Source organism: Parus major, chromosome 1 (genome assembly GCF_001522545.3).
Source record: "Parus major isolate Abel chromosome 1, Parus_major1.1, whole genome shotgun sequence".
Lineage (NCBI taxonomy): Eukaryota > Metazoa > Chordata > Aves > Passeriformes > Paridae > Parus > Parus major.
Genome location: NC_031768.1, coordinates 97,893,643 through 98,016,371, shown reverse-complemented (window position 1 = coordinate 98,016,371; position 122,729 = coordinate 97,893,643). Strand labels below are relative to the sequence as shown.

The 122,729-nt window shown below is 40.8% G+C and overlaps 4 protein-coding genes and 1 long non-coding RNA gene across 10 annotated transcripts; 2 read left to right on the top strand and 3 right to left on the bottom strand.

Moving 5' to 3' along the window:
* Nucleotides 1-3,316: 3,316 nt before the first annotated feature.
* On the bottom strand, nt 3,317-13,755 carry TAGLN3 (transgelin 3). The gene is made up of 5 exons (XM_015624758.3): nt 13,370-13,755; nt 12,766-12,947; nt 11,739-11,913; nt 7,411-7,513; nt 3,317-3,869 (listed from the first exon to the last, which is right to left on the bottom strand). Exons 2-5 carry the CDS (start codon nt 12,943-12,945, stop codon nt 3,728-3,730), a joined length of 600 nt encoding a protein of 199 aa, XP_015480244.1. The 5' UTR covers nt 12,946-12,947; nt 13,370-13,755; the 3' UTR covers nt 3,317-3,727.
* A 4,038-nt stretch (nt 13,756-17,793) lies between these two features.
* On the bottom strand, nt 17,794-29,975 carry ABHD10 (abhydrolase domain containing 10, depalmitoylase). Its single transcript, XM_015624746.1, has 5 exons — nt 29,876-29,975; nt 26,833-27,016; nt 25,920-26,031; nt 24,838-24,975; nt 17,794-23,829 (listed from the first exon to the last, which is right to left on the bottom strand). The coding sequence occupies exons 1-5, from the start codon at nt 29,967-29,969 to the stop codon at nt 23,488-23,490; spliced, it is 870 nt and encodes a 289-aa protein (XP_015480232.1). The 5' UTR covers nt 29,970-29,975; the 3' UTR covers nt 17,794-23,487.
* A 1,481-nt stretch (nt 29,976-31,456) lies between these two features.
* On the bottom strand, nt 31,457-96,735 carry PHLDB2 (pleckstrin homology like domain family B member 2). Of its 6 annotated transcripts, XM_015624689.1 has the most exons (21): nt 96,694-96,735; nt 87,602-87,711; nt 82,930-84,278; nt 73,247-73,630; nt 70,890-71,033; nt 69,898-70,035; nt 60,167-60,295; nt 56,486-56,641; nt 55,614-55,724; nt 54,837-54,926; nt 52,676-52,747; nt 51,510-51,653; nt 50,543-50,716; nt 49,758-49,898; nt 49,090-49,189; nt 41,701-41,908; nt 39,837-39,927; nt 39,271-39,417; nt 36,659-36,878; nt 34,089-34,174; nt 31,457-33,405 (listed from the first exon to the last, which is right to left on the bottom strand). In XM_015624689.1, exons 2-21 carry the CDS (start codon nt 87,648-87,650, stop codon nt 33,265-33,267), a joined length of 4,074 nt encoding a protein of 1,357 aa, XP_015480175.1. In that variant the 5' UTR covers nt 87,651-87,711; nt 96,694-96,735; the 3' UTR covers nt 31,457-33,264. The 6 variants fall into 6 exon arrangements, with proteins under 6 accessions (XP_015480175.1, XP_015480192.1, XP_015480185.1 ...); XM_015624706.1 differs by lacking the exon at nt 50,543-50,716; XM_015624699.1 differs by lacking the exon at nt 52,676-52,747.
* On the top strand, nt 75,810-78,362 carry LOC107203167. Its single transcript, XR_001521032.3, has 2 exons — nt 75,810-76,105; nt 77,380-78,362. It is a non-coding gene; the product is annotated as an uncharacterized LOC107203167 (long non-coding RNA).
* LOC117244538 (translation initiation factor IF-2-like) lies at nt 96,033-97,298 on the top strand. The gene has a single exon (XM_033515035.1). The coding sequence runs from the start codon at nt 96,033-96,035 to the stop codon at nt 97,296-97,298; it is 1,266 nt and encodes a 421-aa protein (XP_033370926.1).
* The last annotated feature ends 25,431 nt before the right edge of the window (nt 97,299-122,729 follow it).

Sequence of the window (122,729 nt, the reverse complement as noted above, 5' to 3'; positions counted from 1 at the left end):
TTCCTGGGGTAGCTCATCAAGTTACAACCAGGCTTCAAACAGGATTATAGGCAGTGTGTGGAAAATCTTGTCTTGGCTTGTCCTTGCTGTCAAACTGATTCCAAAGCCTTCAGAGAGATGCTGTTCATAATCTACAAGGGAAACCTTCCCCTAAGCATTAGAGAGCTAGGTGGGAAAACACATAAACCCCTCCTCCCAAACACACACTCTACCCCTCAATGTTCAAAGCTCCTGTATGTCTTTATTCTAATGTATATCAAGGCTTTTAACTAGTAACAATGCAGAAGGTTATCACATAAATTAATTAGTCTTCTGGGAGACCTGCATAGGTGCTTTTGATGCCATAGAAGCAAATTTACAATGGCTTATTGCTAATTTAAGAGAAGTGATGATGTTTTCTGCAAACTTGGTTGCAACTAATAATGTACCATATTAATTTACTTCTCAGCTTAGGATGTTAGTAAACTTAGTAGTTAGGATATCTGAATAGAAGAATATTAGTAGGCCAGAGCATATTAGCATTTAATTAACAATAACATTAATATTTCTATATCTATCATATGGGGATATGAAAGTATAAAGCTAACTCCCAGAATAAAGTCTACTTTGCAGCATTGACTGCCAGATATTAACAGCTAGGTTAATTTGATTGATTAAGGTAATGAAAGAATATGTTATCGTCTTGGGGATGGGTTGCCAAAAATAAGATCTGGGGAATCAGTATTTTTGGCCATTGTTCCCACACCAACCAGGTTCTGTGTCTGGAGCTACATGGAATAGATTTTCTTTCCTGGAGCACTTAGGTTTTTTTCCCCCTAATATAGTTGGTAATTTTTATTTTTATTTTTTAATATACAAGCACACAATGTTTTCTATAACTTCAATGAGAAGTTATAGACCTCATTGTTCTATATTAGCATCAGAAATAGAGAAATATACCCTGGGAATTTAATTGTCATTAAATAATTGCTCTTAAAAATGGTGTTTTCAGGAAGACATGTGAGTGGAAAATGCAATGAAAGTTCTGCAGCCAGAGAGGGGAGGCCAAGGTCACCAAATTTGGGATGAATCCTGCGGGCTGTGTCCCCTCTGAGGGTGGTGTGGGGCAGAGGGTCAGGTTGGGACCTCTCAGACCTCTTACCTACCTGCAAGGCAGTACTTCCAGCTCCTCCCATCCAGCTGTTTCGCCCGCTATGACTTTGTAGTTCTGATTAGAGGAGGGTGGCTGCTGTTCACATTCACCAAGGTGTAATTTCTGGTGGCAGGCATTTGTTTTGCCATCACCCCAGATTTCTTTAATCAGTTTATTTGGTTTTAGTAAGAAAACCTGCTAGTCTCTTCATGCTACACAAATGTCCTATCTAGGGGGAAGTTACATACTCTACTTTGCACTGAGCTACTGCCCTATGACAGCTGAAATGTGAACTCCCCTACCGGAGATGCACCATCTGGAGTTGTCATCTGCTCCTCTGCAGAGTTAATTCACCTGGGTAACAGAAGAATAGCCCTGAACAGGGCTACACTTTGTAGTGTACTTTTTTACTACACTTTGTAGTAAACACAAACCAGTGAGGCAGTAGGAGAGTGGAGGAGCCAAGATGTCCTGGCAGCTGTAAAAGGAGGTACAAGTGGGGACAGGACCTTTTCAGTGGCAGCTACTGCAGATCCACTCAGTCCCAGTGATATAACATGACCTTCACATCACTTTCTCTGCAGTGCTTGGCTGAAGAGGGGAGATGTTACTCTCTTCTTCTGACAGGGAAGATTGAGTTTCCCATGAGCTGGAGGAACCATCCTTTCAGTTTACACAGTGGTAGAAATTTTTGAAGCCACATGAACCTGTGTGTGGCTGGCCCTAGGGCTACTTAGTAAACACCTAGCTGTCAGCATGTGTCACTGGGTTCAAAGCCAGACAAAAATCACCCCATCTATGTATGTAGACACTTAGAGAGCTGTCAGAATAGATTAATCTTCATTTGATGCCTGCCTAGATATTATGTTTTCAGGCCTTCTTGGGAGATTGTCATGAATTAAAAAGAAAAAAAAAACCCAAAGAACCCACAGAGTTCAACGATTATGTTTCCCTTCCCTCTTGCTTGTGGGGAAGAAGTGAATGGGCTTTGTGAGTGAAAGCCCAGAGACAGTCAATAGCAAGGAAACCCTGCAGAGAAAATGGTGTGCACCCCTCAAGTGGGTGTGGGGCTCAGCCCCAAGGCAGCTGTGCTGACTGGCCAGTCAAGTACTCAGAGAATGCTCTGGTAATCTTTGGTGGCCAGGTGACTGTGTCAGCCACTTCTTCTGTTGACACTCCAGCAAACTGTCTCCAAATGAACCACTAGCTGCATTTATGGTATATTTTATGCCCTTCATAGATAAGCATAACAGATTATTTGATTTTTAATTGTGGGTGTTTCTCAGGTCAGAAGCATTCTGGTACTTTTGTTCTATTTCTTGCTTTGCATATTAAAACACAACTTGTTTTTTGCTTTGCTTGGTATAGTACCAACTATCACAAGATGAAACCTGTTCTCACCTCTATCTGACAGACTGTTCATTCATAGTGAAGAATTCCTTAAGTTTGGAGACTCACCTGCTGCTGGGTGTACTGAATCTGGCTGGGTGCTGTGCTTTGGACTGGGGACTAAAGAAGTTGATAACTCACCAGTAGTGACTACTGCTAAACTGCCTGCACAGTGCCAAGGTCTTTTCTCTTTCTCATTCTGTCCCCACAGCTGGGAGTAGGCAAGAAGCTGGGAGAGCTCACCTGGCCAAAGGATATCCCATACATATTGTGTCATGGTCAGCAGCAAAAGCTCAGGGAAGAGGAGGAAGGGAATAACTGTGGTGACAAGCAACCATCATGCATGCTGAGGCCTTGCTTTCCAGGAAGTGGCTAAATGTCTACCTGCTGATGGGAAATAGTGAATTAATCCTTATTTTGCTTTGTTTTCATACATAGCTTTTGCTTTCCCTATAAAACTGATTTTAGCTCAATCTGCAAGTTTGTGGGCTGCAGATGACCCAGTACACTAGGTCAAGAAAAATCTGAGCTAAACTGGCTGGGACTACATGAATCAGACTCATTGGATAATAAATCTTTTCTTCTTTTTAGGGATAAACTTTGGGTGTACCTTCAGGCAAACACTAAATTGAACATGTAACACAGACTGCAAACACTATAGCAGGGAGTCACTCAGAGAGGGTTATGGGTTAGAGATAAGAGAGATTGACCATTGAAAGTATTTAACTCATCTGCACTGTACCATGTGGGCTTTGGTTTTGGCTTCTACCTCCATTAAATAATGAGTCCTTGAGGTGTCTTTATTTGTCTTTATTCTTCAGTCAAACAATATCATCACTGAATTGAAGAACGAGGTTACTGGTTGAAATACAAGTGCAGTGTGAGACAAATATGGAAGATAACACTTTGCAAATAAATTAATACAGAATAATTGTCTTTGCATAGTTCAGAAGTGAAAAGTAGGAGGCAGCAGTGCGCACGTGCTGTGAACTGACACACACCACCACAAAAACCCAAGTTCCTAGGCGAACTCTTGCAGCTGCAAAGAAAACAAACCAAACCAAAAATGCCCCAAACCTTAGAGAGCACTAACTATTAAAAACCAGGCAGAAAGGGAACTAATAAGCATTTTTTTTCTTTTTTTTTTTTTTCCCCTTAACAGACCATGCTGCAGAAAGAGTGTTTTCTCCACAGACAGAGATGCTTTTAGATAATCTGCCTTGGCATCCCATAGCCTGTCATACCCGACTGTGATGCTCCTTTGTTGCTGCCCATCTGAAGGCCTATTACGTTCTGTCCCTGCCGAAGCTGCTCTTCTGAAAATCCTCGTCGATTCTGCTGTGCTTTCCTGTCCAGATACACACACAAAAAAGCAACATACATACATACCATCATTCTGTGTATGATCATGAAATCACAAAGGAATTGTCATCATGAGAATCTATCTGAAACTGGCTCACATCCCTTGTAATGCAGTAAGTCATGTGCACCACCCCATGTGCTGGAAAATACTGTCTGGGCTAATTGCTTTCCTGCAAATAGAAGTAATGCTTTAGTCAAACTGACAACACTTTAGACTTTCACTGTCACTGTTATTCCAGAACCCCAAGGGACTTCTCCAGAAACTGTGACAGGTAAACTATTTATGCAGTGTTGTGTATTAAACACAAAATAGGGTTAATTTGTGTTGAGCCTTATAGCTCTTAAGAGCTGTAGTCCATGGGATCTGATCCATGAGACACTTACCAGTGCTGTTCTACAAGTTTATGCCCATCTAGAGCAACAGTAAAAACTAAAAACTGGTTTAATTTAACTCAGTGGAGTAAATAAAAGCTGAGTGTACCCAGAGCAGCAATGGGTCAGAAAAGGGACTTGCTTGTTTTTGCAGAGGGGACATTGGTTGTCTGCAGGACAGAATGTTTGCTTTGTTGCCATCTCCAGATCTCTCACCTCCTAAGCAATAGACTTTGCACCTGTGTCTTAACTGTATGACAGTCCTTTATCTTCTGTCAAAACACACCAACCACTTTTGTTCAGTGTCCCTGGTCTCAAAAGCCCTTTGGATCAATGAACCTTTGTTGGAGTACAAAAGGAGCCTTTTTTCTCCCTGAAAATAGCATTGAAGGCCAAAGTGGCAGCTAAGAAGGACAAAAGTTTGCACTCTGCTGCCTCACAAGAAACTTCATCTTGGATTCATCTTTCATTTCTACTAGGTGGGCAAAACAAGCGATTTACAGTGGAGAAGGATCAGTCTGTTGCTATCAAATTCTACCATATGAATAACATATTAAATCATATGAATCTGCAGAGTCCCAGACTGGGTGAGGCTTTCCATCTACCAGCCCCTACTCCCACGTGGGTAGAATCTGTTTGCCTGCTGTGTCTGTTTGTCCTGCCATCAGGTTACAGGTTACGCTGCAATATGGCATCGAGTTACAGTCCCCCTTTCCTTCCCCACCCCTCCACTAGATAAGAATAATAGATTAGGTACCTGCTGTGATTGAAAACCATCAACATGATCCTCTCTATGAGGCTCAGATCTTGCACGGAACCCTGGCTCAAGTCCGAAAAAGCACTTAAACACTCTGCTGGGCTCAGGGTGTTCAGAGCATTGCAGGAGACGAACCCATGTCCACATGAAAGCCCAGCAAAGCAGAAGGGGGAGAAGGATCCACAGGACACCAGGACTGACAAGTCATTTTTCAGAGTGAGTGCTCAAGTGGTGAAGTATAGACTAGTAAGAGGGCTTATAGAGGCCCACCACAGGCTCTCAGATCCCACAGCTCTTGCCAGAAAGCTCAGAGTTTTGGGGGAGGCACACAGAACTGTGGTGCCTCAGAAAGCGGGCCCCTCTCACTGCTGCTTAATTTCTTTTCCAGAATACTTACACAGGCAGCAAACTACTGCCAGGATGTCCAGAAGAGGATGTTTTTAGATCAACTCCTATTACCTAATTGAATCTCAGGTTCACTGTGTCTGCCTCTATTTTAATTAAAAAAACAGGAAAGCATTCTACTGTTCTTTTCTCTTTTGTCCCAGAATTTTTTGCTATGTTGATGAATACTTCCACATAAAGTCAAAGAGTAATTAAACAGGGAAAAAAATGAGAACTGCAAAGAAGAAATAAAAGAAGAAACTAAAGTATAGCCTGGATATCCTAATAAAAGTTGATTACATATATAGCTTGGATCATATAGTGTTATTTTTGCACTCATAAGCCCCACATTTAGTATATGAAGGTCTCAGGGATAGCTTGTACAGTATTTGTTTTTAGGTGGGTGCAAATGGCCTTAAATGAGACTAAGAAAAGAGGTGAAGGCAAGTCTACTCATCTGCCATGTCTCACACTATGTCCAGTCCCGTTTGACCAGTCTGGCATCACACTTATCTAAAGGCCACCAGAGCTGTCAAATTTTTGTGCCAACATTTGTGCCACCAGTGCTTGTGTTTGCCAAGCCACAGGATAACAAACAGCTATGGATCCACCAACCTTGCTAGGGCATGCAAGGAAGGGGGCATCAGTCTGATGGCTCTGGGCATGTGAGACACTGGCAATGGAAAGTTAAATGGCTTAGCTCAAGTGTGGCATTAACCTAATCACTGCAGATCCCTGCAAGGATACTCTTACGCCGTTTGATATTGGTCTCTCAATTTAACTTAAGGCGATTAAGAATCAGCCTGAAAGCCCTGAATTATGAGTAACACTGGGTGGCAGTGAGGGAGTTTGGTCTGGCCAAAGGGATGGGGAAGCTTCTCAGAAAACAGGTCCTAATTGGCAACATGCCTTAACACCAGCTTTCCTTAAAGCAGCAGCTATAACATGGTATTTCACAGGGACTGCAATAGATATGGGTTGGCTATCCAAACAGCTAGAAAAGAAGGGAGGTGATCACATCTTCATCCATGCCAACAAAAACTCTTCCCACCCACAATTAAGAGTCCAGATGAAAATTAATTTTTCCATGTGGGACTTTGTTTTAGTTACATAAAACAAATAAGTCTGTCTGGGTCATAGTGATTTCATGTCTGGTTTATATTAAAAAATGTAACTGGATTTGAAATCAATTTTAAACCTAATTATACTCCATAAATCTAAATCTATTTGTGCAGTGTATTAAGTTAATGCAACCTGATTTCATAAAAACAATGCATAAGAGTTTGCACTTATTCACCTAAAATCCAAATCTCAGTTTCAGTTTAACCAGCTCAGGGTTTAAGACAAAGTGAAGTTTGCTATATTTTTGCTGAGCCTCACTTAGACATCAGAAAATTCAGGCAAAGAAAAGACAAGCAGTCTGCACTTTTACTTGCTAACCTGCCTTTGACATTTCTGTGTAAGGGATACTCTTGGATGGCAGAAACTCATGTCAATAATATGCCTGTGGGGCAGGAGAGTAACTGTGGGAGGATTTCCTTTTCTTCCTGTTCCTGCTTTACAGCCTCCCTAGCCAAAACAAATGGAATTTCAGAACAAATAAGCAGCTTTGCCAAGACAGAGAATTCTTCACAGATAAGAGGTGCTTCCAGAGAAAAAAGAAGCCTAGGAAATTAAATCATTTGTGGTTTGATGAAAAAAGTAGAGAGACTTCATGCCTTCTCTTTGCTCAGTGAAGGGGTCACTACCTGGGGGTTCACAGACATCCTTAGCAGCCTTGTCTTCATTAGTCTTTCCATATGCTATCTGATATGAGAGAGCAAACCTGATGACAAAAGTACATTTTCCTGCTTCCCTTCTCTAGCCTCCAGAGAGAAAAACCTCCATATTACAAGGAAACTTGGGAAATATTCTTCCTTTCCTTTCCCAATAAATTTCCCTAAAGCCTAAAGGCAGATGATATTACCAGCTCCCCAGGGAAGACAGCTCTGAGCAGCTGAGCTCTGGACTTTACCTGTGGAACCAGGATGGATCTCCTTTGTAGCAGCCGTCATCCTTGGTGACTGCCAAACTGCCCAAAGCCATTAAGGTTCTCTGCACTGCTGCCATGTCCTTCCCTAGAAAGCCAGACAGTGAAATTAATATAGGAAATCCTTGCACAACAAATAGTTTGGCACACTGAAAAACAAATTTATCTGATGTATTAACTAATTCCCTCAGGTCCCTGAGGATGTGCATTTATAGAATTATAAATGCTATTTTACTATTGCTGAAATGAAAGTACTGACATGCAAAAGCTTATTAAACATCAACAAAGGCACAGATTTAAAGGAAAACTTAATTTTTCAGACATTTCTAGGTTTCCAGGCCTTTGATTATTTTAATGCCTTCTTCCATACCACTTTAAGTCTACAGTATTCCTTTGACAAAATTTTCTCCTAAGGAGAGACTACTTTGGTATACAAATAATGTGATATAGTCAGTAAATATACTCAGTAAAATGTGGCTGAAGGAGAATAGTGTTATAGTTAAATAACAATGCTGTGTCTCAGTTCATTCAGAGCAAGTTTGATCCCTGTGCCAACAGAGCTCACAGCAGTTCTGGGAGCTCCTGTGCAGATAAATTCTATCAGTCCTTCCCAAATTAACCATCAAAGCGCCTCTCTAAACCTTCCTACTTACTGTGATGCTACTCAGTTTCATACCTTTAATTCCTGTCATTTGGTCCACTATTTTTCCACATTCTCCCTATTCTATCTCACTTCATTCATCAGTTCAAAAAGTCAGGGTTTGTCTCATCTTTAGCCAAATAAAAGTTACGTAACCCGTTACCCAATCCAGACATGCTACCTTTTGGAATTCTTTCTAGCAAAAATAAGTTGCAGCAGATATTTCCAGTTGTGTGAGGTGGTAAGTTGTTGGAAATCTGCCTTTTGCTTCTCCCTTATGAAATCCTTCCATAAGCATTTCTATGACTCCACTCCCCTCTTTCATTCCCGTTCTTCCTCTTTGCTAAAGTAATGTATCTAGTTAACAGATCTGATTCTGGTTCTTCACATGTGAAAACAAGCAATTCATTAAAAAGGAGACACCAGAGACACCATGATAACAGAATTCAGAGATACCTCCAGTGGACCAGTATTAATGAACATCACTGTGGATGAGCTAGAGTGTCGAGGGAAGGGAGCAGTGCACACTCTGTGCTTATGTAGTGCATCACCCTGATCACAGGCAGATGCAGTCCAGGGCTCTGTAGCACAGTGGCTGAAGTGAGGACAGCAGACTAAAGCTGAAAACATCTATCAGCTTCCAACTGTGGCTGTCATATAGACCACTAAAATTTATAAAACTCCTATCTGCAGGGGACCATTTGCTCAGAAGATAAATTGTCAGCTCTCCAGAACGGATGTATTTTACTGTATTTAAGGCACACTGCATCAGACAGGGTCCTTGCTCGGGAGGGGGCTGCAGAGCTGACATCCCCCACGCACACACGGAGGAGCATGAGGCAGGAACCCTCAGAGCTCCCCGGAGCAGCAGATGTTCCATATGCTCTAACAGATGCCACATACAACGTCCTTGGGATGCCTCCCATTTAACAGGAGCGCAGTGACTGCCTGGGATGAAAAGAGATGCGGAGAAGGATTTCAAAGTGAATCAGCTGAATAATGACGGCAAGCGAAGAAAAAAAGCAAAAGGAACAAAAGACAGGCAGTGAAATATGATGATCAGCCTTGCAGAGCCATCTGGCAGCCCCCCCACGCTCTGTGCTCAGCTCTGCTTTATTTGTCAGTGACGAGTGGGAGATGCTGCAGGGGGAAAACTGAGTGAGTGGGAGCTGAATGACACGTGACAAAACAAAGCCATGGCTCTGCTCTGCAGAGACTCCTTGCTGCATATGAGGAGTGCTGTGGGTGAGAGAAGACCTGAATCCAAGTGTCACTTGCCCTCTTCTAGCAAAGGATATGAAGAGCTTGATGGTCAGTATTAAAAAAAAAAAACAAAACAACAACAACAAACCCAAACAAACAAACAAACAAACCCAAACAACAAAAAAACCCAAAAAAACAACAAAAAACCCCCAAACCAAAACAAAAAAGCAAGGAAAAATTTTAAATTCCTAGTGCAGTCACCTGACAAAGGATCATACACCTCCCCTGAAGCCGGATTTGACTCTGGCATTGCAGCAAATTGTATTCAGTGCCTTCCCTCAGCTCCAGTACTTGTTTACTGACAGCCATGTGGGCCGCCCACCTGGCCCACAGCTTCAGCCTCTCTGCAGGGACCCACACTGATGACACTGATGTCAGTGTCTTCTGCAGTGTGCTTTGAATAGCACAGCCTTGTAGAGGAACTTGGCACTGTTCTTAAAACAAGGAGGAAGGGGTCTCTGCTCACTTCTTGTGCTAAGCCTTTCTCTTTAGGGAAAACCTGTCTGGAAGGATGTCCTCTCCAGGTCCAGAAAGGAGAAGGTTCAAACATAAAGATGGAGAACTGCTCTGCAGAGTACTCCTGAAATGCTTTTTTGTAAATGTTGAACAAATACCCAGTGGTGAAGCTGCCTCTTGCCTGCCTGGAAATATATCAAGGAGGGATCTGTAAAAGGCAGCAAACATGTCTTGGATGTGGATCAGGGAAAGCTGCTCAGCACAATACGTTTATGTAAGAAGGGGCCAAAAGAGAGACAATACCTTCCCTGGATCAAGAAGCCACAGAGATGAAGAAAAATGCAACAGATGGGCTGAGTGAGTTTGAAAAAGCAAACAGCAGATCATATCCTAAAACATTTTCATTAATCATTGCTCAGAATCACAAAGCAGAAGCTCACAGAAAACAACTAATGCCACGGGAAAGCTGTTTCTCAGTCACATGCTTTTGTTTCCCTATAAACATACATTAACATCTCTCTTTCTAAAGAGATTATGGTGTGAAGTGTAGAAGTGCTGCAATTATGAAACAGTGAAAAAGACACTGTTCTTTTTGCCCAGCTTATGGACCCCTGTTCACACAATCCAGCCCTGAAGCAGCACAGATGCCAGAGGTCAGATTTACTGTGACACAGGAAGAGCTCTCACTGCTGGAGAGACTGTTTCAGTGCTGTTTCATCCTAGCACTGAAATGAGCAGCAGAAAGGATGAAAAGGGAGTGGGAAAGTGAGGAGTCACAGATTAGCTTTGGTAAGTCTTAAAATAACAGTGAAGAAAAGCCTTGTATGTCTTCCTCCTAGGTTGCAAGTTGTGTTTTGATTTCCTGTCCTTACTATGTTTTCACCTTGTATCTGTTGAGAAAAGGTGATGAATGAAAGGAAATCAGGAGACAGCCACTAGCATTAAGAGCATTTTGTCTTCAAAGCAAGTCCTTTTCCATATTTCACATTTTCAGAGGAGTGATCTCTTCCACATATATCCTGACTGCCTGTGAAAACACACCCCAGTTTTTCCTCTTGATGTGTACTCCTACACAAACTATGCTGGCCAGCTTTCTCAGAGGATCATTTTCCTCTTTCCACTGTTTGATTCTGATGGAAGATTTTTGACCCTTTCATATGTGCCTTTCACTGCCCTGCAGCTGTCTTTGCTCTGAGCGCTCAGCCAAAGCATTGCATCACCTTGTCCAGGGAGATGCAGGATATACAGGGTGTTTGGTTAGAGCACCAGGATGGGATGTACCACCACAGAAGTGGGCAAAACCAGCCCCATGAATGCACAAATGACTCAGCTCTTCAGCAACTAGAACAAGCAGTTTCCATTTCGAGCATGGGATGGAGACAGACTTCACCTGTCTCACTGTAAAACCACAGGAGCACCCTGAGTTTTTTTGCTGTTGCCATAGTGACCTCTCCCAAAAGACTGTCTCCTTAGAGAGAGAAGCTCAGCTAACGTGGCATTAAACAGTGAGTTTTGTTTCTCACTAGTCATAAATGAACCCTCAGAAGCTTCACAGAGGCATATATGCTCCTGGGAATGCATTTTTTAGCTCCAATTTAAGCTTTGCTTATAATTTGAAGACTGCAATAAAATTTTGTCATTAGAAAGTCAGAGTTTTCCATATTCTTATTAGGAGCTATTTACTTTGAAATAATTAGCAGAGAGAACAGTTGTTTTATTAGGTCTGTGAATTTCTATCAGAGTGATGGGGTTTTGGATAACACATGAGCTTGGAAAGCCCTCAGGGTAATATATTTCCCTCAGAGGAAATAATGCAGCACTGGAAGAACATGGTAATGAGGTAAGGCAAAAAGAAACAAAAGGTAATTACATTAGGGAATATGCCTAGACAAAATACACATCAAAGCAAAGTAAAATGAAGACTGTAAATTGACTTTCAGTTTATTATTTTTACCTTCCCATAAATCCACTGTCTGGAAAATATCTGTTGTTCTTACTCCATAGATTTCAGCAGCTTTTAAGAACTGAGAAATTTGTTCCATCTGCTTGAAAGCCATTTTTGATTCAGAGATCTTTGCAATAGGCTCATTTCCCTTTGGATGCAAACTGTTTATTAACTTGCATAACAGCTGAGAGATAAAGACAGAAACAAAATTAGAAAGCAGGTACCAAACTAGAATGCAATTTCTGCACAAGAAATGATGCTGCATAATGCTTTTGACCTAGCCAGTTTCTGTCAGAGACATCATTTCTTCAGTTAAGAACAAAAAAGAGAATTGATAATAATCAGACTATATTAGAAAACCATTAACGCTTTCATTAACTGAGGTAAAAGCCTAACCATATAAATCCTAATCTGCTAGAAACAACAAAGCAATCACTGGTAGAGGTTATATAACAACTAACAGAGAAGAAGCCTCATGCCCAAGCCAAAAAATAAGCAATGTCAATTGAAATGTTGTTAAAGTCACTTTGGCAGAGATTCAATGATTAGCATAGTCTTACAGCCACTGCAAACAGCAGCATCTGCCTGTTGTTCAATAAACCAATGGAATACAATGTTTTAGCTACAGAATTATTCCCAAGAAGACAGTTATGACACAATCCTATCCTTCAAATTTGCTATATCTCTTCGCCTTTCCTTGTCATCACTGGTTATTTCTTTAAGATAAAAGTATACATCTCATTTTAAAAAAGATCTCATTAACTGCATGAGAAAAATGCTGAAGGAATGAGTCATACTTATATATAAAACATGCATGACTCATAAGAATCATAAATATTGTACTGATCTCGGTGCACTAGTAGGATAATTTATCTTCTGAGATTGAGACTCTTGGTCAAAAGGAAATAAATCAGATACTAAGACATTTATTTCTGCACTGACCATGAGCTCTGACCAGTTTGTCTAAATGAAGTCAGAGCAGAGGGGCACTGTGCCTATAAAAACACAGAAGTGTGCAATTGGACAAAACACTTACCGTTCCATCCATCAGCCAGGTCTGAAAATGTTGCCTTCCAGGAGGAGGGTGTTCTATCTGTTCTCCACACTGTACAATAATCCAGTTCACCAGCCTAGACTCTAATTCTGGGTCGTATTTCTGTTCAATCTTTTCCTGAACTTCTCGGCTTAAGCCATAGCTTGGTCCTCTGTTAGCCATCTCTGGAAACAAGGGAGAACTTATTTAGGGGGCAGAGTCCCAGTCTACACCTTTGAAGTATGCACAGGAAAATTCAAGGATAAAAGAGTGAGCAGCCTGCCCTAAGTGTTAGACAGTTAAACAGATGTTCATCAACACTGAAAGTAACTGTATGACACCGGGTTATAGCTCCACAGAACAGGGGAGGGACCAGTGAGGGAATATCCTTTTCCAAAAGCACAAATCAGCTATAACATCTTTTTTAAAAGGAAGGAAAAAAACAGCAGTCCCCCCCTGCCCAACCGCAAAAACAGAAGAAAAGCAAGATTTAAAACACAGTAGGTTTTAAAGAGAGGCTTCTGCTATGTTTACAGAGAATACAATAGGGTTGTCAGATCAACATTACAGCTGCCTGCAAATCCAAAAGCACTTTAAAATTGCCTACCTAATACTTGCTAATAAGAAGAAGGTTGTGCATGGGAGCTCAAGCAATCCGATTAAAGATGCAGTCAGAGTCTTCCTCAGCAGAGATGCAAGAATGGATATCCAGAGATCAGCACGCTGAAAAGCGAAGATGGATTTAAGAGATGAAGGCTGCCACAATGCCCTGCTGCTGCTGCAGCATCGTGGTTTGAAGAACAGTGTATTGATTTGATTTTCCTCACATATGAGGAGGGTCAGAGCAGGGGCGTTGCTAAGAGCCATTAAAGAGACCTGCCTCCTCAGTCACAGCCCAGGGATCCTGTTTATCTCGCCCATCTGTGGTCTGTTTTCATGCATCTTCCCTCAGCCTTGCGCTGCTCACCCCACCAGCTCCGATTTACTCCACCTAGTCTGCATCAACCCAAACTGCACCAAGCATCCCCGTGACAGATAGGAAGAAACACAAACAAGAGGCACTCTGTTAAATGAAGGTGACAGAAATTACCACACATCTAGTTTATTTTTAATCATAAGCCACAAACAAACCTTTTTTCTCTCTGTTCTGCATCTCGATGAAAACAGGAGGAGAGGGTGACAAATAATTTTTCCTCTTTTCTGTTCAAATGCTGATAAAAAGTTTGAACAGGGGGACAATAGGATGAAAAGTGAAGGAAGAGAAGGTACGTAGTAGAATATTATTATCACCCTCTCATCAGTATATATTAGGCTATCAAATAGTGGAATGGTGTTCTGAAAAACAACTCAAACCTCTGAAACCAAGGGGAAATCACTAAAAACTAGCAAACCTACTATAAAGCACAAGGATTTTGCTTTCTGCTGCTATGAGTCAGCTGATGTCCAGTGATAGGAAGGGAGCTATGGCCACGTACAGTTGTTGAAATTTTGATTATACCACACATACAATGTGGAAGGGGAGAGAAGAGTTAAGATGAGACTTTTCTTGTGGTCTGATTTAATCCTATATTAAATAAAATCACTTTGCTTCTGAGTTACACAAGACTTTGTCAAATATATTTCATTCATGCTGCATTATCCACCCTGGTATGAAATAGTTGCCTTTTGGCAAATGATTAATGTTCAGCTTGATATGCAAGGAGGTTGATGAACCTGAGGTGGACACACAGTAACAAAAGTCCTTCTGCTGCATTTGAAAAGGAAAAATAAGGGGGGGAAGCAATACAGTTCCTTGTATATCTGTTTCATAATGAGCTCTTCTTCCATTACTTTCTCATTTTAAGATTTTGAATTCTCAGATTTATACTGCTTTTGATGCTGCTGGGCTTGAACAGACTCAAGAGATGAAAAATTTAATAGATGACCTAATTCATTGTTGTCCTCCACAAGCATTTTATTTAATGCTTTCTCTTCTCTGCACTGGTGGTTTTAAACCCCTGTGAAGCACTTGATTACATAACTCAGAGCATGCTACGTGACAGGGCCACCACTTGAGCACTTTCCGTCTCAGTGAGCACGGGCTGAAGGCACAGCGGATGCGCAGGAACCAAGGCTGCAAGCCCAGCCTGGAGATCAGAGAAGGAACAGGCTGCAACTGCAACAGGAATATGGATTAGACATCCTTTCCCTTCAAGCAGCTGTTAAGAGCTGGGCTATACACTCTTTGGCCAGTCTCACAACCAGTAAGCTTTATTTTGGACTTTCAGATCTTGTTGTGTTCTTCTGTTTAGAAGGAAGCTGCCCTGCCTGGCTGTTTCTGATCACACTGAAGGGCTCAGTGCTCACCAGCAACAAGATTTCATGGAAGTCACCTACCTTTGCATCAGCCTCTGTTTCCTAACTTGGGGGCAGGGATGAGTTAATTTACTCTCCTAAGCTTCAGAATAAAGTTTCCCCCTTCACAGATGTTGGCTATGCAACCTGCTCTCGAGGGATTGTTCCACACTGGGAAAACTGAAAAGCTTGTCCATCAATATCAATTTTTAATAAGGCTTTGAAAAACTGGGAAACTGCAGAGGGTTGGAAAAATGCCAGCTCCCCACCAGTATCTTCCAAACTACCACTAAACAAATCATAAGCCTGCTTTCTGTGCCATCAATCCTGAGGAAAACAACGGAATAATTTTTTTTAAGTGATAATGTTGATGCAATTTACTAAATGCTCTGTAATATATTAGAGTGACATGACATGTTGATTAGGGAACTAAACCAATTCTGAAACAATATGACACATTAGAGAGATTAAAGATGGCTAACTAGTAAACCCTATAATATGACTGTAACTGAAAAATCATTAAGGATGGTGTATATTTATTCAGTTTGTACAAGAATATGTTCCCAGGCCTGAACTATTTAATTTATTAGAAGTCACAAAAAAAACCAAACCCAAGAAGATCCTAGCTCATGTGAGTAAACAAAAAAGATAAAGAAACCTCATTGAAAGCAGTCTATGTGGAAGCAGATAGTGTCTGATTGCAGCCAAAGTCCAGCAATAATTGAAAAAGTACTTTTAAGAATGCAACTCTGTACTGTGACAAAAAAAGATGTAAAAAAAAAAGTGCAGAGGACGATGAAGATGTTGGGCTGGCTTGGCTAAATAAAACATGGGAGATGCACCAACAGCAATGGGACTATCATATCCAGTTCTGACAATTACTCTTCATAAAAAGGAGTGGACAAGTAAAGTAAATTTAAAAAGTGATTCTAGTAACTGGAGGATTGAAAATTAGAGCTTTCACAGTAATCACATCACAAGGATTACCTATCTCACCAAAGCCAGAAGTTAAGAAATGGCAAGCACATGTGCCTACATGTTAAAGAAAAACTGAAGAAGCTCAAGTTCCTTATGTCAGGCACAGACAGATTAAAGCCTGATGGTTAGAAATGTGATGTGGAAGAAAGGAGCAGGTTCACAGCACGAAGCTTCTACCATTAGAACACTTCACCTACGGCTTCAAATGGATTCTGTCCACTTATTTTTCTTGGCAACAGAAGACTAGAATTTATGACTAAAAACTAGGGCTGAAGCTTGAATAATTGAAGTAGCATTTCATGCCTGCAAGCACCATGACTCACCTTATGCTCCCAGATAATCACAATATTATCCTATAAATTTAAAAAATCTTTGTAAGCCTATAAGCAAATGCTACCAAAATCAACAACAAAACTGACATTAACTAGCTCTACCCATGTGTAGATCCAGGGTAACTCAATAGCTTTCAATGTCTTCCAACTGGAATATAGAAGAAAAAGTAAAACCTATCCTACCACAGAGCAATCATTAACCTTTGTCAGTCACTGTTTGGCAATTCATTCCTTAGAAAGAGCCAGGTATTTCAGTTATCCCAAGCACCATCTTACAAAGTATGGTGGGTTGAATCCCATCACATAAAGCTATCCAGCAATATCTGTGAAGTCCAGGCTTCATTTCCTTGGTATGCCACTGTACAATAATGGACCTTTCATTATTAAATTTAAAAAAACCCAAAAAATAACAACCAAAACAAAAAGAGGGAGTTTTCCAAAACTTTTAGGTTTACAGAACCCCCCTTCAAAAGGAAATGTCTGATGAGCTGCTCAAAGATCCTCCCTGCATGAATGTCTGTGTGTGATGTCAGGTTTTCTAGAGCTGTGGAGAGGATGCTCAGGTCCAGTGCAAGCTCAATTCAAGAACAGGGCCTTTTTCTGGGAGCTTCATGGCAGGAAAGTGCTCTGCAGAGCCTTGGTTTTAGGCATGGCCTTGCTTTGTCATAAGATACCTACAGATGTTCTACAAAAAGAGAGGACTAGGGGAAAAAGGTGGTATTGGAATATTGCCTTCTTTTCAAAAGTGCAAAAACAGGTGGCAGAGTTATCAGAACCAGGGGACAACATTAATTTTAGAAATTCCGACTTCTCCATATACTTTGAAATCTACAATCTCGAGGTTCTTGAAGACAAAAAGTGATAACTTAAGCAAGTATCTTCCTTTCCGCCTGCAAAAAGGTTTCTTTGTCAGCTCTGAAGATGCTATGCCCTTGCCCCAAGCAAGTGCATACTTGGAACACCTCAAATTTGGGTTTAAAAGAAAAGAAATTCAGGAGAGAAGGCCATTCCTATTTGTGTGACAAAAGATAATGCAGCAATACTCCAGCCTGCAGAACAAGGCTGCCATGAACAGGAGTGTTTCTGGACTTTGTAAGTCACTGACCACCTTCCAAGCAGCTTGCCAGCAGAAACAGTTACCACTTAGCACTGGAAACCAATTCCTGTGGATATAATTATCAGCATTTCCATTATTCAAGATGACCTTGGAAGTAAATTGTGCATTTGTATTCTCAGGACCTCTTAAGTTTTGTGCTGGATTAACAGAGTCCTTTGAAAGAAACCCAGATGGTTTCATACTGATTGCTTATCTGTCCCCAGCTAAAACAGTACCTCCTGAGAACTACTTTGGCTTGAAAACTATAAATTGTGATGCACACTCACAGTAGAACAGAAAGGAAGCAACAACTTTATTTCACTGAAACATAGGTGAAAAAGACAGCAAAATTTACAATCAAAAACTGCCTAAAAGATCAAATCCTGTAACTACATAAATGCTGCTTTTTATGGTAAGGGATTTAGCTCTGCCCTAAGGAACTTTTTCAAGAGCTACTGTCCCAAGGACTAGCACATTCTGGCACACTTTCTGCCAGCAAGCTATAAACAATTAAACCCCAAAACTGAGGATTCTTGTAAGGTCTGATCCTAGGCAGCCTTCAGGGAATGCTTTTCCCAGGCTACAGTCTGGGCAGCCCACTTGCATCACTCCAAGCCCTAAGCCTGCTGCTGTTCAGCAGACCTTTGCCACCGACAGGAGCACCTGCTGCCACCCCAGCAGGCAGCAGTGACCTTCTCATGTTGCCACGTGGGAGGCAAGTGAACAGCATGGTGCAGATCAGAAGGCCCCAAAAGAGCACAACCTTTCACGTGCTAGCCTAGAAACATTTCAAATATGTTTTTTAATTTCAGAACCAAACAACTGGAAGTTTCAGGAGCTGTCATTTGCTTTTCCTTCCAAATATAAATGCAGAGCTGAAGCTCCTTGACAGACCCAAATCAAGAGACTCCAGCAGGTTGAATGTGTGTCTACCTGTGAGCTGCAATTACTGCATCATGTGGAGGATGCCCCTTTCTCTTCAATGGAAAAGAAGCACTGATGAACTACATAACATACATATGCAAGACTTTAAAGAGAAATACAAGGTCAAGCCTACAACCAAACTGCAGTAAGTCCTGTAATTTAGATTTACACATTACATGATCAAGAATGTAACATTTTTCTGTTACAGGCAAATACATATTGAAGAGAGATGAGGTGCTACAGTCACAAAGCAAAACTGAGCTATAAAAATTTACCAACAAGCAGTAAATCTATGAGCAGTGCATTTCTGACCTTCATCTCTGCCTCTCTTTCCCAACAGTAAAATCTTCCCCTAGGAAATACCTGCCAGGAGCAAAGTGTCATGGACAGGGGCATTAAAACCTAATGCTCAGAAAACTGGCTGCTATTTAATGCAATGGCTGAGTTCCCTCTGCCTTTCCTGCCCCGGCTGGACTTGAGAACAAACTTAGAAGGGTGATAGTGCACACAGATGTTTGGTATTTCTGTCTGCATTCCTTACACAGCTGATGAATTTTCACCAAGCTTTGATGGAATTTTACATTCGTACACCTCTTAATCAATTTGGTCATCAACACAAAGCAGAGTGATTGCTCATCTCAAAGACAGGACAAACACAGAACCCTGCAAGCCTTTAGTATGGCCATAACTTTCAGCACTTACAAAAACTAAAAAAATGTGAAAGGATAAGCTAGGTCTCTTGGTAGCAGCTTAACTGAGTAGCTTAGGAAACAAGTTCAAATCTCATTGTTCTCCAGGACAGAATTTTCCCTCCCACTTGTTTGGGCTTTTTCCTGCCACAGAGGAAAACGAAATTACAAGCACAAACCTAATGTAGAAACTCTGACCACAGCACTGGTTCAGAAAATGTTGCAAATCTGTGTTGAACCATGAGCAGAGCACTGAAGATACTTGAACAGCTGCAGACAAGTCACCAGTTGAATGTTCCTTTCTAAGCACGTTTTAATTTGATATGAAAAGTATGGTACCATAAATCTTTTAGCCCCATTGAATAACAGCATGTCCAAGAGAGCATGTAACCAAAATTAACATAAAAATGAAACAGCAGGAGGTGGTTCTTCTAAGGCCTATCCAGACAGGCTTTTTTGTGAACACTGCCTTGTTTGCATTTAGTGTTGAAGCAAGAGAAAACAGCTTAGTTAAACTGAAACTAAATGAAACACCACCAATTAAGTCAAAAAACCCCCCAAAACCAAGAAACCCAAGCCAGCTGGTGTGTAATACAAAGTCAAACAAGAGGAGAGACAAAACAATTAGAATATTTAACAAGATAAAAATATATGTATCTAAAACTGTGTAAGTACAGCTCAATATAAGCAGAATATGAGCACTTGTTTATTAGGAAACAAGTTGAATATGCTTTAGAAACTGATTATTTCATGTTAATCAATTATTGTTGAGGAAATGTACATTATATATTCACTAAATATACTTTGCATTTGTCAACAAATCAGCAGTCTGTTAAAAAAACCAAACAACCAAACCAGAACATAATTCATTAGAAAGGATTTTAAGAATCTTCACCATGCAGAGCTTTCCAAGTGTGTAATATCCTATTTTAATACAGTATCTCTACAGAGGAATGAAATACTAGTTTTTAAACATGACTAATATGGAGAATATTAGTAGATGCCTGTGTAGGCATTAATGCAGTGGACAAAACAGTACCAATTTGGAATGACACTAATATGTGAAAATGCCATTATTTCAGATTGTCAGAATTTCCTGGTAGGTCAACAGTGGCTCAGAGGTAGGATGCAAATCTCTCTAGTTATCACTATGCCTTCTTTCAGTCATCTGAACATGCCAAGATGACAACAGTCAAAACTTTAGTAATTTCCTGCATGAACACAGGGAAAATGCTTATGCTTGCAAAGTAAAAGTAAGTATATATATATATACATGAAAGTATCAATGGAACTACCACAGCAAAGTCAGAGAAAAAGGTCTGTCTGCACAAGGTCTTCCTCAGAGCCAGCTCTTCATACTTAAGCAAACCAGACTTAGAAAACCAAAAAGCGAGCACAGAGAGGACTCTAGCATTCCCTGAATTTCAAAACACTACCTGGAATACTGTCTTTATGAAGAAAGTATCATCTCTGCCTTTGCATTTAGGCCATATGTAACAAACACTGGGTGCACCTGCACTGTAAATGCTACCGCTGATCTCCATGTAGCCAGCAGAGAAGGAAAACAGAACTACAAAACAAGTGGCAGCAAAACCCCCTTCCCTAGAATCGAGTTTTCAGTAATGCTGTGGTTTCAGCCACTGATGCTGCAGTTTTGTATTCTCAACAATTGTGTCAACCCTGTTACACTGAATTCTCCCACCTCCTGTTATTACAGCAGAATAATGGAGGGGGCAACAACACAAAACACCAACAGCAAACAAGGAAAAAAAAACCTCCTGAAAACTATTTACAACTGCTCCACTTCACATTTGCTTTCACCTATCTTGCTCTAAGGCACTGCAACAGACACCTTAACTGTAAAATATCAATTATTTAATAAAGGCTAACATGAAGCATGAATACAATGCAAGTCCTTCAAGAGGAATAGACAGCTACAGTTTATACAGGCACACAAAGCCTTTTCCTTGTCTGAAGCACTAAATTGAATGTTTACATTTAGAACTTCCTATTAAAAAAATAGGCTCAAAACTTTTCAGTCACTGAAATAACTTTAATATGTGTCACAAAAAAGTACATCTATTATAACTGGTAACTCTTGGCATTAATTAAATTAAATTAATTAAAAGTAATTACTTTGGAATTACTGCAGTCCACTTGTTTCAGCCTTTTCTTTGATTATGAGCCAAACCAATCTAAGATGTGACAAAACTGAATTTAAAAAAAAACCTCATGGCTTAGGGCACAACGTTTTGAAGTAATTTTGATTTGACTGCATCTTTAAAACTCACAAAATCCATTTTTTAGGTCTTATCAGATGCAAGTCATACAAACACATATAAAGATGACAGCTGCTTAACACTACATAAACATGAACACAGTTCCAACTCCAGCAATGCAATTTGCATTTAATTTCTCAAAAGTTAAAAACATATTCCAGAGGTTTTAAAGCTAAAGTGAATTGCATAGTGATACAAACAGAAGACCAGTCTATGCCAGAAATACTTGGGAACAAGATTTCATGAAATGTTCTAATTCCCCAAGCAATTATCCCAATCTAGGTTATCCTGAGCTGGATAGAGACTATTTATTAAAAAGTATGTTGTGACACAACAAGGGGGAGAATGGGTTCAAACTCAGGTTTAGATCAGATAATTAGGGAAAAATTCCTTACTGTGAGGCACTGGAACATGTTGCCTGTTGGATACCCCATTTCTGGAAGTGTTCAAGGCCAGGTTGGATGGAGCTCTGAGCAACCTGGTCCAGTGGAAGATATCCCTGCCCATGGCATGGAGGTTGAAACTAGATGATCTTTGAGGTCCCTTCCAAGCCAAACCATTCTATGATTCTGTGACTAATTGAGTTAGGGAATTGGTACTTTAAGCAGAAAATCTGCATTTAAACAAGAGCCATCTTTTTCACTTTTATATCAAAATTCAATTTTTTTTTATATCACAGCTTCTTGTTTTTCACAGTATTGAAGCCTAAATAAAACTGTACTTCATAGGAAGCAATCTGAAATGTAGGTTTTGTTGTTGCTGGGTTTTTTGCTTGATTTCTGTTTGGATTATTTTTGTTTTTTTTACTTCAGTTGTTTGTAGTGTTTTTAATTAAAACCCACTACCTCAGCAAAGCCCTGTTCAGCACACTTCTACTGACATAGCTAAAACTGAAAATGACAAACTCTCTAGAAATACCTTACCCCCAGCAGCTTCAGTCTTTTAAGGTAACAATAGTGATGTCATTTACTACTTCAAATAATAAACCCAGAAACAATTATATGCTTTTGACTGATAGTACACATTAATTGCAGCCTCTCACCTAAGCTCCTCTCTCTCAATTGTATGAATGGTACTGTATTTCTGTACAAAACCCAGGTAACACTCATATTTGCAATTAAATAAATTTCCTATTAAATTCTATGGATTTACATTTTAAGAATTATCCAACTATCGAGTTCCATTTACAGCTTCTCAGGGTTGGACTTAAGCAGCTGAAGAAGACAATTTGACAAGAAGAAGAGTAATGAAGAAGAATTTCCTGTTCCCAGTAATCCACAACTCTCAAGTCATGGGAAGCAGGCATTAGTGCTCTGTGGCACTGTACTCTCCATTTTGAAGAAGTTCCTATTAAAGTCACCTTATTGATCCAGTTTCAGTTTACACCAAGATTATTTATTGTTCCCTTAACAGTAGGCCCACAAATGAACAACGACAGACAGGCAGCCTGGAGAAGATGACACACCCTCCTGATAAACACAGATAAAGAGTTCTTAAGGCTTTGAGGCCCTGCATTCTTCAAAGTCAAATTCTTCCCTATGCAGTACCCCAAGCACACCATCAGGGTGTGCCTTCCACTTTTTAACTGCATTTGAGAACAAAATAACCATTTATCTGAAATCTGTTTATTGCATTTCATGGTACTCACTATACTAATAACTAACTTCAGTAAACACTCAAGCTGTATTTTGCCTTGCACAGACGGTTTCAGACATAAGATAGAATGATGGTACAGAGGAGGGACAATAGGTGTCAAAGATGCAAAAATAAAGTTTTACTGTACAGGCCAATAGTAACAAAAAGTAATCAACATGTCAGTACAAAATTGTAGGAAATTTGTGAAAAAAACGGTTAAAGTGGTGAAGGAGAGGGTCTGAACACAATAGCAGCACTCCTTCACACTTTGGACTGTGTGCAAATGCAGCAATAATACAATACCTGTATTTACCAAACAGAGGTAAGGAAACAGCAGATAAAGCTTAGTTCCTACTGTGACAGTCACAGGCCTGCCACCATCTGGGTAAGAACAGGGCTTCTGTAACTCAAGGAAAAGAGTCAGGTGTAGAGCTCATGCACTAATGCTACTCTTCAGCTTATGCTACCGTTGACAGCTTGTCAATTAGATCATCAACAGTATTCACAAGGAGCTTTGTATCCTCCTTGTCACTCATCCGATGCTGGCCGATTTTACGGAGGATAACATCCACGTCCTTGCTCAAAACACGGTCGGCAACTTGCATAGAGATCTCCCAAGGGACATCACCATCCCTCATGCCATGGATAAGGCGTATGGGACATGTTACAGGAATAGGACTGTTCAGCACACAGTGATTTTCTGCTTCTCTGATAAAGTCATAGGTCAAGGAGTAATATCCTTCCTCATTTTGCTTTGTTCGATACTTCCATTCACCCTTTTCTTCTATTTCTTTTTGTGCCTATAAAAAAAACAGAGCAAAGAATAGACAAAAGAGATGTTAAGAGTACTTAAGAGTACCTCAACTTATTCCTGTTCTAAAAGCAGTAAAACTCACCCAAGCACAAAATTTCACCTTGCTCATTTTTATTAGCAGAAGTGTATTCCTGCTCTCCTCACAGCATCTGAGAAGACAAATCTCTTACCATGTCACAAAGGCTGCTCTCCAAATTAATCTAGTTAAAATTCACCAATGAAATTAAGGTTCTTAGCCAAAATCTATCAGAAAAGAAAAAGATGCAATGCCACCACAAACAGTAAATCTCCTTGGCTACAATCGTTTCACGGATCCTCAAACAAGGAGAAACTCTAGGGAAAAGACATTTTCCAGTGATCAGCCTTTGCCACAACAGGTGTCTCTAAACACTGCATTTCCAGATTCTTAAGTATTTTCAGAATCTGAGTTCTAAATGGTGATACTGACACTACAAAGTACCTTAGAAAAAACCCAAACAAATTGGGAAAATATCATTATTCTAAAGCACACATTGCCATGTAATACCTCATTTACTTTCCTCAAGACTAGACATTATTACCATCAAGGAAGCATCTCAGAAGGGCAGTTCCCACTACCTAAATCTTATAGTCTTTACAAACACACTAACCTGAAGAATTTCCTTTCTATGCACACAACCTGTGTCATACTTATCCAGTGCCACCACCTCAACTACTTTAGTGGCTACTTTTCCATCCTTCAAAGCATAAGGATCTAATCAATGCAAATATCAAGATATTCAACACTGAAACTATTGGACTGCAAACAGCAGGGATCTGACTTCACATCCTCTAAACCATAGCAGTATAATGACACTCTGGCTAGTGTTCACACTAGTCTCATACTGTAAACTTACATAATCAAACACAGAAAACTTACCCTAAAATTTGCAGGAAAAACAGAGTTTAATAACATCATTTCTTAAATTCTTGGTAAGATTTTTAGAATGCATGAAAGCCAACCATCAACATTTACCTCAATGGGAAGCCTCTTAAAACTTGTTACAACGTGATCTGCTGCTACAGCTACTCCAACCAGAGCAGCTACTTTATCTGGGCGTGCTATTGCAGCATGAAGCATCAGCCATCCACCCATGCTGGAGCCCACCAGAATCTGGAAAAGAAAATTTGAGAAAGAGAAGAAAAGATAGTGTTTAACAAGAAATAGCTATTAGGTTTTCTCTTCTTGCACAAAGTATCAGTTTTCACTTAGTTTAACTATTTAAACCTTGGGCATAATCCTGCTGTCCTTATCCAGGCAGAACTGCTGTCACCTCCAGTGGAAATTTTGCCTGAGTAAGCACCACAAGATCTGGTATTTATTATTCTGTTTGGTATGGCTGGTTATTGCTGTCTGAGACTGAAACACTGTAAACAAAATGAGAGTTGAAACAATTCAGTATCATATGCATACTTTAATGCTTTCTTCTCAAGATAAATGCACATGGTAAAGGCTCAGTGCAGTGAAATAAGTTAACAAAAGTGATTCATAATAGAGAATTGTTTTAAACACAATACTAGGTGTTTCTAGGTTGAAGGAGATTCTAAATTTATCACAGTAATTTCTAAAGTAACTGAAGAATATCAAATGCTACTTCTCCTGCCTGTTTTTTAAAGCTATTTTATCACATGGAGTACCTTGTAGTCTTCCTGCAAATCCATTAATTAATGCATCAGCATGGGTCAGTGACACACACTTTCTTTAACGGGGCTGCACTGCACTGGAACAATTCCCTGTCCCCTGTCAGGTGGCACCTCCACCAGGAGGCTTTCTTAGACTCTCTGGGACAACAGCCCTGCTCTGAGCAGGAAATTCTAATAAACAACCTCCAGGAGGTTCTGCCAATCCATGCATTCATGATTTTGTGATTTTTGTGACCTACCTGCTTGCAAAAGAGCTCCTATGAATACAACCTCTCAAATGATTCAGCTTGGAAGTGAGCAGCTGTCAGCTGTTCAGCAAAAGCTACTGTTGACCAGAGCTATTATGGCATATTTTTGATCAAGGTTCTACCCTGAGGGAAGAACAGCATTCTATATTGAAAAATAAAATATAACCTGTGGTCCATCGGTAAGTTCATCCAGTATAGACAGAACATCTTTCCTCCACTTCCCAACTGTACACTCTTCAAATTTACCATCTGAACTTCCACATCCTGTATAGTCAAATCTGAAAAAACAACCATCAACATGAAAGTCACAGTACTGTCTACAGCAACACAGAAACTAACTAAATACTACTGTATAATCAAACCAGCAGGGGACAAAATACCACACTGAGTATTTTCTTACTTGGTCCTATCTATCACCAGGACCAGAAATCACAAAGAAAGGGTTTAAGTGTAACATACACAGCTAAGTTGTACACAATTCTCTACCATTTGATATAACATCATAATTTAAAAGAACAGACAAAAAATTTCCCTTACAGACAAAAAAAAAATCCCTCAGACACTTCAATTTTAAAGGTATTTTTAAAATGTACAAACTCTTTCAAACACTGAACCCAAATACAAAGATTTATTACACACAGCATTCCACCTCATCTATCAAAGGACAGCATCACCAAGCAGGGGCATATTCTTTTAAACCCACAGAAGACACAGGGTAACTTAATCAGATGTGGCAGGTAAGGATAGTGCTTATCATAGTAACTTACAAAACAGAACTCCAGGTCCTTAATTTTTATGCCTATAGCCTGACTGTAAAATGTAGCAACGGCTAGACTACAGAAAATTAGAGAATTTTCTGAATTACTTTCAGAATACATTCTCCTGATTTACCTCAGTGTCTCTACTGACAGAAATCCTACATTTGGAAATGGAAGAAAGACTTCTTATCTGGTATACAAGCTCCCTTAGCACAGGGAGCATCCCAATCCAAATGCCAAAGTTTATGTATTTGTGTTAAAACCTTCCCACAACCCATGAGATTAGTTTCATTTTCTCAAGAACAATACTCCTCTATGTACCTGATGAAGGCATGACCTAATGATTTGCAGAAATCTTCAAGGGCAGTTGCTTTCTGACCATTCATATTTGAATTGAAGCCTGGAAGGAAAATAACCCCTGGATTCCTCCCCTTTAGTTTCTGATAAGCAATATTTGGTCGATCTGGTCGAGTAAGAAAGCTGACTGATGACTTCAGCCTGCAAACTAATAAGAGGATCTGTTTAGTACAATCATCATGATAACCTTGGCAGAAACACAAATTTCTATAAACCCAGGGTTTGGCAGATATGGATATATTATGTGAAAATAAGGCATTTTGGCTCAAGAGAGAACAAAAAAAGCATCTTCTATATTCTTTAATGACTGACAAGTACTGATGAACTTGAAAGAGAAAGTTTATTGTGATTCATTCTCAAATCATTAAACGCCAACCACAGAGAATTCACTCAGCAATTAACAAAGTGGTTGACTGAAAACGAACACTAAGACTTCCTAGACTTCATCAGTCCTCATTCTTCATACCACATCTTGAATACATTTACTCATTTCACAAAATAAACCTTCCCATTTAGTATCTGCTTAGTTTAACCTTTTATTTTCAAAAAGCCTAATTTTGAGACTAGTGTACTCTGTGCAATGGAATTTTACAAGTACATGAAGTGAGAAATTTTTCATGAAAATTAAAACAGAAGCATAATACTGAACCCTTATCAAAACCCTGGATCCACACAATATATGGAGATATACAGACAAGTTCATAATCAAGAATTGGGGAAGAATCTTTGACTAACTTTTTCATCATAATGAGCATAAAACAACATTAGCATTGTTTAAACCAAATGAAATAAATAACATCAAACAAGGAAATAAGATTTACAGAGGAAATGCTAACTAATTAATAATTCTGCTGAATCTCAACAGCTGCTACAGGATTTAATCTAACTATAGCAGTCAGTTTACCTCTACTGCAGGTAAGGACAAGTAATTTGTAGAGAGCTGTTTAGGAGACTTAATCCACTCTATTATCCAATTCAGCATGGTAATTTGCTAAACTGAAAGCCTGGCCAAGTCTTCTAAGACTTTGACACTCCTAATTCTTAAGATTAGAAGATGACTGGCTCTTCAGCAGTGGGGCACAGAAACTATGCAACCTGAAATAAAGTCTCAGGGCTTCCTAGGGGGGGATAAATAGTGCAAAACCCAAGCCCTGACAGAATCACACAACTTAACTGTCCTGCAGCTTTGAGTTCTGTTTTGTCACTATCAGAGAGATTATATTCAAAGGGTTTTGGGGGACTAGTTTGTTGTTAAACTTGGATGTGCATGGGTAAGTGTGGATACATAACAGATACAGGGTGCAGCTAGCATTCAGCATTTTTCTACAGTCTAACAAAAAATTTATCATTTGAACTATGGATTAAAACCATTAAATAGCTCCTCAAACAATGAGGTAGTTCTTTATCCTACTGAGGCATGAGTTGTTTATAAATGTGAATGACTTCCACAGTAAAGGTATTCAGATGCATCCATTTTTTGTAGTTTTGTTTGTGTCTCTCTCACTAAACCAGACAATTCTTCAAGTACCAGTAAGAGCAGACACACCAAAAAGCACTAAATTTAATAGAAAAATAATTGGAGTATTTTTCTCCCCCTTAAGCCCTGATAGCCATCTCTGAAACCACTTGTCTTCCATGCTGCAGCACTCTGGAGGTGTCCTCAAATTACTCTGACACTGGGCCTGCCAACTGCAGCTACAAGACAGAACCACTGTCTAAGCTATTTCACAAACTATTCTTCCATTTAACAAGTTAATGGAAGCACCAGCAGCAATCTCAACCTGAATAATGCAAACCCCTAAAACAGCCACTGCAGCCAACCCAAAAGCAGAGCTCAATGCAGTCACCCTCTCAGACTTCTGTTTAGACAGACAAAACTATCAGCAGCTACCCAGCAATTTCTTTGCCTTATTTTAGGAAAGACCTTCATAAGAGCAGGGAAGCATTTCTGAGGGGTGCAAGGCAGGTATTAGTGTTTATAAAAGCAACTTACAGACAGAAGGGGATAGCTACGGGAAGACACATGAGCCTTGCCTGATGGTATCTATGGAACTCTCTTCATACCAGAGTCACTGTGCACTTTTATGAACACCAGAAACTGTGACTGAGACCAGTGTTAAAGCCAAAGAAGTTCCCTGAACAACTCTGGGAAGGTTCCTGCACTGAGATCTCCCCACTTCCAGCAGAAGCAGATTAAGGCTGATGTGACAGGTAATGGACTCAGCTCTGTCCACACCTGGGTTCACAAACCACCCTCATTCCAGCAGGAACTGCTGCTTGGCCTGGTCCCAAAGCATCTAAAGACACACTCAAATGAACAGATACTCCCATAATGGTACTGTTATAAACACACAGAAAGGAAGAAAAACACAGTAACAAAATCCCCCTGCATTCAAGCTTTTATACAGCTACAAAATGTGCACCCCTAGGGGCAAGTAAGTTTTACTTATTGAGCAACATCAGATGACATTCATCTGTCCGATCAAAGGCAATGAATAAAACTCAACAGGTCAGACAAGCACGAGGTCTGACACATCAGGAAGGGACACTGCGTGTTTGGGCAGAGACCGATCTCACCCAGAAGTCGATGCCAGCAAAGTTTTTCAGGTGCCTGGCGGAGCTTTACAGGCACGCACGTTTCACACCCGATCAAGCGAACTGGCTCCTCAAAATTCACCATGGACAAGAGCTTGGAGCCAACAAAACACACCTGGGAAAGCAGCTGTCCTGCCCCGTGCACAGACACCGAGCCCCCCCGAGAGCCTGGCGGGGAGGAGAAGCCTGTGAGGAACCCCGTCGGAAGGGAACCGAGTTTAAGGCGCCCATCCCCACCAGAGGGCCGCACCCCGGCCCTTCCCGGTGGAGACGGCGCTGAAGGGGAGGAAAGGGTGCCACCCGCAGCTGCCCGAGAGCCGCCCGGCGGCCGTCACAGCCGGCACCGACACACATCCTCTCCCCTCCGACAGGCACCCCTTCTGCTCCGAGCTCCCCGCGGCCCTTCCCTTACCCAGGAGCGCCCGGGCCGCCCTCAGCGGTGACGGCGATCCCCGCAGGGCCGCGGTGCGGCCGGCCCGCACCAGCGCTCCCGCCATGGCCGCCATGGCCGCCGCCCGCGCACGCGCCGCCCGCCTCCCCCGCCTGAAGCGACGGGCGGGGCTCTGCGCTCAGGGCCGAGCCTCCCTGGGAAACTGCAAAGTTGTGTCAATTGAAAAAAAAACAAAGACTTGAGCGATCATGTCCCAGTGTGCGTGTTTCCCCCGAGACAGCTGTGTCTTGCAGCTAAGAAGGCCAAGGGTGTGCATTGGAACGTTGCCAGCAGGTGGAGGGAGGTGATCCAGGCCCTCTGCTCAGCCCTGGTCAGGCACCTCTGGGGTGCTGTGTCCGGCTCCTCAGCACGGCGGGGACACAGAGCTCCTGCAGCGGGTCCAGCGACAGGCAAGGAGGGTGACTGGAGCACCTTTCTTAGGAGGAGAGGCCGAGGGAAAGGCCTGGGCCTGCTCAGCCTCAAGAAGAGATGGCTGAGAAGGGACCTCATTCACGGGCTCACACCTCCGCACCTTCTCTCAGTATAGATGAGCACAGGAGCCAAAACTACATCTTTATGCACTGTACCCTCTTATATACAGGCCATGGCAGCCACAAAGAAAATAAAATAATCATAGAAACTACCAATCATTTAGATTGGAAAATATCTCAAACATTGAGTCCAACCTTTGACCAAATACCACGACTTCAACTAGACCATAGCGCTACGCATCACGTCCCATCATTTCTTGAATACCTCCAAGGATGTCCCCCACCACCTCCCTGGGCAGCCCATTCCAATGCTTGACAACCCCTTCTGTGAAGAAATTCTTCCTGATATCCAACCTCCCACATGAAAACAAACTCTAGGAGAGGTCAGTGCCTGCCAAGGTAAGGGTGTTTTCCCATCCAAGCACCAGGCCAGCACCTGTAGGTCATGGAACACAGCAGAGGTGGTTTTTAAGACAGACTCTGTGGTCTGCAATTGCCTGAGAGCCTTCAGGGTAAGCTTGAAGGGCTTTGTATGATCAGTGCAGACTGATCATAAAAGGGGGTGCCTACCACCGTGCTCTACTTACATTGTCTTGATGTACTCCACTACAGAACCCACCCCACTTCATGATGATGATGGCAAACTTAGAGAAAACAAATCAGTCAGAAAACCACACTGGTTTTCATTTCCACAGTGAGTTAATACTCTGATTCAGGTCATGTCTAAGTCAAATATTGGGAAAACTTCAAAAATCCTTAAACTCAAGCAAATTCTGATTTGCAGTTAAACCAAAAAAATTGTCAATATCCAAAGCTGGTGATAAATTTTTCAAACAGATTCATAAAAAATGGAAAAGGTATTATGTACATGCAGAAAACAGACTACACTCCTAATTTCATTGCCCTCCGAAATTATTTTCCATAGTTCTTCCATAGTTCTTTTATAGGAAAATATATAGAATAGTTCAATTAAATGTTACTGAGAAATACAGTATTGTTTGCACAACTGTATACAACTATTTAAAAGCAGAAATGTCTCAGGAAAATGCAGCAAGAAAATATTTGAAACAAGTGCATTTTTAAAAATGTTTATTGAAATGCCTTCATTGCAGCATGCAGGATACAAAAATCATTATTAGAAAACCTTTATAAGTATACATAGGAATAAAATCAAGATACATCAGGGAAAAAATAATAACTGTATAAACAAAAGCAATTTATTTGAAAGTGTTTTAAATTATAGGTTACAGGCTGTGATCTGCACAGATGATAACAGTTACCTTGCAACAACAGTCTTTTCTTTTATAATTCAAGTCAAAACTGATGTTTGTCATGCTAGAACAACCACATCACCTGTGTATACCACAAACCTGTTCATTACAGTTACAGAGTTTAAAAAGTGTAACAAAAATATTCTGCCAGCATACTTCTATTCTGTTTTCAGTTTATTTCTCCAGCCAAAAGCCATTAACTTTTCATCAAGGAAAGAAAAAAGGCTAATGTGCTTTCTTCTAGTACACAAACCACAGAGCATGTAAGTTTCAATTATTGAAATAGAACCTCTTTAAAGTCATGACACTTTCTTGAAGTTCATTTCAATTAATTGATTTATAGTTTTGCAATATTACTCAAGGACTTGGAGGTGATTTTAAAATGGGAGACCGCTGCACCCTCAGTATTTTTGCTGTTTTAGGAATCTCAATCCCTACTACTTCAAACTTTCAGGGTTTTTTATTCATACACTGCTTAGTATAAACTCTTAGAACTCACCTCTCTCATTTTATTCTATTTAACAGCATTATTCTGTGCAGATAGACATTAAACAACAAAACAACTCTCTGGGACTGAAAGCTTGGCTCCACAGAATTCAGATAGGTAGAGATTTTGGTGCTGGCTTCAAGGCAGGCAATGTTTAAGAGATTTCAACAGAGCATTCACTTGGCACAGAGTATGTGGGACCTTACTGCATAAAAGAAAATTGCTGTAGGGTCCAGAATCAGCTTATTCTGTTTAACAGGGAAGATTAAAAAAAAAAAAACCTCTTTATGAGGAAGCTAATACATGTGTTTCCATCTTGTGTTCCACCTGTTTCTCATCCTTGTGGACAAAAATGCATCTTTATAAAGCTATCCTTTTTTTTGTTGTTGTTGAGCTCCATAGATGCAAACTTTAAACATACAGTTGTTTCCAAGAAGTGTTTGAACATACAGAATATAACAATTTAATTACATTAAAAGTCATTAAGAGTTTTGGCACTGTCCCCTTACAGAAAGTTAGGTACAAGTAACAATATGAAAAAGTAAGGGAATCATGTAACTCTTTGGCTCTGTTGTAACACTTATCTACTAAGGCTAGAATCGTGTGTACCTTAGGGCTGCTTCTTTGTTTCTATTTTTATAAAATATTTGACTAAAAGTTTTAAAAAGTCACCTAATCATCTATAAATGTCAAATGTTGCATATTAAAATATATGCTTATTACACCTTTTTGTTTCATTTTTGCATACCAATGAGAACACACACATTTGTAAACTGTTCAGTAAAAATTTATGAAGACATTCTCGTAATGAGAATTTGTGTAAGAGAATTTGTAGAAACTTATCATTCAATCAAGATGCTGTAATTAAAATTGCCTGATTATCCATTTTGGAGCACTATGATTCTCTCAACAGCTTTAGCTCGTTCATTCCTATAAAGATCAACTACAACAGTTAACAACCCCCCCTTTTCAATGCATTTGTAACCCCCTCTCAACCTGAGGTTTTGGGTGCACATCATAAGGAGGACATTTCTGGGACATTGGCTGGCTTTTCAGCTGTCACTAGCTATGGCTAACTTCACTAGGTACGTTATTGCAGGATGCCCTATTGCTCCCTGTTTATTATAACATGAAGTGGGTGTACCCTTCTGCACCTGTAACAATCACATCCATCCATATCCTCATGGCTTCTGGAGAAGGAGCAACCATGTAGTAGATGCGGTCATGGGTCTTAACACTGAAGGTCAGCAACGGGTTGGGACTCTGGAATAAAACACAAAGAAGGCATCAAAAGAGTGAAATCAAAGCTATTTATTAGTACCAGAAGTGGAATTGCTTACAGGGAGTTTTATGAATAGGGTTAAGAAGAAATGCTGTACCACTGCATCTTATATTGCAGCAGAGATGCAATTTAAAGTGTTTGTAGCTGCTATAAACACCTTTTACAGCATTTTCCCAGTAGACTATTATACAGCACTACAGGACTCCAAGCTGTTGTTTCATGCCCAAATAACTAACTCCCCCACTCCGTCCAGTGGCTTTCACAATTTGTTCACAGCTCACCTGAATTACAGATGAGAGACGGGGTTCCATGAGCTGCTGGCACAGTTAACTCCCCCCCAGGACAGAGGCATGCAGCCAACCCTTGACTTGTCCAAGCCACTGATTTCAATGGTCTTGTCCCTGGACTAAAGAACTCCTGGTAGCAAATCCCACGTTGCAGATACACACTTACCTCTGTTTCCATCAGTATATAAAAAAAAACCCAAAACAGATGCTAATCACTGTTTAGCCTCCTCTTCCTTTTCCTCCACTCCAGCATTTTTTTTTTAGTATTTCTTTTTTTTCCCCCCAATAACGTTAGCTCTCCCTTTAACTTTACAGCAGCTACTCAGCTTTGAGTACTCTATATGATATACGGTTAAAACAGCAGTAACAAAGTTTACCTTATATGCATTCTTTAGATGATCATAATAGACTTCTTCAATAGCTTGAAAATATATTACACCTTTTAATTTAGTTTCATGTTTGTCTAAAATGGAAAAGAGAGAATGACTTCAGAACCGAAATGAATAGTAAAAAGCAACAGCTTAATTTGCATTTCCATATATGTTCAGCTGATAAGCAACTGACTTAACAGTTCTGCTTCTGAAATCCCATGGAAACCTTCAACCTTTCTTACTAGTTTGTTGGATTTGTTGAGAGATGCATTTTTGACTTTAATATGTCTTGTTTTTCACCTAGCTTCCAAGGTTAAAAGCTTTTGTAATTTCCTCATCTATTTGCAAATCACTCCCTTCACTGAAGTGTCTAAATGTTATGGAGGGTATTAGCCCACAGAAGGACAGATGTCTCTCAGATATATCCACTCTTCCAATTCCATGAAAATCAACCTGAATTGACACAGTTTGCAGGCTAAGACCTTCAGTTTGCCTTCAGGGGAAACTGTAATGATAATCAAATTTTCAATACAATCTGACAGCAAAATCTTTACATTAGAACATAGTTTGTGCATGTACTTTTTCAAAAATAAAGGCTTCTTCACATGTGAACTTAAGAGTCACTCTAATTTTTCACAAGAAAAAGGAGGAGGATAGGGCAGCATACACCCTCCACTTTCCTGCAGTGAAAAAGGTCCCCAGCTGCGTGTGGACACTGAAAAGCAAACTTCCTTTCATTCTCAGCACTTCTGTATTAGGGGAATGTAATGCTTTCTGCCACCAAGTCATAGAATCATCTCAACACTGAACAATGATGACATCTTTATCAGTCCCATGAGGGATTCTGCTGTCATTTAAACACTTGGGGAACTCAGTTTACATCCTATGTGTAGCTGCAGGCAATTCTGAAAGCTTCATAATATGGCAAAAGGATGCAGCTTTGGGACTCTGTCTGCCAGCCCCAGAGAAGCAGTACTGAAACACTGAGGTGCAGGTTTATGAGGTTACAGCACGCTGTAGTTACACTGAGATAAACACAGAACTATATAAAGCTGTCTGTGCACTGTAAGTAAGCAAGGGATCCACTCTCTTTTCAAGGCCCATCTGGGGGGAATACCAGACTATTTCAGGTACCCACAAGCTCCCACTGAGAGAGTCTTGGTAGAGTTCCCTGAATTCTCAGATCACAAAGTGCAGATGCTGCAGTCACCACATGAAGCTGTCAGACTTCAGGGTAAGTTCCTGGTTCAGTGCAGTGGCAGAACTAAAGCATTATCTCAGTACATTCACTTAAGAGATCAATTACTCTGCATTAACAGCACCAATATTTATTTTGGAAATCTACTACGTATTTAAAGATCTAGATGAATCCTTACTCATACAAGCAGCAGCATTTTAGTGCAACTGGTACAGACTTCTCATAAAACTCTGCTTGTTGGCTGAAGTCTTTGAGACATTAGCAAAAGTTTTCTTTGGTAATTGAGATTATATTATGGCAACAGTACTGCACTCAAAAGTGAAACCATTAAATGTTAACATAACTACTAAAAAAAGTCAAAAAAAGATCAGTACCCCATGGGAACACTTACTGTCTTACTGCCTGTGTTACAGGCCTTCCTAACCAATAAACCAGATGTTAAGAACAAAACAAAAAATATTTGCCACATTCTTCATTGTATTACTGCAAACTGTTCAGTGGGTATGTAATAAACAAATGTAACGAATTCAATTTTGAGTTACTTATGAGTTGCTGGAAAGCAGTTTTGTTAATAAAGTAAGTGAAACTCTTTGGGTGGTTTTTGTACTCGGTGTTTTCTTCTGCATCTTAGCAATGACCATCCTACACATGCCTCTTTCTGGCCTCTCTGAACAATAAATATTCAGAGCACTTTGTTACTTTTATGACTTCCTCAGAACTGAAACTTCAGTCAAACTACATGCATATTTGCACAGCATTTGGAGAAGTAAGTATGTTCTTAAATTCCCCATTTCTGGGTTTACTCTAAGATAACAAAGTAACATAATGTTTATAATGGCTCCATATACGGTGTAACACAACTTTGTGTATAGAAACACCTTTAGAGTATTGCCTATTCTTCTTCTGAAACTCCTTACACTTTCAAAATACGGCAAACTCAATAAAGTCTACCCCTGTATGTTTAACTTCCTGAAAACCTTTTTTTCACATTAAGCACAGGACTGTGGAAGAATTCACTTCAGTTTTCATGGTAAGTATAATGAATTATATTCTTGTTTGAAAGGTAAAAGAAATCATTCAGTCACTGAAGGAAGCATATAATATTTTAAAATAAAGTATGTGGAACCATTATTCTGTGTACTTGTAATCTGATCTTCTTCCATTTTTTCTTCTTGCCCATCTGCATCTCCTCCTTTGCTTTGTTTTTTATGCTCAATTCTGCCTTACCTGGCATGAGGATTGAATGCTATAGGAAAGGCTTCACATATCCTCTAAGTGAATGAATGAAATGGAAACCTTGGTTTTATCTCCTTAGTTGTTCATAACTCAGCTGAGTTTGATAAGAAAATAGAATCCTTGCAGCAATCCTGTAACCTACCTGCATAATAAGTAAAAGTTCTCTTGTTTCTGTCAAAAACAAACCACCGTTTCTTCCATGTTTTAATTTTTCCTCCCATTTTAATCAGAAAGCCTCTGCAGGTCTTCTCAGTGAGAGAAATGTGGTAACAGGTCTCTATGTTGTGCCCAGCGGTTTCAATGTGACTGCGTAGGTCGAAGTCTTCCTTTCTAACGGGCAAATAGCGAGTCAAGGGACGGGCCTACAGGAGAGAAAAGAAAATCAAATGATTTTTTGAGAGAAGCTTTATCATCTCCTACCCTTTCTGCTGTAAGGATATAACTGAAAGCTGCTCATAGAGTCTAAGAATAAATGTAAAAAAAACAAAGAGCTTTTACTGCAGCTGTAATTTTCTGGAAAAGAAAAATTCTTTAAACTTCTAACTTTACAGTGTTGGATAACTCTGTAAAAGCCAGATAGAGCATAGAAGTTTCTTGAAATCAACAGCTGATAAACTGGTAAAACAGAGGCCACAGCACAGAAAGGCTGTCTTAGAATTAAGACAGCAATTAAATGTAAGGGTGTGTTGCTGCCTTAGATGAAGTCCAAGAACTTCATATGTAGGGTGTTAAGCAAACCCTTTATTTCTCTGGATCAAGTACTCACTGCACACGTCACTCTTTAATTGTAATTCTGCTGCAACAGGTATTTTCATGCAGAGTATAATATATAAATTACAAGAACATGCTATTGCAGGAAACATTAATAATGGGAATGAACTGTAATCCCCAGTTAGTTAGGGATTGTGGTGAACAAAACAGAATTATTTTCTGCAGAACAAATTAACTGTGATTATTAGTTCACAGTACGGTACGGAGAGCTGAAGTGCATCCCTCTGCAAGAGACAGCAAAGCAGTGCAGAAGACAGTGCCTCATTCTTGATTGCAGTTCAAGACTCTGCACCAAGCTTGGATAGTGTCAGCTGGGAGAACAAGCAGGAGGAAATGGTGATTTGGAGCCTCTGCCAGCTGAGGGAATATTCCTGCTTTTTGTGCCTGGAGGATCTATGCACAATCACCACCCCCTCATTTTAAACAGAGAAGACAAGTCTCCCAGAGAAAGCTCCTGCTGCAGCTGAGGCAGAGAGAGGTTACTTTGGAACAGAAGCTGATTTTAGATGCTTTCAAGGATCTGTGAAGGGAGCATCTCCCTGTCTCTCTCCTCATGGACTCCAGAGAAGTCAGTGACCTGGAGAAACTAATCTGCCCCTGCTCCATTCCTCAAGTTATCCTGTTAAATCCCACTGTGAGTCTCAAATCAAAGGGACTTTCCCTCATTGCATTCTTAAGAGCGTCTTGGTGCAATAGGAGCTATGTTGCTCACAAGAACTCTTAGCTCCCTTCTAAAATTATACAGTCCTGTATGATATGAGCTGGCACCAGTTCTGGCAAGTGCAAAGGTGGAGTTCCTTTCTCTTGTTTACATTTCTGAGTGTCAAAACGTGCTGGGGAAAAAAATTGGTCTCACTGTACAAAGGAAAGCAAAAAGAAAAAAAAAATCAGTCATTTTTGACAGATATGTTTTTGTCTTTCTGCCAATTCAGACTTCTTCTCTCTGCCAAGTCTGACAATTAGCAGTAACTGACAGGACATTCTATTACAACACATACATGCTCTAATTTGGGATAAAGATAACAGTGCTGCATTGTTTAGGCCGTACTTGAGTTGTCAACAAAATTTCTTAGGAAAAAAGCAGTCTAGCAAGTAAAATTTAGCATTCCTGATTATATTTTATATAAAAACAAATGAATGAATATATTTAACTAGAAACAGCTAGTTAAACATGAGCAAAGGTAGCACAGATAAAACCAAAAAGATATCCCAATATCATATGGAATCTTCTGCACTCAAATACATCTGTTAAGATGGGGACATTGTCTTGCTCTGGGGTATACTAGCAATGACTGCCTAGTCTATTTGCTGTACCTTACAGATATTATTGGTTTTGGAGGAATAAACAAATAGACAAAACCCTAAGCCTAAAGAGCACTCAAGGTACCTCTAAGCCCAAAGAAGAAGCAAAAATATGTGGGAGGTAACACTTTCTAAATTAAGTAATCTTTCTCAAGTTGTACAGTCCCATTAACTTTAGAAAAGATAGTATTTACTCTCTACTGTAGATGTGGAGCTGAAAAAGCCTTCCTTATTTGTCTTCTTCTTTTCAGTCAAATGTTTGGAAGTAATAATTCACATTTCAAGGTATTTTGTGTATTAAAAGAAAAAGCAAAACAAAAGGAAAAACCCACTAACTCCATACCAATGGTTTATAAAATTAACACACTCACTAATGTCTGTTTTCTGGCCAAAAAATTCTGCTCTGCCTATATTCAGTAACAAATTTTATAGGATTAATATTGATGCCTTAAATATAAAATGCTAACTAGATACCTATGCTGTTATCTAACTTTAAATGAGTATTTGGCTCCAAGAGCCCAAACGTACTTTTAGCAAAGCTACTGCACCTCAGAAATACCAAATCCAACTGTTCAGCTGAAAGCAGTTCTGTTTACCATTGGCAAAAATACACTTAGTCCTTTTCTGTATATGAAGGGGAAGTCTTGCATTTCAAAACCATTTCATGTCCCCATATCTGACCTGTGCTCTTTGTTTCTCACGTATTTTGACTTCTTTTTCAATTAATTTTTGTCTCTGGCTCGTTTCTTCCTCCAGTCTTTTCTCCAGTTGCTCTCTGCGGCGTTTTTCTTCTTCCAGAGCTCGTTTCTTAGCTTCCATCTCCCGTTCCTAAATACCACAGCATACATAGAACTTCAATTATAAGCAAAACTATAGTTGCCAATGTCACTACTAAGCTAGGGCTAAATACCTTTTTGTCCCTTAAGTAGGCAGAAACATCTATCCAGCACACTGGACTGAAATTTGGAGTAAGAATTGTGAATAGAAATGAAGGTTCTTCTTAAGCAACTCCCCCAGCAGGTGTGACACCAATGCTGACCAAGTTTCTGGGGATTTTGCCATCAACTTGTCCTTTGAGACAGCAGATATTGCATATGGGCTCAAGGTTGTACTGTCAGGTGAAGCCAAGGGGGAAGAGGTATTTTTTAAGTGTCTGTTAGGTGTAACAGGGTAGGTTTCTAAGTTGCATTAGGAGAATATTATCCAAACTTACATGCCTACTCTTAGTTACTCAAAATTACACTTACCCTAGTCTCAAGCAGCCGAGTTTTTTCAGCATGTGCTTGTTTGAGAAGTCTCTCCATCTCCTCTATTCTTGCAACATTTGAAGTGCTAGCACTGCAAAAAAAACCCATTATTTCTTATTTAAAATAATAGTTGGTATTTAAAGAAATATTTTGCAGTCCAACATAGTTTAAGAATGGAGTTGACAGTGCTCTGATCCAACTCAGTGCAATAGCCACTAACAAAAAAAGAGGTATGTTTGGTGAGCTGATGAATGACTACAGCAGTTCTGCTTCTTCTGTACTCTGAGCACCCAAAAATTTTAGGCATTTCTACAAAAAAGTATTTCTCTCGTCTTAAACATAGTAAAATATAACTTATACATTTTAAATTGGTCAGAACAAAGCACATTAATTGTTTTCCTTTGAAGTCTGATATGGTTAGAAAATATTCTCAAACACCATTAATTTTACTTAAGGGAAATTTTGTCAAGGAAGATTTACTGCCTATCTTAGAGATTTAATCAACAAAATTAGGTCACACTCTTCTTTCACCAAAGTTTGCCTTGTGAGAAACAGAAAGATCTGCTGTAAAGGTTTTCTGGGTTTTGTATTGATTTGGGCTATTTGTTTCTTTGTGTTGCTTCCTTTCGTTTTCCTTCTGGCATGCAAGAGTCAGAGGGAAGCAGAAGAGCAAAGAGTACCAGTGAAATTGAACAGCTGTTGGGGCTTCCCAGTCCTGGGCTGGAGACTGGACTTACAAGATGGTAAACTCAGACACAGACCGTCCTTCTTCCAAATGGTCAGAGCAGGAAGTCAGAGAGAAAGGTTTCATATCACTGGCACATTAGATCAATGCACAGAGTTAGTTACTAGCCTGTCTCCAGCTATCAGAAACTTGCTGACTATCCATTTAAAACAGAAATCCTTGAAACCCAAGTCCTAATGCATTTTCCTTTAAAAAATCCAATACCACACCAACCATTACAAAAAAGCCCAAGCAAACCAGCCAGGAGAATGACTGCCACTGGTATTTTCTCAAACTCTTAGTGCTGCAATAATAATGACTAAAAGGGGAAAGCCAGGGGCTTCCCTGCCACAGCAAACAGATGTGAAGTAAAACACTACATGCTAGCCAAAAAAGCTGTCCTTGTGTTCATTCTTGTAGTGCTGTGACAATGTTGTACTTTATTATCAGCCTCTACTTATGCTTGTGAAACTGCTGGGGTAGGACTGTGAGCAGGGATGAAAGCATTACCATAATGTCAGAAATAAAAGACAGACTGTCAGGAGAAAATTGTTTGCACACAATTTTGAGACTCATCTGGACTTTTAACACAGATCATGGAAATCTCTTTCATCTGAGAAATGGTGTCTGAGCTGACAGCCTCTGAAAGATGAGAAAAGCATGCCTTTCAGTGTCATCTCTTCATTTTTACTGACCCAGAAAAGGGAGAGGAAAGGGCAAGAAGACTTTTGGAGGTAGCCTAAGCATCTGTTAAGGAGCTGTTTCACCTTAAGCTTCTAGCTGGTTAACACTCTGGACCTGTAGAACAAGTGTACTTCATCAATGGTGCATGTCCTTGAGAAATTTCCTATCAGAGAAAATTCCTTCCCTGCAGTGATCAGGTGAGGAAGCACTGATTGCTCTGTAAACCTCAGCATTATCACTTAACTTTTCCATATTTTTATTTTCCATCTTTCAATAAACAGGTGAGATGTCGTTAAACCTGATTATGAGGAGCTAGACAAATGTGATGCCTGTCCAGTCATTTCACATTTTCTTAACCAATCAGCAGCATTCACACTGTCACAGTGTCAACATGTACACATTCTCTCTTTTCATTATCATCCTATGACCATTGCAGGATCAGAAGGGAAGATTTACCTGGAAATGTTATCTGGTGAGCATGCTGATATGCTTGTCTCCATACTGTCAGAGCTATCTAAGCTTAACGTGTCAAAGGCATGGTCCTTGTAACTCCGGTCTGGGTAATGGAAACTGTTCAAATACACATTGGATTCCGATGCTGTTCTGCTGTAGAATTCCGGAGACTTCTGCCTTTGGTTGTCACAGATGCGCTGATGGTTATACCCTATAAAGTACAGAGGAAACACTGATTCCACACGAAAATTATGTGACAGGAGCATAACTAGTTAGGAGCACAAGCATTTTGAACGTCACCTCAATCTGCACTGCACTGTGAACAAGGTACTACAATATTATGGTTAATTTTACAAGTTAATCATGCTGAACTAAAAGCTTTAAATACCTATTTTATCTATGATGGATTCAAATATATGTACATTAGTATAGCTGACTTTTCAATATATGTTCCTGCATGTGTATTATGAAAATCTAATTTGAAAAAATGAAATTCACATTTCAAAATATAAATTAGGGCTCATCTGGAAACTAATGCAGTTAAATTCAGGAATTTAGAAGAAATGACACTGACTAAATAAGACAAAAAAGAACAAAGTCCTGATATTCATTAGTCTTAGGTACTTGTCTGGTTGACTTTATTGACTATGGAAAATATTTTTTTTTTGTCTGTTTGGGGAACTTTGCCTTCTGGTAACTGCAACTGGACTCTTAGTTTCAGCTGAAATAATACAGGCTACTTGTTATGGAATCATAGTTACTAGCGTAGAAGTAATTTAGTGGAGTTTTGAAATTGCAGTTCACCTTAGAGGACTGAAGCAGATCCTTATAGCTCAATGATTCTGAAGAAAAATAAGTTTCATGCAAAGATTCTGTTATTTTTCCACAAAAACATTTTTTCTGGAAAGTCATCCTTCTTGAACACAGGAAACTTTGTCAATGTGTCCTTTGAAAATGTCTCTTCACAATTATTTTTATCTCATGTCTCCATTGCTCTTTGAAAGTAATGCAGACCTAGAGGTTGTTGAGCTTGCCTGATGAGGAGGAGTTGTCATTTTAACTGCTGAAGTATTTTACAGTGACCTTTTAAGGTTGTTCCATCTAAGATGCAATCACACTGCTCATCTTTCCCTTCAATGAATGCAAGATGTGAGACTTTCTCTCATAGTTGAGAGTTAGGTTTATAATAGTCTCTGCATATTTCTGACCCAAATTCTGAGCTGCTGGCAGAGTTGGAGATTAGGAAGGACTGATGAGACTACATGAAAACCTCACATTCTTACAGGAAGGCAGCCACTAACATTCGACATATTTAAGATAAACAGACACAGGAAAAATGCAGACAAATGTACAAATGCAGTAAGATTCAGATAATTTTTTTTACTAGACACCATTAAGACAGTGATGTTAAGAAAACATGCTTAAAGTGCAGTATTCTTCTGCCTTCTCATTCCCTATCTGTGTATACAAGGTTACTCTTTGGTGTTTTTTGCCACGCTAGAGCTGGGAGAGTCCCAGTTCAGAGAGCCAAAAACTGCAGTTATCTGAAAAGTGTGTCTTCAGCTGAATAATTAAAGCATGTCATTAAAGAAACTGTTCACTACAAGCATTTCCAAGGCAGTTTTCTCCTCACTTTCCTCTGTACCATACAAGGCTTTCTTGGAGACAGTTAAAGCTGGTTTCTAAGGAACTAATACGACTCACTTGCTATTTAAAAGAACACTAAAATTCAATCAAAGATTCAATTGCATCCATTAGTAAAAGAGACAAAAGGGACACAAATAGACCTCAGCAGTCATAAACAAGAGCATCACACAACACAGGTGTTACTGAGTCACATGTGTGGTTTGACTTTTCCCCCTTATTTTGGCAAATGCTTCTGTTATTGCAGATAAGCAATTACCTTTCATACTCGAACCTTTGGAATGACTAATTGCTCCTGTGAAATGGTTATCAATGATTCATTAGGGAAAGAAAGAAAAAATAAATTACTGAAAGAACTTTATTCAAATGCATGTTTTTCTTTGAGCCCTCTACAAATCCTTGCCCACTCAGAAATCTTAATTCCATATTTTATATTTCACTGAAAAATAAACCCATCTAAAAGGCACAGAGCAGCACAGCAGTGCTACAAATTCTCTACCCCTTAACATAAAGAACCCATTTTTAAGGAAAACATTTATCAGTCAAATTTATGCAATCATGCAAATATAACTAAACAATGGAAGAAATCAACATTTGTTAGGTTGCGAAATGAGATGTATTCACAGAAACAAAGCATAATTCAGTATTCTCCTTTTATCTTCATGCTGTAAGCAGCAGGCAGCTCAAAGTTAGGATCAGCTGCATACCAGCACCACGAGGCTTCACAACCAACCTGCCTCCACTACAGGCACATCTACAGGTTGGGCAGGCACAATCTGTTGTTTAAGGAATTTTTAACTGCTCAGGCACCTATTCACACAACATGCACTTAAAAAAATATTGGACTCCCTGTAAGATCCAGCACATAACTAAAATCTCCCACAAGCCAAGATTTGTATCAGTTAAGTCTAACCTGATACAAGAGCTAGAATGTTTGTTGTTGCATTGGTTTTACTACAGAGCTCCACTGCTTTGCAGCAAACCAGTAAACTTAACAATGTTAACAGCCACACCATTGAGAAAAATACTGAAAAAATACATAAAGCCATTCATCAAAGAAAAATATTCCAAAGGAGTTACTGCAGAATCACAAAATCCAGGTATACCACCACAAAATTATTGTGAGGGTAGAACTAAAGGTGAAAGCTGTTATTAAAAGTGGCACTGTCAAGTATGTAAAAAACACACTAGTATTTTATGAAAATGATCCCATTATATTTTTCTTTTCTTTTTCTTTTTTTTACTATTCTTTCTTCTTTCTCTTTTTTTCCCCCCCTTTTTAAAGACTGACATTAGCATGTCAAGATACATTTACTGTGTAGAAACATGCCAAAGTAGGAAGCCCAAGTCTGTCTACCTTGTCATTGTCACCCACAGAGCTGCAAAGATTTCTAAATTTTCTGCTCTACTTGTGTGGCTATGAGCAAAGAAGCAAAAAATTAGGCCTGTGCAAAGCAATAGGTCTGCAGATATTAGCATACATCAGAAGTTTTGTTGTGACAGGTTATTTGACAGCAGGAAAAAAAGAATTTTTGAAATTCTTTCATTATTTAACTATTATTTAAAAGTTTTTCAAGAGTCTAGGAACTACTTGACAGTGCTGATGCAACTGGTACTTTTGCAAAAACATCACATGAAAAATACAGCCAGGGAAGGGGATATTTTCATACCTTTTCTGTTTTTTCCTGAATTTGACAAGAAAGAGAGTGAAAAACAAACAAAAAAGGCAGACTGCTTTGAAAGGTTTCTAGACTGTTTGTACAAATATCCCTTTGCTTGCAGCATACCGGTTTTTTATGCAAAGCTTAGAAAGGACACAAATAAACACCTTGCTGGTTCCTAAGTTCTCTCTGCCAACATCTTTGTTCCCAGTGCTGTGTCTGGCCTTACACCGTAATTCCCAGATAACCATTCCTTCCTCCCTTCTGGAGTCCATCCTGAAGTCAGTGGGACTGCATTGGCCAACCCTCCCTCCTTGCTCCTGCCTGTCCTTGTGCAAGCTTCTGGCACCAGGCACTCCCTGGCAGCTCCAAGCATCCACCTGCACAGGGTGAGGCCTCCAGACCGTACCAATAGCGGCTTCTTCATTCTGTTTTTGCATATGGTTTGCATACAAAGGCTTGTCCACAGCAGGTGAATTTATACAGTCTTTTAAAATACCTCATGAATAGCTCCTAAGAAATACCTTTTTCCACTAAGGATTTATAACAAATATGTGTCCTCTTAAACATTTAAGTTGCCCTTAGCTCAGGCTATGATTACTGACAGTAACAGTTTTGCACAATAACAATTCTTGAACTCGTATGACTGACTGAACACGGTTTGGTAATCATGGAACAAAGACTATTTAGTACTTAAAAATCCATGAAAATATTTATTACTGCATCCAGCCTAAAATTTATTCATAGATATTGCTTGCTCTTGCATATGGAAAATGAGAATGAAATCCATGTTCAAACCCAAGAGGCTGTTCTTAATTTCCTGATCTGGCTTTTAACTTTCTTTGTCAGCTCAAACTTTTACAGTTACCTTCTTGGACTGAAGTAAGAAAAACTGGAGAAAGCATTATTAGAGAAAACTAATTTCAGACCATGACCAGTTTAGTGGTAACACTCAGATAATATTTTTAAACCAGCTGAGCTGCTACTGCTTCCAGCCAGCCTTGAATACACTGATTTTCAGATATACATGCACACACCAGAACATCTGGTCTAGAACTTTGCTCAAAGCTGTCGAGTCCAAAGGAGCACAGGAAGTTGCTAACACCCTGGAGCACATCATCCTCTCTGGATAGCAGTGTGTGGGTCACTGCTTGATAGCCATTGCTCCAGACTGAGCAGCAGAAGTGGCATTTACCACGTGAGACCCTGGCTCTCCACTGAACCCAGCTGCAGCGCACTGGGTGCAGCTCTATGCCCAAGGTTATCAGGAAGCCCACGTCGTTTGCAATAGATCACCTTGGCCACAGAAAACTGATGGAGTGAAAAACCTGTCAGGTGGGGAAAGAAACACAAGGAAGGCAAGCGCTGACTCACTGCACATGACAGGTAGACAGCACTTTTTATCTATTTATCACCTTTTTTAGGTGAACAACTAACTTTTGGAGCAGGAAGATTACAGAGCTCATATTTATCAGTATAATCAGTCTCTGTACATTTATGAAGTTCCACTGATTTCTTGGTAAATCTTCTGGAAATACTTACTCTGAAAAGGCAAACCTGATCTACCTCAAGAATGTTTTTACAATAAATAAGCTGTATTTATTATAATATAAACATTTATCAATGAGTGATGGAATAAAAATACATCTCCAAGGATGTCCACTGACATTACATCTGGTTTGGTTTTCAAAGATGTCTGAAGAAATTAACCATAGTTATTCACACTCAAGTCCTGCTGATTTTAGTTCAAGAAAAGTAAGATTTCATCATTTTAATGGACAATGATATTCCATTTCAGTGGTCCTCTGTGGTGCACTGAAGCAGTACATAATGTTCAGAACATTACCCAAATCTCACTGTTACACAGAAATGCACTTTCTTTACTTTTGACTGGAAGAAAGTTGGTTTTCCTTCTGTGTGCTGAATATGGGTGTGAAGTGTGAGGGAAAACCAGAAATCCCACCAAGTTCAACTCAGTCCTTTCCCTGCTCAAACCACAAAGGGACTTCTATTAAGGCTTCATCTGTAAGGCTGAATGAAAGGTGCTTGAAGACCCTGGCCCTTCTGTATAGCTGGATAGAAATACTCTGGGATCTGACTCCAGCCACCTGACTTGGATATTCCTATTCTTGCTGAGTGCTGCACTGCAGTGCAGAAAGAGCCCTGCAAACACTTTTGTGGTGTGTTACCCAGACAAAGGAGCTTTCCCCAACTGAGAAACATGGCCCTTTAGTGCAAAGCAGTTACACTCTCCAAGTTCCTCCAACAGCAATAAATTCAAGGAGCTTGAGGCTGAACAGAAAGGGAATAAACCCTTTAGTAACTACTAAGAGAGGCCACAAACGATCCTTGTGTTCCCATATCCTTCCTGTTAATGACATTTTGAAAATCCTGTGACAGTTCAAATAAAGCACCTGTCAGCAGCACTGTTTCCCTTTGGCAAAGCTGATGTTTCAGAAAAGGACATTTAGGACTGTCCTCTTTCTCAGTACAAATTAATCCCTTAAGGCTCTATTCATAATTTTCTATTTCCATTCAAACTGCTGGATCTTTCAAAAAATAACAGCCAACTAGTATGGCAAGCAGTATAGCACATGATTCCTCTATAACATATGAAAAGTGCTATGCCAACTGCCCCAATGAATACATCTTCTCCCCTGCTTCTTCTTTGTCAGGCCATAATTCAAGTTTGACTTACGAGTTTCTCTCTTTCTCACTCTCAAGACAAGAAATCTGACCCTGCTCTTAAGATCGTCTTAATTGCATACTGACAAAAAAATTAAACATTGAAAGTGATTTATTTTTAAAACCTTTGTCTGTGTTAGGTTTGGTAACACTTTAAAGTTGTGTTTAGGTCACACACTAACACTCTTTGCAGCTGTTTTACAGAAATAGTTCTAATTTTAAATACTTGATCTCTTGTCAAAGTTTACCCAAAACATCCCTATTGGTTTTCAGACTGAAATAACGTCACAATGATGAGTCTGAACATAATTGTCAGCTATTCCACCTTTGCACACACATTATATCAAAGACACTTTCCAAGCTGAGCATGAAGCTCCTTTTGTGCTGTACCTGAAATATCTAAAGGTAAGTAAGCCACAGCACTGCAGGTTTGTGTAAGGCCTGCTGCATAGCTAAAGCTCAAAACCAACAAATCACAACTGGGTCAGCTCTATAAAGGGGCTGTAGTAAGTCATGATCCTTTTCCAGCTTGCTGGTTCCATCCCTGCATTGAGTCATCTTGGAGCACATGACTGACCTCAGTCACTGCTTTGACCTTTAACAGCTGCAAGCTCTGACAAGTCCTGTAAAACAAGGGGATGGATCTAGCTCAGCTCAGGCCCAGTTAGTGCAGCTCTGCACAAGAACCTGATATTGCACTGATATTGGTAATGGGGATGCAGATTCTGCAAAGAAAATAAACTGACAGATGGCACTGAGGAGTGCCTCCTTTTGAAGATGGGACACATGAATAATACATCTCATTGAAGCAGCAAATATGTTTATAGACTCAAGTCAACAAACAACAGACACAAGGTCATGTTTCAGTGGCATAGCTTGTTTTGGATCCAGAATTTCTGTGTCCCTATTAAAAAACAAAGAACAGCTCTCTCCCTTCCTATTTTGTAGCCCAAATATCTAAGACCACTTTTAATACCACAGTCAGAGCTTTTCAAAGTTCTTTGGAGAATTTATCCAGGCAAAAACATGTGCCTGTGAGAAACAATTTTTAAGATCCCAACATAAAAAAAGAGAATAAAATAAAAGAAAGAATATGTAATATATTGCCTCAAAATCACTCACAGAAATTACCCAGTGAACACAAGCTGTATTTTCAATATACTTTTGTTTACTGGATTATATTTGGTAACCATGTACTAAACAACTACACATTCACCTACATCATAATATTAACCTCTTCTTTTGCCAATATCAAATTTAGAGCTTGCTCTTGTCACCAGGAAGTAAATTTTTATTTTGCAGACCTGTTGATTATAGCAACAGCAGTAAGTCTTTTTCAGGCTCATTTCTGAAAAACTGAACACTGATTTTAAACAGAAATGAAACAATGAAAAGGTCTTACCTTTGTGCATCCTTCTTGACTCAGACTCTTTGGTCATGGTTGCCAGGCAGTGAGGGAGTACGCTGCCACAGCTGTTGCTCTGTCCTAATGGTAAATGCCCCTGCAGGAAATTTTGTAAATATGTGCTTAAAACTGAATTTCAAGGCTTTTTTTTACCAACAATGGCAAAACAATGTGCTTTGTCACAGATATTAATGTCATGTCATATCAAACAGCCATCGACATTTCAATTGTGTACAGGCTCTATTAGGCCAAAATGTTTTTCAAAGTAGTACCTCCACCTTCCTGCTGTTTGCTGATTTACCACAAATAAAGAGTACTTCCACTTCATACCTAACTTTATCTTTACAATTTAGAGGCCTTCAGTAGGAAAGAAAACTACAAATTGTGTCTCTAGAATCAACTTAAACCAGCCCAAAAATACAATCCTTTAGAAAGAAATCATGTATTTATGATTAATGCACTACAGCACAGCCTTTCCAGAGGTCAGAAGAATGGCTGGAACTACAAGTTTCATATATATTGCTATTTGTTAATAAACCTCAAGTCACTTCAAAGTCAACTTTGGGGTGTTACATAACGCTTAGGGTGCTACCTAGCCTTCCCTCTAGCCCAGTACAGGATTTCCTGCAGGGGCTGGGAGGCTGTGAGTAGCAGCAGGCACGTACTTTGTTGGTGATGTTGCGTCCCAGCGTGGCGCTGTTGAAGTGGGGAGACACAGATGGGGTTGTTTTCTTGCGGGGCAAGGTGTCGCTCAGGTACGTGCACTCCCTGTGCTGCTTCTTGCGCTCCTCCAGGTTTCTGAAATGCTTCACGGGGAATTTGTTAGTTTTGACAAAATGAATTGATGCACTCACTCAGTTATGCTCTCTATGGAAAATACTGATAGTCTGGAAAGAACAAAATCTAACGTACAGAGCGCCTCCTGCTTCACAGTGCTCTCCATATCACATTAAAGTCATACTGATTTAAAAAATGCATTCAATTCATGTGCACATTTTATGTACATGTCCCTGTTCCTCTTCTTTTGTTTTAAACGTTCAAGTCTAGTGTACAAGTGGAACCCAATGACAAAAGGAAATTTTTCCTTAAAAGTTATTCTAATGAATTGCTGGCTTAAAACCACTATAGCTTTTGAAAGGCATTGTTCAAATGTATATGAAAAATTAATTTAGGATTTCACATGTACATTATTGGTGCAAGTCCTCTGACAGTTACAATGGCTCCTGAATATTTGCCTCTGCAATATAAGGTGAATTCTTTTTCAGAAACATTCTATAGTACATCACGTTGATTTTTAAATGAGCAGTGCCTGTAAGTGCAACACTTTGCAAGAACAATCAGCTTACAGTCTGTCACTCTGAAGTCCTCACACATAAATCAACTTTGTGGCCACCACAACCAAAGCAAACAAAACAAAATAATCCCAAGTTATCAGCTTTGAATCTGTTACCTGTTGTTGCCTGCGGTGTTTCTTAGCTGGCAGAGGTGGAGGTGTATCAGATAAAGGAATAGGATCTACATGAGTAGCCATGACCTCAGGCCAATGGACTGATGGAAGTTGAGCAATAGAGCGAGGAGAAAGAGAGTGAGGAAACACAAATCCAGAACAGAGAGGTGATCTTAGCTTTATAGAAAAAAGAGAAATTACACACAGAGTTTTCTTTCTGGAATTTCTCAAAAGATACGGCACATAAAAGCTGCAGTTTTAGCACTGTGTTTGTTGGAGTGTTTAGCAGGAAAGGAGGTGTACTCTACTGCAACTCTCAAGGCATACTGAGCAACCAGAAGCAGTACACAGATGCCAAATTCTAAACCAGTTTCTGCCTTATTGCAATGCAGAAGGCTTTACAATTATAAGTTTACTCTGTTCCTTTAAAAGGGGATTTATTCAAAATTTCACAAAGAATGAGGAAAAGAAAGTAAGCTAGAAAACAGACTGGACAGACTCCATGGAATAGCTAAGATAGGTAGAAGCTATTAATCTCCCATAACTATTCAAGATATACTTCTACCACCTTACAGGGGGGGAAGAAAAAGAAGCTACAAAACATACAAAATGAACACCTGAAAACCACTAATCAAGTTGTCATAAGCTTGTCCACAGACTGTTTCCCAAAGGTGCATTACATTACAGTGTTTGGCAGGCAAAGTTTGTCACTTAGTGCTGCTTGGGTCATAAGAATTCAGGGTTTTTGGCCTTCAGAGTCCCATCTACCTCATGAAAGGCACTTTACAGCTGGAGCAGTCCTTCAGCTTTACTGTTAACTTGTTATCTGACTTGGTAACTGGCAGAGGGCAGTTTGCTTTAGGGTCAGTTTGTTACACATTGAATTACCAAAAAATAAAAAAAATAAAGAAAATAAAAAGGCAGCCATGAAAGAACAATGCAAACAAAGGGAAATGTCTCTCAAACAAACCTCTTTATTTTGTGGCTGGCTCGTCAGCACAGCCGTGGAAGGCTCAGTGGCAACTGCTTCAACATCTGAGGGGGTCTGAGTGGAAGGGGATATATTCGTGGAATTGCCATACAGCTCACTAATTTCACTTACACTGATATAGCCCTAAAAGGAGGAATTCAGAAGTTAAAAGGAGCAAAAGCCAAAAGACATGCAAGAGTATTAATATATCCAGTACAATGAAAGTTAGTTTAGGGTGATTCAGCCAAATATTTCTTATCATTGAAATACTTAATCATAAATAAAGTAAAATTAGCACCAAGATTTTCGAATGTTAAATACTTGGATTCTGAAAGTTGTTCTTAATTTAATTACAAAAACATTTGTGTAATCAAAGTGCAAATGTACATTAAGTGTCCAAAAGATTTTACTAAAATGCAAATACCCTTTAGAAATTATGTAGCTCTTTCTCAGGAAAGCAGATTGGACGAAAAGGAAGAATAAATCTTATCCTGAGATCTTCATTTATTTTTTTTGTCCCTGATTAAATAACCTGATTTGTTTCTTGCCTAACTATTAGGCTAATTTGAGAAAATCAAATGACTAACAGAACTGGAAAGAACTTCTATAAGGACAAGCCATTCCCATAAATTACAATAATACATCTTCCATTTGCATTGTCTGTAAGACACTTCTGACTTTTGATTGTTACCAGAACCACCAGGTAAGATGCTGTAAGTTCTGTTAGCCCTGCAGCCATTACAATTTGCCTTTTTTTTTTTAATTTTTTTTAATTAAGCAGTCATACAGAAAGTCATGGACTGAGGGACAGCAGGAACATCAGTGTGCTTCTGCCTGCTGAGAAGATTTATGCAAGCAGATTTAAGATATAACAGCAAAATGTAGTTACTGCATGTATTCTGGTGTTAAATGCACAGATGTTTTTTAAAAAGTAAAATATGGATTCTTATCCACTGTGCATAGGTTATCAGGCTGTAGAAAATCAAATGTCCTAATTTCTTATCCATAGAAAACAAGGCTATGCAAAAGGAAGAGTAAATCACTGATGAAGCAATGTCATAAAGATGAGCTAGAAATATTTTTAAATCAAGGTGTAAAGCTGCTTTCACACTGACAGTTTGTGGCAAGGGCTGTGCTTCTATTACTGCACCAAGAGAGTGACATACCACTGTGCACACTTCAGCAATTCCGTAAGAAAAGCCACAGACTGCTATAGTATTTCTTCTTTTTAGAAATGCCTAAATTTACCAATGATCATAGAAGACAACTTGAAAAGAAATACCAACATTACTATCTATAAGCATAATTTTCAATGTACGACATCAAGTTATTTCAAGCAGATAAGACAATTCTGGAAAATTATGTATCATACAATGAACAAAGCACTCTACAAAAGGGAGGCAAAACTTAACTCTTATATTGTTTGATGACCCATTAATTGAGGAAACTGGCTAAGATACTAAAGTTTATCTCTCAAAACACGTGACAACAGTACAGTAAAATAGAATCCAGTAAGAAATAATATAAAACTTGCTTAACCATCTTGTAATGGCAGTTTATCAGTAACCAAAACTCAGCAATTCTGTAATGCAATATTGTGTTAATATTAAAGATACAAACACTTTCACCTTTATATAAAAAGCATTCAGTTCTGACTCACAATGCCAATGAGGATTTAGAAGGGGAATAAAAACCTAAGCAAGGAACAAATGACTGTGCTGTGCACTAGCTCAGGCCCCTGTTACATTTAATTAAATAAATGGTTTCCAGCAGATTAGTCATCCAAATAATTTTTTCAATGCTGAACTTTTAAACAGCATTGATTTTCCTTGCTTATTTAAGTACTGGGATAAGCATCCTGCTTCTTTATGTGAGGCAGTGTCACTCTCTTGCTGTGCAGTCTGTGAGTCAGCTCACAAGGGATGGCAGAGGGTTAAAAATGTGTGCTTTGGTGAAGAGGGCTGGCAATCACTGAACCACGGACTCCACTGATGCACGAGCAGCCCTATGGTGAAATGACCTGCTGTGCCGGCAGTCTCTGTAAATCTGTCTTTGGTGACTGATTTGTGAAGGTGCCAGGACAGTCAGAGAAGAATTAAACTGGACCAAGACAAACATGACATCTGGCAAAGGTATTTCTTTTGTAGGACAGTCTATAGAAACACTGAGGATGAAACAGATAACCCTTGCTGTTCCTTCTTTTATCTGCCTTGGAGCAAGTCCTGACTGACTTCACTGCAGTGATCGGAATGACACCACTGAATAATCCATTTCATTAAAAAGAGCGTAGTCTCACGTAATGCAGTTGCGTTTTCAAGTATGTGAGTAAACAAGTCATGGAGTGTATGTGGAAAAAACCAAGCAAATAGCACTCACTCTCTAGTGAAAGAATGGGCACATCCATCTCAAAAGGAAAAACATGAAGCTTAGACTTGCCAGATGTCCTGGTGGGAGGTCAGATGTCCAGGTCAGAACACAACTCTGGACATTTAAAGTCTATACAATCAAGGAAGGGTGCTCAATCCCACTGGTGTGTGAAAGTGCACACTAGGAACTTGGAGATCAGATAAGAAAGACCCCAGTTCCCAGGTGCTGAAAGGATATGTGTTTGCTTTAGACTTTGGGAGCCCAACCTCCCAGAGTGACACCTACATCATTAGATGTGGCAGACCTTGCTCAGGGATTTGATACAAGCAGATCCAGCAAGTCCAGTCAATACTCTTAAGCAGAAGTTAATGAAGCAGCCATAGATGTCTGTCAGTATATTTTAAATGCTAAATTTTCTGCTTCCTCTAACTGTTCAAAAAAGTGAAATAAGCATCTCAATATGTATCTTAGAACCACAATAGCTTGAAGTCTTCAAAGTAATGCTTTTTAAAAACAACAAAATGTACATTTGTGATTCTTTAGCAAAGAGTCTTAGAGTAAGGGAGGGGAGGCAATGATAAAATCTACAGTGCAAAACTAAGACCAAATTGTATTTGTACTTGAACAATTTACTCTGTTCTCATTCTTCTTCAGTGAGGTTAATTGTCTATTTTGAGAAACTTAAGACATACACACACAGTCCACACACATAAAAACAGTAATTTCTCCAGAGCAAGAGATTAAAGCGATACCAGCTCCATTTGGAAGAATGTCAAGAGAAGCTATTTTTGCTCACTAATAAATTTAGACTTCTATGAATAACTTTAAAAAATGGTATGAAATTACACTGTAAAGATTTGATGACTAGTACTTCACTAAATCCTACATACTGAAGTGCTTTTCTATGAAGCATTATTAAAAATTAGTTATGGTAACGTCAAAAGCAGAGAAACTCTTTACCTCTTTCAGACTATTGGGACTGACAGGAAATCCCTTTCCTCCGGAAAGTGTGGAATATTTCTTTTCCAGATTGCAGAGATTTTCTTTTTCCTGTTAAAAGCAGACATTTTATATTAAATATCATCAGCCATGTAGTGAAAATAAATGTTAGTAATTTCCTTATCTGTGTGAAGAACTACTGGGACAGACGACTGAAACTGTGCAGAAGAGCTTCAGCTTCATCTTTTTAGAACAGAACTGAACAAGAAATGGAGATACAGAACAAAAAACAAATGAAAGACTTTATTTAACAACCACAGCCAAACCAAGTCAGTGCTTCTTCAGCATTTTGAAAATGATGATTCTGCCTAGTGAACTAAACATGGTTTCTCTCATGAATAAAAGCAGAACATAAAATGCACGTGAAGGGCTCATGCCAGCTTCTTATTAACCAGATGTTAGCTGCTGTGAAGTAGCTCATCTCATGGCCTTGCAGGAACTATTACAGGCCAAAAATCTGAACACTCTGTGCACAGTCCCAGTAGCCACACAGGGAGCACAAGCCTCCAGCTTCAGCACGTGGTTCCCGTGATTATCCACTGCCAGTAATGTTTTTGATTAAGAATATCTGCTGATTGACTGCAAAAGATTTCCTTTTCTTTCAAAGTTGAATGTCTGTCACATTATTACCAACTTGCTATCTTCCACACAACTGATGTTCTTCTTGTGCTCCACATTCTTTTACTCTATAAAATGCTTTTACTCTATAAAATGTTTGATAAGACAAAAAATACTTACCCTTTGCAGCATCATTATTAAGTTGTTTTTCTCTTTTACAAAATGATCTTGTTCTCTTTGTGCTTGTTGGACAATATGATTGGCTTGTTTTTTGAGAGCAGAAATCTTTTCCTAATATAAGAAAATCACAATTGACATGATTTTTCATCAAATCTCAAGGCAACCTGCAGAAAAGATCCTATTCATGAAAGTTCACTTATTCATATGCATGACTAAGCAGCAGGAAAATAAGTTTTTACAAGACAGCTCACTGCTCTGAAGGAGATAATTAAATAAGAATTAGACAGTAAAGAGAAAACTTACTCAAGAGACAAAAGAATAATTGCATATATTCTTTGATAATACAGTGACAAGCATCCGTATACTAAACAGAACTGGTTTAGAGATCCAACCTTTGATTTCTGAAAAAAGTGGTATTTAATTGATTGAGATAGGACCTTTATAACTGATTTTTAAAATGACTGTATTTTCTTAATTTGGTGTTCTACTATTATTTTAACAAAACCATTTAACAGCAAAAACAATAACAATAAATAACAAAATCAATAAAATAACTGTAGTTTTGTCCAGAGTACAAATCTCCTTTCTTAAAGAGGGGAAAAAAAAATCTTTGGTACTTTTTTTGGAGCAAATTAGTTTGATTTTCACATGAAATATACAAACAGGGCATGAAATGTTACTGATTTCTTTCTTCTTGGATAAGTGCATTATTTGATCTGTGTGGGATGTCACTGGACCATGGACTTTGCTCTGCTTCAAAAACTCTTTCAAAAAGGAACGTTTTGCATTATTTCTTGCAGATGGGCAGGTTGTAAGATCCATTTCCTTGCCTTTATGTTCAACAACAAAGAATTGAGTGTTGGTACTCTTACCTTTCTACTGACAATGCTGCGCTGATATTCAGCTACTTCATGCAGGAGCTGTTGTGTCAGATTTTCCTTCTCTTCATCTAACCTGCTTTCATGTTCAAGCTGCTGAAATTCTAAATCTTCAAAGTGTTTGCTTTCTATGTCCAGAATATCAGCATCCTTAAGGGAAAAAAAAAAAAAGTAATATCAAAAAACATAATCATGCTTTCACTGACACCAGAGTAGAGGTACTTACAAACAAAAATAAAAATCAACCTAAAAGTAATTATATTTATGTATTTTCTAAAACATGTCTCACCAGGATCTCAATACTTTTAATGAACTACTTGCATAAGAGAGTAAATAGGGCTAATTATTATTTTGATGTTGGTTTCTCCATCATTCCTACTGTGCCTCTTCCTAAGAAGCACCTGCACGGTGAGGAGTTTTGCAGCCCTCAGAGCAAGTGAAGCCTCTCAAGCTGGCTGAGCTCTGCTGTAGCCTGGCTGGAACACCACCAAAGCCTGATGCCAAACTCAGAGGGCATCTGCTTTCCAACCAAAAAGGACACACCAGTACCCCCAGAGAAGTGCACATGGAATGAACTGCTGAAAATTGCTCTTTGTGCCATTAAGGACTCTAGTCATCCACCCTAGCCGGTAGGTACAGCACTTCAGAACATGTATCAGCCCACTTTTATGCATTCCCCTGAACTGATATTGTGTTTTGTCAGAAAAAATAAGAAGCTGAATGCTGCTGAAATGAACCAAGAAATAAGAACACACCTGCCTTCTGCTTAGGGATGATGAGATAAAACTCATGGTGCTTTTCAGCACAAGAAATGAATGCTAATCTTCTTCCTGCAACATCTGTGCATTCATAATATGAACTCTTGCTTACAAGTTTCAAAGTCCTGAAGAAAAGGGTGTGTTTAATAATTGCAGCATTAGTAAATGGTAAGGCTCTCTAAAATTAGCACATTATACATGACTTGCTGAACAAGAAAACCTACATCCTGGAAGAAAAGCAAACTTGTTCCTTTCCTTATTTCAACCTAAGGCAAAGGTTAGTGGCCAAGATAAGCCACTGCTAAGGTAGATCTCTACAAAAGGAATTTGATACCAGGTTCAAGTGTGTCAGAGAAAGACACAGATGAAGAAACTGAAGAATCCCAAGTTCCTACATGGAATACAAACATCTTCCCCTTACTCTCCAAAGATGTACTCTTCACTTCAAGGAGACAGTGAAGAGATCAAAAGCAAAGGCATAGGCTAAAATTTACAGGAAAGCAGCTACCGGCCAGACATCTTCAGCATCCCCAAAAAACCCAAAAGGGCTTTTCCTGGGCCATGAAAGTCAGTAAATTCAGCCTATTGTACACAATAATTGCTTCTGAGGCAGTAGAAGAGACTTCAGAGAAGGCAACTGATGATGAAAAAGCCAACTGGGGGCATTTAAAATACACATCCTGCCCAACAGTCTGTGTGTTTCAGACAGAGGGAAGCAAGAATTTTCCAGCTGCCCACCCCAACCAGGACTCCAGACCCACCCAGTAGTCAGCTGCTAAGTGAAATCGGCTGCCCATTCCCCTGGGCACAAATTACCAAGTTACTGAAGCCCCAGAGAACCACAAGGGAATTTCTCTCCTTCATTCGTTCCTTGCTGTTAGTAAAGTAGCACAATAGAATGTGTTGCAGACTTGGGAATTTCACAGGATGGTTTGGGTTGGAAGAGGCCTTAAAGATCATCTCATTCCAAACCCCTGCCATGGGATGGGAACCCCTGCAATGGGCAGGGAACCTTACACTAGACCAAGTTGCTCAAAGTCCCATCCAACCTGGCTTTTAACACTTCCAGGCATGATGAGTCTACAGGTTTGCTGGGCCACCTGTTCCAGTGCATTACTGAACTCTGAGGAAAAAATTTCTTCCTCACATCTAATATGAACCTCCCCTCTTCCAGTCTGAAGTTATTACCCCTTGGGTTACCACTACCTGCTCTTTTAAAAGGTGCCTCTCCAACTTCCTAGAAGACCCCTCCAGGTACTGGAAGGTGCTGTAAGGGCTCCCTGGAGCCTTCTCTTTTCCAGGCTGAAGGCAGCTCTCTCAGCCATTCCTCACAAGAGCAGTGCTCCAGCCATCTGCTCGTCTTTGTGGCCTCCTCTCAATTACTCCAACAGGTCCACATCTTTCTCTTGTTGGGAGCCCCAGCTACTTTTGGGGAAGAAATTTTCTCCATTTTGGGTACAATACTTAAAATCATTTAATAACTGCTCTCACACCTGAGATCAGTTTGAGAGTTACTGGGCACTAATTCAGTGATAGCTTCTACTGCACTGACCACAGCAGCCACAGCAAACTCCCACTACAACTGACCTGGAATAATGTGCATTAGAACTAACTGGACACTTACCTACACCCCCACATTTCAAGTTTCGTCCCACTTTCAAATCCAAAATCATTATTAAGACAACTTGCAAGGAACAAAAACAAAAATTAAAAAAAATTACTAAAATTTAACCTAGAACCCTCTTGGCTGTCAATAATGAAAAGGGATTTACTATCATCCCACAGCACAAGACTGCAGCACCTCATGAATTAATACATTCAAGCATGTGACTGCAGAGGAAAAGCTTCCTTTCTTTTAATATGTATGAGACATTACATAATACCCCCCCTCCTCCTTTTTTAAGGCAACATACAAAAATCTTTAGGAGTCTCAAAACCAGAACACTTTTTCTGTAGCAACTGAGAATTTAACATTGTTGTTTCCAAAGCTGGGTTTTTTTAAATCTTTTGCTCTGAAAAAAAATAAAATAGAATTCTGCAAATAAAACTACATCTAAAGACTACTTCCTAAAAAGAAAAACCTTTCTTTCATTGCTGCTATTACAGCCTTTATTCCTGACACAAACACCCAAGACAGAAGAGAAGATTTGACTCTTAGATGGTCTCTTGAGCTTCCCCTAACAATGCTTTTAAACTTGTAAAATTATTATAAAATAACAGTATGTGCTGTATAACCCACTTAAGGCTAATGAATACTAAGATTTTTCCACAGAAACTAAGGGTGCTTTCACTGACAATATTGTCGTTTTCTTGCTTACAAATAATACAAACTAAAATCAAATTGCAAATAGTCTTTATGCAAAGTTAATTTATACAAGTGTGACACTGTTGAAAATGGAGAACAAAATAAAGGTATTTTAGTAAGTGATAAAATCTTCAAAATTAATTTTTCAAAGTGCAGCTCAGGCAGACAGCTAAGTTATGTAGTGAAAAATAGAAGTTATCCATGGCTTTACTGAGATGGTAATTTACTGGACAATTCCTGTCTTTGCTTACACAGGTAAAGAATGATATGTTCCACCATCCATCTAAACATCACAACAGCTACCACATCATCCAGCAGGCCTAAAGGGCTAATTACAGGCAAGTGACCCAAAGCTTTAGAAACATTCAACTCCATATGATTTCTAATCCACACATTTGCACATTACTTATTTGCCATCATGAACATAATCTATTACAACCATTCAAAAAAACCCCAAAAAACCAACATAACCCTCATGACTATTACAATTCTAAGTTGCAAATATGTTCAGACACTGGATACTTGAAAGAGAAAATGTTACACTTAACTACAGAAAAAAAATTAAAAATCAACAAAATAAAAATTAGCGCAATCTTGAAACTTTCTACTGACCCTCTTCAGCTGCTGCTGTAACTGTTCCCTCATGGACTCAGGGCAATTATCAAGCTGCGTCTTCTGCTCGGAGTAAAGCTCCTGAAGCCTCTCTAGTTTTTCCCTCTCAGCATCAAGTTTTAACTTTTCCTGAAGCATGAACCAGAAAATAAAGACAATTATCTTCAAACCCAAGCAGTTGTTAGTGATTATGACAGTGTGTGGCAAAACCTTACTGAACAATTGAAGCATGCAGGTCAGAGACAGAAACTTCATTAGTTGAAATGCAATGGTGGGATGCAAAAGGATCAAAACAAAACATTCATCATTTTAGTGGGGTGATTAATTCCCTCCCTCATCACTGTGCTTTGGACCTGTGCCTGGATGATGCTGTTAAAGCCCCCCGCCCAAACACTTGTCTCACCAAATGTAAAAAGAAAATAAATTGAAGGGAACTGTAGCCATGTTAGTGAGGTAACTGATGAAGCTGAGAGAGAGAGAGCAGCTTTTAGAAAGGAAAGTGGATGGAAAATGACTGCAGTTTGGTAGTGAGGGAGAAATGGACCTTCCCAGGAGAATGAATTTCATGCCTGTGTGGTTCTGTACAGGTAAGTACATTTAGCAAGCAGTGGAAAGTCAGAATGAGACAGAGCATTATGAAGAAATAACTCTGGGCCAGGAAATCCTGTTGCAGCGGAAACACCAAGTGATCCAGCAAATTTGTTTCAGAATACAGGAACTGAAACCTGTTCATGGGGATCACAGGGGAGAGATTCCCTGGTCTCCTTCAACTAGTTTAACTTTCCTTTTGCTCTACTCAACCAGCAGTACTCAGCACACTGCCTCTCACCCTCCAAAGCCTTTGGCCTTTTAATCTTTGTAATCAAATACTACATGATTTACTGTGCAACACTGCTCCAAAGACTAGCTGTACATCACTTAAAACTTGCCTGTAGACTGTCATTTATCTGCGGACCAAAGTTTGGGAACCAACAAATCAGAGCACAGAGAATTTTTTCAATGTCTTTCACTTACATCTACACTGGCTGACATGGCAGATGCATTTTCAGCAGTTAATAAATGGAAAAAAACAATTTATGCCTGATATGCCAGGCATAAATAATGAAGCCAGGCTCTCTGCTGTCTTCTAGCATCACACCTGCATAGCTCTCTTTTCTTACTTGCTGTTCTGACTTTTTGTCTTCTCTTTTATTACTTGTTGTTTGGTGGTAGTTTATGTCCTTCCAGACAGTCTCTAGCTCTCCTTAATACTCAAAAATTAGTAGTATTCTAACTACTCCAAGAAAAGTTGAATTCTGTCACAGCATCTATTTATTTTCACTCCTTCCAGTCCCAACTATTACTTAATTTTGAAATCAAATGTGGCGCAGTGGGTGCTGTATGACTGGACATTACATCACCCTTTGCCACAGAGAAGGAATGTCTTTCAGTACACAGTACTTGCCATTTCAAACTGTGGGAAAACTTTCTCTTTGCTATGCCTGACAAGTTTCTCAAACCCTTATGCATGGCAGAGGCATAGTAATAAACATGTATTAGCTGCTTGCTTTCTTTATGATTTTATCTCTAAATCTGAGTGGGATCAGGGGATGGGATTCAGTTTTCCCAGTATCTAAAAACAACAGGAAGAATTTTTATTCAAGCCCAATGTCAACCAGACTCTCAGCTCCATTATGTTCATTTACACGTGCAGCTTCTCAGTTCATACAATCAGATGAACACGAATACATTTTAATAAGCTTGTGAAAATGAGCAACTGAGCCAACATATTCTATGCCCTGAACTTCCTGTACTAGCCTCTATCTTACAACAGCAGCAGCAGGCATCAGGAATACAGAGGATGTAGCTGCACTGTGAGGGAGAAGCATGCAATTCCTGCGAGGTCACCTCCAGACTGCTGTCCCCAAGAAGCTCCATTTGCTGACTCATCCCTACTTCCAACACAGAAGGAAAGCCATGGATAAACTGGTAGTTCTCCTCCACACAAACTCTGCTGTCCATTTAACATTCAGCCCACAATCTGCCACCTTGTTTCACACCTGCCTTTTCTGCCCACCCAGCCATCCAAAGCAGCAAGGACTTCTCTGACCTTAGCTGCAGTGCCTCTGAAGCTATAAATAGCTCTCTAAATGTGTATGCACTGCTACAAGCATGCTCATTCATCAACAAGCAAGTCAAACCTCGAGTGTGAGGAGACATCATCACCAAGGATAAAACTCCCTGAGAATCCTGCCAGAGATACTGTTACATGCATCAAGAAATTAGAAATGTATTCCTTTGAGATTGAAAGTGATACTCATCTGGTCTATTTATAGCATAGGAAGTGCTAACATCCCACCAAACTGGCTCCCTTCAAAATGTGCAGTCTTAACAGGAAATATCACTTTCAGCAATGAGAGGCATTACATGTTTTGCAGCTGTGGAGTTAAGTTCGCTGACATCTCAGGCTGCGCATTGGTGAAGTCCATTTAATTCACAAAAAGTAATTTGAATGAGGATGAGAAAAGAGAAGTGAATGAGAAATTTTTCATGCAGTGTTTTCTATAAGTCAATCAGGGTAAGTTCTTCTAGAAGTTCTTTGTGAATCTTTCTTCATGACTTTGCAGCTGAGGCAGGTGTGTGGCTGCCTCCACATCTGCTTGGCATGGGGACAGAACCCATGCTCCTGCTGCTCATCCTCATTTAACCGCAGGATCTGGACTTGGTTAATACTTCTCTGCAGACAGCCCCAGTGCTGACGCCAGAGGCACATCAAGTGCAGTCTGGCTGAATTCTTATCATCCTATTCCCAGAGAAAACAAGTACAACATCTGGGCTTAGCCTACTGCCCAGCTTGGCCTATGCTCTGCCTCTACACGCATCTTATGAACTAACTTGCCCAAATAAAAAGCAGGACTGACTTGGGGTTTGATGATGCTGGGGCAATGCTTGGATCAGTTTTGAAGGACTTCTGGGAATTGTGAAGGATAGCAGTAGAAAGAATTGATGTGTTGATGACACTATCCCCAAAGACAGAGATGGAATGTCAGCAGAGAACACATAGTATGAACACTGACCATAAGCAATCAACATGGGTCAGGAAAAGAAATCAATCTTTAGATTTGGTAGAACTGATTTTAGAGCAAAGAAAGAGAAAAAAAATCCCAAAGTATATGTACACAACACATCTCACAGATGATCATGATGGAGAGGAGAGAAAAGGATGGTATTAAAGGCAATCATTGCTCCTATAGGAGTGGGAGCAACAAAAAGAAGGAGAAACAAATTGCTTCAGTGCTGTCTCCAGTGGTTAAAAATGCCCTATGCCTGATCAATACTGCTACTTTAAGCCTCAGTGGTCTTCCACACCCTTTCTGCAGAGAGCTGATGCTTTTCAATTTGTCTTTCATCCCAGTCTGCTATTGCAGGCAGGCAGTCTGGCTAAAGTTGTAGAGCAACGTATGGCTGCGTGGACATGTTCCCTCTGAACCAACCTTCCTACATAAACTCATGGAAACTCTGAAGAAATTAAGGTAAGAAATTAAAGTAAATTGAATGAAATAGAGAAAACTGGACAAAAACCTCCTAAACAAATAAGAACCCTATCATTTTACCAGCTCATGAAATAAATTCTATGGCTAGGTGATTCGGGCTCACTCATCAATGTTCCAAATCTCCCTGCCCTCCAAAATAACACAAAATGCCCCAAACCCCCCAGACAAACAAAAAATCCCTCTCCCAAACCCAAGGTGTGTGTTAGTTTCAGAAAGAAATTGTAAATAAGCCTACAATGCAAATGAAAGAGAAAAAGCCCAACAAGCTGAATGATTCACTTCTAATACTTTCCATGATCTAGTCTGAAGTACTACAGGATCTTTCTCAATCCAACTCACATATAAATCATCATGTTTTAAGGTAGCAACATGTCATAATCCACACTAAACTTCAGACATGCATGTTCAGTCTCTCTGAGGATGGAATCAACTAGTCTCACAGGTTTCTGAGAAATGTAACTGCATGTAACTGACCAGAAAAACCACACCGAAATAAAACAGAGTCTCCTGTGCCAACTGTACATGTTCCTTATCTGTATTTTCTGACTTTTGCATTCCTCTAGCTCTTTAAGGACAGATGCATTAAACTTGCCACAATTTAATTCTGTCACTAAATCCCTGTCAGTTTCATTACAAAAGCTACTAAGAGGAGAAAATAAAAAGTATGCCAGGCATATGAAAAGGAGCATAGTAAGATAAAAGAAGGTTGTTCATAGTATTTTTTTTCTGTATGAGTGGTAACTAATTTATTCTGTAACAGCTCATATTCAGTGATGGCATCTATACAAGGGATCTCAATAGTTTTGTTTCAGATGTATGCATTAATCTATTGTTAAAAAGCATTTTAAATCAGAGTAAGTGATCCCTCTGCTTCAAGTAAAAAAATCCCAATAGGTGCACTCATTAACCTGCTCCTAAGACAACTCAAATTTTTTGGGATTTCTAAGCTCATTCTCTCATCATTGCAATGTGTTCCCCTAGTGAGCAGATGGGGAGGCAAAAGAAATGAGATCTATGATTTAAACAACAAATCTGTGATTCTAAAGCACTGTTTCTTCATGAGTGTAAATGAGGAAACAATCATCCAAACTACAAGAAATAAAAACATTCAAGTCAGAAAATTCAAATTCTTAAAGTCTTCAACATCTAGATGACAGTAAGATGGTTCCAACTAGGGGTATAACCCATTCTGATATTTCTCTCATGAATGTTTTAAAATAAAGCTTGTGAAATTCAGGTTTTTCTCCTTGAGTCTTCATAATAATCTTTGTGGTCATTAGTATTCTCTCTACAGGATAACCAGATACCAGTATCATAAAGTCACCCCAGGACATTTATGTGGATATATCCAGCAGACACAAGTATTCCTCAAAACACTTCATCTTGTGTATTGTGTCTTAAGGAGGTAGATAATGTTATGGACATGGTAGCTCATCCTTTTAATCCTTTCAGCTTCTTGCTGAACTGGAATCTGACCAGTAAATATTAAAGAGACTGTGCTACAAGACATAATTTTTTGCAGATTCATCAGGATAAAACCCAGCAGCAGGGATTTTGCATCCAGAAGAGAAAGGATTGAGGAGAGACCAGTATATTTAACTTTGAATGCTGGTGGCTCATCAGACAGCTGCTCTTTTCCTTTACTCTATTCTTGCAAGTCTTTGTAGTACTAATTCAGCAAAGAGGTTGAGCTTCAAATGTTTTGGCATGCCTGGGATTTTCTCTTAATGACTGAAATGATATTTCCACAAAAGCATGTGGACAAAATTAAATGTATTCCAAAAAAGATGAGTTATCCCTTGCCAGCTGCTCCTGATTTCTGCTCGTGAAGAGTGCCCAGGAAGCCTGGGTTGATAAAGGAATTCCAGAGTACATATTTTCTTCATGACATAAGGCAAAGGTTCTCTAGAAGAAAAATAATAATCCCCCTCCTTTTTTAAGAGTCTCAACTTTTGCATAAATACTTGTTTTGAAACAGTCTCCCAAAACTGCCATTTGGCTGTGATTACCTCCCACAGCACATCTGCTGAATTCACTACTGATTTTCAGTTACTCCTGTTTGTTCATGGTTACTGATCTGTTCTTTCTTTCCCTGGCTATGCAGTCACTTTTGGCCTCACACTTTACTTGGAGACATGGGGTGTGGGGAATCATTACCCATCCTTCTCCACACATGTTGAACTGCATGTTTTAAGACAGCACAGATTATGAAGGCACTGTGTGAAAACAAGGTACATGGAAGAGCTGGCATCCAATCAGGCAAATACAATTTTCTACAACTTCCTTATAAACAAATGTCAATCCTGATCTAAGGTTCATCTGAAGGAAGTTGTAAATGTAAACAGCACCCTGGACCTGAGGTGCTGCTCCACTACAAACAACAGCAGCACTATTGTATTGTACACTGACAGGACTGCCATGGGAGTAACTACAGGGAGCCAGGCCCTGGTGGCAAGAGAAGAGAAGAGGGAAAAGCTTCATCTACTTCCTCATTTTGGCTACTGTCCAGTTCAGTTCCCTCTAGAGCAGGCTGTGCTCAAAGTAATTTTGTCAAGATCTGTAACTAAGCTCTTTCCCAGAGAGATTCAAGCTGTACCTGTCAAATTGTGTTAGTAAGGACTTATCAGGGCTCTCTCTGCATAAACGGAACTTCTGTAGAGAAAAAGAAAGGATGAAGAAAGGAAGAAGAAAGGAAGATGATTGTAAGTTGTTCTCAGGAAGGACAGCCAAAGAGGCAAAGCTGGACTTTTTTCCATATCACAGCATGATTTCCAGCACAGCTGAAAGCACAGGGCATGTGAAACAGCTCTGGAAGCAGCTACCTGAGCCAGGACAACTGAGTCCTGACAGCACTTGTCCCTGGCTGACAGGCCAGGTACCACATCAGAACTACGCCAAGTCCTGCAGACGGTGCTGAAAGGTTCTGTCATCTATTTGAAATAGCAATCACCCACAGCTCTGATTTTCAAAACCCAAGTAAACCAACACAAGTTGCTTCACTCCTCACAATGTGTGTGGTGGCACCATCACAACGGCAAAGGAAATGCTTTCAACTCACCTGAAGGTGTGCACTACTAATGTGGGGAGTTTATTCTCTCCCCACATTAGTCCCACCTCATGATCTGAGAGGGCTGAGCACAGGACTTGGATGAGACCAGCATGAAGCTTAACATATAATGTACAAACCCACTCACAAAACTCATCCCTGGTTTACAAGCAAGGGGCTAGGACACAGAGACACTGCACCACAGCAAAGAGCACACCGACAGCACAAACCTGAACTCACTCCTGCCTTCTGACTCCCAGTATGTTTTCCAGTCAATTCTTTTGCCTTGCAAGGACTAAAAATTGTGGCTTTAATACTCTGAAAAAGTTGGCTAAACTTTGTGTCATCACCTAAATGAAATGTGCATAGGGCATTTAAAAAAAAAACAATGATTAAAAACCCCAGTAATCAGGTAGAAGATACTACCTACAGTCCATGTCAAGTACATAACATCACCCAAATATTAGTTTGAGGTTTATTATCTCTCTTTTTAAGAATTTCACAGGTTTTTCAAACAGGTGCATGGGTCAGGATGAGATTCAAGCAGGCAGGAGTTTCCTGTCAAACAGGTGCCAAGATCAGTGGCAAATTCCATGAGATGCTCAAGTTGCTCCAGAGGCAAGTGCCATCCTATATAGCACTACTGCCCCACCATCGTTTCACAAGTGAAATGAACTCTCCCTCAACCTCCAGAGAACCAGCACCATGTGGTAAATTCAGATATCACTCCCTCACCCTGGCAGAAATGCAACCACTGTTTGAGATAGGGGACCCCAACAGCCCCTTGCCTTGCAGCCCCACCAAAACCAAGACCCCAGGTTATCACTTGGGGTGAAATATTCAGGCAACCAATAGAAACTGTGGACACTGGGACACTTGTTTCAGCAAGACAACACAAAAAGTACCATCAGTAGAGTGGAAACTCCTGGTCAAAACCCAAGCCTTAATTTTGTCCTAACTTTCAAATTATTTCAGCTAAAGGGACAACCTATCACTCCTACCTGAGCCCCCTTTTAGAGTGCAGGGGTTGATCCTGTATTACTACAGAACCAAGATGTTGACTACCTTGCATCAGATCTCCATGGCTGAACTTCAACACAGACACAATAATCAAGCTTTAAAAAATGCTACTGTTCCAAGACAGCAAGAACTTTTGTTTGTTGGCAGGATCAGTGCCATCTGTTTTGCTGGCTGACACTACTTTCCCCAGAACACTTCAGCTGTCACTTTATATTTTACTCCCCTTGTAGAAGCCTGTCTCCCATTTCTATTTTCAACTTCCACTTTTATGCAACGCTTTCAGACATATTCCAAAAAAAAAAGGAATTCCTAGAAAGATAATTTCATTATTAACTGAGCCATGGCTTGACGTTTAGCACACACACTCACAGTTTGGTTTGTTTGTTTGTTTAAAACAAAGAGGAATACACAAAAGAAAAAATAGCCAAAATTTTGTAGCTGATCTGACTAGTGCCACGCCTCATACTGAAAAAAATATTTTGAGTTAACTTGCCTTTTAAACAAAAAGTGCTTTTTATAGGCTGCTTTCCATGTTTCACTTCAACTGGAAGTTTAAGCTAGACCTGTCATTTGAATTTTCTGACTGCTATCTACACACTAACAGGTGACTGCAAGGAAATTTAAATTTCCTCCAGCTTTTACAATAACTTCCATTAGTTTAACTGAACTTTCAGGCTACTAGAAAGCCAGTACAAAAGACAAAAGATCTCTTGAACTTCTGAACATGTTATTTATTACCACTTACCAACCAGAACTTCCAGCGGCATCCTTTTGAAGGGGATCTGGTTGCACACCCTATCTGCTGACACCCACTTTAAACTCATCTTTCTGCCAAAACAATGCCCCATAGGCAATTTAAAATGTGATCACAGGCAACACTGAAAGCTGAAGGATCAGTGAGGGGTACACAAACACAAGGAGAAGTGCAGACAGGGAGGTCCAGGGGGGTTCAAATTCAAATGGGATGTGCACTGTCTCCCCACAGAGTGGTGATGTGGGAGCACTACTCTCCTTTCCAGACACAGGCTTGATAAGCACAGCCACAAAACAGCAGCCAGGCTCCTGACAGGGCAGGCAGAAATGGAAGACAGAAAGCTCAGAATAAAACAATACAAGCTGTAAGTTGTGAATTAAATGGGAACTGTGAAAGTGCTCAGAACATGCAGCTTTCCTAAGCAAAAAATGCAGAAAAGCTTCCAGATATTTCTGGAAAGCTTAAGAAAAGAGGAGAGACTAGTTTGAGCAATTCCACAAGTGACAGGTCTAAATTATGAGGTAGAGGATGAAATTTAAAAAGGAAACAACACTGGCTGAAATCCCTGGAAAAACTTCCTGACCTTGAGGTATTATTGGCCGTGGCACATCCCCTGTGGAGAAGCCACATGCCTGCAGAAGCCAGCAAAGAGCCTGCTGGAGGGAACTGGCACTCCCTGGCTCCAGTGATACAACTTCATTTTGCAAGCCCTTTCCATTTCTGCACTTAAAATCTACTTACACTGCTATCTTAATTTGGAAAGATAGGCCTATCTATTTCTTTTGCAGCTGAGAGCAATTAAGTACATGATTGTATATCAAAACTAATTAATTTCTGAGGCTTAATTACAGAGGGAATATTCAACAGTACTTAAATTGTCAGTCAGCAAACAAAATAAAATAATATTAAAATTACTTACTTGATTAATGTCTTATAATATATATTCTATATGATATTAGATAAAAACTGAACCCTTTTTCATTTTGTACTTTTGTTGAGAAAGTAATTTCTTTTTTTCCCCCCAATTTATATAATGGAGAGTAATGGAACAGTTCAATTAATAATGTTCTTTTAAACAACAGATAAACCAACTACAAGCCCTATATGGTTATTTTATCACTAAAAGTATCTTCACAGTAGGTCAGGTCTTTTTACTTCAACTTACTCTATTTTGCTTGTCAATTATGGACAAATTATTGGAAAATTACACTATTAAAGAGAAATTATGGTGAAAAAATATTTTTTCTTCCATATTTATCAAGAAAATTTACTTCTAGGCAGTATTTCATTAAATAAGCTCCATTAATATTAACAATATAAATATATTTTGAAAATCAAGGGGAACAGAGCACACAGCAGGCTACAACAACTGAATTACCTTTGTCTTTTCACCAATAACATTTCTCTCCAGTTCAGCTATTTTTCTGTTTAGATGATCCAATATTTCCTTCTCTTTCAGCAGCTCTGTTGTTTCAGATTTCTGTTCCCCATCCAAAAGGGCACATTCCATATCCAACTAGGAACACAAAACATCTTTCAGAAGCAGTCCAGATTCAGAAGAAATCTTGATACACATTATTTTCAGGGGGGAGGGGAATGAGTTGGTTCACAAGAGAGAAATATTTTTTAAAAAGGGGAGGGGAAAAAAATAACCCCATAAGTTTTTCTGCCACAAAAGTTAAAAAGAGGTCACAAATTTGAGAAAAAGTAAAACTGCAACATAAAATATTGCAAAATAAAGTCCAAACCAACTTTAGCTTGAAGATTCTTTTTTCCAAAACTTTTTGTTTTCTATCTCTTCTCTGTGCTTCTTCCTATTATGATACTGTCTCTGTGCCCAGGCTCTGTAGGAAACCCTTCTGGAACAGCTGTTTCTTTCCTGTTGTGGATAATTGGAGCAGGCACAACCCAAATGCCTGGCCAGCTTAGTCCGCAACTGTGAGATTCCAGAAGTCAAGAGGGTGCCAACATACCCTTGCCACTGTAAAGCCAAGGAGGTTTGAAAGGAAGTTGTCTCACTTCCTTTCTCTTTAAACAGTCACAGGAGATACCACCATAAAACTCCCAAGTGACACAAGGTATTTGGATCAACTGAGTGACCATTAAACAAGCAAGATTGTTCCAATTCCACTTCAGAGTGTAATGGTTACAGCTGGGAAAGGCTAATCCAAGCATCATAAGCATCCCCCAGCTGGAGAAAAATACCCTTCATAACAGGAGACTGCCAGGTTTGTGATCCTGGTGAAAAAGCACAGAATATGAAGGCTACACACACCCATGAGTTCCCTCATGTTGTGCCTGCTGAACCCATCAGACTTAGGCTATGTAGACACACCTAACAGGCAAGACATTGGAAACACATTTTCATACCTCTCTTGAGGATTCATCCATCTGGTCATTTAAATCTTTGATCTTCTGCTCAAGTTCTTCCAAGTTATTCAGAATTACTATGCGTTCCTCCTCCAGTCGACCAAGCTCCTGCCTTCTCTGCTCTTCACTGGTGCATTCTGCTATCTGCAGTTCACATCAAAAGAATTGCATTAGAAAAAGAGGGAAATGCTGTCTTTTCTGCCCCCTTTCAAGTGGTTTTCATTTTAGACATGTATGGCACTGATGGTTTTGAACTTGTTACATATTTCCTATCTACTATATTGCTATTTCTATATTTAGGAGGCATACAGGAGAAATAAACATGATACTTTATTTCCAGGCATTGGAAGTAACTACTATACTTAACAGTAAATACTGTTCATTCTAAATGAATTACTAAAACTTAACCTTTGAGAATACTTTACATGCTGTGCTATTTAGGTTGTAAAAATCCAATTGTTCCCTTATAAAAATAACACAGGCAGATGAAGATGCTTTTTATGTAAATTTCAGCTGTTCATTTAATACAGGTCAGGAGGTAGGATAGTACATTTTTGTAAGCAGTCATTAAGATTGGCAGCTTCTGTAAAATAAGGACAAAAGGTGGTTCCACCTTAATGCTCTCTTTTCACTGCCATTTCCTTACTAGAAACCTCAGTCAAGAATTAAACAAGATTATGAAGAAAACACCCGTGTTATAACAGCATCCTACACTAGATCAAACAGTACTGAGTTTGACATGCATTCTTCACGTTCACCTGACCCCAGGGGCTTGCAATCCACTTCCTCTGGGAAGCCTGCTGACTTATTATCCCCAACCAGGAGTAGAGGTGAGCTGTGAGCAGGGCTTTGCAGTCACCTCTGGGCCACACAGCCTTGCTCAAGACAGGCTCAGTTCAGCTACTGAATGGCTACTCTGAGAGCAGGCATTTTATCCTGGACAAATCTGAGCTCAGTATTTTAAAACGAGCTGCACTTCATTAACGCAGTTGCTTGGTGCTGCTTTTCTCAGGACTTAACAGAACTCCCTTTACAATGAATGAATGAATGAATGGTATTCCTTGATTTAGCAATAGTAATCCTAGCAGCAAAGCCTCCTTTTGTCCAGTCTCCTGTTTGGATAATACTGATTTCAACTCCCTAATAAGGATTTAAAATAGGATCTCTGACTTGCGTGAAGAAAGCAACAAATGGGAAGGAAATGCAAAGACCACAGCAACTTGTAAGTGAAATGTGTTACCATCTTTTCAACATGGAAAGACCAAGTCAAGTCATAAGAGCATGTTTCTGTTCAACACAATTTCACACCAGAAGGCTCAGCAGATTTCCAGAGAGATCACCCTTTGGAAGTGAAAATGTGTTACTATCACACCTCTCTCTCTACACACACACCATTGACTCTCAAATTGTGAATGCAGGGGTTAAATATAACTCACCTGAGGCATATAACCATGCTAAAGATCATATAGTGTGTAAATAACAGTAAATGGAAGAGACTAAGTATTTTGAACGTGTGAACTTGTTAAACAGAAACCTGCTTTTATGGCTTTGCTTGGTTTCATTTCACTCCTAATTCCAGCCCTTGAATCCAGTTATTTAACACATTGCCTGCCACTGGGATTGACTACACTGCTGCTCTGGCACAGCCTGGAGGAGGCTGCTGCTGCTCTAGTAAGGAAATGGTTAGGAATGCTGTTACCTCTTTTATTAAAGGACAACTTCCTTTCTGTAATGAAACAGCAGTGAGAAGCACACAGGAAAGGAAGTGCAGCTTATTAAAGGCAGCAGTTGGGTTGGAGGGGCAGGAGGCTTGCTGCCACTGCATCATCCCCAAGAGACAACAGCTGATCTGACAAGTGTCTCAAGTCTAACCCCAGGAAAGGAGACAGGACAGTAAATTCAGCTCAGGCAACTCCTCTTCACCTCCCATGTGAGTGTGAGAAAACATACTCCTCTTACAAGAGCCTTAGGTTGGGAGACAAAGCAGAGCATCCCTTCCCTTCTACATCTCAGCAGGATGCTAAGCAGGGTTCTGAAAACCTTCTTTATTTAAGCAGCTGTAATTGTTCAAGCAAATCCTTCTTCCTTGGGAGACCTTAAAACTCTTCCTGAACAGTACATCCCGCTGAAACAAAATCAACTTCCAATGCCATTAGCTTCCACAAGATACAGAATAATCATTTGCTGGCTGCTACATTTTGCTGGCTGTATTTTCTACATTTGATGGCTTATAAAGCCAAGTTCTGAGATTAATTCTCATACCTAAGCCAGCCTAGTTGTGGCCCCCACCAGGACAGCCAACTCCCAGAGGAGGATTTCAAGCCTGGATTACAGTGTCTGCTCCTACAGAGCATTACCTTTGGTGTGATGCTCAGGTAGGATGACTCGGTGGCGTCCTTCAGGAAGCTGGGAGCAGCAAAAGGTGGAGGCTTGGTGCTTTCACTGAAGGGCTCATCAGCCCTCAGCCCCCGTGGGGGCAGGTAAGCAGCAGTGCCACGGCTGTGGCTGCTCAGCTCCGAGAAATCCGAGTCGCTTGCGGATGATTTCAAATGGCTTCTGAACCTCGTTTCCAGATTCGCCTGGGAGTCTTCGAACACAGAATCCTCATCAGAGAGCTGAAGTTTTTCGAGTTCTTTGTTAATTTTTTGAACATCAGCAACTGTAGTAGCTGCAGCAGGGTCGCTGTCAGATTTGGAGTATTCTGCACACAGATTGAGGATTGTCTCAAGCCGCTGTCGTTCCTAGTTCAGAAAAAGATAATAGCACTGAGTGTCACATGGGAGCTAAAGTAGAGATGAAGTTAAAAAAAGCTTGCTTTGGGTTTGGTTTTTTGTTTTAGTGAAAGATTAAAGTCCATATGAAGTCTATCTACCACTTAGAGATAATGCACTGTGATAAATAAATTATAGTGCAAGATGAAGAATCAAAATTAATATGAAAGAAGATTTTAAGAATATTAAAACTTTCTACATTGGAAAGATAAATAAGTGTTAGGACATCCTATTTAACTAGCTATTCATTTCTGTGAAATGTACTTTTAAATTTTTTATTGAGGTTTTTGTGTCTACACCCCATTTGTATGTACACACATCCAGTGATCTCACTACGTAAATCACTACTTGTTCCACTTCACACTTACGCTATATTCCTACCAAGCTGCAAAATACTGCACGGATTTTCCATGAACTCACCCATTCCTGACTTTTTTAGATTGTCCATTTTGTTAACTGTGATTCCTCCTTTGAGAGAATTACTCCACATTTTGCAAAACACAGTTTTAGAAGCATTAACAGAAAAAAGAGGCATCACATCTAAAATACAACATCTGTCAAAGGCACAGAATTGGAGAAAATCTTTATTTATCAGTTTACTTCAAATTCCCTATGGATTCATACCAACATTTCAAAGTTGAGTCTCAGAGTAGCTGTGCCATTCTGACTTGATATGTTTCAAGTTGAGATAAACATTTAATTTCTGAAGGATTTCTAGATCTCTACGATACCTTTTATCAACTGTTAGCAAGCTATATTTGTTTTATTTTACTGTTTGCATAGCTTCTGGTAACTTCTATTTCAGATGGATTTATTTTTTTTTTAATACCTTTTCATTTTTAAGAGGTAAAAGCATTTATGTAATTTCATGTTACTTTTGTTAAAGAAAAAAATAAATAAATTGCTTACCATAAGTCTATTGAAAATTTTGCTGGAAAAAAAGACCACTGTGAGGGTTCCATGCTTGGCATTAATACCTGCACTAATGATCTAATTTCTAATTTCTAGCAAATCCTTCTACAGTAATATTTAAAAAGAAAGTCAAAAACCCAGCATCCTCAGCCTCCCTCCCCAGGAACCACTGATATATTTGGTTTTCCAGCTCTGCCTGACATTACATTTGCAAAGAGGAGTTACACAGCAGCTACTTCTGCCCACCCCAACACTTCCTATGCCCAACAGCAAGTGATAACAAGGATCAAGCAGAACAGGGCAGGCAGTGCACTGCCTCAGCTTTCCCTTTGCAGGATGCAATGCAACACAAATGCAAACCTTTGCATTCTGTGAAAATTTAACACTGGTTACACGCACCCAGAGTTTTATACGGCTACTGAGAGATTACCTGGTTGTACGCACCACACGTGCACATCACCTGCAATTAAGACCTCTGAGCTGGAGAACCTGTCTGAACCCACCCCCTTTCCAAGCACTACCCAAACAAGGGAGTGCTGTGAGAGAGCAGTTCTGCCTTTGGGTGGCTTATTCCCAGCTTTCTTCAGAATCCTCCTGCAACGAGATGAGCCGCTGAAACAATGGAGCCTGGCGCAGTGACCGCAAACTTCTATTTTCCAATAAATCGGTCCAGCAGATTCTCAGACATCCTTCAATCCCAAACGGACATAATTGTAACTCTCCAAAGCCTTGCTGCCTCCAGGCAGCCACTGCCAGACCCTAAGCCTCTTCCCTTACCCTTCCAGCGCCGCTACCCTCCCTTACTTTTGGCCAGGCAACCCAATTCCTCAAGCGCTGTGCAAGCGCTGCCTGGGACAGCCGGTAATTATGCAGCTCTCCCTGTTGTGACTGCATCCAGCCTGTCCTCATGGTTATAGATGGGAAACATGGACATCAGGACATGAGGTCCCACCCCTCCTGCAACAACAGGCTGTATCAGGTTCCCCCATGCTGAGCTTCCATCCCTTGGGCAATAATAGGAAACGGCAAATTTCAAAGCAAGGCCACTGCACATTCCAGCCCAAGTGCTCAGGTGAGGGGCTCTGGCTTGGCCCTTTCCCCAGCAGACAGGAAAAAAAGGAGTTATTTTTTTCCCCCCCATCAAGTCTCAGCTGCTCAGAAAAAGCTTAAAAATTGCAGGGAAACCAGTCTTCAAAAAATTCCTGATGAGCTTTCAGACACATTACACAAATACTGATATTTCTCACTTCTATTTTGACATGTGCTGTGAGGATTATGGACAGGAAGCTCTGTGGTTATTTTATACACTCTATTCTCATCATTTCATCTCAGCCAGCTCATTCCAGTTCCAGCACACCTGCATGTAAGTGCTTCCAGAATGAATTTCTCAGTGAAGAAGCAGGCTAGGAAAGCACCCTTGCAATGGAAGAACACAGGACAAGTAGCCCATGGAAAATCCAGTCAATAATTTTGCAAGAGATACCACTCATGTTATTTGTGACACTGAATACAGCAGAGGAAAAAAACCAAAAGGTATGTCAAAAGCAGGAAATGGATCTAAAATTGGCTCTGGTGGGAGGGGGGTGATGTTGAACCAAGCCTTATAAGCTGGTATGTTTCCCCATAAAATGTCTTTTCTAACAGATTAAAACATATCTGTGTATTTTCTGCAATTCTCTTCCCCACTACAAAAAGGGGTAACAGGTCTTGTGCAGCTTCTGCCTGAGCTGCTTCACTACTCCTGGCTTTGAAAAAGCTACACATTACACATGGTTGTCTGCAAATTTAAGTGCTGAAGGACAAGGGTAGGATAAGGAGATAATAACCATCTTCTGCTATTGATTACCAATTACATTAAGAGACATCCCTGGTACACAGTAAAAAAATTTCCAAAGTAGCAGAGATAAATATCCCATTTTTTTAACAGCAACCATGTGGAGATTCCTAGATTTGTTCATCTGCTACATACCATATTTATGAATTTTACAAATGTGTAGAAGTGCTGCTATATCTGGATATCAAGGCAAGCCTTGGTTAATCAGCTGTGGTAAACAGGAAGCTTTTCAGGTAAGTGCCATTAACTGGATAACCCCAAATTTAATTAAAAATACATATGCAGTCCATCCCTTGTGACAAAGACTAGCAGCTGCCAAAGAACAGTGTTTTCCTACTGTTGCTGAGACAGACAAACCACCACCTTCTCAGCAAAAGCTGGGAACAGCAGCTAGTCAAAAAGGACAGTGGGGAAAGAGGCAGAGAGACTGGGGGAAAGAGCTGCAGAAAAGCCCCCAAACTTTCTTTCTTACAAGTACATTCACTACCTCATGGATGAGAGGCTAGAGAAAGCTTTTTCTTTCCTACATTTCTAAGGAGCTTATTTCAATGATAAAGTTGACCTGGGTCTGAGAACAGTTCACCAAGTGTTGCAGGAATCCAGAAATGGAGACACATTTCTCTGTTTGTCCTATTCTCCAAAAAGGTATTAATCTTGTCTGACACAGACAGAAAGGCTTCCAAATATCCCTGGGCAAACCAGGATTTATAAAAAATTAAGTAGAAAGCAGTATAATGCTTAGTATGTCACTGAAGTAAAAAATACAGATTTTAGAGTGTTTAATACATGGAGTAAAGATGGAGGAAAAAGGGTGTGTTTCTTAGCTCTCCTTCCTTCTTCTCCATGATTCTGCAGTTTTTAGAAGCACAAAGAGTGACTGGTTGAAACTTAGTTGCTGTTTCAGTTATGTAAGTAGATATAGAAAACTTATTTGTTAATATATAAAAACAATACACATGTCTATTATTAATAGGTTAAAAATGGATATAAAGATGAAACAGCCGTGTGGTTTTGGGCCATTTTATACCTTCAGAGCCAAAGTGAGCCAGGTTATACTGAATTGAACTTGTGCAGAAAGTCTGGGAAGGCCTGCCAAGTTTTGTGATAACATCCTAATAAACACAAGAAACAAGATCCTAACAGGCTTTGGAGTTTTCTTCCTGACCTGGAGAACCGAGATAAACGGAGCTCCCCGTGAAGGAGAATCCCAAAGGAGCTCGGCTCTGAAGAGACTGAGAAATCTGCTTTGAGAAGTGCAGCATCAAAACAGAGAAAAGCTTCAAGTGCTCTTCCTCTTCCCTTCGGTTTCCACCGGTTTTCTGTTTTCTCATTGCCAGCCCTCGTTTTCCCAGGGTTATTGCTTCAGCTCCAAAGTTACCACCAGCAGCACAGCTCTCAGAAGCAGCACCTGCATTTCATGTCCCTCTCTCAGAGGCAGCTGTGACAGCAGAGACACCTGCACAGGAAGGGGTGTGGAGAGCCCCAGGTCACAGCAGAGAAGCACCTGTGCCTCATCCTTCCCTTCCAGAGCAGGCACAGGAGAAATGGACTGGTAAAAACAGAAGACACCAGTGGCACAGAGTAGAGACAGCCTGCAGGGAGGAGCTGAGCACATGACCTTCCAAGAATTAGCTCCTGTACCTGAGGCACATGTTCTGCTCCTGAGGGAATGCCACTGGCTGCCAAAATAACAGCACTGTTCAGCCCTTTTGTCCCTGTAGTACCTATGCAGATTCTCCTTTTCAAACGACACTGAGGCCAGGAGCCTGAAGACCAGACTTCCAGAGCACTACTTCAGTTCTGTAAATGAGAACAGGTCTCCTGGGATTGATTTCTTCCCGGATCACAGTGTTAATTTGCATAATATACATAGCTGCAAAAATTAAATGTATGTAATCCAGATTTTGACTTATTAAAGACCCCACAGAAATGTTTTATGACACAATTGAAACTGAATGTTCCTGGAAAGTTATGGAGTCATCAATATTAGTTATATTCTGCAGGAGGGTTTATCCTATTATACAGCACTTGTTCAATTACAAAACTAAATGATGTTAAGTAGCTGTTCTGTAACACTATAGAAACTGTCAAATACTAGTGGTGGAAAAAATTACCTTGAAGCTAGCCTTTGTCTGCTTGGCTGGGACTCCTTTGAGAGCTAATCCCTCACAGTTTTACATACAGCTTGGGTACTTTATGATTAAAGGATCTGTAGAAAGACACAGTGCCAATACAGATTTATAAAACATGTATATGAGGTTTTGCACAAAACCACATGAAGATTTACATAAGTTCTATTAACCATGATTTTAAAGCAGTACCATCTTAAAATCTCAAAAATAGTTTAATTTCTTTTTCCCTTTGCATAAGCACATCTTACCAAATTGCAAGGCATCAATGCAAACCAGGCACAAGGATATTCTGTATTATTCCCTACATCTGAATAAACTAATGAAATGCAGTGCTTTTCCGACTGTGACAAAGTGGACTATGGAATAAGCCCCTTAAATTTTATTACTTCTAATTCAGGCATAGATAAATTGAAACCCTTCCCAGTACAAATCCTGGATCTAGTAAAACTTTATTAACAATGTTTATGTATGTTTACAGATCCCTACAGACAGCTGGGCAATGAAAGGCATCACGAATCTACTGCACATCTAATTTTTAGGTACCTACCACCATCTAGAGGAGATACACAGTACTGCCTAAAAACCAGCACTGAAAACTTTAGTGCTATTTAAACAAGTGGCTATCAAAGAAAACATATGGCCCTTAATATCAACCCAATGATGTTACCTGTGCAGTTCTACTCCCAACCACCCCATCATCTGAAGAAAAAGAGCCTTTTTTAGTTCCAGCAGCTACCACAATTGGGCTTTCATCTCAGATAGGAAAAAAAAAAAGTGAGATGTCATCTTTAAATAATAATAATAATAATAAATAATAAAAAAAAAGCTAACTGAATCACATTGAACATTATCAGATCCCAGCAGTAATTTCCCCCCTTGTTTATAAGGCTCCTGGGTTAGTGTCAGCAGTATCTACTTGTGTGCAGCTCGTGTAAACATCCCCGTGCCAGGATGCGATGTCCGGTCAGCTGGGCTGCAGAGGAAGCCGAAGCAGGTCGTGACCCTGCTGCCTGTGCCAGGAGCAGCCCTGGGCTGCCCCAGCTGCTCCCACAGCCCATCAGCCCCCAGAGCCATGGCAGCAGGGAGCATGCCAGCTCCTCCTGCTCTTCAAACCAAAGGAACAAGCTGGCAAAGCTAAAGTGGCACCAGTCTTCAGCTGATTTATGTGAACCCAGCCACAGACAGCAGATCTAAAGAAACAGGTAAGAAAAAACACCAAATCCTGCACGAGTACATATGTGTCTTTTGTATTTGGTGCACAGGAACAAATTAAAACTTGGACTTTTAAACAATTAAAGAAAAAAAAATCTACATATTTTTACTATTTGTACATTTTTTGTTTTTTATCTCTGATTATTTCTTTGGGCAATGACAGCAGATCTTTTGTTGTCATCTGCAGGCTGCAGCAGCAGCTCTAAATGCAAACTTCCAGAGGAGCCTCTGACACTTAAAAGCAAACTAAACACAAGCAGAACTCATGGAATAATTTACATGGAAAAGAAAAAGTAAACAAGTGAAAGTAAACAGAAGAGTTCAAGGGCAGATACTAGGTCAGACTGCAATGACTGCATGGATTTTACTACCAAAAAAAATCCGGAAGTGAGTATCAGCTATCAAATGGAACACTTTCAAGCCACTCTGTGCCAGCAGAATAGTTACAGGGACAGTGATGGTGCAAAGGAAGATATTCTCCACTTCTTATCTGGGCCACAGAACAGCCTAGGCCCCTAAAAAAGCATGTTATTTTTCTGATGGACTTATCTGAGTATTCCTTCTACTGTTCTTCTCCCCACCATGCTTCAAAAACCCAGTATGGAAATTCCTGATACTTGTGCACAGAGACTTCATTCCCCCTGCCATTCACTAACCAGCTACTCAGCCTGTGCTTTTACACAGTACTTAAAGCTCAGAGCACACAGTTTTGATATCCATGAGTGCTTCTTTTTTATTCACACCTTCCCCAGGCCAATAAAAAGGAGAGACCTGAGCAGGCTTGGATCCCTCGCCTGTGTCAGTACATAAGGGCTGACAAAATTTTTCTTTGGAAGCTCTGGCTGGATATACAAAGACCCTGTTTGGACAGATCTTTGACTATCCTTTGGACAGGGATCCATGCAGAGGGACAGAATAACACCAGAACAGAACAGGCCCTAATATACAAAGAACTGATGTGTGGATTTTTTAATATCTATCTTTCTACTCCTCAAGAGATCTAGAAATCTGCTTATGCCATTTTGCAGACTCTCAAGTCAAAGAGGCACTGTCCTGATATTTCACTCTTCTACCAGATAGCTCTAGCAAATGGAGAATAGAGCAGGTATGGAGCAGTATCTTGAGTATAAGATGTACTGAAGCAGGAGGAAAATCTTTCGTGTTCAAATTATATGCAATACACAAAACATCATCTTGTTTTCAAAAGCTTTGTAAAAACAGTAAGCAAATTCTCTTTTTGAAGATCTGGGACTTGAAGGAAGTATTGCTGAGCAAGAGAAAATATTGAGGGGTGAGAATGTAGCCATTTCATACAAATATAAAACCAGAATGATTATCAGGATCACTGAATCCTGAAACAACCCAGTATCTTTCATCTCTCACTACAAATAATAATGAAAACAAAACAAAACAAAAAAAAGGCTGTTCTCTTTGAAATACAAATACGTTGCTTTTATGACTGATTATCTCAGGTTTTACTGCATCACTGCCTGCAAAACCTTCTGATAAGAAGCAAAGAAGCAATCACCACTACACACACAACACACCAGGACTAGAGAGGAGATTACTGAAAGGAGCAAAGGAATGGCAGGACAGAGGCAGCAAGAAAGGGAGAAACAACTTTTCTTCTGATGTTTCCCAAAACATTTGTCCTAAGCCACCCAACCATCTCACTCACAGCTGGTCCTTCTTGCCCCAGGGAACCCAGTCCCTGCTCCAGAGAAGCTGCAGCTTCAAGGGGAGCCAGCAGAGGTTTTGGGGAGCAAAGCAGGGCAGGGGTGGACTTGCCCTGACACTCATGGAGTGGGGAGGGAGCAGTGCCTGCCTCGACACTACAGCCTTTGAGCAGGCAAAGACTAACTTTTTCACATCTTGCAAACACCAGTGTTTATCTTATAAACTACAGTGATGAGTGGAATGGGGGGAAAGGCAGACTCCTGCCTGTGTAATAGGCTCCTCACCAATTTACATCATGGACAGAGGTGAGATGGGGAGGGGGGAGAAGTCTCTCTGGGTTACAATTCTTCAGTGAACCTGCTCACTGGTATGGTTCAAGATGGGAACTGTGGCCCTTCACAGGCCCCAGGTCATTGTTGGTGGTCGTTGTCAGGCATCCCCTTCTCTCACATCCCCACTACCCCTGCATCCATCCTTCCCATGGATTTTCACCCCAAGTCTGCCCAGAAGGTGAATTTTCCTGCAGGCTTGCTGTCTGTATGAAAACCAGACAGGTTTAAGAGTATCCTACTGCCATTTTGCTCAAACTCATGAGATATGAATGAAAGCACACAAATGTAAAGTTAATGTCTCAAATTTAAGACTCAGGAATACCAACTGGCCCATCTAATGACCTCTGTTTCTATGTGGATGATAAAATATGAATGCATGTTAACAGGGTCAGAGAGTCCCAAAGCCCCTTTGAAAACCCTTTGGAAGAGCTGTTATGTGTTCTTCCAGCAACAGTTTCAATACAAAACTGTTTCAAACATCTCTCTGGGTTCTGAAGACCTTTTCACTTTTCCTAACCACAAGTTGTTTCAGTAACACATAAATTAAATTTTACTACCTAGATAAACCCAAGCTGAGGGATGGACTGCTTTACACTGAGACAAAGAGAGAAACTGTCCCCCTCTGCTGCTCTCCATCTTGGGAGGGGGAGAAGCAAGGAAGAATCTTTTTTAATGAACATCTCAGAAGGAAAAAATTGCAACTAAGCAGAAAAAACTCTGCTGATGACTGTTTAGCCCACACCAATGTATACCCAATCCTGCAGCACACAAGGCTGAGCAGTTTATAGCAGAAACTCTTTTTCTTTGCCCACTTACCACAAAACAGTGCCATCATCTAAAACAAAAAGTCCTGCAGGATCCCTGCGGTGTAATTTGTGGGTTTTATGTACGCAGACGTTTTAACACAGCCTGCAGGATAACTGCACACAATCTACATGGGTTCCAACATTTTTTCAGGGTGGCTGAATGCTACTGTCTATCTAAGCAGCACACTTTGTAAGCATCAGCTTTATGGACTGTGAGAATAAACAAGGTATCTGGAGCAGGCTGCATTTGAATTTCAAAACAGAGCAGCTTATTCTTTGCTGCACCTTCCTGATGGCTAGACCTGGGATGGGTGTTTTTCAAATGCTAAATATCACAGATAACTAAGAGGAAGAGCAAAATTACCAGCCGTTCCATCTCCTGCTCCCGAAGTCGCTCTTCCCTCTGCCTCCTGTGATAGTCCATGAGGTCTTCCCTTCCTGAAATCGAGCTAATGCTGTTCTTCCGCTCTCGCATCGATGTCTGCAGAGAATTGGGAGTCTGTCTGTAACTTTCCAGATCTGGGTCATCAAGTTCCATGGAACTGGTGGAAAGGTTTCTTCGGACGGAGAATGACCTGTCAAAATCCACTGGGGAGAAAGAACTACTGGGACTTGTTCCTGAGAGTCCAAGTCTATCAAAATCATCCAGGAGATATGGGGAAGAAGGTGCTAAAAGCATTTTTTTAGCAATACGAGGGCTTGCAGGAACACTAAGAGTTGAACTGACATAGGGATTACTCCCAGAGACAGAGTTTGCATGTGGTGAAACCCCTGAGCTGCAAGAAGAAAAATTCAGATAATTATCTGCATCAAAAGCATTCTGAGGTAGATCTTTTTCTCCAAGTTTTTTCCTTTTAGTATTACCCAGAGAGCTTCTGGGAGGCAAACTTAATGGCACCAGCTGGTTTTCTGTTGATCTATGAAGTCTGGGTAGGGAACGACTGTACATTCCCATATGACTTAGAGATCCACCAGAGTATTTCCTAGGCCGTGAAGCCAGGGTTTCCATCATCCCATCCTTGTACTTAACTGGCTTTATGTGAAGGCCCAGAATGTTTTCAGCATTCATTCTCCTGCCTTGCTTTGGGCTAGAAGGCATGCTGGCTGCCCCAGAATTGCTACCAGGTGAAAGCACCAGCTCATTCCCCGAGCTTCCATTCCACATCGTCAGCAGAGAGCCTGAGATCTTCTTTGACTCCAGCATTCCTGGGAAGTAGATGTTGTCATAAGATTTATTTCTCTGACTGTACTTTAAGTAGTGAAACTTATCCATCTGTCCAAGGGATTTTTCATTTTCTCTGCTGGCATGCATGTCAAAATCTGTCCTTCCTGAACTATACCCGCTGAGTGATGGAGACATGCCTGATATGGAACCCAAATGCTTTACAGAGATGCTTTTGTCTGGAAGATATGGGCTTTCACAGGGGAACTGCTTGCCTCCTTGAATTTTGTTAATAGAGTGTGTATTTTTACCACTGGTGGAAGGATTAGGTTTAATTGGCATAGGTTGTGAAAGGGTTAAGTAAGAGCCAGCATAGTCCCCATTTGTTTTAAATTTAAGAGTTGATGAATATTTCTTCGTGTTGAGGTTTTCCATAATATCCTGGAGACCATTTTCAAGGGAATTCGCCACAGAACCCTTTCCCAAACTAGCATTTTGTAATTCCATCTGTTTTTGTGAGTGGCTATAGTCTGCCATAATCTTACTGGAATCTGTAAAGAAGAAAAAACAAGAAAAAAAAAAAATCAGCAAATAAGTAGCCTCTTGCATGTGCATGCCTGCAAAATAACATGAACACTTTTTGCAATAATTACTGTGCTTGTAGTAAATGTGTCTCAGATCACTACGCAAAGGAGGAGATGCACAATTTTCCCATCTGTTTCTGCAAAAGATGGGAGACTGAAAAAGAAAGGGTAGACGCACAAAACCATACCAAAATCAGCAACACAACTGGAGAGAGGCTAGACTCTTTCTTTGCTGTCCTATCCATTGCAGGAGGCTGTGGCTCAGCCTCTATAATTCTTAGCCTCTTCAGATATCTGTGAAGTAAGGAAGAATTATTGTCCTGATGTTTTACAGCTGTTTTACAGCTGAGGAACTGAGGTACAGGGAGAATATGCAATGCAGACAACAAGAGTGAAGAACTCCAGCTCAGGTTTCCCAGGGCCAGAAACAGACATTGCTCTGGATCACCTCTTCCTTTAATCTGTTCAGCTAGTGCATCTGAGCCCCAGTACACTAGTGAGCTCAGTTTAAAGCTCAGGAGGAGCTTGTCACCTTTCTGCTTACTTTGTGGATGGTCCTGCAAAGCTTAATAGGAAAGTACAAAACCAAGGCACTTTTTTAAGGTGTTTCAGCTCATTGCTTCAAAGATATAAGGCTGTAACTACATCTGCAAAGAGCACTTTGGTTAAAAGATAACCTTAAGGAAGCAGAATGCTAGGCTGCATAACTTCATTCAAAACAACAAAACCACATGACTATTAAAAATACTGCTGGGAGGAAGGTTACAGATCCTAATGATTTTTCATAAATCTAATTTATACTCAGGAAGAAAGCATAGACCAAAAAAGCCTTTGCTGTGGTGGGTGTTATTGCCCAACCATGTATCAAGCTCTAGCACACAGTTCTGAGCTCCACTTTGCCAAAAGCAAAGAAAGAACTCAGCTCCTGACAGTGCCAGTTACTGCAGGAGATAAACAGGACCCCCAGCAGGCTTACACTTAGACCTCAGCTGATGTAGAAATGACACCATTAACATTTACAGCAGCTCCTGAGATGTCCTAGTCCACACTCTGAACTAATAAAGCACTCCTGAGTGTCAGTTACTGCAGTGCCAGCAAGTGCTGTTTCTGAAAATAAGGGTCAAGTCTGGGATTTAATCTTGGCTCAGTCACATTTCACCTGTGATTTCAGCATCCTCATGAGAAACTGAATTTCAGCTTGTCACTCAGTGGGGAAATCTAATGTGTAAAATGCCCATAATGTCCTCGGAGACAATACTTTAGTCCAAGTACTGCTTCAGGCAATTGTATGAACCAAGAGACAGAATTTGCGATTCCTGTTTGCCACCAGAGTTCATATGACCTGGTTTCATTGAGAATCACTAGGTTCAGCTCTTGTGGAAGGTGGCAATGCATTCTTCACAGGGCTCCTGGTTTCTGGAACCTTCCTTGCTAATAAGGCAAAACACCATGGAATTCACCACTGTCCATCAGCAGTCCTCTGCTGCCCAGGCCTCCTGGCACAACCCAGGCGTGCAACAACAGCTGCTCCTTGGTTATTAAGGAAAAAAACCCTAAGTTTGAGAACAAAGGCAATCATCATTCCTAATGGAATTGAATAGGCAGAAGACAGAAGGAGCATCAGGGGACACAAACATGAAAATCAAAGTAAAATAGAACACCTTCTTGGCTATAGTGGACCTGGTTAAGTAGTTGTTAATTACAAACTGGTAGCGGCCGAAAGCATTAACTTGCACCTTCAAAACTAAACCTCAAGTCCACCACTATACAGAATTTAATATTTTTATGCTGGCTGTAATTATGGCTGGATTTATATTATATTTATAATTTTAACACACTTATTATGATGATACAGCTACCTAAGTTGCCTTTGAACCACTTTGAACCATTGAGTTCTCTACCACTCTGAGCAGTGAAACTGCAGTTTCTTATATCGTGGTATTTTACTTGACATTTTTTAGCTATTTTCATAAATTTTGATAACAGCAATGATGAAGTTCAAATGAACAAAAGGATAAATGTGACCCAAATTTAAGAGAACTCTTGTCAGGACAAGAAAACATCATCTGGATAAATCAAACATTCATCGTATTAGTGATGTTTTAAGCAAGAATAATATGATGTAGAAATTATTTAAGAGCCCAGATGTAAAGCACAATGTATATGCTTTTATACTTAACCTTTCATTGTGAAACTGACCATAATTTCTATCTCAGTCTCTCGTTCTCCTCCCCTCTTCCAAATCTCTCTTAAAACTATCTCCAAAACTCTCTTAAATCTCATTTCATATGAAAATTGTACTGTCCAAACCTTAACTAAACCAGCTAAGTTCAAATATTTCTGCATAAATTTCACTGGCTCCTCTATAAATAGCTTGGCAGACATATTAATGGGACATTAATAATTGTTCATTACTCCCTTGCAATAGCAGTAGGGCACATTTAATCCTTCAAAGACTGGATGCTTTTGCCAAAAAACAAGTTAGCTCATGGAAACTTTCATGCCTGTTCACCACAGCAGTGAAGGGTTCATTGTACTTGAAATCCAAGCAAGTACAGTAAGAAAAGGTCACGATACCTTTACGTAGCCACTCCAGCTTTTCTCTACTATCACTCCTGCCAGTTCTTCTGTGTTTTTGCTTCCAGCACCACAGTGCCCACAATCATACAGTTAAATCCCAACTGGACGACAGCACACGTTTAAATAAACCATAGCTGCTTCCCACCAACCAGATCTTGCTCGTTTTGTTTATTTTTAGGGTAATGTTTGAGTAGAAACTTGATGAATATGCCAAGATGTGTTACACATCCTGGCTGATGCTGTCTTTGCATGCAGCTATAGAGACTGAGGATGGAAGCTTCAGCTCATGATGTGCCCTGAACCCATCCTACATCCAGGTCAGATCCAGCTTTCATGCTCAGCACAAGGGTCCTCTGTTTAGCAAAGTATTTGCTGCCTGGAGCTACAGAAAGAAATTCTTCCTTTTTCTTTTTTTTTTTTTTTTTTTTAATTTTATTTTCCCTCCCTCATTCCTTTTCTTCCTTTCTCGAGCTGTTTAGCTGGGGGTCACTGATATCTGTTCCAGACAGGCATTAAAGTGATGGGGGAGGGTTGGCTGTCTGCAGCATATCCAGCTGTGGCCTTGTTCTGCCTGGTAAATGGAGTTAGACATGGAGTAAGAACAGAGCACTGATCTTACCCATGTGTCAGGAGAATTAAAGGGCCAAACTCAATTAGAAATTCTGAAAGATCTCAGTGTATTACAAACAAACTTCATTTTAATTGATTACCTGATCCAACATTCTGGAAGGAGGAGAGGTTACTTCTGTTTGGCATCATATTTCTCTTCTACAGGATGGTTAAAATTATATTAATTTGAATGAACCAGATAAATTTTGACCTGTAAATAAAGAAAAAAATAGAACAAAAAAAGTCATTGTGTTAAGAAGTGTATCCTGGGAACATTTTTTGAGTGCATAATACAGAACACAACTGGCTTTTCTTACTGCAAAATTTCCACTGCCAACTCAAAGAGAAATATGTAAAAGATATCTGGAAAGGACACACCACGTTTAATACGGTGACTGTGAAAAAAAAAAGTGCCAAACCTGTCTGCAGCTGGTTTATCCATTTAAAAGTACACGTAATACTAATGGCTTGATAACTAGCCATTATCTATGATCCTGACTCTGTATAGGCAGTTACTGGTCACAGCTCCTGAGTTTTGTCTGTAATCCTGTGGCTTCCTTAAGAAATCACTAACAAGGTTGCACTTCACTGCTGAAGACTTTATTTGGAAAGCCAGTAGCCCAAGTTCAGCCCACGCAACACCAGCATCCTGCAATCATGAATAAACCTATGCAAAACCAGGTATGTGATCCAAAACAAAGAAAATGTTTTGGCATGCAATGATTTCTGAGATTCCAAAGAAGCCAGACTAGGAACACAAAGGGAATCTTGAAAACTTATTTAAGATCAAATTGAAAATTGATATGGCTACAAGAGAGACTTGGTTTAAAAGAAATGCCAAAATTGAATTCCAGCCACTAAAAACTAAAATTAAACCTAAATCCAAATAGAAGACCTCTAGTGAGTTGCTCTATTAAAAGATTTCTTTTAAATACAGATCTGTTTCTAAGAGGTTGAGAAAAAAATTTTAAAAATTGCATCTAGTGACAAAATTGATGGTGACCATTTGTAGGACCCCTGGGCTTAGTTCTGGACAAGCAAATAGAAACATGTCAGAAAACCAAGTGAAGAATGGAGACGGATGTCTGGGGCTGTCTAGAGACAAGCCACCTATTTAATTAACTGCAGTCATCACAGCCCCAAGGTTGCAGGTTTGTGGTGCACAGACTTTCCGTGCCATGCTTTTTCATGTTCTTCTCCTGGGAGAACAGCCCTGGGAAAAGGGAGCTGGCTGCTGATACTCGCAGAGGGAGGCTCCTTCTCTCTGACCTCGGCTCCTGCCTCTCCTGCTCCACACAAGCTGCTCTCCCAAGGGGGGACAGTCCCTGTCCTGTCACTCTGTTCCCCAAGGAGCCCCCTTGTGCTGGCCACACTTTGCAATGCTTTATCTTTCTCTGTAGAGGTCATTTCCCAGTCCTAAGGAAAGTTTTAACCCCACTGTGCACATCCTGCCCCTCACAGCAAGATGCAGCTTCCTCCAAGACCACACAATCCACAGTTCCCTGAAAATGGCACTACTGTCCAAGGAGCCAGAGAACAGGAAGCCTCCCCAGAGTGCTGCAGCTCCTGAAGGGACTCACCCACATGTCCAGGCTCTCCAGCACAGCAGGACTGAAATTCTCCAGCTGATGGGAAAGAACCTGGGCATCAGAGAGCTTTTCAACCCAATTTTCATCCTCCAAAGGTTATTTTATTGACATGAAACATTTACCATCCTTCTTACCTTATTTATCTTCCAACCCATGGACAGACCCCTTCCCCAGTTCCTTCCAGCTTGCCTCAGACCCTCAAACCCAAAGGCTGTATAGCATCCCAGGCACCCAGCTTTGCTGGAGCGGGGCTGGGCACTGCCCTGGACCCACAGCTGACCACAGCAAGAGGCGACAGCAGCTCTCCCACTTCTCTGCAGACCAAACACTGAAGGATCAGGACACAAATCCAGTTCATACTGCCACTATGTTGACACCTTGGCATATTGCTTGCGTCATCTCTATTAAAAATACTGAACTTTGTGCCCAGAGGTCCCCAGAAAAGAACCAAAAACTTTTCAGGCCATGTTCAACTTGACACAGAAAACAAGTAACACTCATTTCACAGCTGTCCGCAACAAAGATGTCACCGTATCTTTAAACGGAAAAACAAAACATGGACAACTTGGAATTAGAAGACAGAACAAAGAGTTGGTTAAAAAGACAGGAAGATTCACTGCATTTCCTGTGTCTCTAATATTACTGATTTGTGGCTAAGATCACCAAAACCGCATCCTTCCTATCTTGTGACGTGACAGCTACCACTTCATCAATGTGACAAACGTTAAGGAGAGCACAGCTGAAAGAGGAGGGTTTCTATGCAATTAAAAATTCAATCTTTTATTCAATTTGGTGAATACCTGGGTTTGCTAATAACCATTTTAAGGTTAAATATTTATATGGTTTCATTTTAGGTTTGAGAACTCATTACACATCTCCCTTCCTAGAGAATGAGAGACCAGAGAAGTCATCACTTACCAATAATTGGATTTGAAGGGGAAAAGAACTTTTTAAAAAACTTTCCACTGTGAGCAAAACCAAGAAACAATCAACGAATTAATGAGCTAACATAACAAGCAGCTCAAAATCCAGAGTATATATGCTCTCATGAAATCATATTCTTTCAGATGAGGTTATGCAGGGCCTCCAGCAAGGCTGACTCTCATTACAGAGCACATGCCACGCTCTGCCTTGTCTGGAACGAAGCAAAATGATTTCATCTGGGATTTATAAAGTCATCTGAAGTGAATGTATACAGCAGTACCAATCATGTTTCATCTCTACAGTGCCCAGGCCAAATTAAGTTTTGTTTCACTAACGACCAGAAGAAACAGTGATTCAGAACTCAAGCAGAGAGTCAAACAAAAGATTCCAATTTTTTTAAGATATTATAGCACTGGGTGGCTTTACAGTAAGAACTCCTTTCCCTTGTGCAGTGGTTTAACCCCAGCTGGGCAACTCAGGCCCCCCAGTTCCTTGTCGACCTCCACCCAGGATGGGGGAGAGAATCATAAAAGAGGGAAAAAACATGTATTAAATTAACGACAGTTTGATAGATAGAACAAAAGTCATGTACAAAGCAAAGCAAAATAAGGAATTAAACCCCTAGGAAAGCGGGGTTCCATCACTCCAAATGTTTGAGACCCTTTTTCCCTCTTCTCCCAGCTTTATATGCTGATTATGATGCCATAGGATGTGGGATATCCCATGGGTCAGCTGTCTCAGCTATGTCACCTCCTAACTTGCCATGCCCACCCAGCCTCCTCACTGGTGTGCTGTAAGAATGTGAACAGTCCTTGACTCAACAGAAACTCTGCATAGCAACAACCAAAAACATCAGTATGTTATCAACATTATTCTCACACTAAATCCAAAACACAATGCTCTAACAGCTATCAGGAAGAAATGAACTGTACCCCAGCCAAAACCAGGACACTTTAGTGTAGGAGCCAAAAGCTGCAGCTCAACCAAGCCACAAGTACACTACCTGTGTACACAGCACTTCCCAGCATTTCATCCATGGATTTAGGGCAAAGTTTTCCCAGCACATAAGCTTCTCACCTCTTCTTCACTTCTGCCTGGGCTGATACTCACCTCCCTTTTGCCTGCTCTGGTACCCACTTTGCTCTTATGTTACCCATCAAGAGGGTTGCAGTGCCTTGAGAATTGCCAATGTGCTTCCCTGACTGAAAATAAACTGTTTTAAACAAAACTCTCAAACTCTCTTTTAAGGCTTTTCTGCTCTTCACTGTTTTTTCATTTTCAGTTTCTCACTGAACATTAGCAGTGGCTCCCTACAGCTCCTGGCACCTCTATTATCTCTGACATTTCTCTTCAGAAACTCCTACAGCAGTGTATTGCCACTCTTGGAAAACAGATGAAACCCCAGCTGATGAAGGGTGAGGACAAAAGCCCATCACTGGCACCGTCTGCACATCATTAGAGTTTCATTTGTTCAGCAACAAGATCTTCAAATGATTAGGGTCAGTTTCAACGATTCCAATAAAACACACATTGTTTAACAAACAAGAAAGCCTCTTGAATTTTCACACTCTGAACAAAATTTGGTGAATGAGTGCTGATTGGCTTCAGTGTCTGGAAATTTCATTTTCTCACAGTATAGCACGCCTGTGTGCATAAACAGACTGTTCCATCACCAAGCTGATTTACCTTTTTCCTGCATAATGTGAGGACAATGTACTTACTCCTGATTAAATCAAACCTGTTTTTATTCCTGATTTACTCTGCTTCCTTACAAACACAAGTATTGATAGGCTCAGTCTGGTGGCAAAGTAAAACTCACTGTAATTTACTGCTTACCTCCAAAACACTTATGTGGAAATCTACCCTTCCCCAAGCCCACTGCAATAATAAAACAATATATTCACAGAAAGGCACCTACATGATTTGGTGGAGATTCTGTACCCACGAATGGACACATCCTTAAGAGACAGCAAAGTCATCTCTGCCAAAAACTGGAGAAGTCAGCAAGGCTGTGATCAAAAGGTAGCCTTAAACATCCCTCTTCATTTCCTCCTCCTCCTCCCCCACAACATAATACACTAGACCCCAAACTACACCTGATTTCTTGCCAGCATAGCCCTGAAATCTGCTCAGTCCCTGTCTTTTCAAGATACAAATCCTGCAACATATAGGTCCTTGCATGCAAATGAGCACAGAGTCTGGTGACAGGCAGAGTGCTTTAGTTCTAAAACTCACAGCCTGGCACCTTCAGCAACACTAAGTAAGTTAAAACCCAAGTATCTGTGAATCATATTTGACTAAGTCACTCCCTTGCAATCCTGCATGTTTCCGATGTGGAAAAGGGAGTGGCAGAGGAAGTCACTCTTATGGCTTACCTCTTCCTCTGAGAAATTATCACACTGGATACTGGAGACACAGGAGAAATAAAACAGTGCAACAGGAAACACCCTAAGTAACATTATCCCCGTCATAAACCACATCTATTTTACTGTAATAATCCACCCAACTACTTCAAAAATTGCACTTAAATATGACATTTTTAATTCCTCTTAGTGTTAAAACATGATTCTCTCCTGTTTGATAAGGATTGATGTTGCAGGCATTGTCACATCAATTGCTCTTTCCAATAGACGTAAATAATAATTTTAATCAGGTCATAACAGCTGACAATTTTAAATGCCCATCAAAAATGAAAACACTCATGACCAGGTAAATACTTCAGTATGGGTGACTATAAACTAAGGGTCAAGCCATGGATGTATGAAACACAAATAAAAGTGCTGGAGAAAATGTTGAAGTTTTATAACTTTTGGTGCCATAATAGCTACTCTTACCTGAAACTAAAACTTAAAGCACTGATTTCAAGGATCTCAACTAATTCCTACACATTTGGTAGGACAAGATACAAGACCATCTACTGAAACAGCGTTACTTTAGTAGACGTCACTGCCTCCTCCTTACCTTGCAGTCACACTAGCCACTGTTTCATCTGGAGTAGTTCACTGAGATAAGTTGAAAGAAGAAGGAGAGTTAATTCTTTTCTGCTCCAACAAAAGCCACGGACAGGTAGAAATGTACTAGAAGAGATTTTTGTTGAAACAATGGACTCCTTTCATCATGCAGAAAAACAGGGTTGACAGAGGACAAGCTGAACTCCAGTCATACTCATCTTTTCTATTTTGGTACCTTTCTGCTAGTTAAGCTCCAGAGTCAGTTATCTGACCCAATAACTGCATCATCTCATGACAGTAGTGACAAGCTCCCTGGTATCATTCTGATGCTATTTCATTAATTCCCTTCCTATTGAAAAGTTGAGTATGCTCATAAGACTTGCAAACTGAAACACTAAAGTTTCACACAGAGATGGCAAATAGAAAGCACTGCTGGTGGGCTGTGACTGCTTACTGTGCAGACTAAGAAAACCCAAACCAAACAGCATAGCTGGTGTACAAATAAATACACTTTAATACTCTAGACCAATACAATTCTCATTCCTGAAGCCAAATAAATACAGACTTTCTTCATCTAAAATTCCAGGAAGGGGACTAGAAAACAATTATGTATCGAAATTCGTATCATACAGGAGCAGAAATTCTGTCTGTACAAGAGCAGAAAGACCTTAAAGTTTCTCTGTTCCCATCCTATTTGACATGACAAATTTGCCCCTAGGGCACCCCTGACAAATTCAATGAGAACAGGAAGGTAGATAAGGCCCAGAAAATCTAAGGAGATAGAAAAACTGATGAAAACAGCTTCATCCACTCTTTTTTCCTTCCATCTATTGCATTTTCCCAGTCTCAGGCAACCTTTGCTCATGATCTGCTTTGCTCTGTGCTGATTTCTTTCACTGCCACTTTGTGCCTGTCACCTCCTCCCGTTAATCAGTTCTCTCCAGTGCCCACTTACTCTGACAGCTTCTGTCTCCTGTTTCGCTCATCCATTTCTCCACAATTTGCCTCCTTCCCGGGATGCTTGCCCCATATTTCCAAAAGTCCCCTCCAGCTCTTTAACGCTCCATCCTTTCCCAGCACTCTCAGGGCAGCAAGCCTGCCCCCAGACTAAATGCTTCTCATCACACGTGCTTGGCAAACCTCAGCAGGGCAGTGACAGCTCCGGTGGCACCAGCCGTGGCTGCTGTGCCACCAAGCTAACATGGGACAGCATTTATCAGCAAGTCCCAAACTGCTTTCCCCTGGGGAGGGGAGGAACAGGGGTGCTACACCTGCAGTTACACCACTTACTATAATAAAGGAAGTTAAATAAAGTGGTTCACTTAAAAACTGACTCTGCCTGCATGAGACATGAGTAAAAAAAACCCCTGAAGTTGGTCATATTTACACAGTTCGCTCTACACTGTAGTCTCTGGAGGACCCTCGTTCTACAGGGGAAAACTCCCCTTGGATTTCTGTGGTACCTTGAATGTGCACCACCAGTCTAAAACTAATCCTAAACAAATAGCACTTGCTCAAAACACCCAGAGCATTGTTTTATAGCTGCTAGTTTAATTCAGTGGGAAATACTGTTTGCCTTGCCGGCAGTTACTACACACCAGAATTAACCATTCATTTTAACAAATTAAAATGGAAATAATACACTGCATGTGCAATGAACACAACATTAATCTCTTCATTAACAATCACCTGTACTTGCCCACACCTAATTTGATTGTTTCAGGTTTTCTCTGGATATGCAAGTGGAAAAGACAAAAAAGTTCTTCCATTTAAACACCTTTAGTCCTTCTGATCCAGCTGCAGCCTCAAGATGGATCTGCAACCTTTAGCTCATGTAATCTCCAAATCTAAACCCAAAATACTTCAAATTTTTCATGATGGGCTTTGTTCCTTCTCAGCAATAGTCAACTGATGCCTTTTACTACTTCCAAAGATATGGCTGATAATTGCATCTGATAAGCATAGACATAAACTGATACGGAAAAAAATGACCACTTTTCCTGCACTGGCTGATGGCAAAGATTTCCATTCTCTCAGTAAAAAGAAACACACTAATGAGTCAGTTTAGCATTTGTCAAAACAGAAGCAGAATAAATTGCTGGTGTAGAAAAGGATCTGTGTAAAATTAACCATATAGAAATGGTAGGATGTTACTAATTGACAGTCCTAAAGGAATCTCTTTTTCTGTAACCCTCTTAGTTCAGACTACCCCTCCCCATGACAGCAAAGGTAGGCACTGTCACATCTTCTGATGACTTAATCTCCTTTCTTTCCTACACTGCTTCCTTCTGTTGTGGGAAAGCAAGCCTGTCCTCACCCTTTGCAATTCCATTCTGTCATGTCTTACTTCCATCTCTGATCCTTTCCCATGTTAATAACTTATTTTTGAGGACATTATCCACAAGAATATAGAAAATGCAAGAACTAAAAAGTTCACTCAACACGAATATTTGCAAGAAAGGCTGCTCTTGTGTCCCTCTTCCTCCAAAACAGAGGAAAGGTGTGGCACAGAAATGAAATGTTCACCATGTTCTGACTGGTAACATATTCACCCAGATGCCCTGAAGATGCAGACACAGAAGATTCGGGCGTGTGCATAGTCAAGGCACAGAGACAAGATGACAGGTTGACAAGATGAGCATTTGGGGGAAAAGGAACTGGTGACAAAAGCCATGTGTGTGAGATCAAGCAAGCACTCAGTGGCAGGAGCAGAAAGCCCATCTCTTGAGTCTTTATGTAAGCGCAGTCAGTCTATTTACACTTCTGCACAGGGATAAATTCCTCCGGCAGCTTTGGGGCAGGAGGAGAAGGATCGGAGCCCGCAGTTTCCAGCCCGCTCCTCCCTTTGCTCGTGGGCAGCAGGTATCTTTCCGAGGAAAGCTCTCATCTCCAAGCTGAACTCACCACCGAGCGCAGGGCTCCGGGCGCCGCCGAATCCCACCCGGCTGCTGACAGAGCTACACGAGGGGGGACTGAGGAGCTGTGACTCTGTCAGGGCACATGGAGCCCAAACCCCCGATTTCCGTCCGCAAGGCGATCCGCCGGGTTCCTGTTGCTGAACTCCAGTGATGCCGAGACGGCATCCATCGCCGGCTCAGCGCCGGGAACCCATCCCCGCCGGGCACGGCAGCCCTCGCACAGCCGCAGGAGCCTTTATAAGCCACCAGCCGAACAAAGGATCGCGGACAAAGAGCCTTGTCCCACGTCTTCCCCTCCACCAGGTAGATTATTTACCATGGAAAACCAAACCAACCAAAGCCAAGCCCCGCCGTTCCTCCCTTGCTTCCTCGGACCTCGGACGGATGTCCCCGGCGCACCCGGGGCAGAGGCTTTGTTCACCAGCGGGGACGCGGCAGAACCGGGGGGAGCACCCGGACAAAGAGGGAGAAGCGTCTGGCGACGAAAGGGACAGGGAGGGAGCCCCGTCTCTTTCAGCTGCGGGGTCCCTGCCGAGCCGGGCGGCAAGGGGGGACCCCACCGCCCCCACCCGTCAGACGTGCGAAGGGACCGGAGGCGGGGGAGTGGATGGGGGTGGTGGTGGCACAAACTCCCTTAAAAGTAGCCCAAAAAACGGGCACGGTTGCGAGCAGCTCAGCCGGCTTCAGCCCAGGCTCTGCGTGCCCGAAAGGGACCCCTTCCCATCCCCGCGGGGCCCCGCCGCCCCTGTCCATCCTCGCGGCCCGGGAGGGCTTCCCTCACCCCGCGGGACGGCGCTTCCCCCGCACTCACCGCCGCCTCCCGCCGCCGCTGCCCGCGCATCCCGGTCCCCGCCGCCCGCCCGGCTGCAGGAGCGCCGCCGCCCCCGGGAGCCGCCCCCCGCCGCAGCGCCCGCCCCCCGGCGGGGCCGGGGCACCCCCGCGGGCGGAATGGTTCGCTCCCCTCAGGCCGGGGTCGCGGGAGCGGGGCGGGCAAAGGGCAGCCGGGACGGGGGGAGGAGGGACGGAGCAGGGGGTGGGCGGGCGAGAACGGGAAACGGGCACGGGGATATCCCCGGAGGGGCCGCCGTGGAGCTCTTCACGATCCATAAATATGAGTCGCCAAGCAATTTCCTGCCCGCGAGATTAGCTCGGCAAACAGGGCGGCGCTGGCAGGGCGCGGGCCCCGTTTGCCGTGCCTGGGGCTGGGGTGCGCTTTACCTGCGCCCGCCTTCCATCTCATCTTCCTCCTCCTCCTCATCGCCGGGGAAGCCGCGTGTCGGAGGGGGCTGCCCTCCGCCCTCCCGGTCCCGGAGCGGAGCTGGGTTTCCTCCTTTCCCTGGTTGGGGCGCCCCTGCCACTCACCCAGCCCAGGGTCACACCCTGCTGCTGCCTCTGCCTGAGGTGTCCCGAAATTGAAGATTCCCTCTTACCTGAGAAAAATACACCCACGAAAGTATGTGTGCAATACATAGATACCCTCGTGTGTATGCACACACAGCGCTCCCAAAAGACCCCGTCCATTCCCCACGCATCACCGAAGGATGCAGCTGCCACCAGCAACACTTTGGTGTTCCCAAAGCAGGGAACGGGGCTGGTGAGCCCGGCTGGCCCTTACCGGAGAGCCCTTACCGGAGAGCTTTTCACACCAAAGCAATCCCACAAAGCAGCCCCAGCTCGGCAAAGCGTGCTGCCAGAGCAGCGCGTCCCGCCCGGCCCGTGTTTGGCCCGCGGACCCTTCAGGGCTCCTGCCTCAGGGGCCTGCTCGGTGACAGCGGCAGCGAGGCCACCAGCGGGGCTGGAGCTGCTACAAGGGGGGAAAGAATGGGACAAAGCCTTCGGGGAGGGGTCGTCCCTCGGTGGGGATCACGGTGCTGGCAGCCCAGGGCGTATAACCAAGCTTCGCTTTCGGAGCGCCTGTGCAGTGTCAGGCTCGGTAAGGAAAACCCGGCGGGGAGAGATGCGAGCCGGCCTGGAGGGCTCAGGGCAGGGAGCCAGAGTTTCCTGCATGGCGATCTTGTTTCGTGCTGTGTGGCCTCGTCACTCTGCCTTTCCGCATTTGTTTCCCAAAGAGGAAATTCGGGAATAGCAGCACTTAGCTATTAGTGCGGGGATCCTGTGAGATGGGTCCGAGCTCCCCCAGCACCCGACCAGGTAAAGCCCTGCCGTCACTGCCGACTGCTCCCCTGTGCCATGAGGAAACGGGGTTTGCTGCGATAAACTTCGTGCCTGACGTGTTCCAGGGGGTCTTTTACTTGGCTAGAACCGTAACTTCACTACAATATAAACTTTGTAATACCTCGTTAATGTGTATAGTGACGCCCACAATACTAGAGAATATTTTAAAAGAGTGCCCTTGACTGTCCTGATGTCTACTTTAGCTCACTATAAAAAGACAAGCTTTGAGACCAGTTACTCTAAAAGGACACAACCTAGATGGTCTCTTCTGTGATACCTCCACAAACATCCCAGTGTTTAGTTTTCCACTAGCATTGAACCTGACTCTTCTCTTTAGTTCACTGAGCAAGCAAAGAGAAGTACACACACTTAAAAAATAAAGGCATATGCATGTAATAAATGCAGAGTTAAGGACATGCTCACAGTTGGTGGAACTGAAAATTACTTTTAATCCTGCCACAGCCAGAACCAAAAGCAGCCAGCCTTCCCTTCATCTCACATGATCTTCCTTTTCCTTTTAAGTGGGAAAAACTGTAACTAATAGTCTGCAAAAATCTCCCTAGGGAATGTGAAGCATAGGAGTATGGAAAGCTTCAACTTTGCTCTTGTGGTCAAACTTGCTCTCAAGGGCTTGTGATAAGTCAGCTGAAATGTTCCTTCACTCAGTTCCTACCTAGTAGGTGAGGAGGCAGCAAAACTGGGTAAGGCAGACCATATGCTTCCCCTGATACCTGTATGCTAGGAAAACTTTGTGCAAATCAATGTCTTCTGTTTCTTTTCAGCAAAAGAAATAAAAATACAGTAGAATAAAAAATAGAATAAAAATACAGAATGGGACTTATTTCTAAAATAACTACTCATAACCAGCCATAGCTGAGGCTCTAAATAGCTTGGTAAGTTGTAATGCTTAACAGTCAAGAGTCTGGCAATATAAAGCAACAACAAAAACCCCATCTTACATTTTATGAGTAGGAAATAGTTAAAAATTAGGAAACAAGTGAACCTCTAAAGCGGTTTCACTAAAGAGCTGAAAACTTTTACTGGAGCAAAACAAGCAATGCTACTATTAAATAAAAAAATATCAGGAAAAAGTATATGGAAACTTGCATGAGAGCTGCAAGATGGTTTCAACAGTCCATCTAGCTAGCATTAACAGTTTTCATGGCAATTGCACTTCAAGATCAACTGCATATCACAGAGGCTTTTAAAATTCTCCTCCCCTCAGTATGCAAGCATGCCTGATAAAAGTTTGGTTTCCATGGTAATTCATATAAGTAGAAATCAAATTCTGGAATGTTTACAAAAAGCATGCTTTAATCAGGAGCATTGAAAATGGTAATAAAATGCCATTTTGTTGCCATGCTTCTATAAGATAAGAGAGATCACTTCAGCTGCTTCAGAACTAAAGTAACCTCTGAGCAGGCACCTGCAGCCACCACCTCTGTGTTACCTGGTCCCTTAGCTTCACAGGTTTTATCCACATCAGGTGTGGACATGGCTGCATTTCTGTCACATGAGCCAGAGCCCACAGCTGGGAGTTGGTTCTGGCTTTATGTTACCTGCAGGAGGAGAGGTGATTCCCAGCCTGACAAAATCGATTGAGATAAAGCTTCCCTTTGATGGCTGGGTGCTGTTTCACCCAGCCTTTTCTTTGGTGGCAAAACTGTTCTGGTGCTTTCCATTTTTTGCCTTACCTACTCATTTGGATTCACAATCTATGATTTGTTGCATTCTTTGGTGGGGTGATGCAATTATTTATGAGAACTAGATCAAGAAAATGATCCAGGTTAAACCTCTTCCCAGCACCTCTACCTCTTTTGAAAAATGTCCAAAAAGTACTTGCATTAGAGTGATTGATGAGAAGAGAAACAAATAGATCTGAGCAGCTGTGATTGAGACTGAACTTGTGTTATTTGGACCAGCATCACCAACACACCAATTGATTATTAAGTTGCATCCTTTTGAACAAACCTGTCACAACAAGGGAAGTCATAAGGATTCAGTGCTTTCCAGCCTGTAACCAGAGCATTTTGAACCACTTGTTTATAGCTTGAAAACCAGAACTTTGGGTGAAACTTCAAAGCAAGCAGTGATTCCTCTGCTGTAACTTCCTCAAAGACATTTTGAGGCAGCATAGCAGGCTGGATTCTAGGTTATGAAAGAATCTTGATTTTTAAAGCTTCCCCCTTTTAAGGGAATCTCTGCAAAATCAAAAGGCAACTTGGAGGATGACTGCATTTATCAGTACCATTCTAGTGAAAAAAAATTACACCCTGTAATTGCACTGATCATCCTAGTTAAAAATCTCAAAATCTCTTATGCAGAACACAGTAGAAATGTGTATCAGTGATAAAAGAAGTTTGGGCTCAACCAGTGGAGTGTTCTTGTGACTCGTCCTGAAACTTTCTTGGACTGTCACACAAGAGCTATCAAGAAGAAACTGCCTGGGGAAAATAAGTTACATGAGTAATCAAATCTCATGCTTCAGGGCACAAGTCAATTGCTGGAAGGGTCAAGAAAGGAATTTCCTTACTCTCTTCCTTTGCACAGTTGTACACAATTAACTAGGCTGTAATTGCAAGGCAAAAAAAGCGATTATATTTTGCATTTTTCTGAATCATCAGGCACTGGCTGCTTTTACAGCTGGATTCAGAGCTTAAGGGACAGGTCTGGTAGGTGGGTTTTGTTGCACTTCTGCGAGTTTTTTGCCTAGATTTACAGCATATTTGGGAGGTTTGCTCTTCCTTTATGCTGACTGCCCATCTCACAGCATAACTGTGTTGCAGAACTACCATTAAAGGGAGATTAATTTAGGCAGTTAATTTTCTGTTACTAATAAGTAGTTACCTTTAAAAGTCCCTCTGTCTGTAATTGCACAACTCATGACTCATTTAAGTAGCAGCAGTGTTGTATCCATAATGGCCTAAAGATATAAACAAGACAAGATTTGTCGGAGATGTAACCATTTTTGTTAAGCAACTGGACTGTTTAATGCAACAGAAGAGCACGCTATTTCTTCATTAAATAGGGTATTTTAGTAATCAAAATGATTTCTGCTACCACACTATGGACATTCCTTCAAGTCACAAAAGCACTCCCCTATTAGCTTGTGTATGGTCCTCTGTCTTCACTGCTGATTAATTGCTTCCCTTTTCTAGAATCTGCGTGTGCCCTGGTCAGTGGGGGTGGCTTAGAGCTTCATCAGCCAGCTCTGCTACTGCTGCTAAGCTCTCTACAGTGGTAGTAGTGTTTTTTCCTGTATACAAGTACGTTTTTGATATTTGAGCTGTGAGAAAACATGTTGAAAACTGCAAGCACTAGGAAAACCTTGGTCAGTGCTCCTCATAGATGCCAAAGCAATAGGGAATCAGTTGGGACAAGACATGGTGCAAATTCTGTAGCCACACTGGTTTACAATTATAGTCACAGTTTAGGACAGCTAATTGTTTTGTATTCAGTGGTTGGAGTACCTTCATTCCATAGTTACCCCTTCTAGAATTATCTTTTACCCAGCAAGCAACAAGCTGACTCATGAGTCCTTACATGCATTGGAGTTTGGGACCCTATGATTTCCTTCTGATGCCAAGCCAGGGAAGTTTTCTATTCTACTTTGGTCCCTCTCAAATCTGGATGCATATATAACAATACTGTGGGTCATGTCAGTAAGACAGTACTTCCTTTAGTGGGAAGTGAGAAGAAATCAAAAGCAATTTAAGCTATTTTCCCAAGGTTACACAAGAAATCTCAGTGGGGGCATGGTATGGAACAGAAGAACCAAAGTTACTGTCTTAACTTCACAGTTAATCTGTGTAAAGATGGAGCTCTCTGTGTTGAAATAAATTCTCATTTGTTTTCTTCCTCCTGAAAAATATTATTCTTTCCCTTCAATGAATTAAATTAAAATTAAATTAATTAGTATGGAGTCAAAAGAGGTAAAACAACGTATTTGTACCAAGATGGTACAAGATGGTTGCCAAAACTTCTTTCATTCTCTTTGGAGTCATTTGGGCATTTCTAAAGGAAAAAGATTTGCCTAACAAAGTTTATATGAAATATATTCTCACAACTTATTCATTAAGCTGGTTTTGCAGACAAATTTTTATATGTGCATCCAGAAGGGTTGTAGAGGTTTTCTTTTCAGCAGATGGCCCCCAAATGTGGAATTATTTCCCATTAGCAGCACAAAGGATGACACAATATTGCTACTACTTTCTCACAGTAATAAGGGCAGAATAAGATGCAGAGATATATTTTAGCCTCAGATTTCTGAGGTTTTTCTCCTAACAGAGGCATTATTAAAAACATTTGAAAAATGTAAATTATAACAATTCTCTCCCTTGGCCCTTACTTAAGATTGCATAAATGCTTAGACAAAATATACTAAACCCAAAGACAGACATCCTGAAGATGTGCTAATAAGCAAGGCCCTTGACACTGTCTCCCACAGCACACTCCTGAAAACGCTGTCAGTCCTCAGCTTGGACAGGAGCTCTCTGTGCTGGGTTAGGAACTGGCTGGATGGCCCAGAGTGGTGGTGAATGGTGCTGCATCCAGCTGGTGACAGTCACCAGTGGTGTCCCTCAGGGGGCTGTGCTGGGGCCAGTCCTGTTCAATATTTTTATTGGTCACATGGATGAGGGAATTGAGTCCTTCATTAGTAAACTTGCAGACAATACTAAGCTGGGAGCATGTGTCCATCTGTTGGAAGGTAGGAGGGCTCTGCAGAGAGACCTGGAAGTGTTGGATGGACGGGCAGAATCCAACAGGATGAAGCTTAACAAGTCCAAGTGCTGGGTCCTGCATTTTGGCCACAGTAAGCCCCTGCAATGTCATAGGCTGGGAACATTGTGACTGGACAGTGCCCAGGCAGAAAGGGACCTGGGGGTGCTGGTGACAGCAGCTGGACATGAGCCAGCAGTGTGCCCTGGTGGCCAAGAAGGCCAATGGCCCCTGGCCTGGGTCAGGAATGATGTGGCCAGCAGGAGCAGGGAGGTCATTCTTCCCCTGTGCTCAGCACTGGTGAGGGCACACCTGGAGTGCTGTGTCCAGTTCTGGCCCCTCAGTTTGGGAAGGACATTGGGACTCTTGAACATGTCCAGAGGAGACAACGAGGCTGGGAACACAAACCCTGTGAGGAGCAGCTGAGGGAGCTGGAGTTTTTTAGCCTGGAGAAAAGGAGACTCAGGGGTGACCTTATCACTCTCTACAACTCCCTGAAAGGTGGCTGTAGGCAGGTGGGAGTTGGTCTCTCCAGGCAGCAGCTGACAGAACAAGAGGGCACAGTCTTAACTGTGCTAAGGGATATATAGATTGGATATTAGGAAAAAGTTTTTTATGGAAAGAGTGATAAAATACTGGAATGGTCTGCCTGGGCAGGTGGTGGAGTCACCATCCCTGGATATGTTTAAAAAAAGACTGGATGTGGCACTTGGTGCCATGGTTTAGTTGAGGTGTTAGGGCTGGGCTGGACCTGATGATCTTGAAGGTCTCTTCCAACCTAGTAATTCTGTGGTTCTGTGATTTAAGTGGCACATGCACTGCAATAAGACCCAAGGTAAAACCAACCTAAAATGAAATAGAAGCCAAACAACAGCCCACCACCTAGCTTTCCTACTACACTTGTGCCCCCTTCAACAAAATCCTAAAATTATAACAGGATAGCAGAGAATGTCACAAAATGCAATACATTCATCTCCCAACAGAATATGCAAGGGAAAGGAGAAATGTTCCAGCATTTCCCCACAGATTTTTAATGGATGGGTCCTGTACAAATCTGGCTCCTGGGGCCAGGATATATATGCCCTGTGCCAAATTAATATGTATCCTGTTTTTCCCTCCTTATGTCAGCCCCAGTTTGGGTTACCCAGGGCAATAATGGGGGACTGTGCCCAGCCTTGCTCCAGGTGTTCCCTGTGCCTGCTGCTGGATGTGCCACCTACCTTACAGGGTCTGTCACAGGCTAGTAACAGGACTGGGTTCCAGCAGGCTGGGCAGGGGATGAAACTGTGGGAGGGCTCTGGATCACCTTGCCCTTTGTGCAGGCTGCAAGCTGCTGGAAGAGCTTCTGGCACCTGAGCTCAGTGTAAAGAGAGTAAAGCATTTGGGTACTTCAGAGCTCTGCATCTCTCCATCTACCCAGCCTGTGGTCAGTGGGAACTCTGCTCTTTAACCAGAAGCTAAAGCTTTACAGGGCAGCACCCCAGCTAATGGTACAAGGCAAACTGAAAAGCAAATAAACACAGATATTTTGGGAATATGAGTAGTTTGAAAATGCTGTTTTACAGGAGCTGAGCCATGTAAAGTCTGCTGTCTTATGCACATGTCCTTGTCTATGCTGCTCCCCACAGAGCACCTGTCCCTGTCCTGCCACGCTGCTCCTGGAGCTTGGGTGCCCCTTTTCCACAGAGCCCCATATGTGCTCTGTGATCTTGCACCACTGTGTCGTGTTGTGGCCACGACACCACACATTTCCCATGAAAATCCCACTGACTGATGTAGGATTAGGCCCACAGGAAGCAATAAAATATATTTGCTGATCCCAGAGTATCACAGGGAATTAACATGTGACAATCTTTAACACATTGTTTTAATAAATTTTAATTTTGTACTATAGTTTAAAGACCACTGTAAAATCAGAGATAGAAAGCTGGGGGTAGTCTGGCTTCTTTGTCATAATGCCTTGTTTACATACTCCTTTTTTTTTTTTTTTTTTTACTACTGAAACCTTAAAGCACTCAAGGGCAGGCATCTCAGTGTTGGTAAGCAACACCCTTCTTTTTGGTTGCATGGTCCTCAGACCATCCTGTAAAGTAGAAACCCATTCTAAACAGAAAGAGAAATGCACTGTTTCAGTGATACACTTTGCTAACAGGACATAAATTACTAAGCAATATGAGATGGGAACATGAAAGTAGCCCATATGAGCCAGGCAGTTAATGCATAGAGAGGAGGTATGACAGCAGGCCCTCCTTAGACTTAGAAACAGTTTGCCATTAGTGCATTTTTTTTAAACTTCAGAATTTTAATGGGAGAAAAGTGTTTCTTTTTGCCTCCAATCTCCTCTTCAGTTAACGGAGGCTTCGGGTTCCCCCTCCCCCTTCATTTCTGGAGAGGCTGCCAAGTTTTCCCAGAGCTAAAAGCAACAACTTTCTGTTAAACGTTACTTCATGCTTCTGGTATTAATCTAATAGGAGGCTGGAAGGGGAGGAGGGGGAAGCAGCAATGAAATCTGATTTCCTGCCATCCATGAAATCCATAGAAAATTCAGATCTAACACTAATTTTAACAGCTGGATGACTGCTTTGGCTTTTACTTGCCATAGGAACACACAACTGCATAGGGTTTTATTGATTATAAAAAGAAAAGAAAGTCAGGCAAAAGGCAAAATTAAAAGGAGGCTTCCATTTGTAAATACCCTGATTAAACCATCCTTTTCCATTATGCTAGAAATATCAATAAATTTTGCAAATTGTTTCTCATTTCTGTTAACATTTCTAATAAGAATGTTCATGGAAAGAGAAAATACCCAAGGAAATTGTCTTGCTAATAAGCACTTCAACAAATATTTACTTGGGAAGTGCTCCAGCAACCACTTTGAAAAGGGCATTAATGGGTTTGAGAATCACACAATAGGGACATTTAAATAAATCTCCTTTATGGAGGTGAAAAAAATCATAACAAAAGCAGTAGACTGTGAACACTCAAAATGTAAGTCAGAAAACTGTCCTATAGCAATTCCTGTCCACAGACAACATACAGCACAGAACTGTTAGCAGCACATCCGTCAGGTTTGACTATTCTGTTAATAATTGTTTGGAGGATGATGGCCACAAATGTAATCCTTTATCTTGATTATTTAAAATAATGGCTGTTTTCTTCTTTCAGTGCTTGCTGCTCAGCCTTTGCTCCACCTGTTTCTTACACACCATATGGCTCAAATCACGACATATTGCAGAAGATTTCTTTTACATTGATGCAAAGAAAGCTTAATACAGTACACATGCTGAAACTGAATGCTGTTTTGCAGATGAAGCAGTGCTGTAGCCTGTGTGTGTATACAAGGAAGGACCCTTACCACAGATTATATTGATTATAAAGCTTTACCTGCCTGCTGATGCATGCAATCAACAGGACATGGCAGCTGGTTTTTATGTCCCTAGCTGCAGCCAGCTGTTAGGCTGAAAGTGTTAATCACCCTTTTCATCGGTCCCAGGCTTGCATTAAGCAAACTAGAAGACTCTCAGGAGCAGCGATGCCTGAGAAATCCCAGAAGCTAACACCCAAAACACGAAGTAGAAGTTATGCTGTGTGAGCAGTGAGGCTTCTCGAGGGGCAGATAAGCACAGGGCTGGAACATTTGATAGTCTCAAGTACTGATGGGCAGGAGAGACGAGGAATGAAAGCCTGGAAAACGAGAGAATGAGAAAAGTTCCTGTGGATATCACATTAGAAAGAACTTTTAACAGATGAAGCTGCTTAGAGTGTTAAAAAGTCAGAGACCTCTAAGAAGAAAATTGTTTCCAGTTTCTTTAGTCTGTGTTCCTAAACCCCAGGACATTATGCATAGTTTTTAAGTCAACATGACTATTGCCATTGCTCTCTCTGTACTCCAAAAATTCCAGCTGGTATCAGGTTTTCCTTGTAATGGAAACAAGCTGGCAGAACTTCAAAGTCTTGATAACAGTTTATACAGAGAAAGGACAGCAACAGTTAGTTATAGTTCCCTATTAAAAATGTTGTTTTCACCTCTCTATTTTTTTATAGAAGTTGGATAGAATTTGGTAATGAAATGGTGCCACTTATATCTGGTCAAAGCCCAGGAAGAGAATGTCAAAATGTAGCTGTACTGGAATTTGTTTGGGAAACGTTATCTGAGAGCTCAGCTTTTGTTTAATATGCCATGACCAGGGGCTATGAGCATTATGAAATCCTTGATCTCAGTTGGACAGCTTTTAAATGGCTAAGAAACTGAAATGGAAGTTTGAAAAATAGGGATATATGAGTATCCTAGTTCTCCATTGGAAGGCACAGAAATCATGCAATCCTGATAAACACTAGACAGTATGAAGACAGTATGAACCCTCCAAAGAACATAGGAAACTGAGTGAAAAAATGTTGAGTAAGTAAAAATAACACTTGAAAATAAATTTGCCTTTGATTAACAAATCCAATTCAAACAATTCCATCAGAGTCTTAATCTTTTCTAAGTTTTTACCACAGTGGGATTGTCATTTCAGTTTCAAAGCTGTCCTAACTTTCCATTTTTACTTATTTGCAAAAAATGTTTCTCTTTTAAAAAAGTACTACAGTCCCTCATTTATTTTCTTCCTCCTTTCCTTCTTCCCTGATGATATGCAACAGCAGAAATGGTCTTTGTTAGCTTTTTCTGGGCTGGCAAGAAGCCCAAAGATCCAGCTGACAAAAACCTCAAGTCAGCAGTTCCAGAGTGAAGAATGTCCTTTTCAGAGCCCCCATTTCACAGGCTCCCTGTCATGGAGCATCTCAGCAGCACCACACAGAAGAGCCTTGCATTGCCCTTCCTTCCAAGGTGAATTATCTTTGCTTTGTACCTTTTGCTTCAGTGCTCAGCTCTCCTCACCCACACATCGCTGCCTGGAGTTTGTGTGCTGAGCTCTGGGGAAGGCTGATGGGACAGCATCAGTCCAAAATAAAGCTCCCATCAGGGTTCAAGGAGCCACTGCAAGGCTCAGTGGACCAGCTTGTCCCTCCCAGTCCTTATTACATCTGAAACAGAGCATCCTGAACTCAGAGGGAAGCAGAATGAGAGGCTTTGTGAGCCCAGACACAGTATGGTCAGCACAAGGTCCCCGAGTTAAAAACACGTGTGCTGCTGTTATCCTCACCCACTGCTGGATCACTGAGTTTGCACCAAAATTTCTAACTCAAAAGAGTCAAGAGCTTCACAAAAGTTGCTGGTTCACAGCGGGCAGCACTCAGAAAAACAAGTGTTTTGAATAAACCTAGAGTCTGTCTCATGCTTTAGTTAAATAACGTGAATTTTGATTTTTTTTTTTTTCCCCCAAAGGAATTCAATTATTTTTAAGGAAACAAAGAATACAGTAAATAAAGACTTCAGGGGGCTGCACAGTGATCTGAACTACAGCTTTGCAGCACGGAAGTGGTTCATCCTGCAATCACAGTACTTAATTTAATATCAAAATAAGCACTTATTTCTCATGCAGTTTTCTTTCCTGAGCCTTTCTTTAGTGGACACAACAAGTGAACACTGTGCTTTTTGTTCTTTCTCCTCCCCTTTCCTCAGTGGTTCTTTAGTATTTACCTCCTCTCATTTTGGATTTCCTGTCTGTACCCTAGGGAAAGGATTTTCCTGTGAGAAACAAATGTCACATTGCTGATCTGTTTGGATGACAATAGTTCAAGCCTATCCTCTGTGTGAAGCACAGCTCTCATCTACCTGCTACCAGAAGAGTACTGCTCTCAGATTATTATTTTTCCTGAACCATTTCATTTGGAACTAGCTTTATAGAATCAATTTTCTGGTCCCTAGCAGAGCTGCTACTTCAGTTTTTTAAATTAAGGTGGATGTAACTGTTTTGGGTAAGTGAAGACCTAAATGGATTAAATCTCAATATTCAAACCAAATATAATTTTGAAAACATACCTACTTTCTATAGGGTCCTGTGTAGCACATATGTTTTGGTTACTGCATTGATGTTTTGCTCTGAGAGGGGGAAAAAAGCAAGTGAGAATACTCTGTATTTCTTCTGCATAGATACAGAGAGCAGGGCACAGTGACTCTGGTAGAAGCATCCAGATATGGTGATATTAAACACACACAGCTGTTTCTGAAATTACAGAAGGTGGTTTTGCACAGGGGAAGGAATATTCCTGGCAACTCACACCTAATTATTCATGGAAATAAAAGTCACCAGCAGGACAAGAGAAGGAAAAAAAGCTCTGCATTTGAGCAGCAAAAGTCCCAGAAGGTATGTCTGCTCAAACAATTGAGACCCAAAACTTTCTTCCTCTCAGACACAGATCAGAGCTTTTGGTTTTTTCCAGTCATCAGAGAGACCAAAAAGCCTTTAGCCTCTGGATCACGTCCAAGGCTGCTGAGCCTCGGGTGACTTGCTGACAGGCTTTGGAAGTGCTTGGGAAGAGAGGTGCCACCTCTCTTCTCTGGCTCTGGAGAGGGAAGAAGACACACCACAATTGTGAAGATGGAAAAGTAGTTTTTGGAAGCTCCCTGGGGATTATATTTATGTACATGAATGATCAAGTGCAAGGTATGAGTCCTGTACTGAGCATGTGTCATACCAGCAGAGTGCAGAAGTAGGGCTGAGGAATGGGGTAGGATATATTGCTTAGTGCATTTTCATTCAGAGGTCTTCAGGGTGTTTGGTGCTCAGGCTGTCATAGCTTAGAAAATGCCATAGATTTCTTTGCTATCCTCTTGTGGTATGCGATAAGAGCTTGCAGTGGCCCAACTGTGGCAAACAACAGTCTGTGTCTTTGAGAGACTGTGCTGTATAACTTCAAGCTGTTACAGAGCACTGGGGAGGGTTTTGTGGCTTGTGGTGTATGCAGAATGGGTGACTTGTAGACCTTCTGGGTCTGCAGACCCTGTGCTTGTGAGGTATTGGATTGGATGACCATGGTGGCTTATTCCATGTACGGTATGTGATACCACACACACTGCTCACTATTTTAAGAGAAATAATTGCCTTGGTTGTATTCTCACATTGAAAATTGACTAAAAACTTCTTTAAAACACATGAAAGAATGTCTAGATGTTGAGCTGTTGGTAATGCATTCTGGAAAGGTCAGAAAAGGCAGTACTCCTGCCAGTGCACCACCAGAGAGCTAGCTGGGGTTCAGAAGAATGCAGCAGAATTATGGACAGCCTTGCTTCAGTCTTACCTTGAACCCATTTGCTTTTCATTTGCTGCAATGCAAGTGTAAGAAGAATCTAAATCTACACTTAGTGATGGGGCTAATGAAAGGCAGATGCAGACAGTGCTTTAATAAAAGTGAGACTTGGTTGCAGGGGAAATTGTGTGGAGCCTGCAGACACTTTCAAACCATAGGAACTACCTGTGAAAGGCACAGTTTGGAGAGTCTTGGACTTTGTCTCTTAAACTCACAATGTTAGGAATCACTTAAGGTCAGGCATATAAATAGATTGCCAAAAGCCTTTTTTTGTTTTTTTTTCAAATAAAGACATGAGGGACAATCTTTCTGTCACAGAAGGCAACACATGCACATGCTAAATCTAGTCAACAAAACAAATATTGTGCAAAAAACCTTCTAGGCAGTGCGGTAGGTGATTAACCAAGGAAAGCTCATTCAAGGGAGAGACTGTGCTGGACACTGTAGTAATCAAAGGGTAAAACTGAACTGTGATTGTGCTGACTGTACAATAAAGAAAAAAGCAAACCTCCAAGTAAGTGCAACTCTCACTTTGCCAAATTCAACTCTGTAGAAAGCAAATATTGCTATGTGGAAAGCTCCAGTAGAATTGACTTAGGCCAGGTGGGTCTGGTTTGTGCGTTATTCTGACCTGACCTTTTCCTTTTAATTGATGCTAATTTATATTTTCCACACTGGAATCTGGAGTTGCATTCCAAATAAAGGGTTCACTTGCTTAACTAGAGATAAAAGCTGAGATACCTGCTTCTTTGCCACTGCAATAATGAGGAGATCCATCAGAGCATTGCCACGTCCTAACTGGTCAATACTTTTGCATAATTCGTCTGCAGCAGTTGGACAAATGTCGGAATCTGGTACTGCATATTTCTGATACAAAGCCTTCTGATTTCAGAGCAACTCCTTAAACACAAGTTCTCACATGTCAGTGAGAACTTCAGAAGAGATAGCACCTTGCTTGCTTGAATCTCCAGGTGCCTGACTTCCAAAAACTCAGCTTTTACTCAGTCAGAGAGAAAGTATTTATTTAGCTGTGACTTTCTTTATGCCTCCTCTTCATGCTGTCCTGATGTCTTTCTGGTTTCTCTTCCACATGAACAGTATTCAGTCACCTGCATGTTAATTCAGCCTGTTATCAAACCCTCCACCTACACAACACATTCTTAAACAGCTTTGTGCATACCCTCATTTTTGGGGTGGTGGCTCCTATTGTTTCAGCTATCTGTTCCCTAAAGCCTAATTGCACTCTGCAGTTGATTTAAGTGAAGGGTGGTTGTTACACCCACTACCTTCAGCAGCTGCCAGCATCACAAGATGCACATTTTTAGTACCCAGGCAAGCCACTGTGTCTATGTCCCTCAGAACGACTCAGCAGGACACTAACCACGGACAGCAAGTTTGCTCAGACACACAGATCTCTTCCCAGGGAGCTTCTAGAGCTGCAGACCACCTTCCTCTACATTCCTACAGTAATGAAACCCTGCATTTAAATGCAATGGCTGCCTTTTTTTCAGACAAAACTAGGCTCTGAGTACTACAGGAAAATGGCCCGTTCCACTCTACCTCTTGCTCTATAAATCATTTTTCTATCCCCAGCTAAATCTGTTTTCCAGCTAAATATGCCAACAGTGTTCTCTTTGCTGAAAGATCTGGATTTTGCCTTAACTGTAGATTTGTTACTTTGTGAAACACAACTCTACACATTTCAAAATTAACCTGTATTGTCAGCTAGCCTTAATGTGGTAAGATACAGCATAGCCAGAATGAAGAAATTTTTACCTTTCAGTGAAAACTGGCATTTATGGCAATGAGTAGAAGCTGGCTTCATTCTCTGGAAAGCTCTTGACATTGGGACACCCACATTCAAGCTCCTGCTTTGTTCATCTCAGTGGGTCTGGAGTAAAAATCTCTGGTCCAACTTAGGCAGAACTTTTAAGTGGGACCCTGCATCAGGTCAGTTCCTGATACCACATTCAACAACAAACATTCATGAATGAAAACATCCCATTAACATCCAAAAGCAAACATTAGTGCAACTGAGTTAACATGAAAAATATATATGTAAAAAAAAAGAACATTTCAAACAGTTCTCTTTTCACTCCAGCATTGAATAAACCAATTTCAAACTTCCAGTGCTGCTGAGGAGCAAATGTTGTGCTGCAGCAACTACAAAACTGCAGCACTGGTAGCTGTGGGGTTGGGGTAGAAACCTTTAGGATTCCCACTGTTCATTAGGGTATTTCCAGACTTTTGGATGGTTCTTCAGACACGAGTCTCCTAGGAGCCAAACTGTGCCAACTTGGCTCTCCCCAGCTTGTCCAGGATTCTTCACTGCCTTTGTTTCCTGGGGAAAAGCTGACACCTGACAGAGCAAAGGCTGCTGCCCCTTGCAGAGCTTTGCAAAGCACAGGATGGTGCTCTGAGTGCACAACAAGCTCTTCTCCCTGCGGTGCTGCAGATCCTCCACCCTGATCCTGCCCTTTCCAATCATCCTCTTTAGCACAGCTTCCAAGTGCTCAGCTCCATCTTGGGCCACTTCCAAGGCTGAGGAACAACCCTCGTTTACCTAATGACACCCGCCTGGCCTAGAGCAGGGATGTCCTTTCTCTGACCCATTTGACAGAGGAAATTTATCAGCTTTGGAGCTTTTCCACTTTAAACAGAGACTTGCTTCAATGCCGCTTGCCATGACTTGCTCCGCGGAGCACACAAAGGAGCACAGTGTCATGGAAGTAAATGAGCCACCTCCTTGGAACTCTTCAGCCCTGGCAGTCATGCCCTGGCAGGAGCCTCACCTGGCACCAGTTTTTGTCAACCAACAGGTCATAACCCGGAGGCAACACACTACTGCAAACAGGCACAAGCTGTTCATAGGAACAAATAAAAGTGAATGCATGGGCAGGCTTTGGAAATCCCATGGAAGTTTTACCTGATGAATGACAAGCAGATTGCAAAAACACTTAAGATACTTCTGGGAAGTACCTGATCCCATAACTGCTCCATCCCAGAAAATTGCTTCATCACTAGGCAGAGCAGTCATGCTACCTCTAGCTTTTTGCTTTGTGGCTTGATGAGTCTTTCTTTTCAGGTGAAATCATGACTTCACATCCACAGGTGAGGTGAAGAGCCTCTCTGTGTCAATTCTTTAACTGGAAAAGCCAATTATCCTGCACAGGGGGTGTAAGTTTGAGCTGCCTCAGGAAGGGGAAGAAGCTCATGCTGAACTGATTCTCCTGCTTCCTGGATGAGAGATGGGCACTGACACAACTCCAAAGAGAACAGCAAATCCCCCAATATATAAAGTGACAATGCAAGCACCTGAGCCCAAGCCATTAATCTTTATTTCAAATAATCTCTTATTTCAAAGTAGTGAGCATGTAATCAGCTTGGGAGAGTATGGGAATTTTTGGCACATTTTTATTCTTGTTAGTAGCCTCTTCTTGGCTGTTTGCTCTCTCCAGTAGGCTATGGCTAGTAGCCCCATTTTGGACACTTGGACTAGGACTTGGAAATGCAGCCCAGGCACTCAGTTTTTAAAAGTTAGACATGTTGCAACTCCATGTTCCCATTCTGCTGTTGTCCAAAATGTCATGTGCTGCAGAGTAGACCCACAGAGGAATCACACAGGTGACTGACAGCTGGGAATTTTCTGCCTTTCAAGCACTCGGCTCTCTTTTAATAGGATTCTAAAAACACACCTGGATATGTTTCTAAAAGAAAGTTTAAAAAAAGTGTGGAAATAATATCACATAGAAATTTCAGAATTTGGTGTGAACCCCTGATCTCTGGGTTTAATGGCGAAGTACATTTCTGCCTTAAAGCATGAGGTACTACTATTCCTCTCTGCAAAAGTATGTACATTTCCCAACCTACGTTCAGAGACCCTCAGTGAAACATCCTGTAATATTCAGCATGAGCCATATGTCCACTTACTGCACAGTCCATGCTTGACTTTTGGGATTCATAACACCCAAAACAGTCAAATGGAACCCTTAACATATTTTTAAAGTAGCCTTGAATGCACCCATTTGTATCTGCTCTTTCTGTTACAACACCGTGCTCCTGAAGGAATGGCTGACAGAGCATGGTGCTCGCTATGCTTCTAAAATGGGCAGTCTGGGAGAGAAAGAGCTTTTGCAATGCTCAGGAGGAGGCAACAAAACCAGCTGTTCAGCTTAGCTGGCTTGTCAACACACTGTCCCCATAATTAGCTGTGCCCTCTGCAACCTCTTATTACACCAGCTGACCTAAGAAACATCAACATCTCCTCAGACCTGGAAAGTGTAGAGTCCCGGTCAAGAAACGGCATGAGCTCACCTTCAGAGAGACGTGGTAATCCTCAGTGTGAATGACTCCTCAAGTTTAGTTGTCACTCTCCAAAAGCTGGGCTCAGCACCCAGGACTTCACTGATGAAGACATATTAAACCCTGTCCAGCTCAGAGCACACACAGACTGAGGCTGCTGAAGGCAGAATAACCATACAGCCAGAGCCAAGTCACACTGATATTGTAGGGAGCCTATTTGGAGGCTTGGCCTCAATTAGCATATAAATGAAGTGGTACACGTAGTCACAGCTTGCCAGAAAATGAGACAAAATAATCTCCCCAGTTTGGCAGCTCTCTAGAGCATTTAGTTTGTGAATGAAGAGCCAGGCACACTTTGAAGCCAAGCTGGGTCCACAGCTTACAGCCAACTGAGTTTACGTGGCAAAAACAGGTCTTGAGAAGTCATGAAGGAGACCAATGCTTTTCCTGCTCTTAAACTAAGTTTCTGTTATAGGAAAATGACTTTAAAGATACTCAGTGCTGTTCCAGAAGACTGATAGCATTTCACCTATTGCATCCACAGGCCCAGATGAGCTGTGGTATGGCCCTCCTGCTGCAGGCTTCTGGCCATTAACAGAATGCTTGATTTTATTCCAAGTAAAGGAGAAGGAATGGAAAGTTCACAGGAAAAATGATACAGAGAGATGTGACCACGTAGCTGCTGAGCTTAGACACAGACAGAAATTTTACTTAGGGATCTTTATGAGGTAAAGAATAAGGACACAAAAGCAGTATCAAGGACCTTCAAAACTGGTTCACAAAAGCATAGAGGGAATGAGTAGCCGTGTTTACTTTTATAGCTTATACAAGCCTTTAAATGTATTTCAGTTGAGACAGAAGAAAGAAGGCTTGTGTTTTTGTGCAGATGCCTTTCACATTCATTAGGGTTTAGTTTTTCTTCTTTAAATATTTTCAGTTGTCAGGGGCTCAGCCCAGACGCAAAAGGAGGGGAATGTAAGCACAAAGGTATGCAGATTTTTCCATGAGTAGTGCAGTCTTATTCCTGTAACTACATAATCTACTTTGGGGAGAATTGAATTTCTTGGAGAGAAAGCAAAATAGATTTAAATGCAGGTAAAATGCAAAGGGAAGATCAGCGCTGGGCAAGAATGGTCCTTTTCTTCATACTTTAAACTCTGGTTTAAATATAGTGCCTTGGAAAAAAAAAATCCATTCTCCATTTGCATTAGCAACCATGGTCAAGCCTACTTTGACTACACCTGCATCTTGTTCCCTATCCTGGGAAAAATGCTTCTTTTCATTAATGGTAGAAGTTACAAGAAAATCTTAGAAGGCTCTATGAAAGTCCTCTTGGCACCCTTCAACTAACTTACAGTTTCTTTCTGCAGCGAGTTTGTCCCTTCCCCTTGTTTTCAAGCTTCAGTTTAGTGCTTTCCTATGATGCTGTAGCAGCTGCACTCTGGAGCTGCACAGATGACTCACACTTTGCAAATGCCCTGGGCCTTCTCTTCAGTGGGGTGAGGTGGGTGCTGTGCTTCTGCACTCCTACCCATTTGGCCTTGTAGGCACCTGAACTTGTGGGTTCCTGTAAAAATCCAGAGTCATGACCTGGTCCTGGACTTGCTTTAGCAGTCAGGTAGATACAGTCCCATCTGCTCCTTACAACCAGGAAAGCTGTGATGTGAATAACCTCTTTTTTCCATGGCATGAAAGAGTCAAACAACCTTAATGAAAAGCAGAAATGACAACGTGCTTGAGCAAGAGCTGGGAATTTTAACAACTTGGATTAAAGAAATATGTGACATCCAACTTGATTCAGTGCAAAAAAAAATATTACATTAATATCACAAGACAAGAAACATCAAAATAGAAGTACCCCTTGGAAAGCCCCCCCCTTGTCCCTTTCATTCACGTTACCCACCCCTTGGCAATCTGCTTTCCTGGTGAGCCATTTCTGGCACAGCTATTGTGTGAAGGGTGGTTTCTGATCCTGCACTCTGTAATATCCCATTCAAGTTTCAACAGGGGAGAAATATTTCACTGAGGAATTAACATTTGTTTAACCCACCCTCACTAAGAAAGAAAAAAAAAAAAAAAGGGAGCAAAGTGGTTCATCAAAAATGAGTATAGCAGAATGAAATAATCCCATGACTCAGGGTTGAACCAGAGTGATGATGTAGATCTACTAGTAACTTCGACTTGCATCTGTTCAAATTAAAGGGCAAAACTACTCTGATCTTGTTAGGTCTTGTATATTCTGACACCACCACCTGAACTGGAATGGCAACATAATTTTCCAGTTGTCTCCACACTTTGCTTTCTTGTGGTCAGGAGCCTAAAAGTAGCTCTGGCAAAAAGAAAGAGAGGGCTGCTTCCAAAAAATTTTGCTCTGTAAATACATTTCTTATTCATGCTTCTAGGCACATAACATCACCTCTAGGATCATGAACCTTTTATGACCATGACCTCCAGCTTAGAAACTACAGTCTGTTACAAAATGAAGATGCTAGCCCTGTCCTGAACTCACCCACAAAAGGTCCTGCACAGATTAATTTGCAAATCTTGTCTCTGTCTCTCTTCCTCCACCTCAAAACTGCAAAAAAGCATAGCTTTGCACAGAGCAAGAATAATGATAGTTATGTGGAGCTTTTCCTTTGTATTATTTTAGTCACACTGGTCACCTTCCTCTGCTTCATCACCTTCCTCCACTTGCCTTGATGGCTGCCAGAGCTGCATCCAGCCCTGACACCAGCTCCTGCCTCTGGTGCAACTTCCAATTAGCAAAGTGTACACAGTGAACACATTTTAAGTACTCACAAAGTATTGAGCCTTCCTGTACCTATTGCTTATAGAACCTAGCATTAAGAAAGGTCAGGATGAAGGTTGGTTTCTCATTTTAAAGGAACTAACATGTAAAACAAAGATCTCAGAGAAGCTGTCAACTTTCTGTGAGGTTCAACATAAACTACAGAGACCAGCTGCAAAATAACAGTTGGGTTTCAGATATAAACAGACTGAGTTCTACTGTGGGTTTATATATCTATTTTGGTGAAGTTATTTATTCTACAGGAAAAATGTTCTTTTTAAGTCCCCAGGAAGGCAGGGGGATGAGAGAAGAAAAGGAAGTCCTGCTTATGTTGTTAGAAGCAGCTTCACTTCTAGACTCAGAAAGGGACTGTAAAATAAATGTTTCACAAAGGCACAAATTTGGAAAGTCTTCAAGAAAATGATACCTTTTAAAAAAATAAATAAATCACACAGCCCTTCCATCAGGATATTTAAAGCTACTTCCCTGTCTTTAAAAGCACACCCTATATTTTGTTTCCTGGCTGTATGGGGAAAAAAACCCCACAGAGGTACAGAGATTACAGCCCAAGGTAAACAAGAACAGTAGGTGTTTCTGTAACTGAATGAGGCAGTGGATGAACACTGAATTGAATATAAAGGAGAAGAAACAGATAGATTGCTCAGATCAAAGCAAATCTTCAAATCTTTGAAGATTCAGATTAAAAACTGTCCTCTGTGGCTTTAATACAAACCATATCTTTTAAATTAATTAATTAATAAAGTTGCTGCATAAGAGTAAAGCCCATGCTGAAAGAAGGGCAGCTCTAATTAAAAGAAGCTTCTAACTGAAAACAGGTGATATCTGTCATCTTCATCTAGTGTAAAACACACAAATACTAAAACATGCCATTTCTCAGGCTATCCTGTTTTGTCCCCCAGAGAAATCCAGCTTCTTCCATAGTTTCTATTAAAAAATATCAAGTGGAAAAAACCCAAAAGATGAGGTATTTGTTTTTTATTCTCAAATTTCTGCAAAACACTGAAGTGGTCTGGAAACCTAATTAAGAGTAACAGGCACCCAAATGGCACCAAAGCAGGAAACATTTCCAGAAAGCCTCAAGCCAGTAGGACCCTGTGAAACCAGCACAGCTTCACTGAAGGGCCTTCCCTGTCCCTTCCAAATATGAGTTTTGGGAGCCAGAAGCCATAGATCCTAAGTCTTAAGACTACATCTGCCACTGATTTGTCATTACTTGGTTTCTTCTCCCACCGTAACCTATCCTACAGATACTTGGGTGTTTGATCATTAACTTAAACTAATATTTAAAAACCTAGTTTTGTGTCCCTTTTTCTTCTGCCTTATGATTTTATTCTCTGTATTAATAACGGCTGAAGTGTCTTTTTCTTGTTTAGTATACAATAAATACTATATATAAATATATGTACTCTGCTAGTTCTGTCACTTATATTACACATTATATTTAATAATTTAATCCCAGAGCCTGCTTCATGAAATTTGATGCATAAATAAAATTATTTTCTTATTCAGTAAGTATTAGCACAATATAGTGAGAAATTTATTCAAACCAAAAGTACAAACCAAAAATTCAGATCAAATTTGCTAAACCATTTTAGGCCAAATAGACAAGAGCACAAGGGGCAAAAAGCATGCTCCTCTTGGTGGACTCCAAATGCATCCTGTTGGAAAAAAAAAATCAAACCACTGAAAATTTTTTAAGGCAAATTAATGGCATTTTTACTGCCTAGCTCATTCAGAGGCCACTGCTGTCACATTTCAGAAGGATGCAGCTCTCCATCACTATCTCCAACAACCAACCTCTGTGATTTTTGTTGTCTCCAAGCAGGACAGGACAGTTGTCACACCCAGGCATGGGGTGCTGACACAGGCAGGGCACCCAGCAGGGAAAGGATGGGCCCCAGGGAAACACTGACATGGGCACAGTGACATGGTTTAGGGTAATTCCAAATGTTAGCTTTTGTCTTGTGAGCTCAAGGGGTATCCTGCTGGGCCTGGGAAGTTTGGTCAAGTATTAATATGGGTATTTGAATTATAATTGAAATATATTAATAGAATTAATATATCAATAACATGTTATTGGAATAACTCACATTTTCTAGGAACCATTGTAAAGATTCTAAGGGGACAGAAATCCAGTACTCTGCTTTTGCCTACTTGTTGGTGACTACTCCTAATGCTCAATGCCTGCAACCAGGCTGTTAAAATTTAATTCACAGTATATTATACATCTGTGTAACTCTAAATAAGCAGCTTTTTCTTAAGTATATAGTTCCACTTATTATTACATTTCAGAAAATATTTTAACAGTATGTAACCAGTATCAATTAAACCATGGTTTTATTTTCCACAAGCAGAATGCTCTGTACTTTCAATTTGGAATGATAAAAATATAAATATAGATTTTAAGACCTATGTAAACATTTTAGAAGTTTACTCTGAGGTGATTCATTTGAGAAAACTGGAATCTCTATCAAAGTTGCAGACATTACCTGAGCAATATTCCATTCACTTGCCTGTAAATAAGTAACTTTGAGCTAGGAATTGATTTTGGGAGAATTATTATGGATCTGCATTAGTCTGGGTAGGGAATTTAGACCTTATCATCCAGCATAATGGAAAGGAGTCAGAGTAATTTTCTGTGGCTGTAAATGCTTTATTTTTCCCATTCAGTTTTTGGCAACTAACAAAATTTATTTTAATTCATCACAAATGTCATTGACATTTTGGTAGTGAGCCAAAGGCTTTTTCTTTGAACATCTTGTACTCAAGTGTCACATCTGGAAAAATTAATATTTTTGAAGTCTTGCTACACTTCACTTAGGTTTTGATTTGTGATATACAAGAAAAACTAGATTAAAAAAAAATATCAAGAAAAATCTAGAAAAATTTAGTGCTGTGGTCTAGTTCACATGGTGGTGCTCAGCCAAAGGTTGGACTAATTCCTAGGGGTCTTTTCCAACCTAATTGGTTCTGAGACTGATTCTGTGAAAAAGACTGCCAAAAGTCACTGTGTAACCAAACTTTTAAACCAAAGACTGTGATTTTAATCTGAATTCAGTCAGTACAAACCAATCTTATAAAAAAGGCTGTGATTTTCTTTGCACTACAAGAATTTGAAGTCTTACAATGCTCCCATTGATTAGGCACCCACAGCAAGAGGAATGAAAGACTGACAATATCTCTGTCAGTGGTAATCTCAAGAGAATTAAGCCTGGAAATAAAATCATGAAGAATAGATTTTCTTATATTTTAGTCCATATTTTCTAAAGTATCTGTGAGTTTGGATCTCTGATTTGCCATATTCAACACACAGAACTGCTCAGATGGTTTTGTTTTTCAGACAGCATTGAAGACTTTCCCTCTGAAAGCCCAGACCCTACAGTGTATTTCAAGAAGACATCACCCATTGTCACTTCAGAAAATTACACCATGCAATTTTAGCCTGTGCCTGTAGCAGTGACTTCATTGTGAATTACACATAATGCACATGCAGTTTTCGGTCACAATCCTCAAAGTAAATTGTAAACAGCTATTTTCATAGCCAAGGGAAGGATAGGGTAATTTCACTGTCTAGGTTACATTACAGGACCACTCTCCTCATGCACCCCCTTTTCATCTTAGATCTTTCTATCCAGGATATATTAGCAACCAGTGACACTAATACATCTTTGAAGAAGAGACAATACAGTATGCAGGAGCTGTGCCAGGAGAATCCCTTTTTGTTTCCTTTGTGAACTGCCAGATACCCTCCCATGCCATGGAATAATTTTGGTCCAAGGAGAATTTTCATTCCCTGGGGGAAGTGGCAGCATGAAGTAGATGCTTCTGCAGATAATTCCTGGCAGGGGTTGCTTGGGGCAGCAATGTCCTGAGCCTACATGTGAGCCCCAGGGGGCTGCTGCCTGCCATGGGCAAACAAAGCCCTGCTCTGCTGTTCAGCACCCACTGATGGCCCCTGGTGCCTCAGATGTAAGCAATGGCCAAGTGCTTCTCTGAAGCAACGCTCCTGCTCCGAGCTGCCTGCCTGAGGAAGGCTTTCTCAGCCTTGCCCCACTGTTTCAGTGGTCCAAGTGCCCTTGGCACTACTGGGGAGATACAAAATATCTGCAGACATCTGGCCTGAGCCCTGGATTTTTTGGCAGCTGACATTCACCTTCAGGAGTGTAGTCACTGACCTTGACAGCATCCAAAGTGCACAAGGGTTTACAACGTGCCTCAGCCTCTCCCACCCCCTCTCATGTCTGTTCTGCCTTTCTGTCCTCACATCCAACTCTTGCATGCTCAAGTTCCTCAAAGTGACAGGGGGAGTGTAGAAAACCCAGGAAAAGTGATGGGTGTGCACATACATGTGCTGCCTTCTCCCAGCTTCAGGCCATCCCTCTCCTCTAAACTCCTGTGAAAGGGGTGTTCAAACACCTCCCTTTCTATTTCCCCCCTACACCAGAGCTGCCCATGTTCACTGACATCATTCACGAGTCCAAATAATACAGTCAGACATGTTGGAATATCTTCTGGAGGTGCAGAGAAAAGGAGGTGGGGTGAGAAGACTCATATTAAGAAAATAAATGTGTTAGAAGCGTCAGTGTTTAAAGCTGGCTAAAAAAAACAAAAAACATTCAAAACTGAAAGCCAATCTTCTGTAAGTTAAGAAGTTCCTATACAAAAATCATCTATCAACAGAAATAGCCTAAGGAATGTTCCTACAGATTCAAGCCCTAAGTTGTCTGCAGGCTTTATGCAGGTGTATCTCCAGTTCTCATAAAATTGAAAAGACTGGTTTTCTGACTAACTCTTTAATCATGACTAAAACATATTTTTTAATTGATCAGAAGTAGCCATCCCTAGTGACTGGGAGGCACTGGCAGGGGTTCTGCTTGCAAAAGAAAACCAAGCTAGATAGCCTAAGCAGGCAATACCTCACAAGACCAGATCAAATGCAGTCATACTAAGGTCCATCCTCACTCTTTTCTTTAGATTTTGCTTTATTAATGAAGAATGATGACAGATTAAACATCCTCCTCCAGAATATTTATTCCCTTCAGCAGTGAATGTTTAAACTCACAAACCCAGTGAGTTTAAACCAAACCAAAAAAACAACTGTAAATACTATCTAACAAAGTAAAATAATCAAGTACCTATGCCAAATAAATCAGCAAATGCACATAATCCTTTCTAAGGAGAAGAAGTGGCTTGCCAAAAGCACTGTCTGTTTGGGCAAGTTCTCCTGCTTCTTACAGACAGGCCCATATTATCACAAGCGATGACACTGGAAAGACAGACAGTGAATTATTTACTTCTGGATATCAGTGACTCAATGAGGAATAGAAGACTATTTTTTCCTTCAGTGCTAATCTTTTCTCCCTTAGCAACATCATATGACCTTATGGAAATACTGCTACTGCCATATATCCCTTTGTCCTATTTACCACCCATGGCTGCAGCAGTATTAGCATGAGACTGCAGCATGTGAACCTGTGTGCTCAAAGGATCATTAGAATTTGTTTGCAAAATGGCCCATTATGACAAAGCATCACTTCACAACATGAAGAATCACATGCTTAATTGCCTTCTCTGAACAAGAAGAGGTAATTGCAAGTTCCTTGCATTGGTGACTCCTCTACAGGTAGGTTGAAAAGGAGAAATGAATGTGA

What these genes read in the sequence shown, in the direction of transcription:
- PHLDB2 (XM_015624689.1), bottom strand. Translation starts at nt 87,650, where the DNA reads ATGATGCCAAACAGAAGTAACCTCTCCTCCTTCCAGAATGTTGGATCA. An exon ending in GTCAAGAAGGATGCACAAAG is followed by an intron (nt 41,909 to 49,089) that starts GTAAGACCTTTT and finishes TGTACTTTATAG; the next exon opens with GGTATAACCATCAGCGCATC. An exon ending in GTGAGAAACAAAGAGCACAG is followed by an intron (nt 36,879 to 39,270) that starts GTCAGATATGGG and finishes TCTCTCCTGTAG; the next exon opens with GCCCGTCCCTTGACTCGCTA.
- ABHD10 (XM_015624746.1), bottom strand. Translation starts at nt 29,969, where the DNA reads ATGGCGGCCATGGCGGGAGCGCTGGTGCGGGCCGGCCGCACCGCGGCC. An exon ending in TTAGGTCATGCCTTCATCAG is followed by an intron (nt 26,032 to 26,832) that starts GTACATAGAGGA and finishes TTGTTTTTTCAG; the next exon opens with ATTTGACTATACAGGATGTG. An exon ending in AACTTACCGATGGACCACAG is followed by an intron (nt 24,976 to 25,919) that starts GTTATATTTTAT and finishes TTTCTTTTCCAG; the next exon opens with ATTCTGGTGGGCTCCAGCAT.
- LOC117244538 (XM_033515035.1), top strand. Translation starts at nt 96,033, where the DNA reads ATGCCGAGACGGCATCCATCGCCGGCTCAGCGCCGGGAACCCATCCCC.
- TAGLN3 (XM_015624758.3), bottom strand. Translation starts at nt 12,945, where the DNA reads ATGGCTAACAGAGGACCAAGCTATGGCTTAAGCCGAGAAGTTCAGGAA. An exon ending in GACAGTGGATTTATGGGAAG is followed by an intron (nt 7,514 to 11,738) that starts GTAAAAATAATA and finishes CTGGCTTTCTAG; the next exon opens with GGAAGGACATGGCAGCAGTG. An exon ending in GATCCATCCTGGTTCCACAG is followed by an intron (nt 3,870 to 7,410) that starts GTAAAGTCCAGA and finishes GTATCTGGACAG; the next exon opens with GAAAGCACAGCAGAATCGAC.